Source organism: Schistocerca nitens, chromosome 9 (assembly GCF_023898315.1).
Source record: "Schistocerca nitens isolate TAMUIC-IGC-003100 chromosome 9, iqSchNite1.1, whole genome shotgun sequence".
NCBI classification, from domain to species: domain Eukaryota; kingdom Metazoa; phylum Arthropoda; class Insecta; order Orthoptera; family Acrididae; genus Schistocerca; species Schistocerca nitens.
In genome coordinates, this window is record NC_064622.1 from 295151025 (window position 1) to 295295203 (window position 144179).

The following is a 144179-nucleotide window of genomic DNA, read 5'->3' on the forward strand; positions in this document are numbered from 1 at the left end:
GGCTATGCACATTGGAGAGGCTTACACAAGACTGACTAGGATGGAGAGCTGGCAGAACCAGTCTTCGGACTCAAGACGACGACAGCAGTAACATCGCGGGCACGTCACGCGGTAACAAAAGTATGTATGCGGAGCAGGCACGGACGGGGATCACTCTAGCAAAGATATGAGCTGCAAATGGGGAAGTCCATTAAGATAACCGACTTTGACAAAGGGCAGATTATTATTACGCAGTGTCTGTTACCGAATATCTCGAAAACGGCGAGACCGGTCGAATGTTCGCGTGCTACTGTCGTGAGCATCCACGGAAAGAGGTAGAAAGATAGTGAACCTAGCACAATGCGCTAAATGGTTGCACGTCCACAACTCTTCAAACACCGTAGGGTTCGGAGGTTCGTCTGCCCTGTGAAGTAGGATAGGTGGTGATTTGTGGCACCTCAGCCGAAACAGCACAATGTTGGTGTACGCACAAGTGTTTCGGAACACACCATTCATAATACATTGTTTAACATGGAGATCCGCATCAGACCACTCCTACATGTTCGACCGCCGATCAATGGAAACGTGTCGGCTCTTCGGGTGAATAATATTTTTGCTACACTAGGTCGATGCTCGTCTCCATAAACGCCGTCATCTAGGTGAATTTGACTCGAAACGTGCAGCGCGCCACGGACGCAGGCTGGTGGTAGTGGTATCATGCCATGGGAGACATCCTCCTGCGCTTGCATGGAACATATGGTAATAATCAAAGACACGTCAACAGCTGCGAACCACCTGCGGCCCTTCATACTTGATGTCTTCCCCTACCAGCGATATCATTTTTCAGGAGTATAACTGTCCGTGTCTCGCAGACAGAACAGTGCTACACTGATTTGAGGAGCATTGTAATGTATTCGCGTTGATGTCTCGGCGACCAAATACGCCTGATGTAAATCCTATGCATCCCATTTGCATCGCTATCGGGTGCCATCAACGTGTACGCAAATCAGCGACCCGTTTTTTAAGCGAATTACATGGCCTAAGCGTCATCATCTGGTGCCACATACCTCCACAAATCTTTCAAAAACTTCGGGATCCCTGATACGCAGAATCACTGATTAATGTCGTTCCGGAGACGGATAAACAAGCTATTGAGCAGATGGTCATATTGTCTTGCTCATGAGTGTATACGCACTGCAAATAACTAATTGTTTGGATGTTTTAGGATTTACGTGACATTCTACTCCCAACTGCAACAATAATCAAGCTGAAATACTACGACCTTAACGCTGTCAACCTTTACTATTTCTATTCACGCAGATTTCATGCATATGCTTTACAGAAACATCTCATAGTGCGTCATTCCAAAGCAAGATATGTATCACATCTTTTAAGTGCTGGGATACTGTTTTAAAACTAAAAAGAGAGAAGTAAGACGAATCTAAAGTGGTGCTTCCAGAAGCATCAAAAACCTTCAATATACCTAAACGCAATAGATGAATCCGGAATATGCCATTCTTCGATGAGTCTCGCTGCATTGGGGGGCCACAGTTTAGGTCTTGGACAACTTAATCCTATCCAGACGCCTGACCATAACTCCACTGCTTGCCCTGAAAGCAAAGAAAATGGGAAAGTGGGAGGGGGAGATCTACCTGGCATCTCAGCGCCAACACGCGCGACCAGGAAGTTTGTTTTTCTCCTCCTGGCGTTTAATGTTCTTTTCATACCAGAGGCTTTACGGCGCCCTGAACCTGTCTGACGACTACTGCGCGGCAATTATGTCCATGTGGCTACAAACGTCTGAAGTTTCTGACTATTACAGCTCGTAATTTTTGTATGTTTTCTACTGACGTGTCGGTGTACGAATTTAAAAGTAACACTGCTATCACACTGAATAAAATATGCAGTATACATGAATGTGAGGCAATGCATCGGAGTTGTGCTGTCACACTGAATAAAATGCGCGGTATACATGAATGTGAGGCAATGCATCGGAATTAGTGCAATAGCTCCCGGATAGGGTAACATAATGACTGCTACTCAGTCAGGGAGTCAACAGGAATATTTGAAACTGATAGCACGGAACATCCGTCGCTGTCTTCTCTTGCAGTCATTAGGCGTAGACCACATTAACTTTTACATATTAGTCGAGAAATAAAGTAGCTTCCACTCACCTGTAAATTATGTATGTGCAGGGGAATCTCATTAACCTTATGTCGTCTTATGATGCGGTCACATAGTACCTTGCATGTATTAGAACGTATTCTGAATTACAAAATTATTAAGGCTTTCGTGGCTACTTGTTGACAAACTACCTATTGGCCTCTGTGTCGGTTTCGTCGTTTGTTTGATGATTTTTCTGACGTTTCGCCAGCACAAGTGGTTGTAATTGTCAGAGCTTCACCCTCTATTGTGGAGGGTGAAGCTTCGTCAATGCCAGCCATTGCTGGAAGCTGAAGCTCTGACATTCCCAGCCACTCCTGCTGGTGAAATGTCAGACAAATCATCAAACAAACGTCGTCCGAGGAACCCGAGACAGAGGCCAACATACAGTTTGTCATATTCTGAATTCTTTATATTGTGGGACCAACTTATTGTAATCAGATATTTGGCAAAATAATCGAGTCCTCTGGATAAAACAGTGGAATAATCCACTGTTGCCATGATGTAAATTGTCTCTACATTACACAGGCAGAAATGGTAAGTGGTGCACCATGAACACCTTGACAGCGCTAATAGTATGACTGTAGTATATCCTTGCCTCTGTAATAAGATTGTCCGCCTCTGTAGCAGAGATGTCAACAAAACAGACTCTCGTACGGGAGAGCTGGGTTCGATATCTGGTACTTGCAAGGACTTTTCCTAGCTGGGAGGACTAGACTGGAGTACACTCAGCCTCGCGATGGCACATCAGGGATGACCTGACTGAAAGGCAGCGGCTCCAATATCGAAACGTCGACAACGGCCGGGAGTGTGATGCACTGACGCATCCGATAATGATTGACTGAGGATGTCACGGCGATCGGTCGACTATCGCGTGGTCTTCGGGGGCTGATCATGGGTTTTCGTTTTTCCTTTTTTGTGATATGTTTATTAAAATTTTATCCTTATGTCAGTTTATTTGCAATGTTTTCACAACAGAAAGAAGCCGTTCCCGCATTTGTATGGTGTGCGTATATGATGTCTATTGGGTGTTTCTACCGTAACTCGAATTTTTCAGGTGGGAATCACAACACAGCAGAGAACAGATTACTGGATGCTGGATTGTGACTCGGATTGCCATGCATCTTCTACCATTCACACCACACCACAGGCAACAGAGATTTGCATGATGTAGAGTCAAAGAACATCGAATAATTAACCAAAGGATTATGTTCTACGAGTCGGGGCATGGAACGTCAGATGCTCGAACGTGGTAGGGACGATAGAAAATCTGAAAATGAAAATGCAAAGACTCAATCTATATATAGCAGGGGTCAGTGAAGTGAAATGGAAAGAAGACAAGGATTTCTGGTCACATGAGTATTGGGTACTATCAACAGCAGCAGAAAATTGTATAACGTGAATAAGATTCGTTATGCATAGGAAAGTAGGGCAAAGAGTGTGTTACTGTGAACAGTTCAGCGATAGGGTTGTTCTTATCAGTATCGACAGCAAACCAACACTGACAACAGTAGTTCAGGTATACATCCCGACGTCGCAAGCTGCAGATGAAGAGATAAAGTATATGAAGAGAGAAAGGGTAATACAGTAAGAAAAGGGAGATGAAAATCTTATAGTCGTGGGGGAATCGAATGTAGCTGTAGGGGAAGGAGCAGAAGAAATGGCGGCAGGAGAATATGAGCTTGGGACAAAGAAAGAGAGAGGAGAAAGACTAATTGAGTACTGTAATAAATTTCAGCTAGTAATAGCGAATACTCTGATCAAGAATCACAAGAGGACGAGGTTTACTTGGAAAAGGCCGGGTGATACGGAAAGATTTCAATTAGATTACATCATGGTTAGACAGAGATTTCGAAATCAGATACTGGATTGTAAGGCATACAGGAGCAGATATAAACTCAGATCACAATGTAGTAGTGATAAAAGGGAAGGCTGAAGTTTAAGAGATTAGTCAGGAAGAACCAATACGCAAAGAAGTGGGATACGGAAGTACTAAGGAATGACGAGATTCGCTTGAAGTTCTCAAACGCTATAGATACAGCAATAAGAAATAGCTCAATAGGCAGTACAGTTGAAGAGGAATGGACATCTCTAAAAATGACAATCACAGAAGTTGGACAAAAAAACATAGGTACAAAGAAGATAATTGCGAAGAAACCATGGGTTTCAGCTGAACGATGAAAGAAGGAAGTACAAAAATGTTCGGAGAAATTCTGGAATACATGACTATAAGTCGCTGAGAAATGAAATAAACAGAAAGTGCAGGAAGCTAAGACGAAATGGCTACACGAAAAATATAGGTTCAAATGTGTGAATTCCTAAGGGACCAAACTGCTGTGGTCGTCGGTCCCTAGACTTACACACTACTTAAACTAACTTAAAGTCATGGACAACACACACACCCATGCCCGAGGGAGGAATCGAACCTCCGGCGGGAGGGGCCGCACTATTAGTGACATGGCGCCTCTAACCGCCCTGCGAAAAATATAGGAAAGTCAAAACAACCTTCGGTGAAATTCAAAGCTAGGGTGCTAACATTGACAGTGCAACGGTAATTCCTCTATTACATGCAGAAGAGAGAGCAGATGGGTGGAAAGAGTACACTGAACACCTCTATCAAAGGGAAGATATGTCTGGCGATAGAAGAAACAGGAGTCGATTCAGAAGAGATGGGAGATCCAATATTAGAATGTAAAAGAACTTTGGAGGTCTTGAGATCAAATAAGGCAGAAGGGATTGACAACATTCCATCAGAAATTCTAAAAGCATCGGGGGAAGTGTCAACTAAACGACTACTCACGTTGGTGTGTAGAATATATGACTCCGGCGACATAGCATCTGACTTTCGGAAAAGCATCATCCACACAATTGCGAAGACGGAAAGAGCTGACAAGTGCGAGAATTTTCGCACAATCAGCTTAACAGCTCATGCATCGAAGCTGCTTACAAGAATAATATACAGAAGAATGGAAAAGAAAATTGAGGCTGTGTTAGATGACTATCAGTTTGGTTTTAGGAATGGTGAAGGCACCAGAGAAGCAATTCTGACGTTGCGGTTGATAATGGAAGCAAGACTAAATAAAAACCGAGACACGTTCATTGGATTTGTCGACCTGGAAAAAGCGTTCTATAATGTAAAATAGCGCAAGATGTTCGAAATTCTGAGAAAAACAGGGGTTAGCTATAGGAAGAGACAGATGATATACAATATATACAAGAGCCAAGATGGAATAATAAGACAGGGCGACCAAGAAAGTGTTCGGATTAAAAAGAGAGTAAGGCAGGGATGCAGTCTTTCACCCCTGCTGTGCATTCTGTATATCGAAGAAGCAATGGTGCAAATTAAAGAAAGGTTTAGAAGCGGGATTAAAATTCAAGGTGAAAGGATATCAATGATACGACTAGCTGATGACATTGTTATCCTGACTGATAGTGAAGAAGTATTACATGATGTGCTGAGTGGAATTAACAGTCTAATGAGTACAGAATATGGATTGAGAGTACATCGAAGAAAGACGAAAGTAATGAGAAGTAGCAGAAATGAGAACAGGGAGAAACGTAAAATCAGGATTGATGGTCACGAAACAGATGAAGTTAAGGTATTCTAGTATCTAGGCAGCAAAATAACCAACGATGGATGGAACAAGGAGGACAGCATAAACAGACTAGCACAGGCAAAACGGACATTCCTGGCAAAGAGAAGTCTACTAGTATCGAACACAGGCCTTAATTTGAGGAAGAAATTTCTGTGAATGAACTGTACATTTGGAGCACAGCATTGTATGGCAGTGAAACATGGACTGTGGGAAAACTGGAAGAGAATCGTGGCATTTGAGATGTGGTGCTACAGGTATTGAAAATTAGGTGGACTGATTAGGTAAGGAATGAGGAGGTTCTGCGCTGAATCGGAGAGCAAAGGAATATGTGGAGAACACAGAGAAGGAGAAGGGATAGGATGATAGGACATCAGGGGCTGACTTCCATAGTACCAGAGGGAACTGTAGAGGTCAAAAACTGTGAAGGAAGACAGAGCTTGGAATATATCCAGCAAATCGTTGAGGACGTAGGTTGAAAGTGCTACTCTGAGATGAAAAGGTTAGCACAGCAGAGGAATTAGTGGCCGGCCGCCTCAAACCAGTCAGAAGACTGATGACTCAGAAAAAAAAGGTCTACTTACGTGATGTTCCAAGGTGATTCTCGCTCGCTTCTGTAGTGGATGTCAGATCGACGCCAGCGAGTCTGTACAAATCCTGGTGAAATGTCACAATAAACACTAACTCTCGAGACCCAATTCTCGACAACTCCTCCAACCATGGCGCGGGGAGCTACTGGACATGGCAGCATGACTGATATAATTCTTGAAGGGAGTCTGAATGTATTCGATTATGTGGGAAGAATACCATAGTATACTGTCATACCCTTTTTGACTAAACGGCATCTGCACCCATATGACTACTCTGAAATTCACACGTAAGTGCTGGCAGAGGGTTCATCGAATATAATATTGTAGCAGAGGACGGACTGTGTAGTGGACACAGTCTCTGTACTAGACCCGTTGCATCTTCTACTACAAGTTCAAAAATGGTTCAAATGGCTCTCATCTGGGACTTAACATATGAGGTCATCAGTTCCCTAGAACTTAGAACTATTTAAACCTAACTAACCTAAGGACATCACACACATCCATGCCCGAGGCAGGATTCGAACCTGCGACCGTAGCAGTCGCGCGGTTCCTGACTGAAGCGCCTAGAACCGCCCGGCCACAGCGGCCGTCCTACTACAAGTGTTCTGCCAATTAAATGCAGTTTTTGTTTCCCTTTCCAACAACATCATCTATGTGAATGTTTCAATTCAAGTGGTTCGTAATTGTCATTCGTAGGTATTTATATGGGTTGACGGCCTTTAGATTTGTGTGATTTATCATGTAACCGAAATTTAACGGATTTCTTTTAGTACTCATGTGGCTGACCGCACACTTTTCATCATTTAAAGTTAACTGCCGCTTTTTGCACAATGCAGATACCTTGTACAAATCATTTTGCTATTGTACGTTTGGAGCACAGAATTGTATGGCAGTGAAACATGGACTGTGGGAAAACTGGAAGAGAATAGTGGCATTTGAGATGTGGTGCTACAGGTATTGAAAATTAGGTGGACTGATTAGGTAAGGAAGAATTGCAGCATCATCTGCAAACAATCTAAGAGGGCCACTCAGATTCACTACTAAATCGTTTATGTAGATCAGGAACGTCAGATATAGCTTCTGTTTTACTCGACGACTTTACGTTGTTACTGCGTACTGATACCTCTTTGGCAGGAAATTACGAATATAGTGGCACAAATGAAACGATCTTCCATAACTCGGAGCAGTTTCAAAAGTCTTCTTGAAGTTCTGGAATTATGGAATCAGTTTTAGATACCCGTTGATAACATTATTTGGTGCAAATAATGAACTAGTTGTGACTTACAAGAATGACATTTTCTGAATCCGTAATATGTGTCAAATTCAAATGGCTCTGAGCACTATGGGACTCAACTGCTGTGGTCATAAGTCCCCTAGAACTTAGAACTACTTAAACCTAACTAACCTAAGGACAGCACACAACACCCAGCCATCACGAGGCAGAGAACATCCCTGACCCCGCCGGGATACGAACCCGGGAACCCGGGCGTGGGAAGCGAGAACGCTACCGCACGACCACGAGATGCGGGCTAATATGTGTCAAAAGATCATTTCCTTCGAGGTAATTCATAGTGTCCGAAAACATCGTATGTATCAAACTGCTGCAAATCGACGTGTGTAATATGCGTCTGCAATTCATCAGATTCCTTCCACTATCTTTCTTGAAAATTGGTGCGATCTATGCAGTTTTCTAATCTTTACGTACGAATCTTTCGTAGCGTGAGCGGTTGTATGTGACTGCAAAGGATGGAGGTATTTTATCGCTGTAATCTGAAAGAACCTTAATTGGTCAACAATCTTGACCAAAAGAGTTGGATTTAGTAAGTGACTTAAAATTACTTCGCTACACCGAGAATATCTAAAACAGAAATGATTTCTGGTGTTCCCCCCAGATAGTGTTATAGGTCCTTTGCTGTTCCTTATCTACATAAACGATTTGTGAGACAATCTGAGCAGCCGTCTTAGGTTGTTTACAGATGACGCTGTCGTTTGTCGACTAAGAAAATCAGAAGATAAAAAAAAATTGCAAAACGGTTTAGAAAAGATATCTGAATGGTGCGAAAATTGGCAGTTGACCCTAAATAACGAAAAGTGTGAGGTCATCCACATGAGAGCTAAAAGGAATTTGTTAAACTTCGATTACACGATAAATCAGTCTAATCTAAGGGCAGTAAATTCGACTAAATGCCTAGGAATTGCAATTACGAACATCTTAAATTGGAAGGAACACATAGAAAATATTTTGGGGATGGCCAACCAAAGACCGTGTTTTCTTATCAGGACGCTTAGAAAATGTAACAGATCTACTAAGGAAACTGCCTACAGTACGCTTGTTCCTCCTCTTTTAGAATACTGCTTCACAGTGTGGGATCCTTACCAGATAGGGCTGACGGAGTACATCGAAAAAGCTCAAAGAAGGGCACCACATTTTGTATTATAGCCAAATATGGGAGAGAGTATCACTGAAATGATACAAGATTGAGGATGGACATCATTAAAAGAAAGGCGTTTTTCGTTGCGACGGAATCGTCTCACGAAATGCCAATCGCCAACTTTCTCCTCCTAAAGTGAAAATGTTTTGTTAACACCGACCTACATAGGGAGAAACGTTCACCACGATAAAATGAGGGAAATCAGAGCTCGTACGGAAAGATATAGGTGTTCATTCTTTCCGCGCGCTATACGAGATTGGAATAATAGAGAATTGTGAAGGTGGTTCGATGAACCCTCTGCCAAGCACTTAAATGTGATTTGCAGAGTACCCATGTAGATGTACCTCCAAGATGTCGTGTTGGTATCTATTCTTGATTCATATTCTAGAATATTTAATTCGTCTTCTTTGTTGCTTTAGCTGCACTGTAATCGGTAATTTGAGCATTGGTATCGCGCAGTGAAGGTGTTGATTGTGTCTTGCCGCTGGTGTACTTTACATATGACAAGAGTATCTTTGGGTTCTCTGGCAGATTTAGAGCATCTTCCTACGCTGCAGTTCACACCTCAAAGGCTGTGAGGAATGTACGACTTGACTGGCCCGCCGGTTCCGTCACTTGTCACCCGTGGACAATATACAGGGTGTTACAAAAAGGTACGGCCAAACTTTCAGGAAACATTCCTCACACACAAAGAAAGAAAATATGTTATGTGGACATGTGTCCGAAAACGCTTACTTTCCGTGTTGGAGCTCATTTTATTACTTCTCTTCAAATCACATTAATCATGGAATGGAAACACACAGCAACAGAACGTACCAGCGTGACTTCAAACACTTTGTTACAGGAAATGTTAAAATGTCCTCCGTTAGCGAGGATACATGCATCCACCCTCTGTCGCATGGAATCCCTGATGCGCTGATGCAGCCCTGGAGAATGGCACATTGTATCACAGCCGTCTACAATACGAGCACGGAGAGTCTCTACACTTGGTACCGGGGTTGCGTAGACAAGAGCTTTCAAATGCCCCCATAAATGAAAGTCAAGAGGGTTGAGGTCAGGAGAGCGTGGAGGGCATGGAATTTGTCCGCCTCTACCAATCCATCGGTCACCGAATCTGTTGTTGAGAAGCGTACGAACACTTCGACTGAAATGTGCAGGAGCTCCATCGTGCATGAACCACATGTTGTGTCGTTCTTGTAAAGGCACATGTTCTAGCAGCACAGGTAGAGTATCCCGTATGAAATCGTGATAACGTGCTCCATTGAGCGTAGGTGGAAGAAACTAAAATGAGTTCTAACATGGAAATTAAGCATTTTCGGACACATATCCACATAACATATTTTCTTTATTTTGTGTGTGAGGAATGTTTCCTGAAAGTTTGGCCGTACCTTTTGTAACCTCCCCGCAATAAAGTTAGTCTATATTAACGGAATAATAAAATGAGCCAAGCGTAACCTCCTTGCAAAATTAAAGAATAAAAATTGCGCAAATGTAAACTCCCCACAAAATATCGTTAAGGGATGAAGATTGATCACAAACCCACAATAACATTAATTAAATAATGAACCATGAACTGAATTTAACAACTCAACAGCAATAATTAAACCTGACAAATTTTATAAGGACAGCAGCGCTGACCTACGGCCCTGTGAAATAATTAAACCAAAATTCTCACCTCAGTAAAACTGCATCTATATCTGCTCTTATTTTTCGGCATAGCTTCGTGCAATGCTGGGTTATATTTAATTTTGATTCTTGGAGGGAATGCATAGGAAATATTATACATATCGTCCACCACATTCCTGACCAGACTCGTGGGCAGAGCACACCGCGGACGCATGCCGACTCGCTACACACTAGCACTGACTGAGTACAACTATCCAACTGTCTACTCCCTCTCCCGACTCGCCACACACAACTAAACTCTCGCGCGGTCAAGCGCAGACTAGCCACGATAAATAACTCTCTGGTCAGAGATTCTGTCATGCCTCGCCATCGCTGGTAATGAATACATATGAAACGTACGTGTTTCATAACCCTCCACTGGGGGGGGGGGGGGGGGGGGCAAAAATTTGGCAGCGATGGTGAGTCATTTGGACTTGCCATGAGCAACAAATTTTTTCTTAACTAATTAACTTTACAATTACAGAATATATACAGATATATAGATGTGTATAACATGAAGTAAATATAGTCCACATGCACTAAGTACAGAACATATCAGACAAAGACAAAATATATACAATGAGTACAAAACATATTCACAAATGGCAAAAGTGCACACGCACAGTAGTACAGAACATACCAGCAAATCACAAAAAATGTATATGCAATGAGTAGAAAACATGTTAACAAAATGACAAAAGTGCACATGCGCTGTCGTTCAGAACATATCAGCAAATCACAAAATGTATAGGCCATGAATACAAATCATGATAACAAAATGATTTTTTATATGTTACAAGAATTAGGATAGGAAAGGGAAGGATTGCGTCACGGTTGTAGCATTTTAGGTTGCACGCAGCTGCACTGAAAGCCCATATCTTTCTACAGAAGCACAACACCAAGTGAGGCAATCTAAAGTTCTTTTCCCAGAAGTATTAATCAGCGTAGCCAAGACAGTGAAATGCCGTAGTAATATTCCATGTTATCCTTTTGGTAGTACATTAGGTACACCAAACAGTGGGACCATAATAGCATCTCATCGCTCATTGTGGTGGACAGCATGTCGTGTCAACACCACGTTCTTGTCTGTTACAGCAACGTAGAATTAGTGCAAATATAGTGCTCCATGATCATGAGGATATACAGGACAAACGGATATTGCAGTAATTCCAGGTAATTAGGTTAGAAGGTGAAGGACATTAAGTCACATACTAGTCTTCATTGAGAATTACACTAGTAATGGGTGGCACTCATTGCCCAGTCATTGAACATTTCTGTACCATGTACGGAGTATTACAGAATAATGTTCATGAGTAACTTTACAGAGAACATTGGCACTCATTGCCTAATTACAAACCATCAGAAGTCATTTACAGAGAACATTGGCACTCATTGCCTAATTACAAACCATCAGAAGTCATTTACAGAGAACATTGGCACTCATTGCCTAATTACCATCAGAAGTCATTTACAGAGAACATTAGCACTCATTGCCTAATTACAAACCATCAGAAGTCATTTACAGAGAACATTGGCATTCATTGCCTAATTACAAACCATCAGAAGCCATTTACAGAGAACATTGGCACTCATTGCCTAGTTACCATCAGAAGTCATTTACAGAGAACATTGGCACTCATTGCCTAATTACAAACCATCAGAAGTCATTTACAGAGAACATTGGCATTCATTGCCTAGTTACAAACCATCAGAAGTCATAATTGAAAATGAGTTAATAAACGGCATAATTAATCTAATTATAGTAAACATTGTCCTCATAGTTCATCTTATTACATTAATCAGTGGCATTCATTTGCCAGTTACAAAGCATTTTTTTGTGCTAGCAATGCATTGCGTTGGGTTCGATAATTAATAACAATATTTGCTTTTGAGTTATTGCTGCAAATGAAGATGTGTAACGTCATTCGTTATGAGTCAGCTGTATCAAGATTATGAAACAAGTAGAGTATATGTAATCACATTCATAAATGACATGGGTTTAATGAACAACTGCTTATAGTACATTAATTTCATGAATAATTTCTCCTGCAAAATATACAAAAATGGATTATTAGACTGAAAGAAGAAACGCATTTTATGCTGAAAAGTAGTGAACTTCGAATTAACAGGTAGTGAAATGTGTATGAAATGTGTTCCCTAGTTGTCCTTACCAAAACCTTCAGTCATCATACTATACAATACAACACATACTGTCAAAACGAACTGCAACAAATACTTAAATAACTACAGAGCATAAATACATAAACTTCAACATCATCCTCATCTGTAAAGAAAAAACTTCATTATCCATCACTTCATTATCATAACTCCATTATTATCATCACCTGTAAAGAAAAACTTCATTATTCATAGCTGCATATTCTTCATCATTATTCATCACCATTCATTATCATCTGCAAAAAAAAAAATCACTTTATTATTCATTACCCAACTATTCCTTATTTCTAGCATATTTCCTCACTAAAACTAAGATGTGACGTTCTGTCTGATAGCCTGCATCAATCGCTTCGTATTCTGAAAGAAAAAATTAGTTAAGACTGCTATTCTACGATGTGTATAGTATATTCTTGTTAATGTTTGTTAATTCTGATCCATTTACTCTTCCTCATAAGGTTTTTGCATCTTCTTTCGTTTATTCCGTAGGTGAAATTCCCATTTCTGTTTAATTTATTTCCTTTACGCGTTATTTCTTTCTGAAAATGATGAACAAAGATTAATGTCTTGCATTTAATTCATATACCCATTAGATAAAAACTGGTTTATAGTGATATAATTAAGCATACAGCATAGCATGACAGAAAACGTATTATGTCAAAAAATATAGACAGTGTTCAGATGCAAAAATGTACACAGAATATCATAATGCAGCAGCAAAAAAATGTAAAATAGTCACGATGTTGAGATATTGTAGGGCAAAAATGTCAAAGTCAACCGGTGTTTGCTATATCTTTACTATTTCATAATGCATACAAACAAACAGGAAAACAATCATATATACATAAAAATGGAAAATGTGCACGGTCTGATGTGTAACGACAAGAAAAGCGACCTGCTAACCTTACCTTGCCGGGCACTTGCCAAGAAAAATACGACAATCATCAGTAAGTATTCACATGAATATAATTGTATAAGTGGTCATAAAATTAGGAAATGGCACTACAGCATTTTAAATAATAAAGTATCTTCATTGAATAAAAGGTTTAATATTCTATATGTGGTGGTTTCCTTTCGATTTTCTGGTTCTCGAAGTTTCGACGTGTACAACATTGGGGTGAGGAATGCTGCGAATCCGATATGGACCTGCGTATAGAAGTTCAAATTTACTGCACCTGCCTTTTATTTTGTTGGATAAATAGTGTGTACGTACTAATATCTTCTGTCCAACGTGAAAGTCACGGCGTATACAAACCTGTTTTTGTTGTCTTCTCCGGCGCTCTGCGGCACGTTTGATGTTGTTCAGCGCAATGTCAATTATTTCATGGTGTCGTAGTCGACGAGATGTAGGAAATGTTACTAATTCTTTAATTTTGTTAGGTGGTTCAACATTTTTCAGTATAACAGACGGAGATAGCATAGTAGATTCACTCGGTATGGAATTAATTACATCTTGAAATGAGAGTAAGTGTGTATCCCAATCAATATGTTTTTTATGGCAGTAAATTCTACACAGTTTACCAGTTTCTTTCATTATTCGTTCACAAGGGTTCGAAGAAGCATGGTACCTGGATATATATATCGGAGAAATGTTTCTAGCTCGTAACATACGTGTCCATATAGTAGATCGAAACTATGATCCATTGTCGGAAATTACTTTCAACACATGCCCTACATGAAATAGAAAATGTTTTACAAATGCTTTCGAAACAGTTTTAGCAGTACCTTTGCGTAACGGAGTGAAGGTAACAAATTTTGAAGTGAGTTCAACAGCGACAAAGATGTAGCAAAAATCTCTATTAGTTCTGGGAATCGGACCAAAAATGTCTACAGCGGCCATATGTCTCAATTTAACAGGTACAATGGGATATAATGGAGGAATATGTGAAGTCGTATCTAATTTAGCTTTCTGGCAGATTTTACATGACGCTAAAACTCGTCGTATACGTTTCTCCATGTTGGCAAAATAACAGTTCTGTCTCAGTATAAGAAAACATTTTCTAGCTCCGTAATGTGCGTAACTTAAATGAGTATACCAGATTAATTTGTTAACAAGTTCGTCAGGAATGCATAATAACCAACTGTTGCTGTCAGGATGAGAGCGGCGAAACAGAATGTCATTGCGTACAGTGTAATGGTTTCTAATGGTAACATTTTTCCTATCTTGCCAAAGGTGTTTAATCTCTTTCCATACGTTGTCTTTATTCTGCTCTTGTGCTATGTCTTGTAATGACGACGAAATGAAATTTTCAAATGCAACTTGTTGAATGTACATGACGCTGAAATTTGCTTTGCAGAAGTTGGTTGCGATGACTTGCTGATTGTTGCCGAGAGAACGAGATAGTGCGTCTGCTACAACATTTTGTGTGCCGGGAATGTGAGCAATTGTAAAATTTAATTCCTGCAAATAAAGTTTCCATCTGCTTAATCTGTCGTGAGTAAATTTAGCCGAAAGTAAAAATTGTATTGCTCTATGGTCTGTGTAAACGGTGGTGTGTCTTCCATAAAGAAAATGCCTAAATCTCGTAAAAGCCCAAACAACACATAATGTTTCAAGTTCTGTAACAGAATAATTTCGCTCAGCAGGTGATAGAATGCGACTTGCTAATGCTATGTTTTTAATTACAGAACAGCCATCTTCTTCAATTTCCTGAAAAATATGTACGCCTAAAGCGGTGTTAGAACTGTCGGTGGCAATGGAAAAATTTCTGGTAAGATCTGGGTGCGATAAAAGTGGTGCATTCAACAAAGCATGTTTCAAATAACATTCTCATGAACAAGATTCTGCGTGTCAAAGGTATTGCTTGCGTTACTGGAAGATGCGACCTGTACAGTATCTAGTCAAGTTCTATCTGAGGTATTATTATTATCAGGAGAATTCTCTGGCATTTCGACTATTTGAACTGTTCTGTTATTTCTTCCAGACGTATTACGCTCTGGATGATACCTACTGTCTGGTTCATTCATGAGAATATGTTGTTGCTGATCATTTTGCTGCTGGTAAGACCGACTGTTATTAAACGTATGTTGATAATTGTGCTCATTGTTTTTACGTCTGTCGTGATAGTCATTTCTATACGGTGCATTGCGATAGGAATTGAAGTACTGTGTTTTCTGCACGTAGTTATTTCCTTGCTGCCGTGCGTTACTGTTTGTTGGAGCTGAGACTATACGTGCACGCGGCGAAACATTAAAGTTTGGTTGACCTTGTAGACTGCATTGTTGGTTAGGTATGCTAACCGGCTGGTTTTGTTGCTGTTGTGGGGAAAAGCCTCTATTATTACCAAAATGTGTTTGCGACTGCTGATAATTTTGACGATTGCTGAAAATGCTATACATACTGATGATTACAATTTTATCTGTTGTTAAAGTTACGGCGATAGTTGTCATTTCGGGAGTGTCTAAAAGAACTGTCACTTTCGGTAAAATTTGTAATATCGGGTTTTCTTGACTCATTCTTAATCCTAGATAGGGCGATAGTTGAAGAGCTGTTTTGATAGATATAAAGGATAGTAGAAGAGAAGGCAGCAGTGCAGAAAACTAAAGATGAAACGGCCGGCCGCGGTGGTCTAGCGGCTCTAGGCGCTCAGTCCAGAACCGTGGGACTGCTACGGTCGCAGGTTCGAATCCTGCCTTGGGCATGGATGTGTGTGATGTCCTTAGGTTAGTTAGGTTTAAGTATGGACTGATGACCACAGATGTTAAGTCCCATAGTGCTCAGAGCCATTTGAACCATTTTTTAAAGATGAAACAGCACTACTACGGCTCGGGGACCTGTGCACGCTACGGCACATATTCATTAAAGCGTAATGAATCCCCTGAGGTCAATTATGCGCTGCAAATACATTTTAGCTTTTGCGTTACAGGCAATGCCGGTGAAAATTCAAAAATAAATTGCTGTATCCATGCTAGTACTAATTTCTGCATTACAGGTAATGGCGGTGAAGGTACAAAAATAAATTGTCGAATACGGTTCAAAGCGTGTACCTGTGCTCCGTCATTTACAAATATCTTAGATTTTTTACACATACAAATTGCTTATAATCAACGTTATCGTCTCTGACTTTGTGAACAGGTTCAGCATTACATAAGAATCTGTTTGTCTGTATCTTTTCGGATTTTAAGTCGCGTAGTTTTTCGGATTTTAAGTCGCGTACTCTCTGTAAATTACTTAAGTTACACTGGCTGTGTGAGTGTGACAAATGCTCGGAACGTGGCGTATGCTGTGACGTGTTATTAACTGAAATATTTTTTATCCCTGTCACTTCTTGTTGTAAAGTTGACAATTTTCTACGCAATGTATTATTAGACGAATCTATCTCACTGATCGTCTGCTGTAAATTTTGGAATTCAGGTGTTTGGTTAAACAAAATCGGCGAAGTGTCGTCTGATGCTGTCATTATTACTTTCAATAACGTCAATACGACTGGCCAATTCATCATATTTTTCAGTCAGTATTTTTACCTGATCATCGTTTTTAGTGTCAGAAGCATTAATTTGTGTTTGTATTTTTCGTGTGGTTTCGTTCAATTTTTTAACGTCTGCTTTAATGACATCGGAATCCTGTGTTAGTTCTAATTGTTCGAGTCTGTCTGTCACTGTCTGAAAGTCTGCTGTGCGTGTGTCTGTTTTCGACTTAAGATCGGAAATTTCATCACGTAATTCTGTGTTCAACTGTTTGATGGTATTAATTTCGTTGGACACTGTAGCAATATTGTTGTCTACATATGTTTTTGCTTTCGCAAACAATTTACGTTTATCTTCCTGTCTCTGTGCGGTGATTGTTTCCATGACTTGTCGTTTTACTTTATTCTGTTCCTGTATAAATTTACGGAAACGCGTATCACTGTTTTGTAGGTGATGATTAAAACGCTCGTCAATTTGAGTATTCTGTTGGTCGAATTTCGCGTCTATCTTTGCATCCATTGCGCGAAAGTTCTGCTATTATTAATTTAAACTCGTCGCGTAATTGTGTTGCCTTCTCAGAGCATTGTTCACCGACTGCACTAATTTCGTCTCTAAGTGATTCTGTTGCAGCTGTTTGCATATCCCTTAATTCTTGAGCAACAGATCTAATTTCTTCACTACTTTTCCTAGCACAAGTCTCAATTTCCTCACGTAATTGTTCCTTAGTATCATGACACTGCGCGGCAACGGCTCTAATCTGTTCACTAAGCTGTCTGGAATTGTCGTCTAATTTTTCATTTAGTTGTTTGTGATTGTCGTCTTGTCTTTCATTCTGTTGTTTGGAATTTTCATTAAGTTGTTGTTTAAAATCTTCTTTAAGGTCGTCTTGTTTTTCATTAAGTTGTTTCAAACTTTCCCTAACTTGTTTGTTATCTTCACTCTGTTGTTTGGAATTGTTATCTAGTTTTTCAATACGTTCATTAATATGTAGCAACAATGCCATAATTTGATCCGAGCCAAAATTAACAACTCTATTCTCTGTGCTGTGTGTTGGTGTATTTGCATTTGTCACGTTTTCTGTAACCACTTGGTTATTCTGTGATTCTTGGAAATGTTTGCCAATCGGATGAGCACTGTTAGTCACTACACCGGAATTAAGTAAATCTGTCGTACTCTGATTACTCTGTTCATTTTCAATAGAAAAATTTGTCTGTAAATTTTGCAAACCGGTTGTGTTAAGCTGGGCAGAGCTCATTGCAACAGAACGCCCCGCGTCATCAATTGTCGTCAAATTAACAGAGGACACAATTGAGTTCGTCTGTTCATCACTAGGATCAAAATCAACATTAGTGGTCGGTACACACTGATTGTCCGTAATTGAAGGATTGTCATCATTACACTGCGTGTCGCAAGTACTATCGGTCAAGTTGTTTAATTCGGTTATTTCACTCATTATACCTCGCGATGTACTATTAACAGTTTTTCGCGGCATTTTTACACAAAACACAATTATTCACAAATGAAACAAAGACAGTACAAAATCCAACAGGCACAAATACAACAGAGAGCAACTAATTGCCGATGATCTATGGAAGAAAGTTGACAAATGAGAAATTGCGTTGCGCCAAATGCTAATTATATTTAAGTAAATAAGAGCAAATATCTGACTACTTATCAGAAGATTCACAAAGAAATACGATCCTGGTCCGGATGTCGCCAAGTGTAACCTCCCCGCAATAAAGTTAGTCTATATTAACGGAATAATAAAATGAGCCAAGCGTAACCTCCTTGCAAAATTAAAGAATAAAAATTGCGCAAATGTAAACTCCCCACAAAATATCGTTAAGGGATGAAGATTGATCACAAACCCACAATAACATTAATTAAATAATGAACCATGAACTGAATTTAACAACTCAACAGCAATAATTAAACCAGACAAATTTTATAAGGACAGCAGCGCTGACCTACGGCCCTGTGAAATAATTAAACCAAAATTCTTACCTCAGTAAAACTGCATCTACATCTGCTCTTATTTTTCGGCATAGCTTCGTGCAATGCTGGGTTATATTTAATTTTGATTCTTGGAGGGAATGCATAGGAAATATTATTTAGCTTGAAATGAATCTTTTTCTTTAAATGAGTTACTTTATATAAAGTTATTATTGGGGCATCATTTTGAACAAATTAATTACAATTAACATACTTTATTAGCTGAGCGCAATGCTGCTTCATTACCTTCTACAATAATATACATATCGTCCACCACATTCCTGACCAGACTCGTGGGCAGAGCACACCGCGGACGCATGCCGACTCGCTACACACTAGCACTGACTGAGTACAACTATCCAACTGTCTACTCCCTCTCCCGACTCGCCACACACAACTAAACTCTCGCGCGGTCAAGCGCAGACTAGCCACGATAAATAACTCTCTGGTCAGAGATTCTGTCATGCCTCGCCATCGCTGGTAATGAATACATATGAAACGTACGCGTTTCACTTTTTGTAACACCCTGTATGGAACGCGATGGGGAGACATAAGCTTTCATACCAGCCCTTAGCCAGTAATCGTCATGAACAGACGCATATGCGTTCCAGGCATGGGAAGGAATCCCTCAAGATGACAGTCGGATACAGTTTGTCTTTATGCCACAATGAACACAAATATGTATTTATGGTTGTGAGAGGCACCATACTAATTTTGATGATACGGACATCAGTTTCCAATGAAATTAAACTTAAGTCATTTATTACCGGAAACTGGTGTAACCACCATAATAAATATCAGACTGGTGCTTCATGGTCTAACACTATCCATATGATAAAATGATATGTCGTTCTGTCTTAATTCCTTTCCCAAACTAGTTTAGCGATCGTATCGCTGTCACCAGTGAGTTTTTCTTTATTCTAAAACATGCAAAATTGGCCCCTTTGTAAAACATTACAAAACGTTATTACTTGTGTACTATTTGGTTCCAGATACTGTAATGTGTACATATTGCTACCAGTGTATGATTTTGTACCCTACTTTCTTCACGATGTTGTTGGTTGAGTATTATCTTTCCGGTATGATTCAAGAACATGTTGACCGATGGGGGCCCCTTCTCACGGTGCAAACAGAATTTGTTGGTTAAAGTGAAGTAATTTTGTTCCGCGATTAGCATTATTATCGATGAGATTTCATTTATTTGTACGTATAGGAATTTCTTGCTTTCAGCTTCTGTTTTACGATGTTTATAATTTCTTTAGTCCGCATACGTGGGTACATGGATGTTATGTCGAAAGACACCAGTGTTGCTGTTGGGGGGAATGCTTCTGTTTCCGACGTGTTTGATGCTTCCCTGAGATCTACATACACGAACTAAATATAATCAAATAAATTGCTATTAATAATGAATACAAAACAGACACCATAAACAAGCTCAACAATAAAGTAAAAATAAAAATGAAAGGTAATGATACTGGCCACCAACTCAAGTGCACAACCGAAGTATCTGAAAACACAGAGGTAGAACACACAGACAACACAGTAGATCACACCACCTCAGAAAAAAGAAACAAATGGTACACACTAACACACAATAACAAAATACCACATATAATTAGAAATGTATTGAAGAAGCAAGGGCTCCTAGTACTATTCAGAACAAACAACACACTACAACACAAAGATCAAATGGTTCAAATGGCTCTGCGCACTATGGGACTTAACATCTGAGGTCATCAGTCCCCTAGAACTTAAAACTACTTAAACCTAACTAACCTAAGAACATCACACACATCCATGCCCGAGGCAGGAGTCGAACCTGCGACCGTAGCGGTCGCGCGGTTCCAGACTGAAGCGCCTAGATCACAAAGATCAGACAGAAGAACTTCTGACAAGTTCAGCAATGCAGAAATATACCAACTCACATGCAACTCCTGCCAATCCCAACGCGTGGGACAAAGAAGCAGAAATATACGAACAAGGTAAGCAGATCACATGAGAGCTCATAAGGGTACTGCACACATTCTACCTCCGCAGAACACTTGATAAATAAGTACCACCAGCCCACAAATATCGAAACTGATTTACACATCTTGAAACACAGCAACAATTTACATCAAAAACTACCAATAGAAGAAATTGTTACATAAAAATGATACAGAGGAAGGCAAAACCGTAATAAATAAAAACATACCACTTTCTAAGAACATACTGTTTGCGACTTTAAGAATATTGACACAGAAAAGAAGCAAAACACGCACACACGTACACGCACACACACACACACACACACACACACACACACACGCATACACATGCGCGCGCGCGCATAAGAGTGCGCACGTTCACTCCATCACATGCAGAGTCACAAACAAGAAACAGGGGCTGTTAGAACTCACGCCACAGTTTCCAAAACGTTCTCGTGATTTGGGTTACAAATCGCGACATACGACAGATGAAAGATGGCGTTATACTTTGGATTATTGCCAAGGTGTACCTAGTGCCCGCCATAACTGAATACACTTTACTACCGTAATTCGCAACAGTATTTCACTAAGTTCACATTTTCATATTGGTTAACAACAGATACTCAGATCGTTGCAGGTGACATGCCATATGCCAAGAAAGGGCAACAAACATAGAAAATATGCAATAAACAAACAGTACACAAGTAATAACGTTTTGTAGTCTTTTAAAAACTGTGCTAATTTGACATGTTTTAGAATAAAGAAAAACCCATTTATGATGGTCGCTGATAGTAGTTTGGAGAAGAAATTAAACAGAAGTGTTTCGCGTCAAGGCAGATGCTCGAACCCATATTGTTTTTATTGAAACATGGGCCAAGAGAAAAGTTGTCAAGTTACAATGATTTTTACTTTCCATATGTGTCACTAAATTAACTAAATTTTAGATTTATACGTTTTCCTTAGTACTTGAAACTAGACACGTGGTCTTCGCTTCTTCACATTGCACTGTTTGAAATCTGACAGAAAAAAAAAAAACACCTCGCACACGGAAACATAGTATGTGGTGGAAAGTTCCTATGGGACCAAACTGCTGAGGTCATCGCTCCCTAAGCTTACACACTACTTAATCTAACTTAAACTAACTTACGCTAAGGGCAACACACACACACACCCATGCCCTAGGGAAGACTCGAACCTCCTACGGGAGCCGCGCGAACTGTAGCAAGGCGCACCAGACCGCGCGGTTACCCTGCACAGACATGGTATGTCTACTGATATCACTAAACTGAGAATGAGGGAATCAAAGCGTTTTAGATGTGGTGCAATGGAGGGATTTTCAAAATCACAGGGACTGATAAGAAATGAGGAGTTTCTCCGCAGAATCAGTGAGTAGAGGAACATGCGGAAAACATTGACAACAAGGAGGGAGAGGATTGCAGGACATGTTTTAAGACATCAAGAAATAACTTCAATGGAACTTGAGAGACCCTTCGAGCACGGGTGGGCGAAAGGCAGCCCGCAGACTGGATCCGGTCAGTGATTGGTTTCTGTCCGGCTTGCGAAAGCAGTTCGAGGGAGGTACTGCAATTTTTTTGAGGGAGCTATTATAAAACGTCGAAAGTAAAGAAACAATGTTGATGGCGCTTTGCTGAATGTAAACATCTGAAGATATAATGTGTGTACTCTCAAAAACGGCTGTTTTGAGGTATAATTTGTTTTCGTGTTGTGTCGGTAAATGGGTGCCATTTACATTGGTGTGTTACCCCATACCATTAACATCACCGACTTTATAGTTTGCCTTCATATGCTAGGAGGGCTGTTGTCGCGTCATGTGACTAAGCGCCCCGTGACCTTAAATACGTGAATCAGGCCCGCGGGTTACTAAAAGTTGATTATGCTTGCTGTTGAGGGTAAAACCAGTAGGTGAAAAAAGAAACTGGAATATATTATGTGGTGTCACAGCCAGACACCACACTTGCTAGGTGGTAGCTTAAATCGGCCGCGGTCCTGTAGTACAAGTCGGACCCGCGTGTCGCCACTGTTATCGCAGACCGAGCGCCACCACATGGCAGGTCTCGAGAGACTGACGTGAACTCAGCCCCAGTTGTACGGACGACCTAGCAAGGCGCAGTTATCCATATCTGGAGAGAGTCTCAATTGTATTCACCATAGCGATGTACAAGAACAAATTAAAGTTAAGTATATGAGAAGCTCAGTTCTTTTCTTTATAGCTTTTACCACATATCCTGTTTCAGATTTAACGCAAGACGGCGTGAGTTACGCGTGCCCTATCGGCTACCTTATTGTGGACTGGCTGCTCTTGACAGTTCACAACATTTGGCGACGAGGATGGGATCCAAATGTTGTGAACTGTCAAGAGCAGCCAGTCCACAATAAGGTAGCCGATAGGGCACGCGTAACTCACGCCGTCTTGCGTTAAATCTGAAACAGGATATGTGGTAAAAGCTATAAAGAAAAGAACTGAGCTTCTCATATACTTAACTTTAATTTGTTCTTGTACATCGCTATGGTGAATACAATTGAGACTCTCTCCAGATATGGATAACTGCGCCTTGCTAGGTCGTCCGTACAACTGGGGTTGAGTTCACGTCAGTCTCTCGAGACCTGCCATGTGGTGGCGCTCGGTCTGCGATAACAGTGGCGACACGCGGGTCCGACTTGTACTACAGGACCGCGGCCGATTTAAGCTACCACCTAGCAAGTGTGGTGTCTGGCTGTGACACCACATATTAGAAGCAACATGCCTCTCTGACATGAAGAGGCTGACGCAAGAGAGGAATTCACGGTCGGTGCACTACCCGTAAAGCCATCAAGAACACTACTTCGAAAACTAAAACGAACGGATGCACATCCTGTAAGTGCACTGCCGTTTTCATACATACGGCACTTCTTTCCTGCTAAACTAGGTGTGGAACGGAAACCTCCAACTACGGCACTTCTTTTTCGCCATTATGTCACGACTCGACGTCGATCTATCTTAGTGTCTTGATTCCAAACAACCGGCTCACATACTGCAATGACTTACGTCATCTATGGAGAACCAGACGGCAGCCTGGTAGAAATCATACACCGTCCACGGCCCTCAAAAACGACTAGTATGCTCTTTTAAGGGGTGTGAATAATATTGTTTCCTCTTAGCTTATTAAAACTCCTGTTGTCGCTCGGTCATAAAATACAGCAGTTCCAACAGCATTGTTTGCAACACTGCTGAAGGGAAGACTGTTGTACTTAGATGATAGTGTTGCTAGGAACACACAAAACCTTTTATTCTCTACTTCAGTCTAGTGACCTGATTTTAGAATCGCATGAAGGAATGAGCACTAGAGACCACCGTAAGCAGTTCCCACCTTTTTCTACTGTTTTTCTAGTTGTTAGACATGCGATTGTCTTCTGCGCACCATCTGTAAATAGTTCGCATTCTACACATTTAAATGCTGTACAATATATGAAATGTATTTGTTAATTCTTCAGGTACAGAATTTTGTGATGAGCAAAATGATACACATTTTTAGAACTGTGTATGCAAGATGTGAACAATTAAGCCATATTCGTCGGTCGTGCGGCATCGTGCACCGTGAAACGGACGAAGAACTTGTACCACGGTACATTTGATACTTGCAAATGAACTGAGTTTCGTTAATGTCAAAGCAATGTAACCTCTTTTAAAACGGGTATCTGTCTTAGTTTCCAATAGTTACTATTTCAAAATCAATTTAACTTTTAACTGGTTTTTGATAATGGTTTTACCTAATTTGATTTCTCACACTGATTATTGTTGTGTAGTACAGTAACAATGTAACATGTCAAATATAGTAATGCCAAGATTTCCTTGAATACAGCCTTTTAAATTTCAATAGAATATTTGTTCCTAGGTGCATCCCTACGTTGTACCTTGGAACATGTTTTCGCATTTGGCAAAAACTTACTTTTCCGGAACTTGTGCTTCAAAGACAGCTCCGAGCCAGACCCCCTGTAACATGCCTTCCACTGACCCAAACCACCGGTGTTCGTGACTTCAGTCATATTAAACGAGCTCATTGGAGCGCACGGTGGAGGTCTGTTGTGTTTTCTGATGAAAGTTGGCTCTGCCCCGTTGCTAGTGACGGTCGTGTGTTGGTTAGGGGGACGCCAGTTGAGGGCTTGCAACCAACCTGTCTGCATGCTAGAAACACTGGACCTACACCTGCAGTTATCATCTAGGGTGCGTTTTTGTATAACAGCAGGAGTTATCTCATGGTTATCCCACGCACTCTGAAAATCTGTACGTCGATCTGGTGCTGCCATTCATGGACAGCGTTCCAGGGGTGTTTTCCAACATGATTACGGTTGTAAACATACCTTTATTGTAACATGTTGTACAGGCCGTCGATATGTTGTCTTGGCCTGCAAGATCACCAGATCTTTCTCCAGTGGAGCACATGTGGGACATAGCCGGGCGACAACTCCAGCGTCACCCACAAACAGCACTGATTCTCCCGGTACTGAACAACCAAGTGCAACAGACATGGCACTCCATCCCACAAACTGACTCCCGGTACCTATACAAGACAATGCGTGATCGTTTGCATGCTTTCAGTCAACATTCTGGTGGTTACACCGATTATTAATTTATCAGCACTTCACATTTGCAGTAGCTTATCTCATTCTTACATTAGCCTGTGATCTTCCAACGTCAATCACTTAAATATGTTGCCTAGACAAAAGTATTGCCGAAATTTGATTACTCTACATTGATTAATTTTTGGTGCTGCGATTTTTTTTTTCCACAGTGTAAATTAAAATTATGCTAGGGGGCTCGCTAGTATCTGAAAAGCGCAGTAAGCTACATTACTCTCCCCCACTATACTGTTGCTTTATGTGTTCTTGAGTACTCCTCGTCAAATACGGTTATAGAATTGTCTATAGTGCAATTGGTTTCGTAAACACTCCGTGTCAAGTGTAGCCTCTAGCCTGTCTTCTGCGCAAGTGTGCCTGTCGTAAGTGTAGGGATACTGACATATCGCCACTTCTTATGCCTCAGAAACCAGCACGAAAACAGCACCCAGAAAATAGAGTTCGGACCACTAGCGACCGATTGTCCCTGACAAAGCTGCCGACCAGTACCCACGGGAACCCACACAGAGAGATGCCGTCCGAGCATCCGCGCAGGGTCCGAGTTCGCCAGACATCCCCACCGTCGAGGACAGGTTCTCAGTTCGTGCAGCACTGAACAAGGGAGATGAAGTGTTAGACAAGCACCTCACACGACTCCGACTCATGCACCCCGTATTACAGGGCATTAGACTTTTGGAATCACGGATTGTTGAAAAACCGGAATAAAGGAAATGTAAGCGTTTGGGGTGTGTTGTTACAGAAGGAAGCTGTAAATTAGGTCGACTGATATATCCCCAGAGTCGGCGAAAAAAGACGACACAAAAATACTAACTAGAAGAAGGGATACAATGACTGGATGTCTATTAAGACATCCAAGAATAGCTTTCAGTGTATTAGAGAGAGCAACGTTCTCAATTATTTGTTGTACATATTCCGGTCTCGGAGTTATCTGCCTTCCTCTAGAGCTTCTACGTTCTACAGTTCCCTCAAGTGCCATAGAAGTTATTCTTCGATGTCTTAACACGTATCTTATCATCTTGTGACTTCTTGTTATCAGTTTTTTCCTCATGTCGCTCTTCTCTCCCATTCTGCAAACAACCCCCTCATTTTTTACCAGATTCGATTAGATTTGATTCGGTTTTCGTTCCATAGACCCAAAAAATGAGATGATTCTCGTTGGTGTGGAACAAGTCAGAAAGTATAACATTAAAAACGTACGACATTTTATATAATACTTACTACCCTGATCATTTGTCAGAAGAATGTCAAAATAGGTGAATACAGTACAGTAAATTGGAACAGCTAATATTTACAGAATTAATACGCTGTCAGAATGAGACATTGTCATACACTATTAATAAATTTATCACACACAGAAACCTAATCTTGACTGTTGTGACCACGGGCTGTCAAAACTGAAATCATACAGACGTTTTTACTTAAGCTGACCTAACAGTCTCTGTTAAGTTACAAAGGAGTTGCCTATCAAAAAGTCTTTCAAACTGTATTGAAACTCTGCTTAATCTGAAGCCAGGTTTTTAATGGTTGCTGGCTATTTATTGAAAATGTGTGTTTCTGAATACTGGACGCCTTTCTGGACCAAGGTAAGTGATTTTAGGACTGTATGTAGATTGAAATGATAATTAAATCAAGACCCTAAGCTGTCGACAGGCATTTATATACGTCAACGGGGACAGTTGAAAATGTGTGCTGCTACCTGGACTCGAAGCCTGGATCTCCTGCTTACATGGCAGACGCTCTATCAATCTAGGCCACAGAGGATAGAGCGACTGCAGGGATTTATCCCTTGTACGTTCCCCGTGAGACCCACATTCCCAACTTAATGTCCACAAACTTCATTCGTAGTGCCCCTGCCCATTACACTCATTACTCGCGGCAGACACTCATTATCGAGTTCCGTAAGATTTCTGGCAATGCGTGTGCATCCAGCACAGAAGAAAAGATCAATATGCCGGTTAGCTTTAACATGTCCGAAAGAACAGATACCATCGGTTACCATGCAGCTCTCGTAGAATGAAATGATAATTAAATCAAGACCCTAAGCTGTCGACAGGCGTTGATATACATCAACGGGGACAGTTGAAAATGTATGCCCCTACCAGGACTCGAACCCGGAATCTCCTGCTTACATAGCAGACGCTCTATCCATCTGAGCGATGGAGTGAACAGAGGATAAGGCTAACCGGCTATTGACCTTCTTCTTCTGTGCTGGATGCACACGCATTGCCCGAACTCTTACGGGACTTGGTAATGATTGTCTGCCGCGAGTAATGAGTGTGATGGGCACGGGCACTATGAATGTAATGTGTGGACATTAAGTTGGGAATGTGAGGAATGTGGGTCTCACGGTAAGCATGCAAGGGATAAATCCCTGCATTCGCACTATCCTCTGTGCCCTCCGTGGCTCAGATGGTTGCCGGCACGGTAGCTCAACATGTCCGGACAGAGGGTTAGGCCGGTATTACACTATCAAATTTCTTTGTCAAAGAGTTGATCAAAGATGTGATCCAATATTCCGTCCAATATATTTGACAAAGATCTTTGACGTAGCGCTACAAGGGGTATTACACTGTCATCAAATTTTTCGTCAAAGATGGCTGACAACAACTTGTTATTAACCGCAGCAGTTCTACGTACTCCAATTGCATTGTGTGCACATGCGGAAAAGAAGTTGGGGGAAAAATGGAACCATACATACGAGGTCGACAGTCTTAAAAGTCCTGGGATTACAACTTGATAATAAATTCAGTTGGGAGGAGCACACCACAGAACAGCAGAAACGCCTTAACAAATCTGTATTTGCAATTCGAGTGTTAGCAGACATAGGCAACATAAAAATGAAAAAGCTTGCATACTTTCATTCCATAATGTCATATGGGATAATATTTTGGGGTAAATCTTGAAGTCAAACAAAAGTTTTCAAGGTCCAAAAGCGTGTAATACGTATTATTTGTGGAGTAAATTCACGGACCTCCTGCAGAAACCTCTTCAAAGAACTGGGTATACTAACTACTGCCTCTCAGTATATTTACTTCTTAATAAAATTTGTCGTAAATAATATATCTCTTTTTCCAACAAACAACTCAGTTCATACATACAATACCAGGAACAAAAATGATCTGCACAAGAACTTAAAAGCACTTACTTTAGTTCAAAAAGGGGTCCACTACTCAGGAACACTCATCTTCAATAATTTGCCAGGAAACATAAAAAATTTAGTTAGAAATAAAGATCAGTTTAAAAGGAGCCTGAAAGACTTACTACTGGCCAACTCCTTCTACTCCATTGGCGAAATTTTTAATAGAAACAAATGATGTATTGTATTTATTCATACTATTAGTATTTTTATTTCAGCTTAAAAAAAATCGACATGTTCCACATCCACGAGGATCTCCTCAGCACGGATCTATGGAACGAAAAACTAATCTAATCTGGGTGAAGCCGTGGGTTTTACGACGACACGATAAAAGCATTCAACAAAACTTGTTACGTGAGCTTACAGTGGAAGACGTCAAGTCGTACATCAATTACTTAAGAATGGATGAGCATACATTTCTGTATGTGCTCAATGAAGTGTATCCTCATATCACAAAGCACAATTTTCACTTAAGAACTGCTACATCTTCAGAAGACAGGCTCACTATAACACTCCGATTCCTTGCTACAGGAGAGGGTTATGTTAGGTTAGGTCAGGTTAGGTCTCCAATCTTCTTAATCTATTTTTGTATTCAGGGTGCCTCACGTTGTAAAGCGCCTCATCAGCTTCAGACATCTCTATTAATTCTGTAGTTGTCGGCACACACCAATTGTATTTACCGGCAATGGTTATAAAAACACTACAGACGACAGAACGCTGCAGCGATGCTAGCGCTCCGCGTGGTAACATATCGCATTGCAGTGAACAGAAGACAAGCGATTTCTTTGATCAAATATACGGCCTCGGCCTAGATTTGATCAAATATTGGACGACATTTGTCAAAGATCCCTATTACACTATCAAATATCTTTGACAAAGATTTTGGACAAAGATATTTGACAAAGAAATTTGATAGTGTAATACCGGCCTTAGCAACCCTCTGTAACAAAAAAACTGAGTTAATAGATCAACGAAGAACCTAAATGGGTGTGATTGGACGTCCGCCTCGAACAAATTCAATGAACAATATAGAATAAAATGAGATAAATAAAAGATGGATAGAGCGTCTGCCTCGTAAGCAGGAGATCCCAGATTCGAGTCCCGCTAGGGGCACACATTTTCAACTGTCCCCGTTGATGTATCTCAATGCCTGTCGACATGTCCGAAACAACAGATACCATCTTCACATATGTGTAGATTGTTCTTATTCCTATACTATGTACTGAGCTATTGGCCGGAAATAGGTATATACGAGGGCTATTCAGAAAGTAGGGAACGTTTCCGTCTGACGCCGCTAGGCGCGCGCATTCACGTATATTTTGGTATGAGCGTGCTCGGCGGCTCAGTTGGCATCCGTCCATGACAGCGCGAACGTCTCCGCGCGTCTGAGTTTTTCGATATTCGAATTTGAAATGTGCGCTGAAATCGAAAATACCGCCAGTTGTGAGGTGCGCTCTGTGATAGGGTTTTTGTTGGCAAAAAACCTAAAACCCATAGAAACTTATCGTGAACTGTGCGAAGTGTACGGGAACAACGTAATGAGTGGATGTTCCGCCGGGAAATGGTGCATTCGGTTTAAAAATGTCCGAACCAACGTTCATGACGAAGAGAAGAGTGGACGCCCGAGCACTGTGACTGACGATTTTGTCGCAAAAGTTGATGAAACGGTTCTTGAAAAGCGTCGCTTCACAATAACGGAGCTTTCTCTTTATTTTCCACAAGTGTCACGGACTCTGTTGTTTGAAATTGTCACTCACAAGCTAGGCTACCACAAATTTTGTGCAGGATGGGTGCCCAAAATGCTTACAGAGCACTATAAAGAAAAGCGAGTAGGGCCAAAGTTGACATTTCTGGATGCCTACCACAAATATGGTGATTCATTACTAGATCAGATCGTAACCGGTGATGCGACTTAGATGAAACACGTCAATTGCAAGACAGAATTACAGTCCATGGAGTGGGGGCACACAAGGTCCCCCCAAAAACCAAGAAAATGTTTCCAAACCTTGTCGGCAAGGAAGTTGATGGCGACAGTGTTTTGGAATAGGCAGGGTGTGCTTCTTATTGATTTTCTCGAACGTGGAGCAATCATAAATTCTGCCCGGTATTGTCAAACTTTGCACAGCCTTAGAAGTGCAGTTCCAAATAAACGCCGAGGAAAGCTGACATCCAAAATTTTGTTTTTGCACGACAGTGTCCGACCTCACACGGAAAACCGCACTAAAGAACTCCTTAATTCAATCAAATGGGAAATTTTCCCTCATCCGCCCTACAGCCCCTATCTTGCACCAAGCGATTTCCACTTGTTTCCCAAGACGAAGAACTGGCTTGCAACGCAGCGCTTTGATGACGACGCGGAACTCAAGGCGTGTGTGACTCACTGGCAGAATTTTATGACTATGATAAGTCATAAGAATAAATAACAGCCAACCAGTTGCGAAAGATAAAGTAATCTTTACCTAGGTTTCAATAGTTATAAAACTATCTTCTTCAGAAGATGGCAGTGTTAAATTGACATGGAGTATTATATCTTAGTCGTTTTTACAACCATCTACGTAACTCAGTTAATATATATAAAACATAGCCCTGAGTACAGGGTTAGTCAGACACACAAATAAGAACATAGTGGCTAAAGAAGATAGTTTTATAACTATTGAAACCTAGGTAAAGATTACTTTATCTTTCGCAACTGGTTGGCTGTTATTTATTCTTATGACGTGGAACTGTTGCTGTAGCGCAGCTATGTTTAAAATACTATGATAAGTGTCTATGTGGAACAGTAGTATGTCAGCCGCTCTTTCAGATGTATATAATGAAATGTAGTACTCAGTTTTTTTTAATGCCAAAACGTTCCCTACTTTCTGAATAGTCCTCGTATTACGTGCAACAAGTTTTATTAAGGAATAAATGCGACGAGAATGAGTGGTTACAACAAAAAGTGGGTCAATTAAATGCTTTGGCAGGCTAAAAACTTTTGCTCGGTTTGACCAGTTACCCCAGAATATGGTCGCATATGACATAATAGAATGAAAGTAAGCAGAATATTCAAGTCTTTTTATATCTACATCTTACCCAATTCTCACTACAAATACAGACTTGTTTAGGCGCATAAGTAATTCTGTGGTATGCCTTTCCTAACTGAATTTACTATCGCGTTTTAATCTCAGAAATTCAACGCTGTCAATCTCTTCGATCTGCATGTCTTCATATGTTATACACATGCTGCAACCATTTCTCTTACAGGTTCTGAACTGCATATAGAGGGTCTTTTTTAAGTTTAATGACTCTGAATTAGCTTTAAACCATTTACTAACCTCAGTGAAAACTTGATTAGCAGCTATTTCTAAAACTGTACTTGACTTTCTACTTATTGCAAACATCTGAAAACAAAAGAAACTTAGTGTCTGGCAGTTAAGAGACGAGAGATCATTAATGCACACAAGAAAAAGCAATGGACCCAAGATGGAAACTTGAGGAACGCCAAATTTAATTAATTACCAGTCAGATGAAACTGACTGCTTACTGCACAGGTATTTCGCAACGACACCCTTTGTTTCCTGTTAGTTAGATAAGACTCAAACCATTTCGCAGCACTACCGGTGACACTATAACATTCTAATTTACTTAAGAGAGTCCTGTGGTTCACACAGTCAAAGGCTTTCGGCAGGTCACAGAAAATGCCAGTAGCCTGTAATTTATTATCTAATGAATTAAGTACATTCTCACCATAAGTGTAAATAGCTTTCTCTATATCAGAACCTTTAAGAAATCCAAACTGTGACTTGAACAATATATTATTTACAGTCACATGCTTAAGGACAAACTTCAACACAGCCTTTTTCAAATATTTTTGAGACAGTCAGCAAAAGTGAATCTGGTTGATAGATTGATGGTATCTCTTTATGCCCTTTCTTGTAAAGAGGCTTAACTTCAACATATTTTAACCAACTGGAAATGCTCCGCTGATAAGAGATTGATTACACAAATAACTTAAGTCAGGACTCAACTCGCATGAGCACTCTTTGATTAACTTAATTCATATGTTATCATACCCACCGTTATACCTAAATTTTAAGGGTTTCATCATTGATGCTACTTATTAGCGAGACGTGAGTGTCATTTCCATTTTATTTTTAAATACTGGTCCCAGATACTCCATTGCACTGTGCAGCAAAACTGATAACCCCATGCTGACAGTAATAGAAATGAAGTATTGTTTAAGAGGTTTGCAACACTATATGCACTTGTTGCCAAAATCTCATTAATTTTTAGAGCTGTTCCTCTTCCTTTTTAATCTCGCCTGTCTCTGTCTTCATTATATCCCACACAGTTTTTATTTTGTTGCGTGATGTAATTATCTTTTTCACATAATAAAGCTGCTTAGATTTTTGGATTACTTGCTTCAGTATCTTGCAGTATTATTTGTGATGCCTTGCGATACTAACATCAGAGCTGTTCATAGCTAGTGGATACAGTCACCTTTTTGTCCCACATTATATCTTTATTCCTTGTGTAATCCATGGTTTATTTTTTGACTTCTGTGTGATTTGAGTTACCTCTAGGGGAAAATAATTTTCAAAAGTGGAGGTAACTTTATTAATCAATGGTTTGTATTTTCAATTTGAGTCAGAAGTATAAATCTATCCAGTTCATGTCTTTGAGCAATTTCCTGAATTTCTCAATTTTTTACTTATTTATTACCCTCCTGTAAGATTTGATAGATTTTTAACCGTTTCAAGTTTCAACATTTAACACAAGCTGCTGCAAGTCATCATCAGATAGCCTATTTACTATTGGTTTTGTGACATGACTTTTTTCTCTAAATTCGTCTACAAGGATATAATCAACAACAGTCCCAGAGCATTTACATGTCCTAGTTGTAAGGTTAACAGTCGGAACTAAATTAAATTATGTTACTGACTGCAATAATTGTTCACTGACAGAACGTTTCAGTAAGTCCACAGCAAAATCACCAGCAACCAATATTTCCTTCTTTTTTCTGTGAGACAGGACAACAGAGCCTCCAGATCTTTTATTATGAAATACTACTTCTGTTGCATAAGCTTCTAAGTGCTTCTCTGAGCAAAATTTATTAAAATCAATGTTCTTGAAATCAAACCAGTATCTAACAAATGCGGCAACTCCTCCTTTCTCCATATTTTCTCTACAGAAGTAGTCTTGAATTCAGTAACATTTAACATATCTATCTCAGTCCACCACATTTCAACATTCTCCAGCAGCTCAACTCAAACGTTTAGATTTTACGCCTGTCCTCACAACCGAGCTGTAATTAAATTGCGTGTTCATGGACTATCGTCTCATTTGTCTGACAGGATTCGTGATTTGCTGTCAGAAATGTCATTATTCGTAGTAATTCATGGAAAGTCATGAAGTAAAACAAAAATGATGTAGAGTGTCCACCAAGGAAGTGGTCCTCTGCTGTACCTAAGTTATATAAACGATTTGGGAGACTATCTGAGCAGCATTCTTGGATTGTTAGCAGATGATGCTAACATTTCCAGTCTAGTAAAGTCACCAGAAGATCAAAACAAATTACAAAATTATATGGACAAAATTGGCAGTTGACTGTAAATAATGATAAGGTCAGGCACACGAATACTAAAAGGAATCCGTTAAATTTCGGTTACACGATAAATCACACAAATCTAAAGATCGTCAATTCACCTAAATATTTAGGGATTACAATTAACTTAATCTAGGATCATCACATATGCACCGTCCACATTAATGTGGTCACCGTCTACGTTCGAAGTCATCGTGCAGTAACCACTCACAGACGCATTGTCGTAGCACTGGCGGTGGAGGCTGTGCAAAGCGTGTCGTGGGGACGCAGAAAACAGTGCAGTCGTTGTCGTAGTACGGAAACGTAGCGATTCATCTGGAGTCCAAAAGGCCATGGCCATTGGCTTTCGGGCCAAGGGTGGAATTATTTCCGAAATTACATAAATGGCTAAATCTATAAAGTTTTCGCATGCCGTCGTGGTTAAAATCAGGGATGGGAAAAATCGTTCAGTTAAAACCGATACCGGTATTTTAGTTCTGAATAACAGGTATTTTTCTGCGTTTGTTTGGTCTCCGTTATAACAGGTTTGTTTCGTTTTCTATTAATAATAGGGCAAAAAAGCGGTATATCAGTTTGCCATAGAACCAGTGCTAAACTTTTCGTTTTCTAAATAAATTTTTTTTAAAATAACAAGTAATATTAATACGAATAATTGGCATTGCTTTTCAACATTGGATTATTATGGAAACTGGGAAAAGCGATCAGCACTATTTTAATAACAATGCCTACAGTTAGAAACTAGTACCAAACACAGAACACATGAATCGGTTGAGCATTGCGGAAACAATAGTGTAGTTGCTGCCGTGTGGCGTGGCACATTAGGCGCTACGCGTGTTCTTGCAGTAGGCAAGACTTGCCCTCATCCGGTGTCCATCCACATCCACACACGCAATCGTGCATGGCGGAGGATACCGTTTGCCCCAACTAGTCACTTGCTTTCCCGTTCTTCTCGCAAACATAGGGAGGGAAAAACGACTGCTTGAACGTCTCCGCACGAACCCTAATTTCTTTCATCTTATCTTCGTCGACCTTACGCGAAATGTATACTGGCAGCAGTAGAATCGTTGTGCAGTCAGCTTGAAATGCCAGTTCTCTAAATTTCCTCAATAATATTCCGCTAAAAGAACATCGTCTTCGCCCCACGGATTCCCATTTGAGTTCACAAAGCATCTCCGTAACACATCTTGATCGAACTTTCTGGTAACGAATCTAGTAGCCCGCTTCGGAACTGCTTCGATATCTTCCTTTAATCTGATCTGGTGCGGATCCCAAACACTCGAGCTCTACTCAAGAATGGGTTGCACTAGTGGTCTTTACGCGGTCTCCTTTATAGATGACCTACGCTGCCCTAAAATTCTCCCAGTAAACCAAAGTCGGCCATTAGCCTTCCCTACTGCCGACCTTACGTCCTCATTCCATTTCATATCGTTTTGTAAAGCTAAGCCCAGATATTTAACCGATGTGACTGTGGCAAATAGTACGTTACTAAAGCTGTATTCCTACATTTAGTCAATCTGCCATTCATGACACCAACTAGAAATTTTTCAAAGCCGTCTGTATCACCCCACTTCACTCAACGACGACATCTTGCCGTGTACCGCACCATCATCATCAAACAACCGCAGATTTCTGCCCAATCCGTCCGTTATACAGTATATAGAGAAATATGAGATTGGCAGGAAGTGCATAATGGCTAGACAGGAATGGCTAGAGGGCAAATGTAAGGATTTAGAAACATATATCTCTAGAGGAAAAATAGATGCCGCCTACAGGAAAATTAGAGCTTTAAAGAAAAGAGAACCACCTGTATGAATATCAAGAGCTCAGATGGAAAACCAGTACTAAGCAACAAAGAGAAAACAGAAAGTTGGATGGAGTATATAAGGGTCTGTTCAAGGGGGATGTACCTCAGGGCAAAATTATAGAAATGAAAGAGGACGTAGATGAAAATGAAATGGGAGATACGACACTGCGCGAAGAATTTGACAGAGCATTGAAAGACCTAAATTGAAACAAGGGTCGGGAAATACACAACATTCCGTTAGAACTACTGATAGCCTTGGGAGAGCCAGCCATGACAAAACTCCTGCATCTGGTGAGCAAGATGTATGAGACAGGTGAAATATCCTCAAACTTCAAGAAAAATATAATAATTCCAATTACAAAGACAGCAGGTGCTGACAGGCGTGAAAATTATCGAGCTGTCAGTTTAAAAAGTCACGCTCGCAAAACATTAACAGGAATTCTTTACAGAAGAATGGAAAAGCTGGAAGATAATGACCTCGGGGAAGATCAGTTTGGATTCGGGAGAAATGTAGGAAGACGTGAGGCAATACTGAGCCTATGACTTCTCACAGAAGATAGGTTAAGGAAAGGCAAACTTACGTTTATAGCTTTTGTAGACTTAGAGAAAGTTTTTGGCAGTGTTTAGTGAAATACTCTGCTTCAAATTCTGAGGGAGGTAGGGGTAACGAAAGGCTATTTACAATTAGTAAGAAACCAGAGGGTATAAGTGTCGAGGGCCATGAAAGGGAAGCGGTGTTTGAGAGGAGAGTGAGACAGGGTTGTAGCCTGTCCCCGAGTTTATTCTATATATATATATATGTTCATCTTGTATATACTCGTGTATATATATATACTCGTATATATATATATATATATATATATATATATATATATATATATATATAAGATGAACATCAGCAAAATGAGGATAATGGAATGCAGCCGAAATTCTGGGAATGCATATTTCGCTGCGATGAGACCTTTTCATGGAACTTCAATCACCAACTTTCTGCTCCAATTGCGAAAATATTTTATTGACCGCCACCTACATAGACAGAAATATCACCGTAACAAAAGAAGAGAAATTATAGTTGGCACGGAAACATCTAAGTGTTCATTTTGCCTGCCTGCTCTTCAAGATTGGAACGGTAGAGAAATAGTCTGAAGGTTGTTCGATGAACGCCCCGCCAGGCACTTAATTATGAACTGGCGGTATTAATGTAGGTTTAAATGTAGATGTATATTCCCTTCTTTTTCAGCGATCCCACAGTAAGTTATTCACTTCCATGCAAGGTTGTGCCCCAAAAGTACATTTTCAGGAGTCTCTTTCGCAAATTAACACCGATGTTTGGTGCTAGTGGACTTCTGTTGATCAGGAACGTCCCCTCTGCCTGCGCTCGTATGCTTTTAATGTGCTCCTTGCTTCGCCCATTATGTGTTACTTTGCTTCCAATGCGGCAGAATTCTTTCTCTTAGTCCACTTCGTGGTCCCCAATTTCGATGTTAAATTTATTTCCAATACTATTTCTGCTACTACTCATTACTTTCGTGTTTCCTTGGTTTACTCTCAATCCATAGCGTGTATTCATTAAACTATTCACTCCATTCAACAGGTCCTGCAGTTCTTCATCACTTTCACTCAGGATAACAATGTCATCAGCGACATCCTTTTACCCCCAATTTTAATACCACGCCGAACCTTTGGTTTATTTCCGTGATTTCTTCTCCGATAAAGAAAATAAAGGTCTTCTACAGTTTATAATCCACCCAATCTTATTTTTGCTTCTTGATATTTATACATGTGATTTGTACTGCCCTTCTTTCCCTATAGTTTACACCTATTCTTCAGAGAATTTCGAACATCTTGTGCCATTTTTCATTGTCCACCGCTTTTTCTCGGCTGATTGTACAGGACAAGTACTTGATAGCGTTCATTTTAAGTGCTACTCTGGGCTGAAGAGATTGACACAGGAGAGGAAATTGTGGCACTTCAAGCCAATCAGAAGACATAGCCTGAAAAACAAAAGGACTGTTCGTCATCCTCTTCACTTTCGTGAAGGAGAGGGGACAGAAGGATTCCAGCGGCCTTAATTTATAACCGGCAGTTCAGTCAGTACGAGAGTGGTATGGGGATGATTCAGGGTGTTACGTGGAAATATTTGGAAAAAAGGAACTTCATTGTCGCGAGATACATCAAGCTCCGTGCAACGCCCAGTAGCTAGCGAGATTTTAACATAGATTTCCATGTAGAGCCCTTTTTCATTGCCGGCTACTACCTGTCCACCATGAAATATTTCATGCAGCTAAAACTTAGGACGTCGATTTTGCACAGTAAGTTGAGCTCGGAGCTGTTTATAAATCCGAACAGATTGGAAGAGCCTTTTACATCTAACACGTAGGCAGTCACTCATTTTTAATGAATTTATTATCATAGCACCAGAAATTCATCGGTAATTTTCTGAGGTTTTGGAGACGATCTTGAATGAATTAATATCTCACTTCTGCAAATGAGTATTTTTTTTGAAAAACTGAGTGCATGACCGCTAAAAGTAGTAATTAATATGTAGCAGAAGGGGTTGAAGTGTCATTCGAAGAAAGCAGAAATTTTATGATGACTCTTATGCGTCACCTTCCACGATTATCGAATGTAATTCTGCATGAAATCGATATCATTACAAGCTGACGAGACCGTACGATAGCTAGAGCACACTATAATTTGTTCGCCGCCAAGCGAATATCTAGATAAGTTGTGGTAAGCATAAGATCTGCAAGGAACGTAGTTGTTGTTGTTTTTATTTATGTGTGTGTAGGGCGGTGGGGGGGGGGGGGGGGGAAGAGAGGTGGAAGATATGCGGGTAAGGGGTGTTTACATTTCAGTGGAGTTTGCCCTACGGTGAATCTACACGTACCTAATTACTCTGCGATTCATGCCTTAGTGTTAGGCAAAGGGTTCGTGGAACCAATTGCAAGGCATGTCTCCAACATTCTATTCTCGAATAGTACGCGGGAAAAATCAACACACTAGTATTTTCGTGAGAGTTCTCATTTCTTTTATTTCATCATACTGGTCATTTCTCCTTATGTAGATGGCAGGCAAGAAAACATTTTGGTGTTCTGAGGAGCTGTAGCTTCGTGAAAATATCTCGCCTCAAATCAAAACGTCCTTGTTTAAATGATTGTCACTTCAACCCGTTTATCATATCTGTGACACTCTCCCTACTTCATGATAACACAAAACGAGCTGTGCTTCTTTGAACTTTTCGATGCGCTCTGTCAATTTTATCTGGTAAGGATCTGATGCGGGGAAGCAATACTCTGGAGGAGAGCGCACGAGCGTGATGTAGGCATTCTGTTTAATAGATTATTTGCATCTTATAAATGTTCTGTCAACAAAACCGTAGTCGTCTTTTCTATGTGTCGGTTCCAATTTAAGGGATTCTAAATTGCGACACCTAGATGTTAAGTTGAATCTGCAGTTTTAAATTTGTGTTAGTTATCTCGTGTAACCAAAATTTAGCGCTTTTTTGTTTGTATTTTTCAAACGGAGGACCACATTTCATTGTTTACGGTTAACTTCCATTCTTCGCAACATACGGATGTCTTGTATAAATCAATTTACATTTCATTTTGGTCTTCTGATGACATTACTAGACGGTGAAAGGCGGCATCTTTTGCAAACAGTCTAATGAGGTTGTTCAGATTGTCTCCCAAATCATTTATACAGATGAAACACGATTATAACACTACTGGTTATTAAAATTGCAACACCACGAAGATGACGTGCTACAGACGCGAAATTTAACCGACAGGAAGAAGATGCTGTGATATGCAAATGATTAGCTTTTCAGAGCATTCACACAAGGTTGGCGCCGGTGGCGACACCTATAACGTGAAGACATAAGGAAAGTTTCCAGCCGATTTCTAATACACAAACAGCAGTTGACCGACGTTGCCTGCTGAAACGTTGTTGTGATGCCTCGTGTAAGGAGGAGAAATGCATACCATCACGTTTCGACTTTAATGAAGGTCGGATTGTAGCCTATCGCCATTGCGGTTTATCGTATCGCGACATTGCTACTCGCGATGGTCGAGATCCAATGACTGTTAGCAGAATATGGAATCGGTGGGTTCAGGAGAGCAATACGGAACGCCGTGCTGGATCCCAATGGCCTTGTATCACTAGCAGTCGAGGTGACAGGCATCTTATCCGCATGGCTGTAACGGATCGTGCAGCCGCGTCTCGATCCCTTAGTCAATAGATGGGGACGTTTGCAAGACAACGAACAGTTCGACGACGTTTGCAGCAGCATGGACTATCAGCTCGGAGACCATGGCTGCGGTTACCCTTGACGCTGCAACACAGACAGGAGCGCCTGCGATGGTGTACTCAACGACGAACCTGGGTGCACGAATGACAAAATGTCATTTTTTCGGATGAATCCAGGTTCTGTTTACAGCATAGTGATGGTCGAATCCGTGTTTGGCGGCATCGCGGTGAACACACATTGGAAGCGTGTATTCGTCATCGCCATACTGGCGTATCACCCGGCGTGATGGTATGGGGTGCCATTGGTTACACGTCTCGGTCACCCCTTGTTCGCACTGACGGCACTTTGAACAGTGGACGTTACATTTCCGATGTGTTACGACCTATGGCTCTACCCCTCATTCGAGCCCTGCGAAACCCTACATTTCAGCAGGATAATTCACGACCGCACGTTGCAGGTCCTGTACGGACCTTTCTGGATACAGAAAATGTTCGACTGCTGCCCTGGCCAGCACATTCTCCAGATCTCTCACCAATTGAAAACGTCTGGTCAATGGTGGCCGAGCAACTGGCTCGCCAGTCACTACTCTTGATGAACTGTGGTATTGTGTTGAAGCTGCATGGGCAGCTCTACCTGTACACGCCGTCCAAGCTCTGTTCGACTCAATGCCCAGGCGTATCAAGGCCGTTATTACGGCCAGAGGTGGTTGTCCTGGGTACTGATTTCTCAGGATCTATGTACCCAAATTGCGTGAAACTGTAATCACATGTCAGTTCTAGTATAATATATTTGTCCAATGAATACCCGTTTATCATCTGCGTTTCTTCTTGATGTAGCAATTTCAATGACGAGTAGTGTATTGTAGATTATACTCTTGGAAATATATACTTGATGGAAAATAGAATGTCGGTGGTACTACAGAGTTTCTTACGCACAAAATGCTTGAATGATGATATTGAGAAACGAACTGCGATATAAGTTTGATGGACGAAAGCGTCACCTCGCGCCTTGCGCTGATGTCATACGCGCATATTTTTTCTACTGGTTTACGAGCAGCGCGTGACCCAGTCATCGTGGTAATGATGTGGGAGACCTTGTTCTAGAATCACGTGTCGATGTATCGGACAGCGAGCTGCTACTATGATCCCCGTACAAGGAGTTATGGCTCAGCTTCGGCGCTGCCAGCTACGTGTACCGTTCGCACGCCCACCCGCCATTAGCACGGGAGTATTATTCGTATCCCCACTCCTGAGAACTGCAGCTACGAAATGTGGTACTTTTTTATCTCAGCAGTATCGACAGCTCTCTACACATAGACAATATTACGTAATTCCTGGTTGTTGCATACTACTGGGAGATGACGTCTGACTGATTGCAACGAGTTTGATGTATGAAATAATTTTGGTGAAAGCTTCAACATTCGTTTTACCTAAGCAGTTCTCGATGAGTTGTTGGTAGTAGCTAAAAGGAGAAACTGGTGACGAAACAAGTAATGCCGGCCAGTGTGGCCGAGCGGTTCTAGGCGCTTCGGTCTGGAACCGCGCGACCGCTACGGTCGCAGTTTCGAATCATGCCTCGGGTATGGATGTGTGTGATGTCCTTAGGTTAGTTAGGTTTAAGTAGTTCTAAGCTCTAGGGGACTGATGACCTCAGATGTTGAGTCCCATATTGCTCAGAGCCATTTGATGACACACTAAAGTTCTAAATTCTATTTGACGCCTTTTTTGCCTATAATTGCTGCCCTATAGTTCCTTCGTTCGAACGTCACACAGATACAAATGAGAAAGTTCAGGAATACTTGTTTACGGAATTTCAAATAACTGATATCTGTAGACAAGATGAATGCGCTTCGAGCTAATGTACTTCCTGTTGAATTCTTTTCTGTATTTGCAGCAGAACTGGTTCTACTTGTAGCTGTTGTCCACTACCTGTGGCTCCAACGCAACTGGGAGACAGCCAAGTCATTCCCGTTTTCTACACGTGTAATTAAAATCAATTTGCAGGGATATAACCCGTATCGTTGACAGTTTGCTGTAGAATTCTGTAATACATTTCCTGCTGGAGTGTAATGACTATGCTCGGGTCTCGGATGTTTCTTCTTGTGGATTTTAAAATATCCTCGTTCGAACTAGATATTTAAAGGAACATCGCTGATCGTCGCTTTCTAAACTTCACGATGTTTCGACTGCGCACCTGCCAGGTGAGCCGTCGAAGACTTCCTTGGCTCACCTGAAGGTGATTAGCAGGTGTGCAGTCGAAACATCGCGAAGCGTAGAAAGTGACGTCTGGCTGCATGTCCGAAGTTTCTTTTAATGTTTTTCTTCTTTTACGTCAGCACGGAATTTAACGGAAACTATCAATGCAACGCCCACCTGATACCACACAATTCCGCATTTACGAATTCCTCGTGGCAATAGAAGACACTGACCAATTGAATGCCTTATGTCTGAATTTCATAATGCTATTTGTATATTTACGCTTTATTTATTATTGTAGTAAATAAAGAAAGCACGTTTTTGGCCTTGTTTCACAAGCCTTATTATTACTGCATGACCCAGGTTTCGGGTTATAAGCACATTTTCTAGTAACTAAATGATCGCAAGCATGACAACCAAGCAAAAATTAATATGTCACTTCTTAATCAATTGATTCTAGCTTAAACACTAAGAGTTATCTCGGTTGCCGATTTTGATACAACTGCATATGGATTTACAAAATTCACTAGAACAGTTCTTACATTACATATAACGAAACGTACATTGCAGAGGAGCAATAAACAGAAATGGAATTTTTGTTATCCATTTACTGGTGAATGTAGGCATCAAGGTTCTGCTATGTAGTGGTTGTAACGTTGTCTAAAACTGGTGAATAACTGAACTGAATTTCTCCATTCGATAACAAATGCGGAGATGCACAATCTGTTTCTTAACCTCACAGTCTGTCCATTATAGCAGGACTGCACTCTTGGCAGATCTTACAAAAGCCACTTTCCATGACGCCTGGTTGCTCATCTCTTGAATTGAAGAGACATCTACCTGCAGTCTGCGAGACATAGGAAAACACAGAGAAACCCTTTGCTTATAAAATACTGCTTATCTTATTTGAAGTTTCACCCATAAAATACAAACTCCACCATTTCCTTTTGTTCACTAGGAACGGTAGGGGGCCGGCCGCTGTGGCCGAAAGGTTCAAGGCGCTTCAGTCTGGACCCGCGCTGGTGCTACGGTCGCAGGTTCGAATCCTGCCTCGGGCATGGATGTGTGTGATGTCCTTAGGTTAGTTAGGTTTAAGTAGTTCTAAGTTATAGGGGACTGAGACCTCAGATGTTAAGTCCCATAGTGCTTAGACATATTTTAACCATTTTTTGAACGGTAGTGACACGTCCTTCTTAACCCGCAGGACAGGACAGGTAGTTTAAATTTTGGAAAGGGGCCAAAAAAGCGGTTGTCAGTTACACTTGAACATACAGCTTTATTTACTTGATCAAACATCGCAAGAACAATTTTTTTTTTTTTTTTAGCAAAACAGCTTTCATCTTTGGAACTTGATCACCGGCTGAATGGGCGGTACAATTTGATGCCTTATGGGCAAGACCACTTTAACTTAAAAACAGCTGAAAGCCAATAACTTATGTTGTGTCACCGCCAGACATAACACTTGCTAGGTGGTAGCCTTTAAATCGGCTGCGGTCCGTTAGTATACGTCGGACCCGCGTGTTGCCACTATCAGTGATTGCAGACCGAGCGCAGCCACACGGCAGGTCTAGAGAGACTTCCTAGCACTCGCCCCAGTTGTACAACCGACTTTGCTAGCGATGGTTCACTGACAAAATACGCTCTCATTTGCCGAGACGATAGTTAGCATAGCCTTCAGCTGCGTCATTTGCTACGACCTAGCAAGGCGCCATGTTCAGTTACTATTGATATTGTAAATAATGTACAGACAAGAGCTACGTTCAACATTAAAGGATTAAAGTTAAGTATTCCACCAGCTACATCCTTTTTTTTAAGTCTAAATTCCTTGTCCTGCTCCAGACCTCACGCCAGCCTGCATGAGCTAAAACGCGTGCCTTTCGGCTTCCTCTATAATCCTGGGTTGGCTCTCCTGCCAATCCACAACATTTTTGGCGACGAGGCAAAACTGCGTTCTTAACTATACTGACCTGATTTACTTGTATAATGGCTTCGCCACCATCTCCAGATGTACTGTCCGAATTTTATCGCTTGCAGAATCAGCAGACGCAGGCCTTATTGGATGCCCTTGGACAGCTCGTCCAAGGTCAACGTGCAATGCCTAACAATGCGGCAGCCGCCGCTCCACCGCTGACACAGCCACAACACGCAGTTGCACCAACTTTTCGACCTTTTGATGCTGCACTGGAAAGCTGGATGGAGTGGTCACGCCAATTTGGATTCCATCTCGCCGCCTACAGAATTCAAGGTAACGAGCGGCAGCCATTTTTGTTGTCCTCCATCGGGGTGCACACGTACCGTGTGATAGTCAAATTATTTCCCCGACGCGACGTCGCAACTCTGTTCTACGACGAAATTTTGTCTGCATTAGATGCATATTTCAAAGAATCAGTCAATGTAGTTGCCAACCGGTATACCTCCTTTCGTACAAAACGTACGGCAGGTCAGACTAACAGGGAGTGGGTTGCAACCTTGCAAGGCCTTACTAGGGATTGTGCTTTTGAGTGTCAATGTGGACTCCCTTATTCAGATACTATGGTATGTGATGCAATTGCACAGAACGTTTCTGATGTTCGTATAAGGGAACAGATTTTGAAACTAGTCAATCCCTCCCTTCAACAAGTGATGGACATATTGGATCGGCAGGACACACTTGACTTTGCTCAGGAATCATTTGAAACTTCACCAGCCGTGTGTCACGTTAACCGGCCCGCCGGGCGAGCTGCACGGAGCAGTAAACAGCCCTCGCGCCCAGCCGCGCAGCTGCCACCATTCTCTCCGCCACGTGTGCCATGCAGGCAAGCAAATGCAGTGGTAATATCATGCCCGCAGGGTGCTACTAGACATTCGTGTGAGAATTGCCCGTCACGCCGAGCTATTTGCTTTTTCTGCAATAAAAAGGGACATGTTCAGAGTGTTTGCCAGAAAAAGCTCAGATCGGACACTCACAATCATTCCAGGCCCTTTGCTTCGCGACGGAATCGGAATCGAACCAAGAACACTCAGGCTCGTGAAACTTCGCCCATGGAAATTCATGTAGTTAATTCCACTCCGCCCAGTGCCACTCTCTCTAACAGTGACTGTTCGTCCCACAAATAGTGTGCGTCGACATCGCCGGAAATCCCGTCATGTCGCAAGTGATTTTGTACCAGTGTCAGTTCACGTTGCACGAGACAGTCGCTCTTGTCAGCAGGACAATAAACTTTTTGTAGACTTGGACATTAACGGCAAAGTGATACCATTCCAGCTCGATACTGGAGCTGCAGTTTCACTGATCAATCAAGACACGTACAAACAGCTGGGCACACCTCCGTTGCGTGCCGCAAATGTTAAGCTCAGTAGCTATTCCGGTCAGCATATCCCTGTGTTAGGACAGTGCAGCCTTCTTGCAACATACAAGGGACAAACAAAACTTGTGTCATTGTACGTCCTTCGTTCTTCTTCTGCAGTGAACTTGTTTGGTTTCGATTTATTTCAGTTGTTTAACTTGTCTATAGTAAATCAGGTCCTATCAGTGAACCAGACTGTGCCCTCAGACAGTGTTTCTCGTCTATGTGAAGAATTTGCAGACATTTTTGCACCGGGCCTTGGCTGCGCTAAGAACTATACAGCACATTTGGAACTGCAAGTAAACGCGCAACCGAAATTTTTCAGAGCGCGAAATGTTCCCCCACGCATTGCGTGATGAGGTCGAAAAAACATTACACGATTTGGAATCACAAGATGTGATTGAACGTGTGCAGGCTTCTCTCTGGACATCACCCTTAGTAATTTTGCCAAAACCTTCTGGAAAATTGAGACTTTGTGTGGACTTCAAGGCTACAGTGAATCCACAACTAGTGATTGCAACTTATCCTTTACCCCGCCCGGAAGATCTTTTTGACAAACTGTGCCCGGGTAAATATTTTTCGAAGTTGGACCTAGCAGATGCATACTTGCAAATACCGGTGGACGAAGACTCCCAGCGCGTTTTGGTGGTTAACACGCATCTTGGTTTGTATCGATTCAAACGACTGCCATTCGGGTGTGCATCCGCCCCTGCATTGTTTCAGCAATATCTACAAACTGTTTGTGCGTCGGTTCCTACTGCAGCGAACTATCTGGACGATATTGTGATCTCCGGAAAGACGGAAGAAGAACATTTAGCCAATCTCAGAACATTAATTCAGGTCTTGCGACAAAATGGTCTTCGCTTGCGGAAGGACAAATGTGTGTTTTTTGCTCGTGACTTACCCTACCTGGGACATGTACTCAATGCCCACGGCATACATCCTAGTCCCGAGTACCTCCGTGCCATACAAGACTTGCCTTCGCCGCAGAATTTGAAGCAGCTACAGAGTGTGCTGGGAAAAATTAATTATTATCATCGCTATGTTCACCATGCCTCTTCCATTTCAGCTCCGCTTCATCGCTTACGCCGTAAAGGTGTTCCGTTCGTCTCGACGACGGAATGCGAACGCGCCTTTCGCCAGTTGAAATCGGCGTTGCTTTCCAATACTTGCCTTACGCCATTCGATCCCCAGAAGCCCCTTTTCTTGATGGTGGATGCATCTGATTTCGGGATCGGTGCTGTGCTTGCGCACACAGATGGATCGCACGATCGCCCTATTGCCTTTGCGTCCAAATTGCTCTCGTCTGCGCACAGAAATTATTCACAGATCTAGAAAGAAGCATTGGCATTCGTATTTGGTGTTACAAAGTTTCATGATTTCTTGTATGGTCGTCACTTTACCATAATCACAGACCACAAACCTTTGACATCGCTTTTTCATCCGAACAAGCCTGTACCTCCACGTACAGCGCAGAAATTCATTCGCTGGTCTATTTTCCTCTCGCAGTACCGCTACGATATCTTGTATCGGTCCACTGCTAAGCACGGAAACGCCGATGCGTTGTCCCGTTTGCCTGTTGCTGAGGATAGAGCATTCGATTCCTCCGAACTTGCTTGCATGATCATTGATGCGGAAACCGATGACGTGGTCGAATCGTTTCCGATTGATTTTCGTCGTGTAGCTACAGCCACAGCTGCTGACCCTGTCCTTGGTACCGTTCTGCGTTTTGTTGCTACGCAATGGCCCTTGTCAAAGTCACGGATCGGGGATCCGTTGGTTCGCCGCTTTTTGCTCACAAGGAGAGACTTTTTGTACGACGTGGTGTTTTGCTGTTGCGTTCTGATAATGATCAGTCCAGGGTCGTGGTCCCACGTTCGTTACAGTCCTCTGTCTTACGGCTTCTCCACCAAGGACATTGGGGTACAGTGAGAACGAAACAACTTGCTCGTCAGCACTGTACTTGGTTCGGAATCGATGCTGCGATTACGAATATGTACTCTTCTTGCATGGCGTGTGCCGAACAACAATCCGCACCACCGCAGAAATTCTTTGCATGGCCGAAAGCCACTTCCCCTTGGCAACGCTTACACATCGATTTTGCTGGTCCATTCTGGAATGCTCGATGGTTGATTCTGGTCGATTCATTCAGTAATTTTCCTTTTGTTGTCCGGATGTCTTCCACGACGTCATCTGCCACCATCCAAGCGTTATCTGCTATCTTTTGCATTGAAGGTCTGCCACAGACTATTGTTTCCGACAATGGCCCACAATTCATGTCCACAGAATTTCAGTCATTCTGCAAGGCCAATGGTATTCAACATCTGACGTCCGCGCCGTTTTCGCCACAGTCAAACGGTGCCGCTGAACGATTAGTCAGGACTTTCAAGTCACAGATGTTGAAGTTGAAAGAGTCTCTCATTCTCGGGAGGACGCGTTGTTGATCTTTTTGTCCTCGTATCGCTCTCAGCCCCGAGATGGTCGTTCGCCGGCTGAGTTGCTTCACGGTCGCCCTCATCGCACCTTGATGTCTTTGCTACATCCGCCGCATCAGGTTCCTGTGCAACGGCAGACACCTGCTTTTGCTCCAGGCGACGTTGTCTACTATCGTCACTATCGAGGTTCACGGCGTTGGCTCGAAGGGCGCATTCTTCGCTGCCTCGGCCGCGCTATGTATCTGGTTTTGGGGGCCTCTGGTGAGGTGCATCGGCATCTCAATCAGCTGCGCCTCTGTCGTCGCACGGGATCTGCCGCTCGCCGTCTGCTTTCAGCGACGGTGCCGTCCGGTCAGCGCCCTGGGGACCCATCTACTGGCTCGCCTCAGCCCCAGGTGTTACCGACGCTGCCTTCCATTTTGCCCCATGGCGACGCGCCGCTGCCACCGCCGCCGCCGCCGCCTGGTCTCCCGCCGGCGACGCCCGCAGTGGACGCGTATCTGCAACCGCCGGGCGCCTCCCTGGGTCACGCGCTGCCGATCGCTTCCCGTGACCGGATGTCCTCCGACATGGAACTCTAGCCCGCTCTAGACCATATGTCGTCTTCGCCCGTCGGGTGCCCCGACCCGATGGTGGTCGACCCTTCGGCCCCTCCTGTCTCTCTGCGAGCGCATACACCGCATGTTGGCGTGCACCCTGGAGCAGGTTTTCAGGCGTTTCCTAGCTCCCCGCGGTCCGAATGGAATGGTGCGGGTGGCACAGCCTCGCCTGTTGTTAGGCTCCCCACCTCGTCGCATACGTCAACATGGGGTCCTCCCCACGGCGGGCGGAAGCCTTATGCCACCACCGTACGCCGATTTGCGGGGGAGGAATGTGGTGTCACCGCCAGACACCACACTTGCTAGGTGGTAGTCTTTAAATCGGCCGCGGTCCGTTAGTATACGTCGGACCCGCGCGTCGCCACTATCAGTGATTGCAGACCGAGCGCAGCCACACGGCAGGTCTAGAGAGACTTCCTAGCACTCGCCCCAGTTGTACAACCGACTTTGCTAGCGATGGTTCACTGACAAAATACGCTCTCGTTTGCCGAGACGATAGTTAGCATAGCCTTCAGCTACGTCATTTACTACGACCTAGCAAGGCGCCATGTTCAGTTACTATTGATATTGTAAATAATGTACAGACAAGAGCTACGTTCAGCATTAATGGATTAAATTTAAGTATTCCACCAGGTACATCCTTCTTTTTTTAAAATTCTAAATTCCTTGTCCTGTTCCAGACCTCACGCCAGCCTGCATGAGCTAAAACGCGTGCCTTTCGGCTTCCTCTATAATCCTGGGTTGGCTCTCCTGCCAATCCACAACAACTTAAAACTCAAGCGTAATCAGAAATTTAAAAGGCAAGCCTTATCTCACAACAGTTCTTTAGTCAGGCTGAAGGCCCAAAGAATCAAATACTTTCAGAGCAAACAACTTAAATTCAAAATCAGCTGAAGGCGCAACACTTAAAACTCCGTAACAGTTCTTTAAATTAACCTGAAGGCCTTAAGAGCAAAACAACTCAAACTCAAAATCGGCTGAAGGCCCGACACTTAAAATTCAACAACATTAAAATTTTTAAAATGTCAATGGCCTTACGTAAAACAGTTATTTAAATTAGGCTGAAGGCCTAAAGAATCTTATGCCTTAAGGGCAAAACAACCTTAATTTAAAAATCGACTAGAAGCCATACAAGTACAAACAAAAAGAACCAAAGGCAGTACACCGAAGGGTGCTTAGATGTTCGAGGGTCGGCCTGGAATTCAAACACTAACGCCCGCTTAGGTGAGACAGGCAGTCGGCCCAACCATTTTCAATCCGCTGGGAACCCAACCGACAGACAGTCAACAGACCAATGATCAAGATCAGTTCCGCTCCACACTTGCACCAAAACTCAAACGATGCTAACAGCGGAGACTGGAACAACAACCAGAACGGATCACAGACAACCCATAAGCGGTTGACGATCCAAATACACGTCGTCTACTCAGACGACCGACCAAACTGCCAAGCAAGGTCGTTGCCACTCAAACGTGTGTATCGGCAATCGTCGGGCTAGTGATGGCTATCGTGTCCTTCCTCGCTACTCCACGCCAAGCGACCTGTTCAGAGCCAGTACGCCGACAAAATAACTTGTCAGTCAAAACCACATAAACCACACACAGTTTCACGAACACATGCACGAAGAACTAGACAATGCTAACGGCAGTGACTGAGCAAAACAAGGAGGAATCACGAGTCGGCACACACAGCCAACCCATAAGCGATCGCCGGCCAAATACACGTCGTCCGACAAGACGACCGACCGACGATCAACCAAAGTCGTCCCCACTCAAATCATGTGTGTCGGCAATCATCGACGAGTGACAGCTATCCACGTCTCCCTGGCCCGGCATGCCCCACTGGTGCCACGACGCGACTGCGCCAACCGACCAACTGCTACACATCAGCACGGAGACAGCTCTAAAATAACTGGACAGTGAACATCACAGGCTACACACAATTTTACAATCACTTGGACGAAGAACGCGACCAATGCTAAAATCAGTGACTGTGCAGTCACCAGGACGAACCACGAGCTGAGACACACACCGCCAACCCATAAGCGATCGGCAAGCAAATACACCTCACTGCCGCTCCAGCCCGACCGAACTTCTGCCGCGTCCAGCTGTAAGACTGGCAGGTCCGAACTGCACTGCTGGCGTATTCCAACTCGTTGGACGACACACGACGACCAGGAAGTAATAGCAGTCCGGGAAAGATAATACGGCAGGGCCTATATCGATAAGCGCTGCTGTTGCCGCTCAAGGGCAAGCAAGGCAGCAACTCAGTGACACCAGTAATTGAAAATTAACATAACGAGGTGGCAGTACGGTAAAAACAGGGTGTTAAATAAGAGATGGCACGAACACGAGCCACGCACGGCTGAGGTAGGGATCTGGCTTGTTTCAGTTTCTTGCTGAGAATGTTGTCAATAATTTTGCAGTCAAATTCATTATTTGTGGCTGTTGTTTTTACTGTATTGTGTTTCTGGCTATATTCTTGGGACACGAGGATAGAAAGGAGATGGTGGATCACGTGGTGGAATGCTGCGTGTTTGTAGGCTGAAATGAAGCTGGGATGAGTGTATCTTTACTTATACATTATTCCATAAGGTATGGAATAGTCTATCACATATGTGAACAGATTGACGACGTCCAGTCAGGTATACCTCATTTTGCAGTTGTGGACCGAAAGAACACCGCGCGTACTTCAGGGAGGGCTGAAGTAGTTACTGTTCTTACGGTAGGAGGTCTGGCTGGGGAGAAATCGAGACAGCTCGCATTTCTAAGCAACTAAGCTAACTGGACAAATTATTAGCCGTTCCTTTAAAATAGCTGAATGATCCCTTTGGAGCGCTGTTATGGTATATAACTGGTACAACGAGGCCCTCCTCCGCTGATGCAGATCATGGTAGTGAAGCGGTCTGAATGTGCCTGTCGGTTGTATCGGATGAGCACAATAGGATGGGCTGATCCAGGGATGTAGAAGAATGGCGGGAAGGAACTGTCCTGTCTAGATGTGCACATGACCACAGCGTGATTGAAGATGCCCGAACGCGGATTGTCCAGTACGTCTGCAAGGAATAGAGTACCATTCGCACTCAGGTAATATGCCATAACTACAGTGGCCGTAGAAAGATCCTAACTGACTGAGCCGGAGACGAGTGCCACGCTTTGTCAAAGACTATCGGTTTCAAGGGCAGATTGGAAATACCGCTGTCAGTGAACGTAAGTTTATCAGAAACAGTTCCCAAGTGAACACTACAAAGGGAACTGCATGCAACAGGGCAGATCGCTCCTGATGCAATTTTGCCCTGCCGGCCCCGATGTGACCTGTTTGCAGGGGGCTTACGTTAACTGTGGCAGCGTCTTAATTTCATTCAGCCATGCGAAGTAAAACAGTTATTGTGAAACAGTCCGGTGTGTAATGTAGGAGCCCGCCAGATGCAGCACCTCACGTTAGATTAGGCTAGTCGAGCACAGGTCCAGTGGTGGAGTCCTACGGAGCGACGGAGCGCTAGCGAGACATCATTCAATTGACAGTTATTACAAGTTGTATAGGTTAATTGCCGTCTTTAACAACTGTAATAAAAGTCTTATTCAGACCAAACGCGTTTCGCTTTATTTTAAAGACCTTCAGAGGCCACTATAAGAATAGGTTTTTTTTTTTCCTCTTACTTACAATTTTGTTTGTTTTGATCATTAGCAATTCGCATGCCTTACTTACTACTGTAAGCAGTTATTATTCTTTTTCGTCTTCCATGTGTGTGTGTGTGTGTGTGTGTGTGTGTGTGTGTCTGTGCTGAGGTTTTGTATTTGCGCATATCACTTTCATTGCACTTAGCACATTTACACTTGTGTGCACTGTCCTGTTGTCATTTTGTGTGCCGCGTGGAGTAGCCGTGCGGTCTTGGGCATCTTGTCACGGTTCGCGCGGCTCCCCCCGACGGAGGTTCGAGTCCTCCCTCGGGCATGGGTGTGTGTGTTGTCCTTAGCGTAAATTAGTTTAAGTTAGATTAAGTAGTGCGTAAGCCTAGGGATCGATGACCTCAGCAGTTTAGTCCCATAGTCCTTACCACCATTTTCCAATTTTTTTTTTCATTTTGCGTTTTTTGTGTTGCTATTACGGAATGCTTTCTTGTTTTGTTTGTTTTGATAGTGGTGGTGGCGTCTGCTGCTGAAAAAAAAGAACTTTACACTAAAAACATCTCTCTCTCTCTCTCTTTCTCTTTCTGTCTATGTATTTTTCTCTTTCTCTCTCTTTCACACACACACACACACACACACACACACACACACACACACACACACAACACACACACACACACACACATCCCCACTTTAAAAAAATAATAACAATAAATAAATAAAGTGAAAAATGTAATCTCTGTCTCACACACATGCGCTATCTCCCTCTGTTTGTTGTCTCTCTCTCTCTCTCTCTCTCTCTCTCTCCTTCACCTCCTAGTCGGAAAATATAAACACTAACAGACCGATAGAAGACGCCTCCGCCACTATAGTTCAATTCTTTTATCTTGGCGGCTCGTGCATTCCCCCCCAAACGCGGGAGATTGTTGCGTTGCCAGTTGCAAACGACGCACGCGCCAAGAGAAGCAGCGCCATAGTATAGTATAGTTCGCAAACTTACGTTTAGGGGAGAGCGCTCTGTTTATGAAGTAAAGCCACCACGGTCGCATTAAGCCTTTCGCTGCTTCAGAGACGTGCTCCCCGCATTCCGCGCTGTGCGCGATTTTTGCCATCACTGCACTGTTCGCCTGTGTTGGCACATGGTGTTCCGACTGCTTTGACACACTTATCATTCGATTTCACAAAAACGCAACGTACGAGCCGAAATTCTGCTCTAAATAAAACTTTTAATACTGTCACAAAAGAATATATCTCAATATGAATAGTAAAACAGCGACTGCGGAAGAGAAGATATACAAACAAAACAGATAACCTGAATGTTGTATGTGTGCCTTTTCATTGTTTTTAATTGCTGTGAAAAAAAAAATTGGAGGACAAAAATTAGAAAAACCGAAAACTTATTATGATTATAATGAAGAGACAAATCACTAGAAATTTCAAAAAATTACATTCAAATGAATTAAATTCATGACGTACGACACTTCGATATTGTTTTAAAATAAAGAAAATATGAAGAATCAAACAAAGTTTGAACTTCGAACCTTTCACTTAGCAGCCAAACACATTAACCATTACACTAACGCAGCTCAGTATTCATTAGAGCTCCTGCAAGACTCTAAGATATAACGCAATATACCAACAAACACTGTTGGTATGACTATGAATTACTCACGTTTCGTCGAAGTACAATTGGAAATAAACAATTACCGCTGTTCTTTATTGCGAAAAAGCGGTTCATGATGATGATACAAACACATTTCCTTCTTATCACCTGAATTAGGAGGGTTATTGCTTGTTTGGTTTAATTAATTAATATAATATGAAGCAATTGGTATAAAGAATGCTTTTTCCAAACTTTCAATAAAAGAAAGCCTCCTATTAAGACATTGCATCTGTTCAATTACTTTATTTACTACTGAACATTTCTAAAACTGAAGACACTCGTCCGTGCTTTGCACTGCAGTCGAGCTCTGCCAACGTCGTTCTCTGTTCATTGGCTGACTGTGTTTTGTGACGTCAGATGCGCAGAACGAACCTAAACTCGGCCGCTGTCGCAAATGACGCGCACTATACCAGAAGAAACAAAACGCAAACGCATCCCGCAGTAGCAAAACAAAACACACAAAATAACGAGAGGACAGTGCACAGAAGTGTAAATGGGTTAATTGCAGTGAAAGTGACGTGTGCAAATGCAAATACTCAACACACACACAAGTAGAAGATGAAGAAGAATGGAATAAACTACAAAAAACCATGGGTAACGAAAATAATAAAAACTCTTTATAGTAGTAAGTACAGCATGCGAATTGTTAATGATGAAAACAAACAAAATTGTGAGAGAAGAAAGCATATTGTTACAGTGACCACTGAATGAGCGTTAAAATAAAGCGAAACGTGTATGCTCTGAATAAGACTTTTATTACAGTTACTAAGGACAGCAGTTAACCTATACAACTTGTACATGTGCAACTGCGGAAAAAGGGACCAAAAAGCAAAGAAAACAACATGACAGCTATTTATTTCCAAAAGTTTTACATTAACTCTGTCTTCTTCCCAGTGTGACCTAGTGGCGGCCGCGCTGAGCTCGCATTGCACGGAGATGCAGGGTAGCAAGTCAGTGCTCGGCTAGGACTATGCTGGCGCGTTGTCTGGAGTCAGCGCTGCGGCGCTGTCGGATGGCGGTACGGCGGCCGGCTCTTCGGTGCAGCCTGGCATGGCTGCGGACGTCTGTTGGAGCCTCTGCGCTCTCGTTGCGTGAAGTTGCGCTAAGGCTTGGGCCCAGAAATCTGTTGGGCGCAGTCAATATGGCTTTTAGACGGTCCAAATCACTCTAAGCACTATGGGACTTAACATCTGAGGCCATCAGTCCCCTAGAACTTAGAACTACTTAAACCTAACAAACCTAAGGACATCACACACGTCCATGCCCGAGGCAGGATTCGAACCTGCGACCGTAGCTGTCGCGCGGTTCCGGACTGAAGCGCCTAGAACAGCTCGGTCACAGCGGCCGGCCGTGTAGGTCGTACACCCAACTGTGACACAAAGGACAGCCTGAGAGTCGAGTCCCAGTATACAGCAAGTAAGGAGTATTTGTATTGCCCAGAAGCAGCAACGCAGGCATAGCAGTGCAGGCCTACTCCTACCAAGTTGAACAGTTCGTAGATGCGTAGATCTGTTCTTCATCCGCGGGAGATAGCCCAGCCCTCATCTTTGACTGGTCACAGGTGTGACAGGCAGGAATGCAGCTTGCAGACTTGAGGTTCCCTGTGCAGCCAGACGGCTGTCGACCTAACAGTGGTTGGTTGGTTGGTTTGGGGAAGGAGACCAGACAGCGTGGTCATCGGTCTCATCGGATTAGGGAAGGATTGGGAAGGAAGTCGGCCGTGCCCTTTCAGAGGAACCATCCCGGCATTTGCCTGGAGTGATTTAGGGAAATCACGGAACACCTAAATCAGGATGGCCGGACGCGGGATTGAACCGTCGTCCTCCCGAAAGCGAGTCCAGTGTTTAACCACTGCGCCACCCCGCTCGGTGCCTAACAGTGGATAGCAAGCTGGCGGTGGCTGGTAACACTTCGTCGTATTCAGCTACTCACCCTGCAGCTGGCGGAGCAGGTCTCCTATCGGTATCAGTAATGCAGATGGCGTGGACAGTCTGAGAGTCAGAGGAACGATGGTGAGGGTTTTATGGCAGTTGCTGGTGTGATTTCCCCCATACTGACAACAAATGTGCTTCCGTTTTCTGAACCTAGCCTAACGTTTACTTCAGGGCGTCAGTGCGCTCCTTTAAGCCAAGTTTGCAGCCTGAAAGGCGTTCTTGTGTCATCCCTAGGTGAAGTTACGATACATAACCCTGTTACAGGAAAAAGGTGTGTGTGCTCCCCTATCCTATAAGTTCTGAATCAGGTGTTCCTGACGTTCTTTGTTGTACACTGCAAGGCAATGAGCTCACTGCTTGTTTCTACATCAGTTTTTCCAAACCCAAGCCGGCCGCTGTGGCCAAGCGGTTCTAGGCGCTTCAGTCTGGAACTGCTCTGCTGCTATGGTCGCAGGTTCGAATCCTGCCTCGGGCATGGATGTGTGTGATGTCCTTGGGTTAGTTAGGTAGTTCTAAGTCTAGGGGACTGACGACCTCAGAAGTCCCATAGTGCTTGGAGCCATTTTGAACCATTCCATACCCGATAAGCGTGCTCCACTTAGCTTCGTCCCAAAGGTTCCAACCAAATTTTATTCCTGCACTTATTAGTATTCTGCTGCGCAGCAGTACAATTACCAGATCGTAAGTATAAGACAAAACAAACGAAGAGTTCGGGCTCAGTTTTCCAAATCAATTAACACCTGATATAATACATAAATTCAGGAAAATAAGCCCCTAGCTCACAATAATAATAAAGTTTTAAGGGGCAAGGATATCTCGCTACGACCAACATCTTAAGCAGATATGGACAAATAGCATGGCCAACATACATGTTGTACACACACAAAATAGCTACACGTACATCAGTTATCAAGGCACATAGGAAGGCAACTTGAATCACTAAAACCTTATCACTAAAATACAGGTCCTCGTATAATTCGCCGCTGTACAAAATTCAGGTCCCAAATGGCGTCACCATGCTTCTTGAAAATACAGTACAGTCTTCCAACCATACCTGAAGTGACACGTAGCTGGCTGGAGGGTGGTTAGGTACTAGGATCACAAAATAAAGTATATTTTAACGACACTTTATTAAAAATAATCTAGCTCTTTATAATTTGCAAAATACAGTAATAATAGAATGACGGGCAAGGAAAAATTTGAAAGTTTAAAAGAAACTTGCAGTGCGTAGTGTAACAAGTAAATAAAAAGAAAAACTCTGGATTGTGGCCACAGGACAAATTTCTTTCACAGTTGCAGTACAAACGAGCTATAAATCACGACCAAGTAAACCACAATTACTCAACAGCGGCTGTAAATAGCTTGGCAATACATTAATGCCGCCACAGACTCAAAGGTCAGCCCACCAAACTGGCACAGTCTTCCAACCATACCTGAAGCGATACGGAGCTGGTTGGAGGGTGGTAAGGTACTGGCACCGCAAAATGAAGTATATTTTAACAACACTTTATTAAGAATAATCTAAATCTTTAGAATTTGCAAAATACAGTAATAATACAATGAAGGGCAAGGAAATATTTGAAAATTTAAAAGAAACTTGCAGTGCGTAGTGTAACAAGTAAATAAAAAGAAAAATACCGGTTAGGCCAAAGGAAATTTCTTTCCCAGTTGCAGTACAAAAGAGGTATAAATCAAGACCAAGTAAACCACAATTACTCAGCAGTGGCTGTAAACAGTTTGACAAACTTAGCAACTGCTAAATTGACTTAAGTCCCAAATGAAAATACGTTCGTACGCCATAAAATTTTAAGTTACAAATAAATGAAGTACAATACAGTTCAGTTAACAAAGTAACGGTGCAAGACAAATCCATAATTATTCTTAACAACTATACCAACGATATACCACAGTGAAGTAAGTGGTAGCAGTGAGAATGTGGAGCCGGCCGAAGTGGCCGTGCTGTTAAAGGTGCTGCAGTCTGGAACCGCAAGACCGCTACGGTCGCAGGTTCGAATCCTGCCTCGGGCATGGATGTTTGTGATGTCCTTAGGTTAGTTAGGTTTAACTAGTTCTAAGTTCTAGGGGACTAATGACCTCAGCAGTTGAGTCCCATAGTGCTCAGAGCCATTTGAACCATTTTTTTTGAGAATGTGGATAACAGTTACAGAGTAAGAACACAAATACGAAAACTAAAATTACAGCCAGATAGAGACTTCACAATTTCTCTTACAAGGTATTTTAACAGTATCTTAAAAGAAAGTCGTGTACTGAATTAAGAGCTGGCTGCCACATCGCGGGTTCGATTCCCGGTGGGGTCAGGGATTTTCTCTGCCTCGTGATGACTGGGTGTTGTGTGATTTATTTATTTATTTATTTATTTATTTAACCTGGCAAGATTAGGGCCATCAGGCCCTCTCTTACATCTAACCAGGCATTCTACTTATTTTACATTCATATGTTTTAGTAGGCATGTTAAACTACATCTAGTATAAAAAGTGAAATAAACAATTTGAAAGGTACAACTGGAAAAATACATACATATAGAAAGTTTATATTCTTAGATCACAAGTACTGTTATAACTAGACATTATTGAAGAGACAGATTTTAGATAGGAGTGCTGGCAGCAGGGAGTATGAGGGAGACTGATGGTGAAGGGAGAAGAACAATAGAGAGACATGATGAAACATAATTAAGGAAATATAAAGGAAAAGAAGATTGGGTGACTAATAGAGATAGATGAAGAGGAAGGCATCTCAGGAGCAAGATAGCTTTGCTATTTGACAGATGAGGGGATTGCCCTTGTACATTAATTTTGTGGAGAACTTTATGAGGATGATAGTAGGAAATGCTTCAACTTCTTCTTAAAAGCAGTAGGAGATTGAATTTTGCGGAAGGTAAGGGGCAGTTTGTTCCAGAGGCGGACAGCGGCAACTGAGAAGGAGTTTGCAAAAGTTTTTGTTTTGTGAGTGGGCACAGTTAGTATACCAAATAAGAGTGACCTCGTGTTTCGATTATGATGACATGACAGGTTTTTAATCTCTGAAGCAAGGTACTGGGGTGCTTGCGCGACGAGGAGTCGGTGGAGTAGACATAGAGTGTGGTAGTCACGCAATTTGTCCGGCCGCAGCCACCCTAGCTCGGAGTATGAAGCACTAACATGATCATATCGGCGGATGTTGCAGGTGTAACGCACACAGGCATTCATGGTTAGCTCTAGCCGTCTTTTGTTTTCACTACTCATGCCTTGTTGAATCACATCACAATAGTGGAGGTTCGGTAGAACGAGTGCTTGCACGAGCTGGCGTTTCAAGTCCTGTGGAAATATGTTCCGAAACTTTTTGAGAGCATAGAGACAAGCAGACGTCTTTCGGCACACTGCGACTGTATTCTCCGCCCAGTTGAGATGCTCATCCAAAGTTACACCCATGTTCTTCACTGTTTTCTGATATGGTATTGGAGTACCGTCGAGCAGAATAGGAGGTAGCCGTTCGCGGAAATCTGAACTTATTAATTTCTGATGGGCTATTAAGATTACTTGCGTATTTTTTGCATTTAGTTTAAGCCCCAGGTTTTTCGCCCATGTCACTACTGAAGACAGATCATCATTCATCTGAGCGATTGCAGTGTTTACATCTTCAGGTCTGACGCTTAGGTAGAGCTGGAGGTCGTCGGCATAGAAATGATATTTAAAGGAGGAGAGAACCGACGAAATATCGTTGACATATAAAGAAAACAAAAGTGGTCCTAAGACTGATCCTTGGGGCACTCCCGAGGAAACATGTTTCCAGGAAGATTTTTCATTTACGCAGACAACACATTGCTGTCTGTCTTTTAAGTAGCTTTCAAACCATCTCATTGCACTATCAGAGAAATTAAGCTGTTGCATTTTTCTGAGCAATATGTCAAAGCTAACAGTGTCAAAAGCTTTGCTGAAGTCCAGTAGCGTCAAAATTGTTGCCTTTCGATTTTCGATGGCATATTTCAGGTCATCAGTTACTTTAATTAGAGCAGTGTTTGTGCTGTGATGTTTACGGAAACCGGATTGAAATTTGTCATATAGGCTGAATTCATGCAAGTGTTCAGTGATTTGGTCATGAACAATATATTCAAGTGCTTTGGAAACAGCAGGCAGTATGCTAATTGGTCGGTAATCACTAGGCAGTTGCGGGTTTTCGATCTTAGGGATGGGTCGAATTAGGCTTCTTTTCCATGCAGTGGGATATATTCCGTTCACGAGGGAAAAATTAAATATGTCAGTTAAGACAGGTACTAAGATATCGGCAACATTCTTAATCATGGTTATACCGATACTGTCGTTGCCTATTGCATCAGAAGAGATTCTCATTATTGCTTTTCTTGCCGTATTTGTTGTTACATGTTTTAGATGGAAGGTATCGTTGTTAGTTATCCTGTTTGGGGATTCTTGTGGACGGTAATTATCAGCTGTGCTGGTATTCAGAGGTGCAGAGAAGAATTCATTTAATTCGTTAGCTGACACATGAAAAGTAGTTTCGGATTTTGCCTTTCCGACCCCCAAGCTACGGAGATTCTTCCATAGAGTCGTGGGCGTCAGATCGCTGCATACAAGGGAGCGAGCGTGCCTGATTTTAGTATTGCGAATGCATTGTTTCACTCTGTTCCGTAGCTTTCTATATTCTTCGAAACGCTCGGGTTTCGGATCTGCCTTGAAACGCCTGTGGGCAGCATCCCTATTAGTCATCATTTGACGTAATTCAGCTGTCAGCCATGGAGCAGGAGATTTTCTTACACGGATTGTGCGCACAGGTACATGTTTATCATAGAGGGCAGTGAGTTTATCACCAAGTTCATTAATTTTGCCGTCGATTGTGGGTTTTCTGATTATTTGATGCCATGAGATTTCTGAGCAATCGGCTGTTAGAGCGTCAAGGTCAATACGTTTCATGTTCCTACAAGTTATGTAACGCGATTTGACCCTTGGGGGCTGCACAGAGTAGGCCAGGAATATTACATCATGTGCTGAGAGGCCAGGGGCCGATGTTTGACCAACATCTCTTACTTTGTCAGTCTGTTTCGTTGCGATTACGTCTATAGGAGTATGACTGTGCGCCGTATGGTGTGTAGGTTGTAATGGAAGAATGTTCATGCTATTGCAACTAAACAGTCTTCTTAGGTTTATTGCGGAGGGAGTGTCTCTTAGCAGGTCTATGTTCAAGTCACCCATTACGATAACATGTTCGTATTGACACTGAAGTGAATGTAATTCCGACTGGAAGGAACTCATTGAGCTTATTTTTGGCGGCTTGTACACGACGCCAGTCAAGAATTTCCGACTTTGTATATTTATTTCAATGAACATGAATTCAGCCTCTTTTTCTTCAGCAGGATTTGACGTACATAAGACTTTCGCTTCGAGATCTGTTCGTATATACGCGCCGACCCCGCCACCTCGCTTTTTTGATCTGTCTGCCCTAAGAAATGTGTACCCTGGGAGATGAAAAGATGCAGAGGATATGTGTGGTTTCAACCACGTTTCGGATAAGAGGATTACGTGGTAGTTTAGTTGGTTGAAGAGGAGGCTAAGTTCTTCGTAATGTGCAGGTAAAGACTGGATGTTGCAGTGAGCTGCTAAAAGCTCTGACGCGTTCCGCTGAGCAGCCTGGAGTAGGGTGGCAGACTGGTTTGTCCCTTTGTTAGGCACTACCTGCCGCGAGGGGCACTGGCCGCTGCTTCCGCCAAGTGACATAACACAGGGGTGTCCGAGATTTTGCACGCCCTGTTTGTGACACCGCGAGTGCCGAAAGAAGGCGACTGCTAGAGATTTCCTGAGGTTGTGGGAGTATAGAAAATGGATTAGTGGTATTCGGTGCAAGGAGAATATGACCAAAATAGTGACGGCTGTGTGTCACTGTGTATCCTCTGTCGTAAGAGGAGAAATGTAATTAGCGTATTTGACACAGCTTAGGGTGGAAATAAGGGAAAAGGGAGTGATTTAAGAGACCGATGCTGCCAGCAGAGAGAAGTAAGCTTAATAATTAATAGATTATCGTAGGAAGCTAGAATTAAATTGAAATTTACTAAAGTGATACTGGTAGTGATTATCGTAAGAAGCTACAATTAGATTAAAATTTGCTAAAGTGATACTGATAGTGATTTTTGTTATGAACAATTTAAACCGAAGAGATGGGTGATTAATGAACTAAAGGAGAGACTAATAATTGCAATAGAACTATTTCAGAACGGAAGAGAATAAACTGAGAAAATGAAAAAAGTATTAGCAGTAACTATAATTAAGTAATGGTTAGAGCTACAGACACAAAAAAAGTGAAAAGTTAATACAGTTACAAAAACAATTAGTTGAAGGTACAAATATTGGTATAATTAAAAAATTAATAAAATTACAAGACTATATCTGAGTATAGGGCTGTTACAATTTGCAAATGGTGTCAAGTTCGCACTTTTGGCTCGAGTAGCTTCACTTAATACTATTCAGTTCTGTCATGTTTGAGACTGTCTTCTTTCCAGCTGCTGTCTTAATGATAACTCTGCCATCCTGAGTCCACACATTCTGAAGACCGAAATGGGATATGTCACTGTTTAAAATCTTTAGCCGTTCGTGTGTCAGATCTTCCCTTATTGTAAGCCCTGTCCTTGCTAACTTCTTCTTCTGGGTAAAGATCTCTGCCCTTTTTCGGTACGAGACAAATTTAATTATTATTGGACGAGGTTTGGTGGCACCTGGTAGTTTTCGTCCCACCCGATGGCTCCTGTCAATGTCTGCCTTGGTCACTTCAACGCCTAATTTTTCACGCGCAACCTGTATAAGCAGGTTGTCCGTGTCTTCTTCCTTATTTTCTACTACTCCAAACAGTCGTAGACTATTTCGTCTTTGGTACTGTTCTAGTTCGTCAGTTGCGGCAGATAGTTTCACTTCCAACTCTCGTGCCTTTTTCTCGTATTCAGACACAGACATTTTTAGTGCTGTAATTTCGGCAGTATTGGCCTCAACAGTTTCACGCATTTTGGCCAATACTGCTGCCGTTACAGTATCTGATATAGTGCCTGCTATCAGATCGAGATTGTTTTTATCGCGAAGCGCAGCGTTTACCTCAGAGCGGACCAGCTCCGCTATGCCGGGAGCCGCGGCCGCACCTTCGCCAAGAGCGGGCCCGCCGCACCTGCTGCTTCCCCGCTGCTGGACGCGCTGCTGTTGACTCTTCTGTTTACCATTTTCTCGAAGATATTGGCGGAGAACAGAAAAAAAAAATAATAATAGCACTACTGCACAGAACACTGTTGTTTACACGATTTCCACTTGTACTAGACAACACCACCTGCGAGAACACCTTCGAATTCAACTAAATTTCGCGAGCCGAACTTAACACGTGTTACACTGTAGCCGCCATGACACTGAATGTCCTTAGGTTAGTTAGGTTTAAGTAGTTTTAAGTTCTAGGGGACTGATGACCATAGATGTTAAGTCCCATAGTGCTCGGAGCCATTTTTTTGGCTGCCACAAAAGCGTGTTTACAATTGGTAAAGGCACTTCAGCGTTTTCGTGAAATTTCGCTAAAATGCAACGAATCCTTTAATATCTATGATAAGATTTACGACGGAAAGTTCCAGAAAATAATAGGTGGAACTTGAACTACAGGTCGAATTAAGCGGTGTTTCTTCACTTAAACATTTAAATTCTTTATATAATCACATACAATTTAGATAATTGCAAAATTCGCATGAGGTTAGCTATTGCAGTAAGAATGCTAAATACAGTTGCAGATCAAGAACGTAAGTACAAAAAAAAATATAACCAAAAACAAATCTTTTAAAAATTCTTAAAGAGAACTTTTATTTTAAAAGACTTGTACTAAATCAACGACCGGCGGCCACGTAAGCAAACCTTACAACTGTCGAAAATGTCTTAGGACTCTCCCTGAAATTTGGTGAAAATACAAGTCCATAAGGAACTACCCGGTCCAATCACATTAAAGTGAAAACTGCCTGTCTTAGACGTCGACGTGCAATGACCCTTCACAGACGGCAGGTGACAACACTAGCAGTGAAGGGTACATCAAGTCTACATCTACATCTACATCCATACTCCGCAATCCACCTGACGGTGTGTGGCGGAGGGTACCTTGAGTACCTCTATCGGTTCTCCTTTCTATCAGTCTCGTATTGTTCGTGGAAAAAATTTTGTCGGTATGCCTCTGTGTGTGCTCTAATCTCTCTTATTTTATCCACATGGTCTCTTCGCGAGATATACGTAAGCGGGAGCAATATACTGCTTGACTCCTCGGTGAATGTATGTTCTCGAAACTTCAACAAAAGGCCGTACCGAGCTACTCAGCGTCTCCCTTGCAGAGTCTTCCAGCCTTTTCAGATGAATCACATTTTCCCTTTCATACGAATCACATTTTATGCTCCTTTTGATAGATGGTCGCTGGTATGTATATCCCTGCTACAATTGTTGTAAGAGTCCAGGCCGGAGGAGGAAGCGTTAAGGCCTTGGGAACGTTTTCGTGGCATTCCCTGGGCTATTTCACCATTCTGGAATGCATTATGGATCAACGCAAGCATGCATTTACCCTTGGAGACCATGTCCATGCAGTTTTTTTTTCCTCGACGCGATGGCATCTACCAGCAGGACACTGCAACGTGTCACAAAGCTCGCTGTGCACGTGCAGGGTTCGAATAGCACCAGCATTAGTTCACCGAACTCCCCTGGCCACCAAACTCATAGGATTTAAACCCAATCGAGAATCTGCAGGGCCACTTCGATTGGGCAGTTTGCGCCATGGGTTCTCAACCGAGAAAACAAGCGCAGCTAGCCACGGCGCTGGAGTCGTCATGGCTCCACACCTCAGTCAGTACTTTTCAGAGACTCACTGATTCTCTTTGTGCACGTCCACCCTGCAAAAGGTGGTTATTCAGGCTTTTGACAGGTGGTCACATTAATGTGACTGAACGGTGTATATAACAGCAAAACAGTAGCCTCCACTTATACTAAAAGACGCCTTTAGACGGTGTTTCTTACAGTTACATAAAGGTTTAAGGACATATTTTAAAACAGACCACATATAAACTGAATAATAGAAAAATTGTTAGCGAGACCAACGCTAAACATCAGGGGGCAGCAGACAATGGCAGTAGACATAGTGGGCGAGGCCCAGCATGCGGCCTTACAAAATAAACAACAATTAAAAGATAAACAGAGAGAGGACTAGTTCCAAAAACAGCAAGTGGAAAGTGATATGGATTTAATGTACTCAGTAGGCCAACAGTCTTATCAAAATAGATTCCTTTTAACGGACGTACGTATTACAAAATGTGTTAAGTAACTGTACAGTGAGGTCCCTGATAAAACATTAAGTACACATGTGGAGAGAAAGAAACACTGTGCAGTTTAAAAACATAGCGCAAAATAAATTTAACAAGCACCGAAAGCACTAGCAAAATACACCGAATAACCACTATTTTCACAAAATGCAAGAAGCTGGATAATATGTCAGATAAGGAATTTTTAGGTAAACTAAACAGCAGATGCCTAACAGACACTAGCAAACAAGAGACAAAAGAACAAGGCGGTTGATTAACAAAGTAATGTTACAGAAAGCGTATCTTACTCACATGAAGTTGCTCAGTAACGCTGCGAATGTATAGCAAATTTTAACTTAATGCACGTTCGCCACTGTCAGTATAGAAACACTCTCTGGAATAATGACACCCATAACGAACCGGCACGGAGGGAATCAGGATGTCACAACAGAGCACAACTTTACTGCCTGTTACCAAAATATCGGAACACAGTTCACAATATGGACAAGCAACATTTTCCAAAGCAAGCTCGCTCAGTTCATCTGCCGGGTAGGTGAGAGTCAAGTTCCCAACCGTAGTGGTGGCGCCGGTAACACTAACCAAGCGAGGCGGCTGCCTTCCAGGATTATTCGGCCAACGCGGAGCACTCAAACCCGCCGCTGTTTACGCGCACATTACTGCGCAAGCGTCCTCTGGTCTCCAAGAACCAGTCCAGAGTCATACCTAGCGTAGATACTATCGATACTCGTCGCATGAGCATGGCACAGTCATGATGGAAATCCTCCTTCGGCAAAAGTTTCCTGGCTCCTAGCTGCCTCAACCTCCCGACATACAGAGAAAAACACCGTCTGCTGCTCCAGCCAAACGATGTCTCGCATTAACTACAGGCCACACGCAACGTTGATGGTCTACAACCCCACTTTCCCTGTTGCGTTCATTCCATTCACGCCGACTCCAGGCGGCACAGTTGAGCTTCCTCCAGGATGTATTCACTTTCGGCAGCAGATTCCAGCACCTCTCTGCTCACCTGCTGGTTACAGCGTCCGCACATCCTCTGACTATACGGAAGCACGCCTATACTAACAGCTCCCAAGGCCACCCACATCGGTACAAAACAACGACGGCTGGCGTGCAGTACCTGGTCCGCAACATCACACTGAACATTTATCTGCCACAAACCACAGGTGCTGGCTCCCAGATTTGTCGATGTGGCCGATTCCGTCCCCGTCTTCGGGCCATCCACTCCTTTACCACCTCGCCACAGCTAACCTCAGCGTGGGTCTGTATCTACCAAACTTGCCTACATATATGTCCCCAGTGGTGGCAGAGGCTGAAGGGCCCTGCTGGCGCTGCCATTAGGTGGGGAGGTAAACCACTGTTTCGTGTATTGCAAATTTACGCTACAGTCATGATCATCTTCCATCCAGGGTTACGTTCGTGTATCACTTACACATTAGCATTATCTCTTTACATCTCATTTTCCATTGGACAGAGTCTTCCTTCCTCCATGACTTGTAGCCAACATTATTTATTTGCTGATTAGTTCTGCTGGTACGTCGATATCTAAGATGTCGCCTATGGGACTACATTTTTTTGAGAATATTTGTAAATTCCATTTTAGCTGCTTAAATTTTGTTCTCGTCAGATTTGCGGATTTTTCACGGTACAGATCCACGCAGCAGTATCACAGTTCTTCTTCTTGGCCTCCGCAACAATCTGCCTCCACTCCTCCCTGCTCTCTGTTTTTCTCTTCCATCCTCACATCTACATCTCGATAAGGTCAGCCAGCACATTACCCAGTCATCTAGCTGTTGGTCTTCTCTGCCTCCTCATGGAATACAATCTGCTTTTCATTATTCGTTTTAGCACCATATTTTCCATACTACCTATACGACCTAACAAGTGTATTCTCAGATCTAGTAAACTCTATTACATCTTTCCCGTGTATAAGCTATTATATTTCAAGGTTGTCCTTTACTTTCCAACACTCTCCCTTTCTCACAGACCCATACATTTTTCGCAGGATTTTCTTTCAAATTTTATATACATTTCTGTCATTGCCCACATTTCAGAACCACGTGTAACAAATAGTCGTACAAGGACATAGTTAATTCTTTGTTATTTTTCTTATTAGAAAATTCGTAAATACCTGTAAAATAATCCGTACAATAGGCTTTATTTCTTGCTTGCATCCTTTTCCTAAAGCTTTGTCTCATTATTATTGCTTGCTAAAGGAACATAATGGAAGTAGCTGGCAGCTTTGAATCATTTACTCGGTATCTTCACGTCATGTGGTGTTTTTCCAAAAATGGTTCAAATGGCTCTGAGCACTATGGGACTTAACATCTAAGGCCATCAGTCCCCTAGAAGTTAGAACTACTTAAACCTAACTAAGGACATCACACAACACCCAGCCATCACGAAGCAGAGAAAATCCCTGACCCCGCCGGGAATCGAACCCGGGAACCCGGGCGTGGGAAGCGAGAACGCTAGCGCACGACCACGAGCTGCGGACGGTGTTTTTCCAGACTTTGACACTATTATCTGTTTAATCTTTAGTTTCGTTTACAGCAAATCCGATTTCTCCTTCTTCTTTCGTTATTTCGTAAATTACTTGGGTGCTTACAACGGCACTATATTGACCGCCATTTGCACAGCACAGTGCATTCAAGTGAGTCTGCTGTGCATAATGTCAGCTGAAATACTTGTTTTTAATTTGCACTCATACCTTATTATGCGACGACTGCTATGGTCACGTATGTGTTGTAATATTTTTAAGACAGCATGTGATTCAGACGTATCAGATATTTAAAGACATATCTAGTGACCCGTGGCGCCATTGAATTAGTAGACTGTTCTTTCTGGCGCCCCTCACTCAGGTGTAGTATCGACTATCCCTCTTGCGGCCTCATTGCCAATATGTATGAGGAAGAGTTGGTATCTATGGGTTGTGTGCTTAGAAGGTTTTTGCTTGCCAATATATATACGGGGTTCGCTGGCCCGAGAGGAGGCACGACGTTTGGGGATTGGCGGTAGCGCCGCGACAAGAGATGGTTATGAGGTCCGGACGGCCGAAACCACGAGCTGCGCAAGGAGGGCCTGCGCAGAGCGAAGATACCGGAGAACTTCACCAGAACCAGCGTCGACTACAAGTAGCAGGCCGACATCCTGTCGGTTGGTTGGTAACATTCGTGAAGGACGACCGCTCGTGGCCTGGCTGCCCTCTTCTACCTGGCGTTCATCGGAACCAAACCGCTGCGACGCACTGTGGATCCATGGAACTGCTTGCTGATAAAGAGGAGTAACATTCTGTAATCCTCGTGGTGATTTGCCTCATTGTCTACCTCCCCTCATTATTATTTTCTGGTTTGTACCCGACCCTCAGAGTTTTACTCGTTCGGCTCATTGGTCGTAAATGTAGGCCGTAGTATTGTACTAATACACTACTTTAAAAATTTGTACTGCGATTATTATGCCTTTCCTTATTATTTTCTGGTTTGTACCCAACCCTTAGAATTTTGCTCGGTCGGCTCTGTGGTCTTAAATATAGACCGTAGTATTGTACTAAGACACTAGCTGTCGTTTGGCTCTGAGCACTATGGGACTTAACATCTATGGTCATCAGTCCCCTAGAACTTAGAACTACTTAAACCTAACTAACCTAAGGACAGCACACAACACCCAGCCATCACGAGGCAGAGAAAATCCCTGACCCCGCCGGGAATCGAACCCGGGAACCCGGGCGTGGGAAGCGAGAACGCTACCGCACGACCACGAGATGCGGGCTAGCTGTCGTTTGAAACTTTGTCCCGCTATTATATTGCCTTTCCTTTCTGGTTTGTAACCGATCCTTAATGTTCTAATGAATCAGCTCCTGGTCGTAAATACAGCCGGAACCATTGTACTAAGGCACAGGGTGCCGTTAAAAAAAAGAGGACCTTGTGGTTAGATTTAGATATGAACCAGTTCAATTCTTTGATTGTAATTACATTTTTCAGTTATTTCTTATAACTGAACAACCTGTTGTACTAAGCTGTGCGTTGCTGTGTTTGAAAGACCGGGTCATTATTGGTGTATTTTAGCTGGATCTTGTGGTTCCGCAAAGCTGTAATAAGTGTTCACAAGTAATGTTTTAGGACTTTCCTTCAGAGCGGTCTTAATAACCGACGATCAGTTTCTTTGAAAATATTAACAGCCAACTATCACCAGGGCCTTATTTGTTGCTTGTATCCAGAACTTTAGTCAAAATAAGATTGCCAAAAGGGACGGGTTGGGATCCAATCGCACCTTGGTTGTCGATTGAAATTAAGAAGTTTGTTGCTTTGAAGTAAGCCTTTTCGTTGTCATATTGTTTCCTAATATGTTTAATCTTTAATCACAGGTGCGCACCTTAATCCCGATCTTTTAGACATATAGCTTTCAAATTAAAAGTTACGTCATCTGTTTTGAGTAACTGAATAACCCTTGTCGTCAATGGTGCCTATACAATTTTCATGTGTTGCAGACGGGCATTTAATAAGACAGACCGTGTCCAGTGCGGTAGTAAACACCGCTGTTTCAGAAGATAACGGGCGAGCTGCAGGTCCGGCCGTCTTCTAATCATTGTCATTCTTTGCTGTTTTGATTTCTTTTGCAAAAACTTATTCAACTTAAGGTTTAAGGTCAAAATAATTTTGCAAATTTGTTCATTTTGTTAAGGAAAATTTTATGATTATATATTGTTAAATAAACAGGTTGTGTGAAAAGACGTTTTCCTCAATTCCAGTAAGTACCACGTCTCATATAGTTTACTCCTGACGATGAGTATAAAACCGGAATGGTCATAGTATGAAATAAATTAATAATACTAGTATAAAACTTGCAGTTAAATGGCTGCAAATTTCGTTCAAAAAATACCCTGTGACTGTGTTCGCCAGTGAAGGGGAGATCGTGCGGCTAGTGCTTTGGATGCTAGACAAACATTTGCTTATATCTTTTCCTTCTACACTATGGTTTTCATCTGATCCTTGTAGATATTTTACTGACAGAGCTTTCGCAAAATCAGGTGGTACTCGCACGGGAACGTATTTTGATCGTTAGCGCTCACTGTGAGCACCCCGTTGCTTAGACGCTGCCTGTCGCCTGCCGAATTACATACTTTCAGCGCTCTCGTTGTTATCTCCTTACTACACAGCACAGCACCACAGTCCGTGCGCACCATAGATCCAGGAAAATTGTTCATAATCACGATTAGAAGCAATACCATTAAACGATCGTCGGAAGAGTAAGCAAAAATCTCGTTAAATGTGTACTTCAAAGGATTGCAAGAACCGCTAGCTATTCCAGTCACACAAAAAGAGAATACAGGAGGAGGAATAGCTGCAAGTACTTCCCAAGCTCTTAGTATTTTCGGAAGACAAGGAAGAAAGAGAAGAAAATTTTATTTACGGGTAATACTGCCAAAAGATTGTAAGAATTATGACACATAATTTGTACATGACACATGTTCTTTAGTTTACATTGTATCATAGTAAGTGTGTCTGCTAAGCTACATTTCTTACCCCTTATTTGTTTTTTGTTATTTACTCCTGGCAGCATGTGACCTGATTTGTTTTCCTTTCTTTGATCGCTTGTTTATTATTATTCTTTATTGGCACTCTAGTGAGATTGGTTCAAATGGCTCTGAGCACTATGGGACTTAACATCTGAGGTCATCAGTCCCCTAGAACTTAGAACTACTTAAACCTAACTAACCTAAGGACATCACACACATCCATGCCCGAGGCAGGATTCGAACCTGCGACCGTAGCGGTCGCGCGGTTCCAGACTGTAGCGCCTAGAACCGCTCGGCCACAACAGCCGGCTTCTAGTGAGACGCTTTTGAGTCATTACTAAGAATGTTAAGCATCGATTGTCAGATGTATAATATATTTACGACAGCATCTGTCCGGATTACATTACTCCCTTATCAAGTACTATAAAACAAGGAAACGAATCAATACATCGCAATAATACACATATTGACAACCACGTAAATATCTACGATGTCCTTTTTCCCCATGGTCCGGTCGGTCGCGAAATTAAAACCACAGTGAAAATTCGACGAGACTCCGCGCAGTGTCTCTAGTATGCCCGTCGATTGCACCACATCACACTTTTCAGTGCACACAGGGAACACATTAAGATGCCTAGAACAATAGTCTCGCGCCAAGTGTGAAGTGCGTGCGGTTATTTGATTTCTTCATACGCAGGGGTTCCGCCTAATTGTTATGCAGCTCTCATAGCGTAATCGTTGTGATTGACAGCGAAGTGCGGCATGGTGCAGGAACTTTGAAGCAGGACGTACGGACGTTCGTGGTGTTGGCGGTGAAGGAAGAAAGCGGCAATTCAGAACAACCCAAGGGGAATGTTTTCATCACGCATGTCCTTCTTTACCAACACGTTCGGCCGCACGCTGCAGCTGCAAAAAACAAGTCCCTGCAGTGTTTTGGATGGGAGGTGTTTGGTCAGCCATCATACAACGCGGACTTGGTTTCCTCTGATTGTCAAATCTTTGCTCACATTAACCATTGGCTATGAGGACACCATTTTGGCACAGACAACGAGCCGCAGACCAGCGCTGTGAACTGGCGGAAAGCACAGGAGGGTGCCTTCTATGACGAGAGTATGGGGAAGTTGATACGGTGTTGCTAAATGTTCGAAATAAAATATTTTTGATTTTCAGTGCGATTTCCATTTCGTGACCGATCGGACCTTGAAACAAAAATTGCCCTCGTATGGTGTCTTGTACCATGACACGCCTTAAAGTTTGTATGCCATTAGGCAAGGTCAAAAGTAAAAATCCAGCAGCAAACATGCATTGTCAAGCATGAAACACTTCCTTGAACATCTCATTGTGGCGCATTACACTCTTACAAGGCCGAGTTGTAACGCAAAGGCAGCTACTGTCAGCTGCTATCCTGTAGCACATATACCACAGCCCACAACGATTTTTCTGTCCACCGTAAAGTCTTTGAACACTATATCAAGCACTATCAAATAGTAAAAACAAATACTACATTTATGTTTCCAAGCGTGCATCCATGTAGAACGATCAACAGGACTCAATGAAACGTAGCGCCGCTAAGCAGAATAAGTTGGTGGCTGCATCTCAAGGAAAAAATCGCTAAAGTGCCCCCAGAAATGCCCCTTGTACACTCCTGTCTTCTCGTTTAACACTCTGCAATTTACTCACGCTGTCTGTGACGCTCCCAACTACTGTTGGTCGTCCTTGAGGTGCTGAGCCACCGCCGATGAGCCAGTCATTTGTTGTGAAAACTACTGACTTTGAAAGTCAATATTTTAATCCCGAATTATTGGCAGCACTGACATAATGTGCTAATATTATTGCTTGCTACGTCGCTATCTTTAACTTACAAGTTAAGATATCAGCACGAGTAACTTAGAAGTACAGAATGACCCGAAAGTTGGTTAACATTTGAAAATGCACTAATTCCAAGAATAAAGTACGCAGAGAGGTAAAACTGGATACAAGACTGATATGAGCTACCGTTTCCTTGAAAACAAAAATGAGTCAAATACCGATCACCAGATGGCGTTGGACAGCAACACGTCACTGACGCCGCATGAGAAACGTGTCGGGTGCGAGGTACGCCGATACGTTACAGTACCACTTCATCCGTAGACTGGCTGATAAACACTTGCAGGAAGGAGGTACAACCTTTTCCACCCCATACTACTACACGTGTGAAAGATCTCTTGCTTATATCTGTCATACTTGACCTCTCAGGTCCCCCGAGCTCGCTAAGCGTGGGTTTACCTCAGGTCGAAAGTCTTCCGCCATCGTCCGACTTCATTATGGAAGCTAAAAGAGAGCATCCGACGGCAATTTCTCAGCATGCCTACTGATATGCTGTACTGTGCTGTTCGCATCATTGTCCCTCCACCAGAGATATTATTGATGAAAGACGACTGTCATCTTGAGCATTTCATATAAAGAGCATCGCTTTTGCTAAAAATCAGTTGTAATGCTAATCATTGCGTTTGTATCATATGAAGTACCAGAGTGGCCGGGCGGTTCTAGGCGCTACAGTCTGTAACCGCGCGACCGCTACGGTCGCAGGTTCGAATCCTGCCTCTGGCATGGTTGGCTCTGAGCATTATGGGACTCAACTGCTGAGGTCATTAGTCCCCTAGAACTTAGAACTAGTTAAACCTAACTAACCTAAGGACATCACAAACATCCATGCCCGAGGCAGGATTCGAACCTGCGACCGTAGCGGTCTTGCGGTTCCAGACTGCAGCGCCTTTAACCGCACGGCCACTTCGGCCGACCTCTGGCATGGATGTGTGTGTGATGTCCTTAGGTTAGTTAGGTTTAAGTAGTTCTAAGTTCTAGGGGACTGATGACCTCAGCAGTGAAGTCCCATAGTACTCAGAGCCATTTGAACCTACCTACGTTATTCCGTGAAGTATTGAATTTTCAAATGTTAATGGACTTTTGGGTCATCCTGTAGATATCCTCGGTGTAGCGAAGCAGCTTCAATTACTTCATAATGGCAAGTCTTACGGTCCAGACAGTACACCAATTATGTTCCTTCCAGAATATGCTGATACAATAGTCCGATACTTAGCAATCATATAGAACCGCTCGTTCGACGAAAGATCAGCACGTAAAAACTCGAAAGTTATAGAGGTCACACCAATACATACCAAAGGAAATAGGAGTAATTCGACGATTCACGGACCCATATCATGTACGTCATTTTCAGTAGGACTTTTGAACATATACTGTGCTCGAGCATTATGAATTATCTCGGAGGAAACGGTATATTGACACATAGTTAGCACGGATTCAGAACATATCGTTCTTGTGAAACACAAATAGTGCTATCCACAAGCGATCTTAAATTTATTCTGTATTTCTAGATTCCCAGAAGGCTTTTTATACCGTTCTCACAAGAGACTTCTAATTAAATTGCGTGCCTATACAGTATCGTCTCAGTTGTACTACTGGGATCCAGATTTCCTATCAGAAAACTCACAGTTCGTAGTGTAATGGGCCCTTTGCTGTTCCTAATCTATACAAAGGATCTAGGAGACAATTTGAGCAGGTCTTTTAGATTGTTTATAGATGAGGCTGTCATCTCAAGATAAAAAAACAATGACTTAGACAAGATATCTCAAAAGTGGCAGTTGAATCTGAATAAGGAAAAGTGTAAGGTCATCCATATGACTGCTAAAAGATACTTGTTAAATTCAATTACATGTTAAAGTACACAAATTTAAAGGCTGCCAATTCAACTAAATGCCTAGAAATTACAATTACGATCAATTTAAACTGGAAGGACCACGTAGACCATATTGTGGGACAGGCAAACCAAAGACTGCATTTTATTGACAGGTCACTTAGAACATGCAACAGGTAAGCTAAAGAGACTGTTACACTATGCTTGCCCGACCTCTGCTAGAACATACCTGTGCGGTATGGGATCCTTTCTATATAAGATTGACGGAGGACATCGAAAAGGTCCAAAGAAGGGCAAGTAGTTCCCTGTCATCGCGAAATAGGGGGGAAAATGTCGCGGATATAATACACAAATGGGGGTATAAGTCCTTAAAACAAAGAGGTTTTTCGCTGAAATCTTTTAAGAAAAACACCAACTTTCTCTTCTAAACGTGAAAATGTTTTACGAGGTGCATTCAAGTGCTAAGGCCTCCGATTTTTTTTCTCCGGACTGGAAAGAGATAGAAACATGCGCATTCTTTTAAGATGAGGCTGCGTTCATTGTCAATACGTCCCAGAGATGGCAGCACCGTACGGCAGATGGAATTTTACCGCCAGCGGCGAGAATGAGAACTGTTTTAAATACTTAAAACGGCGACGTTTTCCTTACTTGAACAGCGTGCAATCATTCGTTTTCTGAATTTGCGTGGTGTGAAACCAATTGAAATTCATCGACAGTTGAAGGAGACATGTGGTGATGGAGTTATGGATGTGTCTAAAGTGCGTTCGTGGGTGCGATAGTTTAATGAAGGCAGAACATCATGTGACAACAAACCGAAACAACCTCGGGCTCGCACAAGCCGGTCTGACGACATGATCGAGAAAGTGGAGAGAACTGTTTTGGGGGATCGCCGAATGACTGTTGAACAGATCGCCTCCAGAGTTGGCATTTCTGTGGGTTCTGTGCACACAATCCCGCATAACGACCTGAAAATGCGAAAAGTGTCATCCAGGTGGGTGCCACGAATGCTGACGGACGACCACACGGCTGCCCGTGTGGCATGTTGCCAAGCAATGTTAACGCGCAACGACAGCACGAATGGGACTTTCTTTTCATCGGTTGTGACAATGGATGAGACGTGGATGCCATTTTTCAATCCAGAAACAAAGCGCCAGTCAGCTCAATGGAAGCACACAGATTCACCGCCACCACAAAAATTTCGGGCAACCGCCAGTGCTGAAAAAATGATGGTGTCCATGTTCTGGGACAGCGAGGGCGTGATCCTTACCCATTGCGTTCCAAAGGGCACTACAGTAACAGGTGCATCCTACAAAAATGTTTTGAAGAACAAATTCCTTCCTGCACTGCAACAAAAACGTCCGGGAAGGGCTGCGCGTGTGCTGTTTCACCAAGACAACGCACCCGCACATCGAGCTAACGTTACGCAACAGTTTCTTCGTGATAACAACTTTGAAGTGATTCCTCATGCTCCCTACTCACCTGACCTGGCTCCTTGTGACTTTTGGCTTTTTCCAACAATGAAAGACACTCTCCGTGGCCGCACATTCACCAGCCGTGCTGCTTTGCCTCAGCGATTTTCCAGTGGTCAAAACAGACTCCTAAAGAAGCCTTCGCTGCTGCCATGGAATCATGGCGTCAGCGTTGTGAAAAATGTGTACGTCTGCAGGGCGATTACGTCGAGAAGTAACGCCAGTTTCATCGATTTCGGGTGAGTAGTTAATTAGAAAAAAAATCGGAGGCCTTAGAACTTGAATGCACCTCGTACTGTCGCCAACCTACATAGAAATGATCAGCGTAATGAAATAAGAGAAATCAGAACTCAACCGGGAAGATTTAATTGTTTATTTTTCCCAGGCCCTGTTCGAGAGCGCAACGGTAGAGAAACACACACTGACGGAAAAAAAACATCGCAAAAGAAAGAAGGAGTCGTGCGACATACAAGTAAATTGGTAGGCGTGTTTCTACACCTGAAAGATGGTATCTATTCAAATTTCTCGTCAGTCGCAAAAGACAAGCGTTAGCAACGAAAGTATGAGGATGGAAACCAGGTTTGCTTTAAAAGAAACACACTGTAACGGTTGTGAGGGTTAGTTACGTTTGAGATGGGACGTGGTGATTTGATTTTAGTTAAGAAGGCCTTTAAGGCGGCAAAGACACCTCATCAGTTCTTGTAATAGGGCTACGAGAAGCTGGATGGTCCTTCTGCGATACTGCACAAAGGTTGGCAGGAATGCAGCCACTGTTCACGGTTGCTGGCAGCGGTAGTCACGAGAATGTAAGCCCGCAAGAAAACCGGGCTAATGGCGGCCACGTGGCAGTGCCGAGAGGGACGGCCATCGTCTTCTGTGAGTTGCTCTGGCGCATCGTACTGCATCTGCAGCAGCAGTTTGAGCAGCAGTGACACAACGAACTGTACTTCAACGACAGCTCCGAGCCAGAAGCCATGTAGCGCGCATTCCACTCAACCCAAACCACCGTTATTTGCGACTTTAGTGGTGTCAAGCGAGAGCTAACTAGAGGGCAGGGTGGAGGTCTGTTGTGTTTTCTGATGAAAGCTGTTTCCGCCTCGGTGGCGGTGATGCCAGTTTGTTGGTTAGAAGGATGACAGTTGAGGGCCTGCAAGCAACCTATCTGCGTACCAGACACACTGGACCTACACCTGGAGTTATGGTCTGGGGTGCGATTTCATATGATAGCAGGAGTACTCTCGTGGTTATACCACGCACCCTGACTCCAAATTTTTACGTCAGTCTGCTGATCTGTTTTGTTGCGCTGCGGGGTAGCCGCCCTGTTTGAGACGTTGAAATGGTTCAAATGGCTCTGAGCACTATGGGACTTAACATCTGAGGTCATCAGACCCCTAGAACTTAGAACTACTTAAACCTAACTAACCTAAGGACATCACACACATCCATGCCCGAAGCAGGATTCGAACCTGCGACCATAACGGTCGCGCGGTTCCAGACAGAAGCTCCGAGAACCGCGCGGTGTGAGGCGCCTTGCCCCACGGTTGCCCCCCCCCCCCCCCCCCTGTCGCGTCGGTTGTTCGAGTCCTCCCTCGGGCACATAGGTGTGTGTGTTGTCCTTAGTGTAAGTTAGTTTAAGTTAGATTAAGTAGTTTGTAAGCCTAGGGACCGATGACCTCAGCGGTTTGGTCCTATACGAACTTGCCACCACCAAAAAAAAAGAAAAAAACAACTCCATTCGAAGGAGTGTTTTCGAACATGATAACACTCATCCTGTAAGTAGGCTGTTTAGGTTTTTATGTTGGTAACGCCACGTAGCGCTCTGTATGAAAATCACTGACTGCGCTGTGTGCAGTCTGGTTGGTTAGCATTGTTGGAATATTCGCTACTGTAGTGTTGGGCAGTTGGATGTGAACAGCGCGTAGCGTTGGGTAGTTGGATGTGAGCCGCCAGCAATGGTGGATGTGAGGAGAGAGATGGCAGAATTTTAAGAGCAAGCGATCTGGACGTGTGTCCGCCAGAAAGAGTAAATTTGTAATACTGTATATCATGAACTGATATATATATTATGACTTTCGAACATTATTAAGGTAAATACATTGTTTGTTGTCTATCAAAATCTTTCATTTGCTAACTATGCCTATCAATAGTTAGTGCCTTCAGTAGTTAGAATCTTTTATGAAGCTGGCAGTACCGGCGCTCGCTGTATTGCAGTAGTTCGAGTAACGAAGATTTTTGTGAGGTAAGTGATTCATCAAAGGTATAGGTTATTGTTAGTCAGGGCCATTCTTTTGTATGGATTATTGAAAGTCAGATTGCGTTGAGCTAAAAATATTGTGTGTCAGTTTAGTGATGACCAGAATAAGTAAAGAGAGAAATGTCTGAGTACGTTCAGTTTTGCTCAGCTGTTTGAAAATCAAATAACGTAGAGGTTTATCAGCACTGTAATTCAACATCGCCTACAAAGTGTCGACACGCTACCTTGGCTTGCTGGATCACCAGATCTGGCTGTAATCGAGCACATATGGGACATCATTGAACGACAACTCCAGTATCATCCACAAACAGCAATAATTGTCCCTGTATTGACTGATTAAGTGCAACATGCTTGTAACTCCACCCCACAAACTGACAAACGGCACCCATACAATACACGCACGTTTGCATATTTGCATTCAACATTCTGGCAGTTACACCGGTTATTAATGTACCAGCGTTTCACAATTGCGATGACTTATCTTACACTTACATTGACCTGTTATCTTGTGATGCTAATTACATAATTGTCCCCAGGGGACTTCATCTAGTTCGCGGGTGGCATCCTAGGGGCCCCGACCTGAGTCTGATATTGTTTCCACTTACTTGTGTCATACTCCTCCTGTTTCCTTTCCTGTCGGCCTCCGTTGGCCAACTCTTGTTTTTCGACCCCCAATGGTATTAGGTTTCGAGGCCTGAGGGTGTCTTTCAGTTTGCTATCTCTCTCACCCCAGTCCGCGGGGTTTGATGCAGGACCCTAGCCCAAGGTTGTGGGTGAAGGCCCCAATGGCAGCTGCGGCGGAGGAGGCGGTCTCTGGTACGGTGCATATGCTTGGCGGATGGGGCAACGGATCCGGAGTACCGTAGGCGACAGTAGGGATCAACCTGAACAAGTCGGCAATTCCTGCAACCGACTCAACTCCACACGTAGTGACCCGTCACTCCTGTGGAAACAGTTGTTTGGGTCGAGAGAAAGCTATGAACGCTGGACAAATTCGTGGCTTTTAAATACGACCCAGACGATGCAGTGCCTGTGGAGAGGACACTCCGCCTGCGCCTGCAAAGGTGCGGATAACAGCACGGGGAGTCGCAGTTACCGGTTTTAAGCCTTGCGCTGAGGGACGTGAGTGCGGGCGCCAGGGGTGACTCTCGTCGGTGGGGTAGCCCATTGCGGTTAACTGACTGGTGACCGCCCGCCTCAAGCTGGGCAGCCCCCAGCCAGTAAGGTACCAGTCCGTCCCCCACCTTGCGCTTCTATGGGTGTATGGAGCAGCAAGCATCTCGCAGTGTTTGATACAAGGTGGGTTACTGAGGCACCTGGAAAAAAACAACAATAAAGTAGCTCATACGAACAAAACCAACTATTCAGTAACCCGATTTGCCACCTGGAATGTCAGAACTATGTTACCCGGATATGACACTCCTACAGATGCTGCCCCTATAGTCAGAAAAACAGCCATAATTGACAGAGAACTCCTGCGTCTTCGTGTTGATGTGGCTGCATTACAGGAAACTCGTCTCTCTGGGGAAGGCAGCCTGCGTGAAGATAATTACACCTTTTTCTGGAAAGGGAGAGAAATTGGAGAAGACGTGAACATGGAGTTGGCTTTGCAGTGCGAAACAGTCTTCGCAGTTGCTGCGAACAACCAAAATATATGTCTGAACGATTAACAACTTTGAGATTAAAGACAACATCAGGTCCCGTCACATTAATCTCTGCATATGCTCCCACTATGAAAGCGCCACCTGAAGTCAAAGACATGTTCTATGAAGACCTGCGGAAATGCCTGGAGAATGTTCGTGGATCAGATAAACTCATGTTACTGGGAGACTTTAATGCCAGGGTTGGGAATAAACGGAACAACTGACCATACAGCATTGGAAATATTAATGAGAATGGTCAGCGACTGCTGGAATTTTGCACGTCTCTTTCTCTCTGCATCACTAACACTTACTTCCAGAACAGAGACGTGCACAAAGTAACATGGAAACACCCACGTTCAGGCCACTGGCATCAGCTCGGCTTCATCATAACCAGAAGAAGCGACCTACGTCATGTCCTTAATTCCCGCACATATCACAGTGCTGACTGTGATACTGATCACTCTTTAGTTATGACCAATTCACGGTTCACACCAAAGAAGATTCACTCAGCTGAGAGCGTTTGTCGAAGAGTGAAGATCAACACAAAAGCCATTCAAGATGATGTGCTATACAAAAATTTCAGTAAAGAAGTTGAGATGAAACTGAATCCTGAGCAATTTACAACTGCACAGAGCGGCGAAAATATGTGGCATCTAGCTAAAGAAAATATTATGCAGACAGCTATCGGAATATTTGGGATGCAGGGTAGGACTCAAAGTGACTGGTTTGCTGAATGTGAAAGTGAGTTGCTTCCATATATAGACAAGAAACCTAATGCTCATATACAGGTTATGAAAAATCCTAAAGACCAACGACCAATAGCTGAATACAAGGCCTGCAAAGCAGATCTACGAGTTTCTCGCCATTGCGCAAATAGATATTGGACCAACCTTTGTAAAACTATTCAGATCTGCCGAGACAAAGGAGATTATAGTGGCATGTACCAAGGCATCAAAAAGGCCATTGGACCAACAAGCAGGAAGTTCGCTGCAATAAAAGATCTAGATGGAGGCCCAATCAACAATAAAAACCAGCAGCTCGATAGATGGGCGCAGCACTATGCTAAACTATACTCAGAAGAGGTCAACATTTCTCCAGAAGCTCTGGGTACTTTACCAACTTACCCAGTTATGTCTGAGCTTGATGATTCTCCCACTGTTGACGAATTAAAACTCGCACTTAAAAGTCTAAAGTTAGGCAAGAGTACATGCCGTGATAACTTACCAGCAGAAATCAACAAACTTGACTGTGTTTTGCCGATATTGTATCAAATCCTACTGCAGTGCTGGAAAGAAGGCACAGTACCTCAAGACATGCGAGATGCAAATATAGTAACAATCTATAAGGGAAAAGGCGACAGAGGTAATTGTAACAACTATAGAGGAATATCTCTCCCGAGTATTGCTGGAAAGGCGTATGCAAGGATAATCCTGAAGAGACTGGAAACCTTGGCTGCTAGGATCTACCCTGTCACATTGTGGATTTCGAACTGGCAGATCCACAAGTGACATGATATTCACCTTGCGCCAACTACAAGAGAAGTGCCGCGAACACAGAGTGCCATTATATGTGGCTTTTGTTGACCTCAACAAAGCCTTTGACACCGTCAGTAGGGAGGGACTCTACAGCATACTGGAAAAAACTGGATGTCCCCCAACTTTGCTGTCTTTAATAAGATCTTTTCATGACAATATGCGTGGCTCTGTAATCTTCGATGGCAGTACATCTAAACCATTCAGTATGAACTGTGGCGTAAGACACGGCTGTGTGTTGGCACCTACACTTTTTGGAATTTTCCTCTCGGATCTGCTCCAAGTGGCTTTCGAGAATTGCAATGTTGGAGTACATCAACATACTAGGAAAGAAGGAAGGCTTTTCAATGTCAGTCTTCTGAAGAGTAAGACAAAGCGCTACGAGATAGTCGCTCGTGAACTCCTGTATGGTGATGATGCTGCAATTGTTGCGAACTCCGCAGAAGAGCTGCAAGAGCTAGTATTAGGATTTAGTCACGCATGCCACCTATTCTCGATGAGTGTAAACAGCAGTAAGACCGTGATTATGGTTCAGGGTACTAACACAAAGCCGAATATCACACTAGATGACACTACTCTGCAAGTCATAGATAACTTCTGCTATCTTGGGTCTATTATAGAACCAAACGTGTCTGTTGACAAGGAAATTGATGCACGCATTGGAAGAGCTGCGACAACTTTTGGCAAACTCTTTACACGTGTTTGGAAAAACAACAAAGTCTCTTTGAACACCAAAATTCTTGTATATCAAACTTGCGTCCTCAGCATCCTTTTGTATGCATCGGAAACATGGACTACCTATGCCAAACAAGAACGTCGCCTTAATGCTTTCCACATGCGGTGCCTGAGATCCATCCTCGGAGTAACGTGGAAGGACCGAGTGACCAACGAAGCAATGCTATCTGAAACTAACTGCAACAGTATTTCAGCTATCTTGAGGCAGAGACGACTCCGCTGGTTGGGACACGTCCACCGTATGGATCCTCACAGATTACCACGTGAGGTGATGCTTGGAAAAAGCTTCGCAATGCTACGACTGCTCCTGCCTCAGCAGCCAGATACACTTGTGACAATTGCGGCAAGAGATGCCGTGCTGCCATTGGCTTGACAAGTCATATGAAAAAATGCAACCCATAAACACACAGACACTGCAGCAATCACCTACCAAGATGTCGTGCCCAGTATATATATAATTACTTAAATACGTTACCTAGACAAATGTGTTCCCGAAATTTCGTTATTCTATGTTAATTATTTTTTGGTGTTGCGACTTTCTCTCGTCAGTGTAGTTTGAAGGTCATTTGAAGACCCCCTCTGCGAGGCATGTAACAAGGGAACCTCCCCATCGCACCCCCCTCAGATTTAGTTATAAGTTGGCAGAGTGGATAGGCCTTGAAAAACTGAACACAGATCAATCGAGAAAACAGGAAGAAGTTGTGTGGAACTATGAAAAAAATTAGCAAAATATACGAACTGAGTAGTCCACGTGCAACATATGCCACTTCAAGGGTGACATGCAGCCAGGAGCGCTATGGTCTTGTGGTTAGCGTGAGTAGCTGCGGAATAAGAGGTCCACGATTCAAGTCTTCCCGCGACTGAAAATTTTAATTTTTTGTTTTCAGACAATTATTATCTGTCCGTCTGTCCGTCCGATGCGATCACTTTTTTGGGAGTGATAATCACATCCACAAGAAAACCTAAATCGGGCAAGGTAGAAGAATCTTTTTACCCATTCGCCAAGTGTGCAAGTTAGGTGGGTCGACAACATATTACTGTCATGTGACGCACATGCCGTCAATAGTATCGTATAGAATATATCAGACGTGTTTTCCTGTGGAGGAATCGGTTGATCTATGACCTTGCGATGAAATGTTTTCAGTTCCCATTGGAGAAACACGTCCTTTCGTCTACTAATCGCACGGTTTTTCGGTGCGGTCGCAAAACACAGACACTAAACTTATTACAGTGAGCAGAGACGTCAATGAACGAACGGACAGATCATAACTTTGCGAAAATAAAGAAAGTAAATTTTTCACTCGGGGGAGGACTTGAACCGTGGACCTCTTATTCCGCAACTACTCACGCTAACCACAAGACCACGGCGCTCCTGGCTGCGCGTCACCATTGAAGTTGCATATGTTGCACGTGGACTACTCAGTTCGTATATTTTGCTAATTTTTTTCATAGTTCCACACAACTTCTTCCTGTTTTCTCGATTGATCTGTGTTCAGTTTTTCAAGGCCTATCCACTGTTCCAACTTATAGCTAAATCTGAGGGGGGTGCGATGGGGAGGTTCCCTTGTAAGTGTGAGGTGTGAGTTGTGGAGTAGTCATGTAAATGTAGATACACAGGTTTCAGCTGTCAAATTATACCTGCCCTATCGCGCAGTACACAGGAGAGTCCCCATCACTATCTCACTTCTGTTGCCCCTCCGTTAGCGTGCCATCTGCACTGATGCGGGCCACATTATTTCGTGCGGACCCCATGTCAAACTTGATTTCTTTCTTCATATCTAGCGTTCCAATCATTTACGAATGTGTTTATATTTCACGATCTGAATTACGTACTTCCGTCGGAGTACAAGCAATCCCCCATCAAGAATCGGCTGCTAATAAGAATAAGAGGAAGACGCGTTCATCAGTGCTCGTTATTTTCACACACGTCACTGGATTCACGGTAGCTACCGTGAGAAACAATAACGACGAACCTCACATTTCGACCCCCCCCCCCCCCCCCCCCCGAGCCCTGCAGCGGGCGGTCGCGCCTCTGTTTGGCAGCGAAATCACCGGCAGACGTAGCGGCGAGAGGCGACGCTATCAGCCGCGATTTATATACACGTGCGGACAGAGGCGAACACTCGCGAAGGCGGGTTTCCACGGCGGCGCTTTCACCGCCAGCTCATATATCTGCAGTATTTGGGGGAGATATATCTCGACGTTTAAAATACCCACATGTACCCCGTTAAGTTATTCAGGCAAGCAGGTACCGATACAGTTAGAGGCACTACAAGGAACGCACATAACATCTCGTTTAGCGTCTTACACACGTGTATCAATTTTCGTAGTGAAATTTTTAAGCAATTATCAAGTACAGCATGAAATGTAATTTCTCAGAGCGTTGATTAACTGGCGCGCAGTGGCTTAACGCGCTACCTGCCTTATGTGTGAAGCTCAGAAAATTGTTATACGGGCCACGTCTGTTCTACTTGTAGCTGCTAAGAGCCCTTGCTAAGTCTGTGAATAATGTTCGCCTAATGTTATCCTTGGCTGATGCATACGAGAGCCATTCTAAAAGTAAACGACGTTCTCTTCTACAGATTTTTTCAAAGCTAGCGAAAGTAAACTTATTTTTCTATATATCTTATTACATTAGCTTTTTTGTAAGTACTCTCCCTTCGTATTTAAACATTCGTCGTATCCTCTGCAAGCTTTCTTATGTCTTCTGCATGCGCAATTGCCGCTAAGTCGTTTAATCCGTCGATAACATCCTCTTTCAGTTCGTTGCCATTTCCATTGTTCTTTCCAACAAAAAAGTCCTTCAATTTCGGAAAAGCTGGTAAATGCTCGAAGTCAAATCCTGGCTATAAAGCTGGTGCATAAATTTCTCATTTAAATGGAATAGAATGTGGACGAGCGCGTTCGCAAACAATCACAACGCCGCTGGACGACAGTCCACGATGTTTTTAGCAGAGCGGCGTACTCGGTGAAACATCAGACAACTGTCCGCTGCATCTCCTCGAGGCATAAAGTCACTGAGTAAGGCGCTCTTTCCGTCCCAAAACACTACGGTCGCATGGAGAAAAACAGCGGTCTGGCTGAAATAGTTTAAAACGGATGAAAAACAGTCATCACCGCTATAAAACATTTATTTGCAATGGTTACCGGTTTCGGTTAGGTTCTGACAATCTTCAGACTATTTAAACCATAATGTTAGGAGATGACGATGAACGGAGCTCGTGTTGTGACTCCACGAAGGTCAACTGGTCACTGCTTGACGTTCGTGGGCTCACAACACCTCCTCCGCTCATCGCCATCACCTACCATCATAGTATAAATGCGCTGAAGGTGATCACAGTCTGACCGAAACCGGTAACCACTGCAAATAAATTTTGTACTGCACTCGAAACTGTTTTAATTCGTTTTTAAATTATTGCCATAACCGTTTTGGTGTTCAGAAATTGTATGAGCTTCCTACCTCGAAAAGTAGGTTCAAATGGCTCTGAGCACTATGGGACTTAACATCTGCGGTCATCTGTACCCTAGAACTTAGAAGTACTTAAACCTAACTAACCTAAGGATATCACACAGATCCATGCCCGAGGCAGGATTCGAACCTGCGACCGTATCAGCAGCGCGGTTCCGGACTGAACGCCTATAACCGCTCGGCCACCGCGGCCGGCTCGTAAAGTAGGGGTAGTACCGACTACTAGGAGAGGCAGTGGCCAAGAACTGACAAGAACTCGCACCTAGAGAACCGATAACATCTACCGTCCACTGAGGTTTCATATTTTGCCTCGAGTCCAGCCATCGAGACACAGTCGTCTTTGGCCGGCCAGAGTGGCCGAGCGGTTCTAGGCGCTGCAGTCTGGAACCGCGCGACCGCTACGGTCGCAGGTTCGAATCCTGCCTCGGGCATGGATGTTTGTGATGTCCTTAGGTTAGTTAGGTTTAAGTAGTTCTAAGTTATAGAGGACTGATGACCTCCGATGTTAAGTCCCACAGTGCTCAGAGCCACAGTCGTCTTTGCATCTCTGGACTTCTCGAGCGTTGTTGTGTCCTAGCACAGGGTAGAGGGAAGAGAGGGGGCTACAGATCAGGAGCAACTGCAGAAAGACAAACTTCCAGTGGAGACGTCGATTGCGTGAATCAGTGGCAAACACACTGGAAGGACACCTATGAGAGGCGCGAATTTTGACATTCGACATGATGCTGGCAGCAGCAGAAGAATGGAACTCAGGGTTTTGATTAACTAGCTACCAGACAAAATACCACATGAAGGCTAATTCTGAACATTAGAAATAGGACAGGAGGCAACTGGTTGCACAACAGCAGTCAGTGTTCAAAACCATGGGGTGAGCTAACAGAAGTAGCGAACACTTAGCAGCATTTCAACTACAAACGTGAGAGAAAAGTAAGAAAAATAGACCATTTGGAGATACCCGAGGCTGGCGATGAGCGGCACGGAGTTGGTGCCCAAACGATCTGACTGAGAACTTTATCCGAATACAAAAACATGGATTTTTAAAGGACTGTGGCGGCGTGCTATTTCACCCTTCGCGTAGTCGGCTCGCCATCCCACCAGCACTTTACAGGCTTCAGCCAAAACGACAAGTGGCTCTGTACCCCCAGCGCGCCTCTTGCCAACCACATTGAGATTCACCTCTTCTCTTACTCGGTAGGTACAGATGTTTAAGCTTTTACATTAACAAACTACAAGTCTGGTAGCAACAGCGTTCAGCTGAAAACGAAACGTCTCTGCCCTTCACTATTATGGCTAGCAACGACAGTGTTTTACGTCACCTGGCCCCGTGCTGAGGCTCCTCGTGAGTGGACACCGCTGGTGTAGCAATGCAACCTGTGTAAGCCCACTGGCGCTGCGCTTCTCAGGGTCATTTATCAAACTTGTTGCCTCTACTGGGACGTACCTTTTTGTGACCATCTTCTACACCGACGCCTTACTACAGCGTCCAGGCAGTGGATCAAGTTACTATTTAATTATCTGAAGTGAAATTTCTCTCCTGGACACCTGCCAGAGCGTCTGCCATTCGCAGGCCTCCACTGTTACTGTCGACCTCCGGTAACCTAAACGCTAACACATTTGCCCGCTCTTTACGTTGTGTCTCTGATTTCCCATCTCGGAGTGTCCTTGATGGCTTCGAACAATTTTGAGCTTAACAAAGTACAAGTTATTAAATCGTCAATATTTATGGCAGCATGAAAGAACAATGTGCATTTTCATCTGAATTTTATGGTTGCCGTCATCTTAAGCAAATAATTACATCATCAAAAAATGATCTTAAATAATATTCGGGAATACTGTTTGTCACTACCCCACGAATTTGTCTATTGTGGTATTTTTTCTCTCTGAATTTTTAATTAGAGAACCCCGTAATGAAACAGAAAACCCGACAACAAGTTCATCAGCGACTTAGTCATTAAGAGTGGGCCTGAAATCTGGAATGATGAGTATTATTATTACTTTAACATCTTACTGAAATTTACAATACAGTACCTACCCACGATGGAAGGCGAAAAGTACGCAAGATGTTGACCATCTCATTACGTTGACTGCCTACTACTAACTGGCGTAAACACACCACTTCACTGGCAACTTTACTCACATGCCCGCTTAATGTCCGTTGTATGCTATCTGTAGCGTTCCGATGCGTTCAGTATGCCCTTTTAAGGGCTAACTAGTATTTCTTCCGCTGAGTGTATTACGACGAGACATCGCCGCACGTACTCGCGCCTGCGCAGAGATTCGGCCTCCGACACCAACAGCCGCAGCCAACTCTCACTACCACCCCACACTTCCGTTCGGCGGCGCTCATCTCCGCGGCAGCCTCGCCCAGCACTGTACATTTGTACAAGGTATAGTAACAACTCTTGTTGATGCAGATACAAAAAAACTACGCTGTTAACCAACATGGAGAGGCTACATGTTTGATGAGAATACTGCAGTGTGACTGCTGGTTGGACTCAATGATCTTACGTGATGGAGTGGCCGATCTGAGTGCACTTACGTCATTGAAGTGATTGAGATGTTTTTGTCTTATGGGGAGGTGAGGCAATAGCTCCGACTTTCGCAGCAATATCTGAGATGACAGCACTGCGTTAACTATATCAGCTTGTAGAGTCGCAGACAGTTTGGAAAATGGCTTCTGATGAAAATACATTTAAAGTTAATCTGTCTTACGTCGGTGCCTACATTGCTAGGCGGAAGTGAATTTTGGGTACTGAAGAAAAAGATAAAATAAGATTAAATGCCAACGAAATGAAATACCTCAGGAACACAGCAGAATACACAAAGTTATGTCGTAAAAGATATACAGATATTAATAAGGAGTTTACAATATTTGATTTAAACAAAAAGGTTGAAAAAAATAGGCAAAAATGGATGTTCCATGTGTTGCAAATGGAGGAGTCAAGATTACCACTGTGTTTTTGGCAGTATATTCTGTAACATCAGGAAAAAACGGAAAAACCAAATGTAACAGCAACAGCAACTTAATAATCTATTCCAAAAGAGTAAAGAGTATAGGAGTTCAAAGGAGCAATAGATAAAAATTAATCAAGAAACATGATATTCCAGCAGACTATCTAAAATCTACTTTTGTAATGACACCAAAGAAGATTAACGCTAAACAATGCTCTGAACGCAGAACGGTAAACTTGATGTCGCATGCTCTAAAATTTTTTCTCAGAATTATTCATAATCGAATATACAAAAAACTAGGATACAATATTAATGAAAGTCAGTTTGGATTCCGTAACGGTAAAAGTACCTGAGAAGCCTTATTTGCATTGAATGTTTTGATACAAAAATGCCTAGATATCAGTCAAGATGTAGTACTGGGGTTCATTTATTACGAATAGGCTTTCGACAAAGTGAGACACGATTAATTGGAGAGCTTATTCGAAAAGTTAAATCGAGTACCAGGCTGTTAGAATAGTTAAGAATTTACATTGGCAGCAGAATTCTGCCACAAGCTACGACGGAGAAATATCAGAAAATATGAAGATAACGCAAGGAGTTGGACAAGGCGGTATTCTGTCCTCACCATAATTTAACTGTTATTCAAGTGCAATCATCAGGCAAGCTCTGTCAAACATGAAATAGCTATGAAAGTTGTTGGAAAAGTAATTAACAATATGCTGTGCCGATGACATACTAGTACTGACGGAAAACATCACGCAGCTACAAGCATCATTAGAAGAAATTAATACTGTCATCAATGATTTTGACCACAAAATGAATTTTAGTAAAACGAAATACGCGATTATTAACAAACTTCAAAGATCTCATCACGTATTACTTTTAACACCATCTCCGTTGGCAGAGTACCAAAACATAAATATCTCGCTACGTGGATCAATAATGAAGCCGATCAGGAAATCAACTGCGGAACTGAACAAGTTACAGCGCATTTTTAAGAGGAGATCCTATTTCAAAAACTTTAGTTTCAACTTGCAACTAAGACTCCGAATGATTAAATGTTATGTAATCATAGTACTCTAGTATGGAATGGAGACATGAAAGCTTAATAGCTTACAGAGCAAGAAACACGCTCCAATGACATTTACAAATTACAGACAAAGCCGATAAATACCATGGAGCAGGTATATGCTAGCTTCAGTGCCAAGAATATAAATTAGTGTATCTGTGGAAGACAAACAGGAACTTCAAAACTAGATATAAAGAACACAACACATTCAAAGAGCGATTGCAATGGAAAAGAAGGTACTCAACAGCCAAATCCCCACACACACACACACACACACATGTATATAAACGCATTTACATGCAGCAAAATACACACACACACAAATATCCAAATAAAATCACCTTCCCAAGAAATAATTACACACAGGAAATACACACACGCACAACGAATGACAAATATCAAACCACACACAACACAAACAAAAGACAGATAAATACACAACAACAGTTGGCAACACTGCACGCCGAAACCACGTACATGTTGATCACAAAAATGGAAAGTGCAAGTGATACGTGCATTGTGACAAACGTGGATGAAAGAACGCCAGAAATCGGCCAGCTGGAGCACGGAAACTAACGGATACATCTCCAGGAGCACAGGTATTAGTTAACAGCACTGGAAATAGTAAATAACACCGAACGATTAGTTCAGATTACGAAATTTGTGCTACAGAAGTTGATTCTAACCTAAAAAAAAAACAAAAAGAAGAAAAAAACGCGACAAAATGTAACATAGCAGTATATTATGTCCACCACATATTACGTTTATTGTATGCATAAAAAGAAACATGTATTACAGGCCACTGATGATGCTTCCCAAATAAAAGAAGCGAAACGCGTACGGCATTAAAAAAACTGCCTACAATTAGTTACATAGACGGTATATCCCTCCACGAATTAAACGCAACTAAAGGAAAGACAGAAAATAGAAAAAAATTACTCAATAAGGCTTTCCTTATTGTGGGACTTTCAGTATATATTATGTCGCAGTAGGACATTATGCACAGAATTCGAAGACAGTATTCCGGCGGTAGTTCGAGTCCTCCCTCGGGCATGGTTGTGTGTGTTTGCCCTTAGGATAATTTAAGTTATGTAGTGTGTAAGCTTAGGGACTGATGACCTTAGCAATTAAGTCCCATAAGATTTCACACACATTTGAACATTTTTCGAAGACAGTATGCTGCTTGATATTTTATTTTAATGTATAAGCTTATTTCAGATTTACTGTCTTCATTAGTACATGTCGTTGGAGATGGACTATGTCAACTTTGAGTAAACAGTAATTATTGTCTGTAGTTGTTGGATATAATATTTTTTCAGCAACGTTTTTAAATATTTTGATAATTTGCTGTTTCACTTATATTATAATACATCTTTTACTGTCTGACAGTTGTAGAATTTTAGTTTGATAACTAGTGGTTTGCTCAAAGATATTTAATAAGGCAACAATGTAGAAGACTGAGGCATTCTAAATATGGCTATATCGAAGAGTTTTAAAAAAATCCTGGGCACCAAAGAATTATCAGTGAAGAAGTTCTAACGTGAATCAACAAGATTAAGGAATTGAGGATCACAATAAAAATCAGAAAACTAGAATATTTTGGCCATGCCATGAGAGGAGGAGATGCAACATTCTAAGACTCTTAATGGAAGGAAAAGTTGTAGGGAAAAGACAAGCAGAAAGAAGACAAACATCATGGCTACAGAATCTGAGAGAGTGGTTCGGATACAGTTCCCTATAACTGTCTAGGTCTGAAAAGTCCAAAACTAGATTAGACATAATGACAACTAACCCACGAAGAGGGAATGCACCGTACGAAGAAGAAGCTTAATCAACTTTCAAGGTAAATACCCAGTGTGGCCACAAATAGTAATTAACAACAAAGTAACTAAACAGGCATAACGTTTTCAGTATTTCGGCTGCGATAAGAGTTACGATTATGGTAACGATATAGATGAAAAGCTGCAAAAATTTCAAGCAATATATGGAAAAATAAATACAAAATTTACTACAAAACCTCAAAAAATACAAAAATTAAATGTTATAAAACCATAGGAATAACGTCACTGTTGCGTGGAAGTTAGTTGGATAACTAAAAAGTAAGTTAACAGCATCATAGAAACAGGAGAGATGAGTTAGTTGAGGAAAGTGAAGGATTGCAGAAGAAGAGATTTAATAAAAAATTAAGCTTTTGAGAAGAGTTGAATGTATATGCCATTATTGAGGAAATAACTGAATACACAGAGAGGTGGAAACAATGTGTGAACAAAATGAAAGACTACCCAAGCAAACCTTGAACTACAATCAGAAAGGAAGGAGAGAAATGACCGACCAAGGAAGCAACAAACATAAATTTTGTGAAGAGGGAACAGGCAGACGACGTCTAGTCCTGCATACAGGAAGTTTCAATAATTGTTCAACAATTTTTTAGACGTGTTCCTTCCACCAAAACAAGAAAAAAATATCTGATGAACTTGAGCCCTAGAATGCATACCATAAAAGCTATAAGCATTTCTTCAATGAAAGAGATGTGTTTCATAATCGCAAAGTTGAAAAAGTGCTCATAGCTCTTGACGTATGCATTTTAGAACCGATATTTACGGGACCGTATTGTTCTTCATTTGGTCCACGATACTTCTTCCCAAAATATGGAGAACATAGAGCTGACAGTAGAAGAGATGTGTTTCGCAATATCGAAGATGAAGAAGTGCACATAGCTCTTAAGAATGGATTTTAGAGCCCATTTGTACCAGATTGTTTTTTGGTTTTGATGTAAGGAGCAAGTCCCCTAACGTTTGTAAGTATTATTTGAAGCACCCTGTACAAAACGTCTAATATTTAATGACCCCTGTTAGTGATGGATCCTATATGGTAACACTATCACATGACGGAATTAATGGCTCAAATGGTTCAAATGGCTCTGAGCACTATGGGACTCAACTGCTGAGGTCATTAGTCCCCTAGAACTTAGAACTAGTTAAACCTAACTAACCTAAGGACATCACAAACATCCATGCCCGAGGCAGGATTCGAACCTGCGACCGTAGCGGTCTTGCGGTTCCAGACTGCAGCGCCTTTAACCGCACGGCCACTTCGGCCGGCACGGAATTAATCTTTTAAAACTTAGTTGTTACTGTTTCTCCGCGCTAATGCAGTGGTTACGATGGTTTGAACGTGTTTGGTTTAGATACATTCAATAACCATGGATAATGTAGTAGTCATTGTTGAAAGAACCGATTAGCTTAAATGTTATTGTGATATTTATAGGTGCTTCATATGGCTTGCTGAGAGACACAGCTGAGACGAATGTGTGAGTGAATGATTATTATTCATTGCACTTTTTTTCCTCTTGCTGAAATAAAACCTGCGTTTCCAGTGCTCTTTTGCCTTAATCCGTGTTGAAATTACTTAGTGTAATCTTGGTGTTAGTGGCTACATTTGAGAATTAGCTTACATACTGGATGTTATCTTAATCGTCGTAATCGCCTCTTGAGAGAGCTCATGCTATTTACTTCAAGACCTCAATTACGTCGTGACAAGAAAAGACCCTGGTTATGTTTTCATTTAGCGTGACCGCATCAGCATTGCTACGAGACCACAGTTACAGCTGAGTTAACACAGCTACGTGTCTCCGCACAAATTAAAACCGAGAGCTGTGTGACAGATGATCCGTTGTAGGCCGACGGAGGTTACTACATTCATACATGAGCAGAAAATAGTGCCTTTAAACTCACCCTTTTCAGAATAAAATTGAGATAACTGGTTATAATCCACTTTGCTGTTTCCACTTGTCCGCACAATACTTGGAATTATCGTCTTCTGATCACTGGAGTTGAAATTTGTGGGAACGTAGTTACAAAGAAAGACGTTCCAGCCGCACAAGCACCTGAGGATCCGCCAAAGAAACCAGATTAGTGACACATTAAAGCACCTAGTCAGATATCACCATCACACTGGCATTCTCTTAAGTGGAATTCCATTGTCGCAACCAGGACTCCAGTTTTCTGTAGGATAAACATTTTAAGATAGGATTAAGGGAGAAAAGTAGCGCAACCCTTTCGCAAAAGTCTTCAACTGATTAATAATCGTTGCCCTTGCTAAAAAGATTGTTATTTTACTCCAAGACAGGCTTTGGCTTACATAGGGTGTAACAAAAATGGTATGGCCGAACTTTCAGCATACATCACTCACACCTGTAGTAAGAAAATACTTTGTTTGGAAATGGGTATGAAATACTCTTCCAGCTGAAATGTTCAAATTGCCCTCGGTACCCAAGGTTACATGCATCAACGCTCTGCACCCCTGATGCGCAGATACATTCCTGGAGAAATGCGTATTGCTTCACAGCTTTCCACAATACGGGCATCAAAACTCTGTACATCTTGTACCGGGGTTGTACAAAAGAGCTCTCAAATGCCTCACAAATGAAAGTCTAGTGGGTATAGGTCCGGAGAGTGTGGAGTCCAAGGAATTGGTCCACCTCTACTTATTCATCTGTAATGGAATCTGTTATTTAGAAGCCTACGAACATTGACACCAAAATGAGGGAGAGGTCCATGCATGAAGCACATGTATTCTCTAAGAAAGCATGGTAGACTATTCCGTTTAGTCCGGGTCGAAGACCACGAGGGCGTAACAAACAGTCGCCAACAATTTCTGTCTAACCGTTGACAGAAAATCTTCGTTCACGACGGGGTTTGCACAATTTCGTGAGGATTCTCAACAGCCCATACATGCTGACTACGAAAACTTACGGCCTGATCACGCAGAAACAAAGCCTTGCCAGTGAACAGCACTTCCTCTTTATTTTTTTCTGCTCTTCTCCTGCATCGGCGCAGCGTCGGCATGGTTATTCAACAGACTAGCTGAGTACCCGACGTTGCCCGGCTGTGTATTTAACCTAATCTTCTGTTATTCCATCTCCTGCTTCCTTCTCTCCCTGTCCATCTCCTCCTGCCCTTTCTCCATCTCCTTCTCCCCCCTCTCTGTCCATCTCCTCCTCACCCCCTACTGTGTCTTTCTCCTCCACGCCCCTCCATTCCTGTCCATCTCCTCCTGTCCATCCCTCTGTACATCTGCTCCTGCCCCTCTGTCTGTCCATCTGCTTTTGCTCCCTCTGTCCATCCATCTGTTCTTTCCCCCTCTGTCCGTTTCTCCTCAGCCCTCGAAGTCCATCCTGTCCTCTCCACTTACTCGCCCACCTCCTTCTATTCCGTTTCTCTTTCCCTTTCCCTCCTCTCTCTGTTCATCTTTTCCTCTCCACTATCTGCCTCCCCCCCCCCCCTGTCTGTCCACCTCTTTCTCTCCCCTTCTCTCACCAAATTATCAATTCTACCTCAATAGGAGGCCACTGATGCTTATCCCCACAGTATTTCTTTCCAGGCAGCAAGTAATATATATACCAAATTTGGTTGAAATCGATCCACAGGATTTGCCCTCGTCTTTGTCCGCTACACACATATTTGTCCACATATATCGCCTATATCTGTATCGAAATTGGCCCTGCAATTTCATTTTCACCCAGCTCAATGTTTATGGCGTCATTTATCCTGAGTTATGTGTCGCACAATCATACAAATTTGGAGGTACGTCGAGTAGTATATGTGGATACTGCCTGTGAAATTTTTTTGCGGGTAAGTTTAGTAGTAAAGAAGTAACAAATTAAAACTTCATGCATGAAGTGGCAATTTTTCACGCTTCTCAGTGTTTATGGCGTCATATTTCCTGAACTGAGTGTCGAGCATAACTGTAAGGGTGTAGTGGTATTCATGTGAAAATGAGCGATGGCTGGCACACAGATCTTCTTCGTTAATTCGGCGAGCGGATTCGATTCGGGGCAGACGCATCTCCCCATCCGACTATCTTTATTTATTTATTTATTTACAAGTGAAGTTCCGTAGAACCAAATTGAGGAGAAAATCTTCAAAGTCATGGAACGTGTCAGTACATGAAATTACAATATAAAAGTAATAACAATTAAAAATAAATGTTCATGAACCTGAAAAAAATCAGTCCATAAGTTTAAGTACACGCTATCAGCAATACAATAAGAATCGGCTTAATTTTTCAAGGAACTCCTCGACAGAATAGAAGGAGTGACCTATGAGGAAACTCTTGAGTTACGATTTGAAAGCGCGTGGATTACTGCTAAGATTTTTGAATTCGACTGGCAGCTTATTGAAAATGGATGCAGGAGTATACTGCACACCTTTTAGGACAAGAGTTAAGGAAGTCCGATCAAAATGTAGGTTTGATTTCTGCTGAGTATTAACCGAGTGAAAGCTGCTTATTCTTGGGAATAAACTAGTATTGGTAACAAGAAACGACAATAAGGAATATACGTATTGAGAGGCCAATGTCAAAATACCCAGACTCTTGAACAGAGGTCGACAAGAGGTTCGTGAACTCACACCACTTATTGCCCGAAGCGCCCGTTTCTGAGCCAAAAATATCCTTGTAGAATGGGAATGAGTTACTCCAAAATATAATACCATACGACATAAGCGAATGAAAATAAGCAAAGTAGACTATTTTTCGTGTCGAAGTATCACTCACTTCTGATACCATTCGAATAGTAAAAATGACAGTATTAAGTCTTTGAACAAGATCCTGAACGTGGGCTTTCCACGACAGCTTACTATCTATATGAACACCTAGAAATTTGAACTGTTTAGTTTCACTAATTATATGCCAGTTCTGTGCAATTAAAACGTCAGGTTTTGTTGAATTGTGTGTTAGAAACTGTAAAAACTGAGTCTTACTGTGATTTAACGTTAGTTTATTTTCTACAAGCCATGAACTGAGGTCATGTACTGCACTATTTGAAACCGAGCCAATGTTGCACACAACATCCTTTACTGCCAAGCTAGGGTCACCAGCAAACAGAAATATTTTAGAGTTATCTGTAATACTAGAGGGCATATCATTTACATAAATAAGGAACAGGAGTGGCCCTAACACTGATCCCTGGGGCAACCCCCACTTGACAATACCCCACTCAGATCCCACATCACAGCCTTTATCAGCATTGTGAATAATGACCTTTTGCTAAAGTAAGAGGTGAACCAATTGTGAACTACTCCCCGTATTCCAGCTTCTGGCGAAATATTTTGTGATCAACACAATCAAATTCCTTAGTTAAATCAAAAACTGCGCCAAGTGTTCGAAACTTTTTGTTTAGCCCATCCAGTACCACACAGAGAAAAGAGAATATAGCATTTTCAGTTGTTAAAGGACTTATAAAGCCGAACTTTACATTTCATAGTAAATCGTGTGATATGAAATGATCAATTATCCTTACATACGCAGCCTTTTCAATAACTTTTGCAAACACTGATAGCATAAAAATAGGTCTAAAATTATCTACATTATCCCTTTCTCCCTTTTTATAAAGCGGCTTTACTCCTGAGTACTTTAATCGCTCAGGAAACTGACTATCGGTGCGAGTAATCCATTAACATCATATTTGTGCTGATGTGATAGTCAGTCTACTTTGTGTTGCTGTATAATATTACTACATCGTACAGCGTTTTTTTAGTCAACAGTTTTGTGGTGTTAAGTTAGTTGAGAGCGCAATAATGAAACCAAAACCAAATCTTATTTGGAACTATTTCGTTGATATTAATGATTTGAGAGCCAAATGCATAGTTGAACGAAACATTCGCAATGTACCCGTGCGGGAAAATGAGGTGCTGATAATACTTGCACACGCTGTACTTAGTACAGACTAGTGATGCAACATATTTCCCCTCCGCTTCCACAGCTGCAGAAGTTCCGCCCATTTTTTAACATCCGATTCCGCATTCGGTTCCGCATTTTTATATCGGAAGTTTGTCGGAACTTCGTAGATGCGTGCGCTTATTGGCCCAAGGCGAGGCTGCTGCGCAGACTGGAATTCGTTGGGTGGGGAGTGTTGTAAGCCTACATGTGCCCGTAGCGATTGTTGGGCTTATTGGATGATTACGCGTGATCTCTGTCCATTGCTGCGCAAGTATAGCGATTTCTCGCTAGTCAGTCTACTTTGTGTTGCTGTATAATATTACTACATCGTACAGCGTTTTTTTAGTCAACAGTTTTGTGGTGTTAAGTTAGTTGAGAGCGCAATAATGAAACCAAAAGCAAATCTTATTTGGAACTATTTCGTTGGTATTAATGATTTGAGAGCCAAATGCAAGAGCTGTGACAATGTATAATCCCTAAAAGGGCGCACAGCCACCGCATTGAAGAATCGTCTTAAATCGTTACATGGCGAGAAATTTGCAGAGTTTGAGAAATTAGATGAAACTATGAAACTTTCGGTGGAAGCGAAAAAAGAAAAGGTTAGTCAATATTTATATAACAATGTAGTCGATACTAGTAATATAGTTCGCTTATTATTATAAGATGAGCTCTGTCCACGCTGGTGCAAAGCTGTTTTATCCGAATGATTCATAACACGACAATATTTTAAAGAGCTCACCCCGTCCTTAGTTCTCTCGACAGATAATGTGCCTTTTCTTGTTGTTGCCAGCACTTAATGATATAGGCATATAACAGTCTGTGGCACGGAATAAATACACCACAGTGGTACGTGAGCTAGAAACGAGTATATGTTGGCAGCACTGCAGGAAATTTGAACTCCTTTCACTGCTCTGCCCCGCATCCAGTCTGAGCTGAGCATTTTAAAAAGTTATCGCACTCTATATAAAAACGTTTCTAAGAATTTTATGTTCCATTTATCTACAGAAGTGTGATGATACTCACGTAACTGTTTATAATCTGAACCGGTATCAATCAGATTGCATTTATTCAGTAGAATGTTTGTTTATTTATTGCATTTTATTCTCCATATCGTATACCAGATGTAGGTAATTTCTTTACCTCCATCACTTCTAAAATAAACACTTATGATGGTAAATAAGCTACCGAAACATAGAATGCAATATGAAAAATAAAATCCAATAATTTATAAATTAACACCCTACTGAGAAACTGCAGCGTCATTTATAAATTGGTTCAAAAACGTTTCTTTTACAATTGTCGCATGAGCTGGGCACGCTGCGAATGATTGATGTGCTCTAGCTTAAAAACTTGGAATGTTATTTATGTATTACCTTTTACGTATTTAATTTCTTGGGATATTTTACTATTTTTATTGTGTCGTTGTTAAAGGTTTCTTTTACTCCAGACAAAGATGCTAAACAACAACTTACGCTGCAACAAATTCTACAAGTAAATGATTACTGGGATTCCTCACACCTTAAGTCTCAACAAATCGATCATGTGATTTCTGAAACGATTGCCCTCCAGAACTTATTGTTTAATTTTGCTGAGGGTAACGGCTTTCGCATAGTAATGAATGCTGCTCTTCCAAAGTATAAGTTGAAAGGTAGTAATTTTTTTTACTTCGTATTTGTGCGATATCTTGTGAAATAAGCTGGCAAGAAAATCAAAAATTTACTTGAAGAGTTTGGAAAAATATCTTTCAGAACTCAAGGATTCTCTGCAGAAATGGTGTAATCCACAAGTTTCCTGTATTCACAAAAAAGGAGTGAAAATTACAGAAATTGTATAAATTAACAATTACTGCTACAAAAAGTGTTCTTTGTAGTTGGAGCGATATTATTAAATGTAAATATTTGCTTTCTACATGAACTTAAAAATTGCATTTTCCATGCCAAAATTGTTGGTTACACCATTTCACCTCCAAAAAAATTTGAAACCTTATTAGTGTATTCCACATTTTTGTACTTTTATACGTCATTGTTGCTCTCTATTAACAAAATATGTATTTACTGCCGGAATGAAGTAACCTACATTATCATAGTTTTAAGATAAATGACGGAAGTAACACTATTTAAATTAAATAACCAGTATGTATTTAAGAAAATAAACAACATCTATTTCACATTTTGCTAAAAACGTGGAATGTAAAGTAGAACTTCATAAAATCTGTGAATGATGGGAGGAGCACATTTCATTAGGTTCCTTAAATCTTTAGCTTTAGCATGTGTTATTGTAGGTTTTTCACCACAGATAACTTCAAAAGCGTGACACAACCCAGTTGATGTATTTGACATCCTTTTCTGGTTTTCTTGCAATTCATGGACCTGGATGGTATACTAGATTTACTGTTTCAGAGAAATTGATTTCAAAAAGTTTTTCCTTGTGAAATTTCAGTCTTCAGCCACTTGGTTTTGTCACCTTCCACAGATATTTTCTTAATAACATATCTTTCAAAGGTTTGATGCTTATAAAATCGTCTTCCTGTAGATGAGTGACTTGAAATTTGTTTCCTTTCTTATTTGCCGCCCCAATAATTCCAATAAGACTTTCAGCATCAAAAATATATTGTTCTTTCTTCATTCCATTATCAAAAAAATGGCACTGAGCACTATGGGATTTAACATCTTAGGTCATCAGTCCCCTAGAACTTAGAACTACTTAAACCTAACCAACCTAAGGACATCACACACATCCATGCCCGAGGCAGGATTCGAACCTGCGACCGTAGCGGTCGCTCGGTTCCAGACTGTAGCGCCTAGAACCGCACGGCCACTCCGCCCGGCATTCCATTATCCATACATAAGAAATCCTGGTCACATGCCATGAAAGAATGTCCTGATCAAAAAAAAAAAAAAATTCAGCTTAGTTGTCTCAACACTAATCTCTGGATTCGTGACAATATACAGCAACATAAGAGACAGATTGAAATTTCGATTTTGTTCCCCGTAAGTATCAATATTGCAGATTTTTCACATAATGCAAAATACATCAAGTAACTTCTTGTGATCCTCTACCTGCTTGTGTTTCTGTCCAGAAATACATGGAAGCTTTGTCTTCCACTAGATTATGGATACAGAAATTGAAGCAGCTTGATTGCCGTAGATAGTATATCTCAGAAACTAGGAGTTTCGGAAATGAAAGAACACTCTGTAAATCAAATGCTATAACACGCACCTTAGGATCAGATCTGGCCAGTTCTACATCTTCCTTCATTTGAGACCTCGCCATTTCATCTCTTCGAAGGTTTAGTTGATGTGACAATTCTAGCATTTTCTTTTCATTTTCATCAGTTGAAACTGCTATTTCTGTTCACTTAATTTCACAGCTTTTACACGTATCAATCAGAATGTAGTGGATGGAATGAAAGATTGAAATCGGAAGTAAATACCTGACTGTAAAGAGATTCCTTTACTGTGGTGTAATCTCGTTCTTTACACCAATACAAATACAAACGATGTATTTTGGCACTGTTCAGTTCGGGATTAAGGTATTCTCAATTTGGATTGTCCTTTCTGAAATAGTGTGAATGGTACCTTGGGAATGATTCTATGTGTTCTTTAACTTGACGTTTGACTTCTGCAAGAGTTTTGTTTGCAGGTTCGCACTTGCCACGATTATCTGAAGCGACTTCTCTTTTTTCTTTCTAAGAAATAACAGCACGATTTAGACAACCACACGAAATTTGAAAGGTGTTTTGGAAGGCAAGTCTGCACACATTAACATTATTACCAACCTGTTTCTTTAAGGTGTATGTACGAGTGAATGCACCATGTGATTCCCGTGTACTATATGACCACTTCTTCACTGTTTGTTGCACCAATCCAGAGCTAAAACTTTTTCGAGCTAAATCAACTTCTTTGCCAAGGGAAGAGAACCTTTCAAAACTGAACTGTCTATCTTCCTCAGGAACATTAACGTCATAGTTTTTAGGATAATTGCAATGATAGAAACTTAACTTTTTGTACTTGCCAGTAACAAGGTCCATCTTCTGTACATTTCCTTTCCACAAATCAGGAGTCCTTGTTCTCTGTCTACCGTTTTTTGGATGGCAGGAGGGTCATCTTCAACATCAATAAAGTTTCCACTCCCATCCAGATCAGCAATTTCATCTCCTTCAGGGGTAGCATCTGTTGTTTTAGTTGAGTTACTTGGCATTTGTCCATCATTTCCAGGATCTGTGAGAGTAGGGTTACCTCTTTTACTTTGCGGATCATTTATAGCAGCTGATACAGCAGATGCTTGTAGTCTTGCTGTTTCGGCACTGGTTTGTATTTCACATTCCTCTTTTTAAGGTTCCTTTTGGGGGTTTCAGAATGAGAGTCATCTTCGCATGAAGAAGCTTGTGCAATTCTTGATCAGAATCAGAATCACTCTGAGTTCCTTCGCTAATGAATCCATAGTGGGCTACACTAATTATGCACTCAATTAATTTCAAAACATTTGTCTACAAGTTACACTACCAACGTTTTACGTCACAATGGCACCTGAAAGAAGTAAAAAAATGATAGACTATAAAAACAATGTAATGTGACAATAAACACAAAAATATAAAAAATGGGTATTTGTGGGTTACACCGTTTCTGCACCAAACCCCTCAACTGTCATGTGGTCTGATCTACATGACTTAGTTGGATTTCTCGTGGTATTTCAAAGGATTTTCAGAAGATGTTTATAATTTTGAAATGTGAAGTCATAACTGGGCGTCATACATGTGACGTAATATCGACAAAATTTGAAGCGATGCTTCAAGAATTGGGCGGACAACACCAAGCAGTGCATTTTACCATTAGTGATGGTGGATTAACATGATTAAAGCATCGCAGTTGTCTAGCTTTGATGATGTGCAATACATCAGATACAACTTTGTATTCGAGCTGCTGTCGAGTCGCACTTATTGCTAAATTGAAAAAAATTTCCACCCACTTCAATCAATTCTTGATCGCGCAAACCAGGCTGGCAAAAATTCAAGGGGAACGCCTTAATCAATCTGCTTCATCTGTCGTTCAGGATTGCCCAACACCGTAATTATTGTTAAATATATATAAATGAATTTTAATTTTGTGGTCTTCCTTTAGTGTAAGTATTACAAATTTTGTTTTTATGGCAGTTCTATCTGTTAATTTAACTTCTTTTATTTCCAGCCAGTGTCGGTTAGACCATCAATGAGAGAACACCGCAAGATCCGGCTGCTAATATGGCGGGTACACCATTCATTTATTACATATTCTTCGAGCTTCAAACAGGAGCAACTTCAGTAATGGATAGGAACTGTGATTGCTTTGCACAGATGAGAGCTGAGGAGCTGAGTTGTTGATCCTTCGCTCATAGCTCCAGGCTGTGATGGCTTCCGTCAAACAGCTTGAGGCTGCTGCCAAGGGTCATCACTGCGGGGGGGGGGGGGGGGGGGGGGTTCGGACGCGGGTATGCGAGGGATATCGAGCATGTCCCACGTGTCCTCCGATCAGTCCACTGCTCTGGCCACCCTGGGTACTGACTGCGCTGAGGTTGATCCCTCACCTGTGGTCGAATGGGAGATCATTCGAAAGTCTAACAGGCAGCGACAGACTTTCTGAGGAGCCAACTGCATGACCTCCCCAATTCGTTTGACGAACATGTTTCGGACGTTACCTGTGGCTGACGAAGTCTCTGGGCCAGATGCAGTCGTCCAGCCTGTTCCAGAGGAAGCTTCTCGGCCCGCAAGGTCTGCCCATTCACAACGGGTGGGTTTTGCTGGCAGTTGGGAGCTCCGACATTAGGCACGTAATGGAGCCCCTTAGGAACATGGCTGACAACGAGGGGAAGGAGGCCAATGTGCATTCCGTGTGCATACTGGGGGAGTCAGTCCGGATGTGGAAAGGGTGCTTCCAGATGCCATGAAGAGTACAGGGTGCAGCCAACTGCAGGTGTTGGTCCATGTCGGTACCAATGACGTGTGTCGCTTTGGATCGGAGCAGATTATGTCTGGTTTCGGGCGGCTAGCGGAATTGGTAGACTGCCAGTCTTGCTTGCGAAATTAAGGCGGAGCTCACCATCTGCAGCATCGTCGACAGAACCGACTGTGGGCCTTTGGTGCAGAGCCGAGTGAAGGGTCTGAATCAGAGGCTCAGGCGGTTCTGTGACTGTGTAGGCTGCAGATTCCTTGACTTGCGCCACAGGGTGGTGGGTTTTCGAGTTCCGCTTAATAGGTCAGAAGTCCACAACTCACAGGAGGCCGCTACACGGGTAGTGGGGGCTGTGTGGAAGGGACTGAGCGGTTTTTTAGGTTAGAGGGTCTCAGGAAACCACAGAAAGGGCATCCGTCTAAAAGGGGATAGGTCAGATACAGTAAGGTAGTTGTGGAAACGATAGGTATTGTAGTTGAAAATTGTCGTAGCTGTGTTGGGAAAGAACCAGAGCTCCTAGTCCTAATAGAAATCACGGAAGCTCAAATAGTTATAGGTACGGAAAGCTGGCTAAAGCCGGAAATAAGTTCAGCCGAAACTTTTGCAAACGATCTAACTGTGTTCAGAAAGGATAGATTAAATGCAGTTCGTAATGGAGTATTTATTGCTGTCAGAAATAGTTTGCCATGTACTGAAATTGAAGTAGATAGTTCCTGCGGAATAGTAGGGCTAGAGGTTATAATTAACAATCGGACTACACTATTAATTGGATCGTTTTACAGATCCCCCAGACTGAGAAGATATAGTTGCTGAACAGTTCAAAGAAAACTTGAGTCTCATTTCTAATAGTTACCGACTCATACAATTATAGTCGGTGATGACTTCAATCTACCCTCGATATGCTGAAAAAATTATACGTTTAAAGCCGGCAGCAGGCATAAAACGTCATCCGAAATTGTACTGAATTTTGCTTGCGAAAGCATACTTGACCTCTTAGCAACAAATAATCCTGGACAAATAGGGAGTATCACGACGAATACAGGAATTAGCGACCACGAGGCAGTTGCTGCTCGGCTGAATACCGTAACACCTACAACCATCAAAAAGAAATGCAAAGGACCTCTGATAAAAAGGCTCTTAACGCCTTTTTAAGAGACTGTCTCCATTCCTATAGTTCTGATCATGTGAGCGTAGAACAGATGTGGAATGATTTAAAAGAGATAGTACCGACGGCAGTTGACAGATATATACCACAAAAATTAATAAGTGATGGTGCTGATCCCCCATGGCACATAAAACGGGTCAGATCGCATTTGCAGTAGCAACGAAGAAAGCGTGCCAAATTTAAAAGAACGCAAGTTCAGAAGTTCGAAATACAGTGCGTACTTCAACGCGAGATGCTTTTAATAATTTCCGCAACGAAACTCTGTCTCGGAATCTGTCAGAAAACCCAAAGAGATTCTTGTCATACATACAGCACACCAGTGGCAAGACGCAATCAATACCTTCACTGCGCGATAGCAACGTTGAAGTCACTGATGAGGGCCGGTGTGACCGTGCGGTTCTAGGCGCTACGGTCTGGAACAGCGCGACCGCTACGGTCGCAGGTTCGAATCCTGCCTCGGGCATGGATGTGTGTGATGTCCTCAGGTTAGTTAGGTTTAAGTAGTTCTAAGTTCTAGGGGACTGATGAACTCAGATGTTAAGTCCCATAGTGCTCAGAGCCATTTGAACCATTTGAAGCCACTGATGACAGTGCCACTAAATCAGTTACTAAACACGGTCTTCCGAAACTCCTTCACCAAAGAAGACGAAGTAAATGCTCCGGAATTTCTATCACGATCAACTGCCAAGGTGAGAAACATAGAAGTAGATATCCTCGGTGCAGCAAAGCAGCGTAAATCACTCAATAAAGGCAAGGCCTCGGGTCCATATTGTATACAAGTCAGGTTCCTTTCTCAGTATGCTGATACAATAGCTCCATATTTAGCAATTGTATACAACCGCTCGCTCACAGAAAGTTCCGTATCTAAAGACTGGAAAATTGCGCAAGCCACAAGAATACCCAAAAAGGGAAATAGGAGTAAGCCGCTGAGTTACAGGCTCATATCACTAACGTCGATTTGCGGTAGGGTTTTGGAACATACACTGTGTTCGAACATTGTGAATTAACTCGAAGAAGCCGGCCGAAGTGGCCGTGCGGTTAAAGGCGCTGCAGTCTGGAACCGCAAGACCGCTACGGTCGCAGGTTCGAATCCTGCCTCGGGCATGGATGTTTGTGATGTCCTTAGGTTAGTTAGGTTTAACTAGTTCTAAGTTCTAGGGGACTAATGACCTCAGCAGTTGAGTCCCATAGTGCTCAGAGCCATTTGAACCATTTTTTTAACTCGAAGAAAACGATTTATCGACACATAGTCAGCACGGATTCAGAAAACATCGTTCTTGTGAAACACAATTAACTCTTTATAGTCATGAAGTAATGAGTGCTATCGACATGGGATGTCAAATTTAATCGATATTTTTAGATTTCCAGAAGGCTTTCGACACCGTTCCTCACAAGCGTCTTCTAACCAAACTGCGTGCCTATGGAATATCGCCTCAGTTGTGCGACTGGACTCATGAGTTCCTGTCAGAAAGGTCACAGTTCGTAGTAATAGACGGAAAGTCATCGAGTGAAACAGAAGTAATATCCGGCGTTCCCCAAGGAAGTGTTACAGGCCCTCTATTATTCCTCATCTATATTAACGACATGGAGACAATTTGAGTAGCCCTATTAGACTGTTTGCACATGCTGCTGTCATTTACCGTCTTGTAAAGTCATCAGACGACGAAAAAGAATTGCAAAATGATTTAGATAAGATGTATGTATGGTGCGAAAAGTGACATTTGACCCTGAATAAAGAAAAGTGTGAAGCTATTCACATAAGTACTAAAAGAAATCCACTAAATTTCGATTAAGTCACACAAAACTTTAGGCTACTTAGGGATTACAATTACAAATTACCTAAACTGGAACGATCACATAGATAATGTTGTGGGTAGAGCAAACCAAAGACTGCGATTCATTGCCAGAACATTTAGAAGGTGCAACGGGTCTACTAAAGAGACTGCTTACACCACGCTTGTCCACCCTGTTCTGGAGAAATGCTGTACGGCGTGGGATCCGCATCATGTGGGACTGACCGGTGACATCGAAAAAGTTCAAAGAAGGGCCGCTAGTTTTGTATTATCGCGAAATAGGGGAGATAGAGCCACGGACGTAATTGTGACTTGGAGTGGCACTCATTAAAAAAAGACGTTTTTCGTTGCGGCGGGATCTTCTCATGAAATTTCAATCACCAATTTTCTCCTACGATTGCGAAAACATTCTATAGGGAGAAATGATCATCGCGATAAAACAAGAGAAATCGTGGCTCGCACAGAAAAATTTAGGTGCTCGTTTTTCGCTCGTTTCGCTCGAGAGTGGAACGGTAGAGAGACAGCTTGAAGGTGGTTCATTGAACCCTCTGCCAAGCACTTTTTTGTGAATAGCAGAGTAATCACGCAGACGTAGATGTAGATGTGGAATAACACGTTCTATATGATGGAACGATTTTCAAAGTTGAAGGATTCGCTGATTTTGTACTTATGTTCGAACCCAATCGCGATGATCTCCACTGAAGACTACATAAACGTTCAAAAATATATAATAGTAATTAAATCATTTGAAGAAATTACTAGAAACTTAAGCAGTTCTCAAGCGAGTATTTCACCAGTCATACCGTTAATTCTTGTTATTGTGACCACTTTACAGCAAGAAGAAACAAAAATTGATCCTTCTGAACAATTCCAAAATATTACAAGAAAATTGCGTGATGAATTGAATTCAAAAACGAGATTTGGAGAACTGAGCAAAAACGATAAGTACACAGTTGTGGCGTTTTTACATCCACGATATTAGTCAAAACTTTTCTATTTCATCGTCACAGAGCAAGCTGTGTCCCAAATACTTAATTTGATAGTGATGAAAGCCAGAGATCCAAATTCATCTCAAGATGACTGCATACCTAATAGCTCTAAAAAGAGCCGATTTGAAACTGAAAAGCAGCCTTCTGCAGCTGTGGCTTAATCACAGAATCTCAATCAGAAACATCGTTACAAAAATTATAATTCATGTTAAATATGAACGCGGATCAGCAAGATCAGACTACAACTAACGGAAACGACAATCTCCTACTGGAGTACAAAAAGGAAAAAAAGACTTCCCCTAAAAGAGGAAAAGATGACCGGCTAGTGTGGTGGAAATCAAATGGACACAAGTGCCACTATCTGTCGCCACTAGCTGGCCAGTATTTGTCTGCTCCTTCCAGCAGCGTAGCCAGTGAAGAGTTAGTCAGTGGAGCTGGCCTCATATACGAAGAACATCGAAATTGATTGCAGGGTGAAAAAGTGGCAAAATTACTTTTTGTTAAATATCATATGCCGTTGATAAATTTTGAGCATTAATAAAATAAAAAAGTTGTGTTTGATAAAGAACTGTCAATTTTTCTCTATATATACGCTTTCGCTTCCGTTTCCGCTTCCTCTAAAATTGGCTTTTGACATCTGTTTCCGCTTGTATTTATGTTATCACTCTTCTGCCGCATCACTAGTATAAACACACAAAGTTCTCATGTAGCTTGAAAGTAATAAGTAAAAATACAGCGAAAGTTATCTAACTGAATAAAAAGTAAGACTAACGTACTGTTTCTGATTGTAAGCTCTGAGCTGTAAAAATAAATCAATTCTCGTAATGAAACTTGTAATGTCGTAATGTGCAAGACAAGCTGCACTCTAATAATAATTAATTGTCATAATGAAAAGGGAAGTATTTCATACTGTAAAAGTTAGCAATTTGACTGTAAGAATTTTGAACACTATAAACTGCCTGAATAATTAACTTGGACATGAAACCTAGAGTAATTGGCTTTGCAAAATTTGATCAGAAGAACTGTCTCTGAATAACATAAGTTGGCCGCGATTCAATAAATAAAAAGATTATAATCTTTTCTTCTTACCTCTATTCTGCGCAAATCTGGATACAAATTAGTTTCGTAATCATGTCTATTGAACAAAATGGTAAATTGAGACATTAAATCTGAATAATAATGTTGCCATAGCTTCCTCACTTGCCCAATTCTAACACAGCTGAACTTCGACTCTCTTCCAAAGCTAATCATTGTCTCCTACATTGCGCCCTCGCGCAGCTCAGTGAAACTCACTTAACTTCTGCAATACAGCTTACAACATCGCTGCTCGCTCACAGTCGATTCAGACACCAAAAATTCAGATACGAAAATTATACATGACACTTATCACACTCTCCATATCAACTGTGCTTGATATTACTTGTTGCAAAACGCTACACTAAGGTTGTCGTCAGCTGCGCTTATAAGGTCCTCTTTCAGTTGAGGCGTCCTAGTCCTTCAAGGCCATCCCCACTAGTGAGTAGTAGCCCTAAACGTTACACTTTCCTAAGACGATCAAAAGCTTCTAACGTTCTCCTCTCGGGGTACTGTCATTCTGAAGCTGAGCACCACGACCATTACAGTCCGCTAATACACACACCAAGTGGGCCTTTGCCAGGACAGTATGTGAGTGCCTTGTCATTGCACTGTACCAGAAACCAAGTCCGTTGTGACGATTAAGCAGTTGACGCTAAGTGCTTGATGCTAGTAGAGCAGTGAGGTTAGTCGCATGTGAACGCAAGCAGTGAAGTAATTCACATGTTAACATTCCCTTCGTTCCACTGGAACAACGAACACACGCCGTAAACCTAAGAACTATAGATCGCTGTAAATTCCAACCAAATGTAACCAAGAGGGTATTTCGAACGTCTCATGTATAAAAAGATTCATGTAATGCTGCTACATTCTATTACTGTGTGTTTCCCAAGATTAATGTGATTATCAAAAGAAGTAGAAAATGGGTTCTGACACGGAAGTAAAGTGTTTCCAGACTCATGTCCATACAATACATTTTATTCTTCTGTATATGCTTAATGTTAAGTGGAAGTTTGGCCATACTTCTTTGCATACCTGTTTATTACTCCAGTGGATTGTGAATATTATGCTGTGGTGAAGCAAAGTCAAATTTGCTTCGGTTTGCTTCAACACAGCACAGTTTTCAGATTCCAGTGGAAAACGGGTTCTATAACAAGTCTAAAGCGATCGAAAAGCAGAATAAGGAAATTTTAACTGGAGGAGTTATCAATTAAGTCAGTAAACAGGTGTGGAATCACATTAAATAACGGCCCATTATAATTTCTGCTCCAGAAGTTTAACTCCTATAAATTCCAGTGACACATCAGTTTCTCTCTTTTTCAGCCCATTCCTAGCTCAAATCGTCTATTTCAAACTTCCATGTTACAGCACTCTTCTCTCTTCGGGTCTCTTCCGCATTCATTGCTTCTGGGATGACTCTCCATCCGCAATGAAGCTGACAGGTTGGATCACAGTTGCAGCTGTTGAAAATGTCATTTGTAAAGAGGAAATTATGAAGTCAACTGCACAGCTATTTCCTGACTCTCAGCTAAGGCCTATCTAGTCACAGAAGACAAAGTATCTCGATCGTTACATCATAAATAGTTCTCTCTACCGTAATTTCTTACATAGATTACGAATATGTTGGTATCCTTGAACGTCCAACCCATTTACTTATAGCACGGTAAGCTTCAGCAGTGTAACACTGGCGCTTGGAGTTAACCTTGTAGCCATTATACGTACAAGTAAACACAGCGAACTGTCAAGATCATGTAATAGCTCATATATCGCTGGCCACTTAAAGTGCAACACTAGGACGGACAGCAAGTAAAAAAAAAATTGCTTGTAGTCTAATAGTACCGTACAACAGCAATTATATTTTATTATATTTGTAGCTTATTTGGGGGTTCCACGGTGGAAAATTCAGTATATACAGCTGCCATCTCCAGAAGTAACAACGTCACTTACGCGGCTAGGCATCAATTCGGATTGAGCCGGGATGACAGAAACATGTATGTCATTCCAAACTGCTTAAGCTGTTACGCGTCAGTAGTAGTGGCTGGCGAGTGATGACGGGCATGTCTCCCGGCAATTCGTGGCCATTTCTTTGCAATAAAACAGGCGATCGCGCTCTGTATGACGGTTGGTCAGGGCAACGCGGGCAACACGTTGTCTTGCGCTATCCTGTTGAAAGCTAACGCCACAGAAGGTACAGCATCTGGTCTTAACACGTCTTAAGCGTAACAGCTGCTGTCGAAATTACTGGATATGTGATCACGAGGGAATCGCATCCACACATGGATCTTGATGCTGTTTGCAGAACCAGGGGTCACCTGAAAAGACGGCAATACGATCCTCCTCAGTTTGGCAAACAATGCGCCTATCAGCTCAGGCATTAGCGTCGTACGAACGTTAAGACCCAGCATGGCGTTGAGTATGGGCCTCCTACACCAATAATTTCCTATTGAATATTACGAGCTCCAGACAACAGTTCCATCACAGCTGGCGATCTGACGAACTCCACTACGCAGCGCCAGGGGCTGCGCCATCGACTTCAGAGCAGCACGCCGCCTCCTCAGCTGCGGCGATTCAACATGATGAGTGACAAGCTCGTTGAGACATGGTGTAATTGTACTGTTGTTCTTCTCGCCGACAAGATAGCGTCGTACTGGAAGATTCTATTCTTTCTGAACTTAAATATTTCATTACTGTGGGCTCTCAATACTTCTTCAGCAGAGCACATCGTAAGAGTTAAGTGTTGTTCTTCTTGACTAGTTTTCAAACCTGAAGTGAGAAACTTATTTTTCCGTTTTAACATAAAGGTATTAAGAGTGACACACACAGTGGTTACGGTTACTACAAGCCATACCACAAGTTGGGAAACGGGGCCAAATTTCTAATAGTTTACTGTCGAATTGAGATTTTCACAAATGTTTTATTCGTATCTTTACAGAAACTAGCAGTACGGCAATAAACAGCCTTTTAAACACGCCGCTAACGGCAATCAAGTAATTTATAGCAATACAATAATTTAAAATTTTTTTAAAAAAACACAGAAGCTAGCAGTACGGCAATAAGCAACCTTTTGAAACACGCCGCTAACGGCAATCAAAGTAATTTATAGCAATACAACAATTTTTTAAAAAAATTAAAAAAACACAGAAGCTATCAGTACTGCAATAAACTATCTTTTAAAACACGGCGCTAACGCCAATCAAAGTAATTTATAACAATACAACAATTTTAAAAAATTTAAAGAACATTGGTAAACAGGCTACTAATGTAAATACAGAACTTTGTTAATAAGGTACGGTGAGGTAGTGAAGCTACTAACACCGCCATTAAAAAAAATAAAACAGGTCTCAGCAAACACACGATTAATGGCAATAAAAGGAATTTGCAAACTTGGAGGAATTTAAAAAAAAATCCTGGAATATCACTAGAACATAAAACATATGACGGACCTGTGTAAGGCGGCCACAAATCACCCACTCAGGGATGTTCAGGCTAGACAGAATACTGACCAATTTAAATACGCCCGTAAACACAATTGCCACTCTCAGGCTGGTCACTGACTTTTAGCCAACGAAAACTTGTTATAAGATGGCTTAACTTGCTGACAGAACTAGAGCTAACCTCGTGCTAGGAAACATTACACCACACAGTCCTGAATGAGCGACCACATGATCAACCAACAAGAAGCATGAATTTACCCATAACCCACGACAGAATAGCGAAACAATTAAACTGCCAAAACTACACCTCCCATCGGACAGTAACGAGAGGAGGAGGAAACATCACTGTCTTCAATTACACCGGTGCCAGGGACAGGAAACCCGGTCACCGGAGGCCACAAGGCAGAAGAGACGCTGGTTACACAAAATTATTACTTAATGATTAAACCTTCCATAAACTTAACTTGCAATTATGCTCGAACAGGCAGTACACGACCTCCAATGGTAAGGGTCCACACATCCGACCTCACACGCGTCGCCAGCGTATCCAACACGCCACGGTGACGCGACAACGCGCTCTGTCACCGGGGTTCACGTCTTCTCTGCAACGTTGACGGCTAGTGACCGCTCCTTCATGTTAGGTGCCTCCTTTTAAACTCCAGTGTTGAAATGGAGGATTTAAAGAAGCTTGTTAACGTCCCACCTAGACGAAATGAACAGCAACTACTCGTGGGGCGATTCTGTATACAACCAACACGCGGGGAGCTCTTCCGTCAGCTCGACCCGCTCGTTGCATGCAACCGACATACATCACGTGGCAACTCGGTAAACCGACGACGCCTGCTTCGCGCTGGAGAACCACACTCCCCGTGTCCACCACACTCTCTGCGGGCAACGCCCCCTACTTCCGCGCCTTCACACGAGGTTACAACTGGTCAAAGATCTCACTTCCTCCATAGCAGTTTCCCAGAAGCAAAAACGTAGATATCAATAGCAGAGGGAAAAGACAACCAAGCAGCCACTCAATGACAGACAACACATCAAACAAACATTTCAGGGGAAGAAATGGAAAACCAATTTAATCTAAACACAAGGTGTAGCACGAGTCGATGCACGGCTCAAAGACCTTAAGATTCTACTCAGTAAATACCATGTGGCTACAGAAACTTAATTTAGTGTTTTTAACGTAAAGCTCGTAAGACTTTGGAGCTGTGTTCACTGAAGAATGTGTAACTCTTTCAAGTACCACGGAACGTATTTATTTACTTTGCCATTGTGGAAGTCTAAGTTGTTCTGAAGGACTTGCATCCATTTTGCTTCACTTATTGAAGAACCATCCTTTCTTTAGTTTCATTGTCAAGAAAATTTTTTGTGGAAATCGTGTATAATAAAATTTTGTTTGTTCCGTGTACCTGGGCTGTTTACTTGTGCCTGCCAGCGGCGGACACATCAAACTTCTAGCTCAAGTAGTAGCTGACGAAGAATTTTACATGTCATTTCAGTGTTTTGCTGCGAAAATGGAACAGAGCCTCTGTTACGAACTTACCATAAACAATTTTCCTGTAGTAGATAGCATAGTTTGCCATAGTCACTAGACACAAACATTACGTATAACGAAAAATAATTAGATACTTGTCAGCACACAACGGCACCACTGTTCTTACAGTCTGGCAACATCCACTGTAAACTGAAGTCATATCAAATGGCTCTGAGCACTATGGGACTTAAATTCTAAGGTCATCAGTCCCCTAGAACTTTGAACTACTTAAACCTAACTAACCTAAGAACATCACACACATCTATGCCCGAGGCAGGATTCGAACCTGCGACCGTAGCGGTCGCGCGGTTCCAGACTGTAGCGCCTAGAACCGCTCGGCCACCCCAGCCGGCTAAAGTCATATCCACTTTTATGATTGTCGTATGCATTGTGAAAGACTAAACACTTTGGCTAGGAAGTTATATGACTGCTACAACAGCAGATTTTCGACTAATGGGATTCATTCACACAGGAAAACACACGAATCGCACCTGAGTTACGTGTTTTCTTACATTTGGTACGAAACGTGGAGTCTGTGGGACCTCTCCTGTTGGCGTCAAGATAGTGGATTTCGGTGGTGATACTATCCTAATATTTGATCAACTTCCACATACGCTGGAATCTTCTGGAAAGGGTATACAATTCACAGAAAAAGCTTGTTGTTATACCAAAACAAATAACAGTTAGTATCACAATTCGTCAAGAACAAACCTTAAAAATTATTTATCTATATCGGAGAATGCACGACAGTTTCGCAGCTTGAAGTACTTACCCATTCTCCATGTATTTTGTATGATCTGTCTTAACTCCAAGTCCAGAATACTACACAGGGCTCAACAGACAATTCCATATGGAGGAAAACGTTGTAAGCACATCGCCATACAAGGCATTATCGACTTTCCACACCTTGGAGCCGCTACTTCTCTTTCAAGCAGCTCCTCGGTTGGCCTAGCAACTATGAATACTCAGCCTCCAGTTTAGCGACCAAGTAAAAATCAGTGGCAGTACCGTAACATGACCCCAAGCTCTCCACATGGAAGACACAAAGCTCGATAATCTTCGACGGCTGAAAGTCAAAACGCTCGACTGGAAGATTTTGGCACGAATGTCACAACGGCAAAACCCAAGAACTTTCGCTATGACGTTCGCAACGCCTGCTTTATGTGTTATCCATTTTCTAGTTTTTCGGCCCCTTCTTGTTTTGCGGAACATACATTATCTGTTCGTTGAAAAACCTCCGGTATTATGCATTATTACATGGAATTTCCACGTAACCAAAACTGGTTATTTACCTCTAAAAATTCGTCACTCAGTTGTTGTTGTTGTTGTTTTGGTCTTCAGTCCTGAGACTGGTTTGATGCAGCTCTCCATGCTACTCTGTCCTGTGCAAACTTCTTCATCTCCCAGTACCTACTGAAACCTACATCCTTCTGAATCTGTTTAGTGTATTCATCTCTTGGTCTCCCTCTACGATTTTTACCCTCCACGCTGCCCTCCAATACTAAATTGGTGATCCCTTGATGCCTCACAACATGTCCTACCAACCGATCCCTTTCGAAGGCTTCTATTCGCTTCTTGTCCAAACTAGTTATCGTCCATGTTTCACTTCCATACGTGGCTACACTCCATACAAATACTTTCAGAAACGACTTCCTGACAAATCTATACTCGATGTTAACAAATTTCTCTTCTTCAGAAACACCTTCCTTGCAATTGCCAGTCTACATTTTATATCCTCTCTACTTCAACCATCATCAGTTATTTTGCTCCCCAAATAGCAAAACTCCTTTACTACTTTAAGTGTCTCATTTCCTAATCTAATTCCCTCAGCATCACCAAATTTAATTCGACTACATTCCATTATCCTCGTTTTGCTTTTGTTGATGTTCATCTTATATTCTCCTTTCAAGACACTATCCATTCCGTTCAACTGCTCTTCTAAGTCCTTTGCTGTCTCTGACAGAATTACAATGTCATCGGCTAACCTCAAAGTTTTTATTTCTTCTCCTTGCCGGCCGGAGTGGCCGTGCTGTTCTACGCGCTACAGTCTGAAACCGGGCGACCGCTACGGTCGCAGGTTCGAATCCTGCTTCGGGCATGGATGTGTGTGATGTCCGTAGTTTAGTTAGGTTTAATTAGTTCTAAGTTCTAGGCGACTGATGACCTCAGAAGTTAAGTCACATAGTGCTCAGAGCCATTTCTCCTTGGATTTTAATACCTACTCCGAATTTTTCTTTTGTTTCCTTCACTGCTTGCTCGATATACAGATTGAAGCACATCGGGGAGAGGCTACAACCCTGTCTCACTTCCTTCCCAACCGCTGCTTCCCTCTCATGTCCCTCAACTCTTATAACTGCCATCTGGTTTCTGTACAAATTGTAAATAGCCTTTCGCTCCCTGTATTTTACCCCTGCCACCTTCAGAATTTGAAAAATAGTATTCCAGCCACCATTGTCAAACGCTTTCTCTAAGTCTACAAATGCTAGACACGTATGTTTGCCTTTCCTTAATCTAGCTTCTAAGATAGTCGTAGGGTCAGTATTGCCTCACGTGTTCCAACATTTCTACGGAATCCAAACTGATCTTCCCCGAGGTCGCGTTCTACCAGTTTTTCTATTCGTCTGTAAAGAATTCGCGTTAGTATTTTGCATCCGTGACTTATTAAACTGATTGTTCGGTAATTTTCACATTTGTCAGCACCTGCTTTCTTTGGGATTGGAATTATTATATTCTTCTTGAGGTCTGAGGGTATTTCGCCTGTCTCATACATCTTACTCACTAGATGGTAGAGTTTTGTCAGGGCCGGCTCTCCCAAGGCTATCAGTAGTTCTAATGGAATGTTGTCTACTCCCGGGGCTTTGTTTCGACTTAGGTCTTTCAGTGCTCTGTCAAACTCTTCACGCAGTATCATATCTCCCATTTCATCTTCATCTACATCCTCTTCCATTTCCATAATATTGTCCTCAAGTACATTGCCCTCATATAGACCCTCTATATACTCCTTCCACCTTTCTGCTTTCCCTTCTTTGCTTAGAAATGGGTTTCCATCTGGGCTCTTGATATTCATGCAAGTGATTCTCTTTTCTCAAGTGGTCCTCTTTTCTCCAAAGGTTTCTTTCATTTTCCTGTAGGCAGTATCTATCTTACCCCTAGTGAGATAAGCCTCTACATCCTTACATTTGTCCTCTAGCCATCCCTGCTTAGCCATTTTGCACTTCCTGTCGATCTCATTTTTGAGACGTTTGTATTCCTTTTTGCCTGCTTCATTTACTGCATTTTTATATTTTCTCCTTTCATCTATTAAATTCAATATTTCTTCTGTTACCCAAGGATTTCTACTAGCCCTCGTCTTTTTACCTACTTGATCCCTTGCTGCCTTCACTACTTCATCTCTCAAAGCTACCCATTCTTCTTCTACTGTATTTCTTTCCCCCATTCCTGTCAATTGTTCCCTTATGCTCTCCCTGAAACTCTATACAACCTTTGGTTTAGTCAGTTTATCCAGGTCCCATCTCGTTAAATTCCCACCTTTCTGCAGTGTCTTCAATTTTAATCTACAGTTCATAACCAATAGATTGTGGTCAGATCCACATCTGCCCCTGGAAATGTCTTACAATTTAAAACCTGTTTCCTAAACCTCTGTCTTACCATTATATAATCTATCTGAAACCTGTCAGTATATCCAGGCTTCTTCCATGTATACAACCTTCTTTTCTGATTCTTGAACCAAGTGTTAGCTATGATGTGCTCTGTGCAAAATTCTACCAGGCGGCTTCCTCTTTCATTTCTTAGCCCCAATCCATATTCACCTACTACGTTTCCTTCTCTCCCTTTTCCTACTACCGAATTCCAGTCACCCATGACTATTAATTTTTCGTCTCCCTTCACTACCTGAATAATTTCTTTTATCTCGTCATACATTTCTTCAATTTCTTCATCATCTGCAGAGCTAGTTGGCATATAAACTTGTACTACTGTAGTAGGCATGGGCTTTGTGTCTATCTTGTCCACAATAATGCGTTCATTGTGCTGTTTGTAGTAGCTTACCCGCACTCCTATTTTTTTATTCATTATTAAACCGACTCCTGCATTACCCCTATTTGATTTTCTATTCATAACCCTGTATTCGCCTGACCAAAAGTCTTGTTCCTCCTGCCAGCGAACTTCACTAATTCCTACTATATCTAACTTTAACTTATCCATTTCCCTTTTTAAATTTTCTAACCTACCTACTCGATTAAGGGATCTGACATTCCACGCTCCGATCCGTAGAACGCCAGTTTTCTTTCTCCTGATAACGACGTCCTCCTGAGTAGTTCCCGCCCGGAGATCCGAATGGGGGACTATTTTACCGCCGTAATATTTTACCCAACAGAACGCCATCATCATTTAACCATACAGTAAAGCTGCATGCCCTCGGGAAAAATCACTCAGTTATCTAAAACAAATTTGAACCATTCTTTTTACCTCCTACTTTTTGCTTTGTGTGTTGATAATCTTGTTGTTTTGAGTTGCTATAAATATACAAATATGTCAACAGTTTCTATAATTTTATCATCAATCTCTACTATTTTCTTGTAAATACTGGTAGATACCGACTGAGGTGACAAAAGTAGTGGGATCCCTCGTAATATGGTGTACGGCCCCGTTTCGCCCGGCTTAGTGCTGCAGCTCGATGTAGCACGTAGTCAACAAGTCGTTGGAAGTCCCCTGCAGAAATATTGAGCCATGCTGTCGCTATAGCTGACCATAATTGCGAAGGAGTTGCCGGTGCAGCTTTTTGTGCAGGAACTGATCTCTCGATTATGTCCGATAAATGTCCGATGGGATTCATGTCGGGCGACCTGGGTGACCAAATCATTCGCGCGAATGTTCTTCAAACCAATCGCGGAAAATTGTGGTCCGGGGACATGGGGCATCGTCATCCATAAACATTCTGTAGTTTCTTGGGAACATGAAGTCCATGAATGGTTCCAAATGGTCTCTAGCCGAACAGAAACAGGACCCAGTCCATTTCATGCAACCGCAGCCCACTCCATTATGGAGCCATCACCAGCCTGCAGAATGCCGATAACTCGAGTCCATAGCTTCGTGCCGGCGGTGTGGCCGAGCGGTTCTAGGCGCTTCAGTCTGGAACCGCGCGACCGCTACGGTCGCAGGTTCGAATCCTGCCTCGAGTATGGATGTGTGTGATGTCCTTCGGTTAGCTAGGTTTAAGTAGTTCTAAGTTCTAGGGTTAAGTCCCATAGTGCTCAGAGCCATTTGAACCATTTGAACCATAGCTTCGTGGAGTCTCCGTCAAGAACCCTACCATCAGCTTTTACCAACTGAAATCGGGACTGATTTTACCAGGCCACAGTTTTCCAGTGTCTAGAGTCCAATCGATATGGCCAAAAGCCAAAGAGGGCGCTTCTGGCCATGTGCTGTTAACAAAGGCAGTCCCGTCGGTTTCCTGCTACCACAGCCCATTAACGCCAAATTTTGTCGCACAGTCGTAACGGATACGTTCGTCGTACGACTCACAGTCATTTCTGCGGTTATTTCACGTAGCGTTGCTGGTCTGTTAGCACTGACAACTCTTCGCAAACGCCACTGCTCTCTGTCGTCCGTGGTGAGAGATAATGCCTGAAATTTGGTATTCCCGGCACTCTCTTGACATTGTGAATGTCGGAAAATGGAACTCTTTAACGATTTACAAAATGGAATGTCCCATGCGTCTAGCTCCAAAACCACTTCTCGTTCAAAGTCTTTTACTTCCCATCGCGAGGTCATAATCACGCCGGAAACCTTTTCACATGAATCAGCTGAGCATAAATGACAGCTACAACAATGCACCTTGTGTACGCGGTACTACCACCATATGTATATGTGAAAGTAACTATCCCATGACTTTTCTCACAGAAGAGTACGGTTGACTGCAATCAGAACTCAAACGAAGTGTAGAAAACGCCAAATTAATTGAAAAGTTGTGTACCATTTTTCATGTACATCAGTATTTACGGACCTTCCTGGCAGATTAAAACTGTGTGCCCGACCGAGACTCGAACTCGGGACCTTTGCCTTTCGCGGGAAGTGCTCTACCATCTGAGCTACCGAAGCACGACTCACGCCCGGTACTCACAGCTTTACTTCTGCCAGTATCTCGTCTCCTACCTTCCAAACTTTACAGAAGCTCTTCTGCGAACCTACCAGAACTAGCACTCCTGAAAGAAAGGATATAGCGGAGACATAGCTTAGCCACAGCCTGGGGGATGTTTCCAGAATGAGATTTTCACTCTGCAGCGGAGTGTGCGCTGATATGAAACTTCCTGGCAGATTAAAACTGTGTGCCCGACCGAGACTCGAACTCGGGACCTTTGCCTTTCGCGCGCAAGTGCTCTACCATCTGAGCTACCGAAGCACGACTCACGCCCGGTACTCACAGCCTTACTTCTGCCAGTATCTCGTCTCCTACCTTCCAAACTTTACAGAAGCTCCTCTGCATCCCTAGCAGAACTAGCACTCCTGAAAGAAAGGATATAGCGGAGACATGGCTTAGCCACAGCCTGGGGAATGTTTCCAGAATGATATTTTCACTCTGCAGCGGAGTGTGCGCTGATATGAAACTTCCTGGCAGATTAAAACTGTGTGCCCGACCGAGACTCGAACTCGGGACCTTTGCCTTTCGCGGGCAAGTGCTCTACCATCTGAGCTACCGAAGCACGACTCACGCCCGGGACTCACAGCTTTACTTCTGCCAGTATCTCGTCTCCTACCTTCCAAACTTTACAGAAGCTCTTCTGCGAACCTAGCAGAACTAGCACTCCTGAAAGAAAGGATATAGCGGAGACATGGCTTAGCCACAGCCTGGGGGATGTTTCCAGAATGAGATTTTCACTCTGCAGCGGAGTGTGCGCTGATATGAAACTTCCTGGCAGATTAAAACTGTGTGCCCGACCGAGACTCGAACTCGGGACCTTTGCCTTTCGCGCGCAAGTGCTCTACCATCTGAGCTACCGAAGCACGACTCACGCCCGGTACTCGCAGCCTTACTTCTGCCAGTATCTCGTCTCCTACCTTCCAAACTTTACAGAAGCTCCTCTGCATCCCTAGCAGAACTAGCACTCCTGAAAGAAAGGATATAGCGGAGACATGGCTTAGCCACAGCCTGGGGAATGTTTCCAGAATGATATTTTCACTCTGCAGCGGAGTGTGCGCTGATATGAAACTTCCTGGCAGATTAAAACTATGTGCCCGACCGAGACTCGAACTCGGGACCTTTGCCTTTCGCGGGCAAGTGCTCTACCATCTGAGCTACCGAAGCACGACTCACGCCCGGTACTCGCAGCCTTACTTCTGCCAGTATCTCGTCTCCTACCTTCCAAACTTTACAGAAGCTCCTCTGCATCCCTAGCAGAACTAGCACTCCTGAAAGAAAGGATATAGCGGAGACATGGCTTAGCCACAGCCTGGGGAATGTTTCCAGAATGATATTTTCACTCTGCAGCGGAGAGTGCGCTGATATGAAACTTCCTGGCAGATTAAAACTATGTGCCCGACCGAGACTCGAACTCGGGACCTTTGCCTTTCGCGGGCAAGTGCTCTACCATCTGAGCTACCGAAGCACGACTCACGCCCGGGACTCACATCTTTACTTCTGCCAGTATCTCGTCTCCTACCTTCCAAACTTTACAGAAGCTCTTCTGCGAACCTAGCAGAACTAGCACTCCTGAAAGAAAGGATATAGCGGAGACATGGCTTAGCCACAGCCGGGGGGATGTTTCCAGAATGAGATTTTCACTCTGCAGCGGAGTGTGCGCTGATATGAAACTTCTTGGCAGATTAAAACTGTGTGCCCGACCGAGACTCGAACTCGGGACCTTTGCCTTTCGCGGGCAAGTGCTCTACCATCTGAGCTACCGAAGCACGACTCACGCCCGGTACTCACAGCTTTACTTCTGCCAGTATCTCGTCTCCTACCTTCCAAACTTTACAGAAGCTCTTCTGCGAACCTAGCAGAACTAGCACTCCTGAAAGAAAGGATATAGCGGAGACATGGCTTAGCCACAGCCTGGGGGATGTTTCCTGGGCAATGATGTTGTCTAAACCAAAATGCTTAGAATTTTAATCAGAAGTTTATTTTGTGCGTGCACACAAATATACTGTCCATTCACATCAATGTGACCACGTGTCAAAAGTCTGAACAACCACGTTTTGCAGAGAGGACGGCTCTGATAGGTGCAGGAAGAGAGTCAGTGAGGTTCCGGAAGGTGCCGACAGGGATGTGGAGGCATGCCAACTCCAGTGCCGTGCCCAGCGGCACCAGGTCATTCGTCTGAGGATCCATGGCTCGAACAGCCCGATCGAGGCGGTCCCACTGATTCGCGATTGGATTTTAATACGGGGAGTTTGGTGGGCATGGGAGTACGGTAAACTCATCCTGGTGCTCTTCGAATGACGCACGCACGTTGCGAGTTCTGTGACACGTGGCATTCTTGCTGGCAGATGTAAACCTGCCGAAGAAAAACAAACTGCACGTACGGGTGCAAATTCCAGCCTTCATCGCCGACGAACAGCCGTCAGCATGGATGCATCAACGAGGCGCCTGCTGCGGAGGCCCATAGGCAGCTACGGTCGTTGAGGAGCCACTATTGGTAGCCTTTGGTTCATCTGGGCAGTCACTTGCTCAATAGATGCATGTATTTTCGCCCGTACACATCTCCGCAACCTTCATTCACCCCTGTCATCTACGGATCGTGGTACACCACAATTGCCTGGACACCGGCTGCCATGGACGGTGTACTTTAACTATGGCGGCACGCATTCATTTTACAAATTTAGCAGTTTCGGAAATGCTTCCATCCTCAGCCAGAAAACGAAAGATCATGCCCTTTTATGCGTCGGATAAATCGCTCTGTTTCCGCATTACCATAACGACTGCACTGCTTTCCGCGTTCTCCCGACACGCTTTATACATCCTCCACTGCTCGTGCTGCCACTTGCTGTCTGTGAGTAGTTACTGCACGTTGACACCGAGCACAGGCTGCGGTCACATTAATGTGATTAACCCGTGTAGAGGAGAATGGGGGACCCACATCAAATTAATAAATCAACCGAACTACTAAAAGTAGCAAAGCAACTATAGTTGCATAGTGTAAGCAGAACGTTGACAGAGAGTATCAAGTGGGGAATAAGTGCATAAACCTACGCACTAATTCATGAAGAACCAGTAGCAAAATTTTGTTCAAAATGGCTCTGAGCACTATGGGACTCAACTGCTGTGGTCATAAGTCCCCTAGAACTTAGAACTACTTAAACCTAACTAACCTAAGGACAGCACACACATCCATGCCCGAGGCAGGATTCGAACCTGCGACCGTAGCGGTCGTGCGGTTCCAGACTGTAGCGCCTTTAACCGCTCGGCCACTCTGGCCGGCGCAAAATTTTGTATGTTCGACAGTGCGAAATCTCTCTAGCATCCACACTGAAACCTGAATTTCATTGTGATAAAGACTATCCTCATCAGCACTAAACAACTTCGTTATGCAGTTGTAATCACACAATAGAGAAAAATAAATTTCACAGCTACTTATAAACAGTTAAAACTACAAAGTTTATGTGGCCGCAAAAGAAGCATTCACTAAAAGTGACTTGAAACTCCTGACACAATGCAGGGTCTCGAAATATTTTCAAGAACTGAACACGTGATCAATAAAATATTGTAAGTTCCCCAACGGCATTCTGCCAGCCCAAACATCTCCCATCTTACCACACTGATGAACCGTTTCAAAAAGACGCTTACCAACAAAAGGAAACTCGACAAAAGACCGCGAGCTCTGCAGTGCGCACTAATTTAAAGACCCGATCACATGACCATTGCTCTTCCCAACACAGCTACTTAAAAAGGAACAATTAAAGAAGTTTAAACATAAATTTCACCCACTGTATATCTGAACATATGATCTTCTTGGAAGATTAATAATGTGTGTCGGACCTGGAATCGACGTTGAGAACTTTGCCTTTCGCTGGCAATTGTTCTACCAACTGAGCTCTTTGCCTTTCGCTGGCAATTGTTCTACCAACAGAGCTCTTCAAGCACTACTGACGTCACTCCATTACAGCTTCAGCTCCGCCAGCACGTCATCTCCTACCACTCACTTCGTATGCAGCAGAAGTTTTGAATGTAGGAAATGAATACCGGTGGAAGTGAAGCTGCGATCCAGGCTGTGAGTCGTATTTGGATAGACTCACTCCGTAGAGAATTTTCCAGCAAAAAGACAAGGTCCCGGTCCGAAAAACAGTTTTGATCTGTAAATAAATTTCAAATCAGTGGACAATCTATTGCTGAATGAAAATTCATTCTGGATATAGTAAATACCTTCGGTCAGTTTTCTTAATAGACTATTGTAGTCTCAATTTTGCAATAATGAATAATTAACTTACTACTACATCTGGATTCGTAGCATGGTTCTAATCAATATAAACACTTTACGTGCATTACTAACATTGAATTATGATCAGCTAAACGTAGGACTTATTTGGATAATGACCTGGAATACTGATACTGGTCTGATAATGTGTATTCATGTGGAGGAATCCGTAGGTATGACCTATACGCATATAACTAAATACATTGTTGGTAATTAGTTACAAATTTGTCTAATTTTTAATGTTGAATAGCAAGTACACTGTTTTTTTCTACTGATTTTCGTTCATCTTAAGGAAACAACTAGCGTCAGAAAGGACACTAGTTCTTAGACAAACAAACATTCTAAGTAAATATACAGTCTCTGGTTATCTGAGAACTAATACCCCTTTCAGACGCTAGTCACTTGTTTCCTGAAGATGGCCTAATAAGCCGAAAACTAATATGAAATAAATAAAAATTAGTACAACAAAAACAGTGTACTGGTTATTCGACCTTAAATTGGAATTGGTCTACCAGGAAACAAAGGAAGAAGCGATAAATAAAATTTGCTTAACATTCAAGATAACTTGCCGTAATTTCTGGTATCATTATCCTTGTTGTGTCTCATCGTGAGGTTCAGTTGTTATAATTCTTGTAAAATACTTATTAATAACGTTTTAAATATTGTGTTAAATCAGTAATGAGCTCATCTCACTGCAGCAATTCATCAGCTGAATTTAATTTTTGTTCGGTATTCTGAGTCACAAGGGACACATCTTATAAATATTCTTGCCGACTGTTAATTGCCCCACCAAATGAAGTCATAACCACCAAACACTTCTGCGATCTAGCCACTTCTAATTTCACAAACACCCACTTCATATTGCACTTACCTGATTAATTGCAGCATGAAGTACCACCAGATAACATCAATTTAATTATACCATAATGTCCAGATATATATATATATATATATATATATATATATATATATATATATATATATATATATATATATATAGGGTATAGCATAATTAAGGCGTACACGAATAAAGTTGAAAGCACTAGATACTAGAAGCATAAAAGTCCAGTAAACATGGGCTCTGAAATGCATATCTTCAAAGCTGTAGCGACCTGGCTTACTCAGGGCTGCTACACATCAGGATGTGTGAGAGAAATGGTGTGAGGGAGGGCTGATTTACGCTGAGGCGCACAGTGAAACAGAGGTAACATTTCCCGCAGCAATGTCACACTCGGTCACCCTCTAGGCCACCCAGCATGCATGAATATAGTTGGTTGTGGAATGTGTTGATGCACTGACAGAGCGCATGACGTCCGTTGCCTTGAGTAATGGGTGGCTGCTAGTGCGGCGCTCTGTGAGACCTGCAAGCAGGTGAAGAAACAGATGTGCTCATCTCAGGGCCTCCAGAGTTTGCCGCCTATTTAACCACGTGTTTACTCGTGCTCGTCGTGTCTTGCACTTGGGGGCGATAACTCACACAAGGTGTTTGATGCTGAGCTGCTGTGGCCCCGGTCACCCAACAGGGGTTGACCAGGATGGTGGTCGATGTCGTCTAGATGGCTGGGAGGTCGCGAGGGTGTGTCTCTCCTAGCTGTATCGTAGACATCTTGCATTCCGTCAACCGAAGTCCCTTAGAGAGTGGAGGCTCTCCGCACACCAGCTTCTCGCATTGGTGAATTTTCGAAGTACAGCAACAGCGACGCAACTCCCATGCGTGTGGCCCGTCTCAGGCCAGAACTTGACAAGTTGATCAACGGTCAGGCAGCCAGCGGATCTTCATAACCAAATTGTTAGCCTTGTTTTCTTTAAAACTCACGAGACTGTCATTCTCTCTGGTTCAAGATGCAGAAAAAACGGCTGCACGGCTGAATATCCTGAGCCTCTAGCCCCACTTCAACGCTGGAGAGTAGGGATCGCTTCACAATACTCGTCCCGATAGCTTTTCTTGGCTCGCTTCCGGGCTCCACTACGAGCATAGGTTGGAAGGGGGGCGGGGGCATATTTGCAACGTGTGAGTTTTCGGCAGCACGCAAGTGTCCCGAGTTACAAGATATTGCTTCACCCTTATTCACACTGTGTTGGGTCCTTAGCTGCTCCATGCATTTCACCTGTGGGAGTTGTTGCAAACCTGTTGGGCTAGAGTCTTTACCATAGTCAAGAGACCACCCATGGTCTAGCGATAGCGTTAGCAACTGGTAACCTACACGTCCACAGTCCCAGGCTCGAACTTTTCCACTGCTTAAATTTTGAATAAAAGTCGTCAACAATAGCGGCCGAAGACTTCTACCATAAGAACTCACCCTCTTTCTGCCAACGACCTTATTAAAAAGGGCGAAGTAGCGGACAGATATTCAAGGGACTCTCCTTCCCTTCGAGTGGGAAACTGCGCCTAAAAGGCGGACCAATCAGCATGAAGATGCAGAAGGCAATGGAAACCATTGCATTAGGGACACAGATTTTGTATCCACAGGACATGTGACATGTAACTGAAAAAGTGTCATGATGATTTCTTCATTACCATTCGGTTCTCCGGGAGGGAACTTCCGGGGGGAGGCGGCCATGAGAAAAAGCCTGAATAAGCAACGAAAGGGTGACTTTCCACGAATCTGGGGATAAAATGTCAGAAGTTTGAACGTGGTAGGGAAGCTACAAAATCTGAAAAGAGAAGTCTAGATTTAATAGGGTCAGTGAAGTGGAATGGAAAGAAGACAAGAATTTCTGGTCAGATGAGTGTAGGGTAATGTCATCAGCAGCAGTAAATGGTATAACAAGAGTAGGATTCGTTTTGAATAGGAAGATAGAGGAGAGAACGTGTTCCTGTGAACAGTTCAGTGATATGGTTGTTCTCATCAGAATCGACAGCAAACCAAAACCGCCAACGATAGTTGTCGTCCTCAATTATTTGCTAGATTTATTCCAATCTCTGACTTCCTCTACAGTTTTTTCCCGTTCAATATCCTCATACACTTTCTGTAACGTATATGAGGATATTGAACGGATAATTCAGTCTTGGGGGATTGTTGGAATGATGTTGTGGGGGAGTAGAAGACAGGGCTACAGGACAATATGGGCTTGGTAGTAGAAACGAGAGAGGAGAAAGACTAATTGATTTCTGCAATAAAAATCAGTAATAGAGAATACTCTGTTCAAGAATAACAAGAGGAGGAGGTATACCCGGAAGAGATCGGCAGATGCGTGAAGATTCCTGTTACATTACTTCATTGTCAGGCAGAGATTCCGAAATCAGATATTTGATTCTACGGAATACCTGGCAGCAGATATAGATTCAGATCACAATTTAGTAATTATGTGGCGTAGGCTGAAATTTAAGAGACTAGACAGGAAGAGTCAGTCTGCAAAGGAAGTACAAGTTCTCTGAAGCTATAGGTACTGCGGTAATGAATAGCTCGTGGGAAGTTCAATGAAGAGGAATACACGTCTCTAAAAAGGGCCATCGCAGAAATTGGAAAGAAAAATGTAAGTACAAGGAAGCTAATTCCGACGAAATCAGGGCTAACAGAAGAAATAGTTCAATTGATCGGCGAAAGAAGGAAGCACAAAGAGTTCAGGGAAATTCAGGAATACAGAATACAAGGCAATTTGGAATGTAATAAACAGGGACTGCAGGGAAGCTAAGGCGAAATGGCTGCACGAACAAGTAAAGAATTCGAAAAATAAATGATTGTCGGAAGGAACGACTCAGTGTATAGAAAAGTCAAAACAACGTTGGGCGAAACTAGAAGGAAGGGTGGGAACATTAACAGCAATTTCACTGTTAAATACAGCGGACAGGGCGGATAGATGGAAAGAGTATGTTGAAAGGCTTAATGAGGGGTAGGTCTTGTCTGATGACGTGTTAGAAGAAGAAGATGAAGAAGAAGAAGAAGAAGAAGAAGAAGGAGTCGACAGGGAAGAGATAGGGGATCCGATATTAGAATCAGAATTTAAAAGAGCTTTTGAAGACTTAAGATCGAGTAAGGCAGAAAGGATGGATAACATTCCATCAGAATTCCTGAAATCGATGGGGGAAGTGGCAACAAAAATAATAATCATGTTGGTGTGTGAAATATATGAGCCTGGCGATACACCATCAGACTTTGGAAAAAACATCATCCACACAATTCCGAAGATAACAGTAGCCGACACGTGCAAGAATTATCGCACAATAAGCTTAGCAGCTCATGTACCCAGGTTGACGAGAAGAATAATATACAGAAGAATGCAAAGTAAAATTGAGGACCTGTCAGATGACGATCAGTTTGGCTTCAGGAAAAGTAATGGCATCAGAGATGCAGTTCTGACGTCGTGTTTGATAATGGAAGCAAGACTGAAGAAAAATCAAGATACGTTGGTACCTCTTATCGACCTGGAAAAAGCGTTCGACAGTGAAAAATAGAGCATACAATATGTGTGCAGGAACCAAAGGGGAACAACGAAACTGGAAAAACAACAACGAAGTGCTCCAATTTAAAAAGGTGTATGACAGGAACGTAGTCTTTCGCCCCTACTGTTCAGTCTATACATTGGAGAAGCAATGACGAAAATAAAAGAAAGGTACAAGAGTGGATTAAAATTCAAGGTGAAAGGGTATCAATAAAAAGATTCGGTGATGACATTGTTATCCTCAGCCAAAGTGAAGAAGAACTACAGTATGTGTTGACTGGAATAAATAGCGTAATGAGTACAGAACATGGATTGAGAGTCAAATCGAAGAAAGACTGAAGTAATGAGAAGTAGCAAAAATGAGAACATTGAGAACCTTTACTCGGAATTGAAGATCACGGAGTAGACAAATTTAAGGAATTATGCCATCTAGGCAGCAAAACAAACCTTGACACGCCGAGGAAGGAGGACATAAAAAGCAATTAGCACTGGCAAACAGGGCGCTCCTGCCCATTAGAAGTCTTAAGTTGAAGAAAATATTCTGTGAAAGTGCGTTTGGAAGCATGGACTGCGGGAAAACCAGAAGAGAAGAGAACTGGAGCATTTGAGACGTGGTGCTACAGAAAAATTATGTGGATTGATAAGGTAAGAAATGAGGATGTTCTCCGCAGATCTTCAGATGTGGTGAGGAATGGTATATGTACAAAACAGTGAAAATAAGAAGGAACAGGATGATAGAACATGTGTTAAGACAACGGAGAATAACTTCCATGGAACTAAAGGGAGCTTCAGAGGGTAAAAACTGGAGAAGAAGGCTGGCATTGGAATACATCCAGCAAATAATGGAGGATAAGCGCGGGAGAGGAACATGTGGTGGGAGGCATCTAACCAGCCAGAATTCCGGTGAATCAATAATAAAATAAATAAATAAAATAATAAAAAATCTGCCCAGTGGCCTACTTCGGACCGAGCTGGTCTCTAGCGATTGGCAGCGGCCAGAATTAAATGTTTAAGAAATTTTACAATTCACATGCTGAACTATGAGCACTTGCTCATCTTTGCTACTGTGAAGCACATCTCTTCTACTGAACAAGTGCTCATAGCTCTTAATGCAAGCGTTTTTGAGCTCATGTTTATTAGACTATTTTTTCTTGTTTTAATTCATACTACCTCCTCCTTTCCCATTACTGCTGAAAGTTTCTAATATCATCGTGGCATTAAACGTTCAGTCAAATTAATCTTCTAATAAAAGTTCCTGTTTTGATCTAGCAAAAAGTCAAACAATATTATATTAGAAAGTTATACCCACGTCAGTTTTACAGTCGCTGCACACGATTTCACTTCACTAGAAACATTTGAACGGTGTCACTTCTGAAGGCCGCGGTATCTGACAAATACAACCAGTTTCTTACACCTAGGCCTCATTAGCGGGACTGTTGCCCTTCCCCATTCACCTACGTGTACAGCCAGCAGTGCTGTGTAAGCTCTCACCAGCCAAGCCATTTCCTATCAAATGGTCAAATAAAGGAACCCAGTGAGTGATTGTCCAGTGGTCGGGCTATTAAACGCTTTTCTGCTTTCCCATGTATTTAGTTCTCAGGTGAGATTCGATAAGGCAATAAGGCAAATGTGTAGATACAAGCTCAAATAGCTGCATATTTCTACATACTGTATATCGCTATGCTTCATCTAATACAATCTGAATTTTGACAAAACTTATTTGCGTTCCACAAGTTATCACTGACACTAACTGACAATACTCAAATGAACGAATTAATTCCTACTTCCCAGCTGAATAAATACCCACCAAACAAATTAATTTAACCCCAGATAATTGAGAACCAAATTTCTGAATACTAACTTTAACTCTACATGTTAACATGAATCGAAAATCAGTACACATCTTCCCCTTCAAAAAATATGAAATCGCAATTGAATTCCCACTATCTCATTCCCACATATCAGACCTAACCTCCAAGTGTTCTTTCCCCATTCATGTATCATCATGTCCATTGTTGGACTGGCACGTCTCATTTTTCATTTAACATTCGCTTTAATTCATCACAATCTGAGTTCTGCCCCGTCTGTTAATAAATATGTAACGCTTGTAATAAGTAGCTTCAGTAATTAATCTGCTTTTACATTAGTGCCTTCTCTTTTATGGTGGCATTTTTTCAAGTGATATTTTCTATAGTTTACCTGGGCTCATGATAAGCTGAGGCAGGCAGAGAGGCCCAGCGCAATGACCCGCTGTCTTATTTGGCACCCTGGGAGTACCGTCCCGCCCATCACAGGAAAAAGTGAGGCAGATGTGGTGAAGAGTCCACTCCCGATACGTACAATGCCACACTGTTTCGCCAAGTCTTCTAGGAGTAGCAGTCAACCAGTTTTTTGCATAATGAACCCTGCGAAATATGGGGCCAGACCACCATTCAACGAAGTCACATAACATGTCTTGATAAGCACCTGTGCTGGTGCAGAATCTTGGTTTTTACAAGCTGTGCAGTCAGATCAAAACACAGTTTAAAATTACTTTTCGTTTCGCCAAAAGGTCACCATCTTGGAAAGCTATGAAGGTGGAAGTCAACCTTAGACGCCGATCTCTGCGGTCTGTGACAAGCAATGCGGCTGCATTGTGTTCAGGAGTTCTTTGCTAGCTTTCTAAACTTCTGGCCCACTTTCTGGCGCCATTTTACGAGGGGTGAACATCCCCTTGTCTAAAAAGTTGTAAGAGGTCTCTTCTTGGTTAATATTCAAAAGTAACTGAGAAGTGAAAGTCAGGACGTAAGTTTCCAAGAAATTCGGATGTGTATTGGCTGAACTGAAAAACTTAAATTAAGAGTGGGAATGTAACACGGGTTTGTTTGAGAAGTTGGAGTCAGACAACTGATTACTGTTGTAAAACTTTTGGAAAATGGGGAGTTACTTATTCTGTTAATAACAGTGTCATTGGCCAGCATTTTGGAGGGCCTGTCTCATTGGCACTCAAGAGCTGTGCGGACTTTTAGAGGGGATAGAGAAATGTGTTTCGGTGGAGAACACTTCGCATACAAATTTCCCAAAGAATACTAGGTCTGCAGATCTTGGAGAGAACAATTCGGTTGTTCATTCTGAAGAGATCACTTGGACAGGGAATTCTGAAGAGGGAGTCAGCTACTGATGTGTTGCAGATGGCAGCATATCATGGGAATCGCAGCTATCCACACTTGTGAATGCAAAATATGGTGAGAAATTGCAGATTAGGTGAACAGGGTATGAGGCATACTGAGCGTTTGTAGTTACGTTCTTAGGATCAACTAGGTTCTGCTAACCACATGCTTTTTGTGAGTGACTGAAGGCTCCTTCATGATTCTATCAATGATATTATCTTCAGTTTGTAGTTTTCCATTTTTCTTCTGCAATCAGCCAATGACTATGCGTTTACTGCAGAATAGTTTTTCCGTAATTAATATATAAGATCCTGTTTTGTCACATTTATCTAAACCAGTGTTTCCCAAATTGTGTTCTGCAGAACGCTAGCGTTCACGGGAAGTTGATAATTGCTCTGAGAATAACTGTTAATTACATGGCAGCTTTTTTCTTTCGATATTTTGACGGTAATAATTATCTTTTTTTAAAATATTGTTATGATTCCTGTGGCATTAGTTATGTTGTAAAATTGAAGTAACCCTGAACAAGACAAGTTTTTCTCATTCTTTAACGTTTTGTTAACCTTCAGAATAAACAAGGTGTTCCAAAAAGTACCAGGATTCTCAAAATGTTACGTCAGAGAAAAACTTTGGGAATCCCTGATGCCGGTTGCGGTGGCCGTGCGGTTCTAGCGCTGCAGTCCGGAACCGCGGGGCTGCTACGGTCGCAGGTTCGAATCCTGCCTCGGGCATGGATGTGTGTGATGTCCTTAGGTTAGTTAGGTTTAAGTAGTTCTAAGTTCTAGGAGACTGATGACCTAAGTTGTTAAGTCCCATAGTGCTCAGAGCCATTTGAACCATTTTTGAATCCCTGATCTAAACGATCTGGTCTATCCCATGTCATGTAAGAGTTATATTAAAACTATTTCATGTTAATTATAGTCCATTTTTGCGTCCTCTGCATTTTTCTAAATCGAATAGACACTGTGATTATTTTTCTTGTTCATGTTTATGTTAGTAGGGAACTTTATAATAAATAGGGGTAAATGTGGCTAGTCTCTCATTTCGCAGTTAGATTAATCCCTTTTTCTGAGCTGCAACACCCATATCTCATATTTGCTATGGCCACCCTTGTCCTATTAGTTATTAGTTGTTCTAAACTTCTTTTAAAGAATATTTGCCCAAGTGGAATGATATGACTATCGCTCAGTCCAGCTGATGCAGATAATTCTAACATCCAGTGGAGCATGTCAAAAACTCAGCTTTTAACACATCAACACAGTACCCACATATAGATTTTTTCCTAGTTCGTTAACTATATACATTTAAATGAAGTGTGTAATTATGTTGTGTATATTATTGTGATATATATATGTTTTAATAATTTCCTGTGTGCAAAATAACCGATGAAAGAGAATGTAAAGAACTGTAGTAGACGCACTGGCGAAGTCAGGGAATATCATTATACAAACAAAGAGGTTATGTTACTGTCGTACTGTCGCTGGGCGCAAGAGTGCGTCGTAGTCGGATAGTGTCTGTCAGGTGGTAACGAGGGTCGGTTAGTAGCGAGTGTACGGGTCGGATGCAAAGGAGGAATTCTGCTGCGAGAGGACGCAAGATTTGTTTCACTGCAAGATCCCACCTACGCTATGGCCAGGCATAATGTGAAGAAGTAATTGGACACAGCGCAAAACATCAAGGTTACCCAGTGTTTAAGAACAGCGCTGGGGGCCCAAAGATAATTGTGGTGAAGAGCCTGTGGCCATACATTGTCGTGGTATAATGGACCTCGCCGCACCGACCGCACCGCTATGAAGTTAGAGCCTACCAATTTATCATTTAGAATTGCAAATGACTTAGTAGTGTTAGTTGCGAATCGTCCAATAACAAATACTTTGGCAACTTACACAGAATGTGTTGAAGTATGTAATCCCCAGTAACAAATACATAACAGGATACATAATTAACAGAGTGTGTCGTTAATGAAGTGAAAGTAAATGATAAGAAGAGTGAAGTTTATCGAACTGATTAATAGAGTAAATGAAAGTGAACAAAAAGGTTATTTTGTAGACTAACTAATTAATTATTGACTTACTTATTAATTATTGACAAATAATTTGACAAAGTAGTATATTTAACAATAGTTCATGTACAGACAATTTTGTATGAGAAGTAATTTACATAACACTAAGTCAAAGTCGCGAACTGCGTGGTCATTTAAAAGCCAGTTATTATTAAAATTATCCTTTTCGAAAAGTTTACCTTCTGCAAAACGCCTTAATTACAGTCAGAAACGCAGTTCAGTTGTAACGTAACTGGTAGTGCACAGAACTAGTAATTAATTTCTACATATACATTTATACTCCGCAAGCCATCCAACGGTGTGTGGCGGAGGGCACTTTACGTGCCACTGTCATTACCTCCCTTTCCTGTTCCAGTCGCGTATGGGTCGCGGGAAGAACGACTGCCGGAAAGCCTCCGTGCGCGCTCGAATCTCTCTAATTTTACATTCGTGATCTCCTCGGGAGGTATAAGTAGGGGGAAGCAATATATTCGATACCTCATCCACAAACGCACCCTCTCGAAACCTCGACAGCAAGCTACACTGCAATGCAGAGCACCTCTCTTGCAGAGTCTGCCACTTGAGTTTGCTAAACATCTCCGTAACGCTATCACACTTACGAAATAACCCTGTGACAAAACGCGTCGCTCTTCTTTGGATCTTCTCTATCTCCTCTGTCAACCCGACCTGGCACGGACCTCAAACTGATAAGCAATACTCAAGTATAGGTCGAAAGAGTGTTTTGTAAGCTACCTCCTTTGCTGATGGACTACATTTCATAAGGGCTCTCCCAATGAATCTCAACCTGGCACCCGCCTTACCAACAATTAATTTTATATGATCATTCCACTTCAAATCGTTCCGTACGCATACTCCCAGATATTTTACAGAAGTAACTGCTACCAGTGTTTGTTCCGCTATCATATAATCATACAATAACGGATCCTTCTTTCTATGTATTCGCAATACATTACATTTGTCTATGTTAAGGGTCAGTTTCCACTCCCTACACCAAGTGCCTATCCGCTGCAGATCTTCATGCATTTCGCTGCAATTTTCTAATGCTGCAACTTCTCTGTATACTACAGCATCATCCGCGAAAAGCCATATGGAACTTCCGACACTATCTACTACGTCATTTATATATATTGGGAAATGTAATATATAATTTCATAAAGTAGTTGAAAGTTTGCTTTTCCCCATGACTGAAATTTTTCTGGGTGATCATTGTGTTTTCATAACGAGCGCGAACCGGGCCTTTGCGACTGTCCACGCCTGCCAACATGCTAGAACAGTAACAGTGGTTTAATATCAAAGTCAAGAGCTTTAATTGATTTCGCTCACACTAAGTGAGCTGGAGACAATTCATTTACAATAGTTTCCTTAATTCATCATTTCGGACCAAAATTTCACTAGCTACTTTACCTATTATTTTGTACATTTTTTATTCCTGCTGCTCGTTATTGACCAAAGTAAATCCCACAATAACGATGAAGTTATGACAGCACCTGACTTCTTCCGGGTAATACTTTCACTTCTAATTGTCCGAAATTAATGTCAAACCACTAGCAACACTAGTGAGGCTCACGTGGACTATTACTAAGAACTTGTACCACAACGACTATCTTAAGATAAGTAACTTTCTATTCTTATGAATAAAGAACCCAGTTAATCTCTAGATGCAGTTTGTGTAATACAAAGAGGATACCGGCCACCAAACAACATCCTCTCCTTGTTTCCCACGGTACAGCTACAACTAGATTACATAAAAGATGACGACGAGACTGATTCAGTGAAGAGGAATTTACTTGCTTCTCTTATGTTTCAGATTGCAGGGGTGATCATATTCAAGTGCTTGCTAATTCCTTGTTGTGTTCTGGCGTGTATTCCAGGAGGGTTGCCGCAGAGCTTATCAAATTTCTGTTTTCAGAAGCTTTACTTGCTTTTTTGCTATAACGTATTTGTATAAACCATGGCTACCCCGCTCCCTCCGCTCCCTCTGCCCCGCGCCAGAGCTGCAGACGGCCGATGTGATGGATTTATCACAAGCTTTTGAGTTTCACAATGTCCGCTCCCGGTAGCTGAGTGGTCAGCGCGACGGGATGTCAACCTTAAGGGCCCGAGTTCGATTCCCGACTGGGTCGGAGATTTTCTCCGCTCAGGGTCTGGGTGTTGAGTTGTCCTAATCGTCATCGTTTCATTCCCATCAACCCGCAAGTCGCCGAAGTGGCGTCAAATCGAAAGACTTGCACCCGGCGAACGGTCTACCCGACCGGAGGCCCTAGTCACACGACATTGACATTGATAGAGTTTCAGAACCAACAAATTGCTGCTCTGCTGACGACGCTACAACTTCTGGCTGCACAAGCATCGTCGACCGCACACCAACAGCCAACCGAGCGACTCACCCACCAAGTGCCGCCGACCAGCATACCAATGTTCCAGCAGTTTAACGACACCGAAGAGGTTCAAAAATGGTTCAAATGGCTCTGAGCACTATGGGACTCAACTGCTGTGGTCATCAGTCCCCTAGAACTTAGAACTACTTAAACCTAACTAACCTAAGGACATCAACACACTCATGCCCGGGGCAGGATTCGAACCTGCGACCGTAGCAGCAGCGCGGCTCCGGACTGGAGCGCCTAGAACCGCACGGTCACCGCAGCCGGCTCCACCGGAGAGGAATGGCTCAAATACCTAACACAGTTACAAGCTCATTGTGCAGTTCGTTGAGTTCAGCGTACTGTGAAGCCACATTACTTTCTTTGGATTGCGGGGTCCCCAGTGTACAGGTTAATACAAAAAGTATTCCCATCTGTGTTTCTTCATGGACTCGGCTATGACGAAGTAATCGATGCACTAATCAAGTACTATGACCAGCAAGTCCACGTAGATATCAGGTCTTTTGCTTGCAGTAAAAGCGGGAATAGGCGTGCCGTCAGTGGTACACAGAATTAACGAGCATGACTAGGAAGTGTAAATTTAAGTGCAGTTGTGACAACTATTACAGTGACTTAATGGTTAGAGCTGCTATAACATTCAGATAGTGGAATACGGGAACAGATCTTAAAGTACTCTGACCCATCATTTCCTCAAGTGTTCCAAATCTTAGAGCAATATGATTCGGGTGGCATAGCGGCCTATAAGTTTAACCAGGCCCCGATTTCTCGGGTCGAATCGCCCGTTGCTCGCGACCGCCCCAAGCAGTCACAACAACGAGCGCGTACACAGCCGCGCGGACAGCCACGTAAACAGGTAAACAGACCTGTGAACTCAGTGAAGTCCTGCCCTAGATGTTTTGCTCGCCACAAAAGACAGGATTGCACATCACCTAATGCAACGTGTTACATGTGAGGAAAAAAAGGCCCTGTCCAAGCAGTTTGTTAGCAAAAATGCCAGTTTTGCATGCTTCCAGAAGAAACAGGCTCGTGCACATGCAGTGAACACTGTGTTCTCCAAACCTACAATAGGTTCTGACAAAAGTATTATTGTGCCTCATTCTCGCCCTAGTGCTGTGCAACGATGTTCTAACAATCTATTTGTCTCATTACGCATTGCTGGCCGTCTTGTGAACTTTGTTAGACACAGGTGCCTCACTAACTTTGCTTAATCGTGCCACGTACGAACAGATAGGCTCTGCACGTCTTTCTAAATCTAGCAAGCACCTCACTTTATGTAACAGACAGGAAATTCCACTGCTTGGACAGTGTAGTTTGCCTTCCACCTATAAATCTCACACAAGGATCTTGAAATCAAGATACATTGAGAACATTTTCGGTTGGTTGGTTGGTTGTTTGGGGAAGGAGACCAGACAGCGTGGTCATCGGTCTCATCGGATTAGGGAAGGATGGGGAAGGAAGTCGGCCGTGCCATTTCAGAGGAACCATCCCGGCATTTGCCTGGAGTGATTTAGGGAAATCACGGAAAACCTAAATCAGGATGGCCGGACGCGGGATTGAACCGTCGTCCTCCCGAATGCGAGTCCAGTGTCACATTTTCGGTGTAGGCGCCTTTGATTTATTTGGCCTTAGCATCCACGTCAATGTACTGTCGGTCTCTACATTTGTACCGCAAGACAGTGTAGATAGCTTGCTTAAAGAATTTCCTGAACTATTCCCTGGACTATTTTCCTGGACTATTTTCAGGCCTTGTAGCGCATTTACATTGAAAGACAATGATAGCCTAAGTTGCTTTAAGAGACAAAGTAGCCAGTGACTTGAAAGAATTGCAAGATAATGGTGTAATTGCTCCCATCCAAGTTATTCAATGGGCAAGTCCTCTCGTTTTGTTGCCTAAGCCTTTACGTCGCATCCGCATTTATGTTGACTTCAAGTCTACAGTCAACCCACAGACGGTAGTTGACACTTACCCTTTACCTCGCCATGAGGAACTCATGGACAGGCTTCGTGCAGGACGTTATTTTTCTAAGAGAGATTTGCGTGCGTAATGCCTATTTGCAAATTCCATTGGACGAAGAATCACAGAAAGTGTTTGTTACACATGCACACTTAGGACTGTTCAGATATTTGCGTTTGCCCTTCGGTAGTGCATCCGCACCCGCCATTTTTCAACGTTACTTGGAACAGCTGACTGCAAAAGTACCATTTTTTTTCAAACTACCTGACGATATTGTTGTCTCAGGTCGTACACCAGAGGAACACATTGCCAATTTGCGTGCTCTTTTTCGAGTGTTGTCAGAAGCAGGACTCAAGTATCGTCTCGAAAAGTGTGACTTTTTTCAAACTTAACTACAGTACTTAGGTCATGTGATAAACAGTCAGGGTGTGCAACCCCTCCAATCTCATTTTCTTGCAATCCGTAACCTGCCTGTTCCTTGTGTCTTCACTGCAGTCAGTACTAGGCGGGATGACATACTGCACTCGGTTCATACCGAATGCCGCTCAGATCGCGACTCCATCGCATCACTTACGCCGCAAAAATGTGCCTTTTGTGTAAAATAAAGACTGTCAAGGCGCCTTTCAGATACTCAAAAATGCTTTGCTTAGTGACAGATGTTTAGTGCATTTGACCCTGACATGTCAGTAGTCTTGCAAGTCAACGCTTCATTCTACGGAATCGGCGGTGTGCTTTCGCACAGAATTGGTGCACAAGACAGATCTATTACTTTTGCCTCAAAGCTGTTAAACTGAATGCAATTATTTTCAAACAGAAAAAGAGGCTCTCACTACTGTGTAAGGTGTGACTAAATTTAATAACTATTTGTATGAACGCAAGTTTTATTTGGTGAAAGAGCACAAGACTTTCCCGGTTTCTACGCACACTGCTCAAAAAATGCAACGTTGGGCTTTGTTACCTTCGCAGTATCAGTATGAAATCGTGTACAGACCTACGGCAAAGCATGGCAAATTGCAATGCAGACGCCCTATCTCCCCTTCCGATTGGCCCAGACTCTGATTTTGATGCATCTGCCGCATCTTGTCGCCAAACCGATGCCCAGGACTCTGAATTGCTGGAATCTTTTCTCTTGAACTACAGGCCACGGAAGCAGACCCAGACCTCAAAATTTTGTTGCATTTCATTCTCACCTCTTGGCCTCGTTCAGTTAACAGTATCCAGAACACAGTTGCGTGCCGATATTTTGTACATTGTCACAGCCTTTCAGTTCAGCAGCGTGTGATTCTACTTCAAAATGATAGCGGACAATCCAGTGCACTTATTCCCAAAGTGTTGCAAAAGGGTGTGTTGCGATTGCTCCGCCAAGGACATTGGGGAATTGTTCGCAAGAAACAGCTAGCGCCCCGGAACTGTACTTGGGAGTGCATGGACTCCCACATTGAACAGATGATTCACAGTGTCGCGCATGCGTGGAGAACCAATCCGCTCCACCACAGACATTCTCACTCAATCGCCCTGGCAACGACATTACATTGACTTTGCAGGACCATTTTGGAACACTCATTGGCTCTTAGAGATAGATTCTTTTAGTAAGTTTCATTTGTGGTGTCTATGAACTCTAATACATCACGTAGCACCATTCAAGTGTTGTGCTCAATATTTTGCATCGAAGGTTTGCTGAAGGACTAGTGTCATACAATGGACCGACGTTCAAAAAAATGGCTCTGAGCACTATGGGACTTAACATCTGAGGTCATCAGTCCCTTAGAACTACTTAAACCTAACTAATCGAAGGACATCACACACATCCATGCCCGAGGCAGGATTCGAACCTGCGACCGTAGCGGTCGCTCGGTTCCAGACTGGAGCGCCTAGAACCGCTCGGCCACACTGGCCGGCGACCGACGTTCACTTCACATGATTTTGAACATGGCATTCGTCACCTAACAAGTGATCCATTTCACCCACAGTTCAATGGAGAATCAGAATGCTTCGTACGCAGTTTCAATAATAGATGACCAAGCTGCGCACCGCCTAGACATGGAAACAGGCGCCGCAACTCTTTCTTACCTCCTATCGCTCTCACCCATGAGACAATGCAGGTACCAATGAGTTGCAGCGTCGTCACCCGAACCAAATGTGCACACGTCATTTGCCACCTGATTCTGCTGCTTTTCTTCCCACAGATTCACGGCTGCACGGGACCACGCGGCCTTCGCAGTTGGCTGCTGGTGACACCTGTGCACCCCAGGAGGAGCAGATGGACAAAGCGCCCTCGCCGTCTCCACTCGCCGACCCAATGGACCTGGACCCACCATCGCCACCGCTGTCGCCGTCATCGCTGCAGCACATGCCCTCAGGCCTGGATGTGTGCCCTGGCAGCCGTTTTCCGGAGAATGTTCCTGTTGCCTCGCTAGCCACTTGCTGGGGTACACTCGGGAGTATGCCGTCCTCCATAGTCACGGCTCCCGGCCCACCTCTATGTCCAGCGTCCTGCCTCCCTCTCTGTTGTCATTCGCAGCCTCACTACATGTCAACAGGGCGGCAGGCGTCATTTGGGGGAGGGGGAGGGGGATGAATGTGCTGAAGTAAGATGGCGCTAGCACACCATGCAGCATAGAGGTTGCGAGACTATAGATATAGGCCAACAACAGACTCGCAGGAAACACACCACCTACACCCTCCCGGCCACCAGTATTTACATCGCCACCGAGGGCTGGAGAGCCAATCTGAAGCAGTCTGTCACACTGAGTAATTTCCAGTGTCATCAGTCGAAGCCGTGGGAATCGCAGTAGCAGTTAGATCCACCACTGAGACAGGCAGCACATAAAAAGCTTAACAGTGTACATAGCGGACTTTGTACTTCACCAGCAGTGAGGCTCACGTGGATTGTTAGAGAGAGCTTGTACCACAGCGACTATCTTGAGACAAGTAACTTTCTATTCTTATGAGTAAAGAACCCATTTAATCTATGGGTGCAGTTTGTAGTATAGAAAGAGGGTACCGGCCACCAAACAACATCCTCTCCTTGCTTCCCATGGTATAGCTCTACAGAGACAACAAGACAACATAAAATTAGGCAGTCGCTCTGAATCTTTTAACTGTTCCTCAGTCTCTGCCATGGCCTCCCTGCAGCTTTCTCCATGTGATCGGTCCAATTTAAGTCGAAACTGAGTACAAGTCGGAGAACGCTATATCTATCACCTTCTGCATCCCATCGAGAAACAGGGTGAGCTAATGTGAGAGGTCCGTCTTTTTTGACCACTCAGTGGAAATGGGAATATGTTGTTGTAGCACCGCCAACTTTGTACGATGTATAAAGCCAGCGCGAAAACGAAGGTTTGTCATGGAACAAGAGGTCGTAGAAAATGCAGTACAGGGACTGTCAGAAGGACTGAAATAAGGATGAGGTTCAAATGGTTCAAATGGCTCTGAGCACTATGGGACTTAACTGCTGTGATCATCAGTCCCCTAGAACTTAGAACTACTTAAACCGAACTAACCTAAGGACATCACACACATCCATACCCGAGGCAGGATTCGAACCTGCGACCGTAGCGGTCGCGCGGTTCCAGACTGTAGCGCCTAGAACCGCTCGGCCACTCCGGCCGGCGAAGGATGAGGATTTCGCTACTCCAAACTACATACAGGTGCTGCAGTCTGGAGGAGATCTGTGTCTCTTAGGGTGTATACACGTCTGTCACCAAAATATTCTCTCTATCATGCTTATTTTGTACCATCCAACAGATAAAAACTACGAACTATAGAAACTCCACCAACGTCATCCGACAGAGAACTCGATAGGTTTTACTGCTTCTGTCTCTTCCAATAAATATGTATCGAAAACAGTCAGTACACTGGCATCGAGCATATGTGGCGATCCTATTAAATATAAAGCTCAGACGCAGAAAACAGATCAAACTTACTGCAACTGTAGAATATGATACTGGAGGTGACTCAATGCATTCGAGTACAGAGCTATGCTATGCCGTCTGACAAGAAAAATTCATTTGCACTACGTGTTGGCAACTGTACTACAAAACCGTGCTGGATTTTTACAGTAGCAGATAGGTTCCAAAAGGCTGTCTCGCTTCGATATATGAGGGTGTCATGAATATGATTCACTGGTGGTTCTAATCATTCGAAGACTTCTCCATAAGATCCAACGCAAGTATGTGATTGAAGACTTGATTCCAAATCGCATACAGCATTTCTACCAAAAAAACGTAACACTATCAACAACTCTCGTGTGTGCCTGTAGAACCGAGACTGCTTTCTATGCAGGGTGACGGTAACATAGTCGTTGTGATCGTGTTTTTAATAGTGCTGTCCTTACGCGTAATGTATGTTGCCGGTGGTAGAATACCTCTGCGGTCAGCTTCGTTGGCGGAGCTACAACAACCTGTTCCCATTTCCACCGAGTGACCAAAAGACGATCCTGTTGCATTAACTCAGCTCGTCCTGTTTCTACACCGGTTGCAGAAGGTGATGGATATAGCGCTCTCTGACTTCAGTTCCAACTTAAATTGGGACGATCACATGGACGAAACTGCAGGGAAGTCGGGGCAGAGACTGAGGAACAGTTACAATATGCAGACGAATTGTCTAAAACCACGTTGGAGTTTTGCTGTAGCAGATAGGTTTGGAAAAGGTGACTCCTTTCGAGATATGAGAGTGGCACGAATATTATTCATCAGTGGCTGTAATCACTAAAAGACGTCTCCATAGGATCCAACGCAAGTGTGTGGTTGAATGGAAAAGCTTAATTCCAAATCGCCGACAGAATTTCTACCAGAAAGCGTCACACTATCAGCGAATCTAGTGTGAGCCTGTAGAATCGAGACCGCTTTTTATGCAGGGTGATGGTAACATAGATGTTGTGATGGTGCTTTTAATAGCGCGGTCCTCATGCGTAATGTATGTTGGCGGTGGTAGAATCCTTCTGTAGTCAGCTTCAGATGTCAGTTCTCAATAGTGTTCCTAGAAAAGAACGTGGTCTACCCTCCAGGGATTCCCATGTGAACTACCTGGTGAGTGCAATCCGACTACTCAAAAACAAAAATTACTCGCCATGCAAAGTGACACTCATGACCAGTTTAATTACTAGCCTGTCAAATTGATATCAGTGACAAGTCGCCTGGCGGGTGGAAGCGACTGCTAGGGCACAACAGATATCATTCTTCACTTCGAACGGCAATATCTTTTATCGATATTTCAATCTCTCACCTACATATGGAGAGACGACCATCATAACAAAATCAGATGTATCACGGAATTTACAAAGTGATACGTAGTATAAACCCGATATTTACAACTTCTCTGTGCTGTTACCTTCAGAGACTTCATATGTGGCGAGGCATTTGGTTACTTTAAGGGAGTTCGAAAGTAAGGAGGCGTCCTGTGATAGAGGTAGATCTTAGCACTCGGTCGCGAGCCAAACATGAGTTTAATATTCTACACTTGTGATGCGTGAAGTAACAGATAAGAACATATTTTTCCTATGTGATGAAAAAATACTCAGAGGAAATGTATCCGATGTCATACTATTACAGGAGCTTCACAAGTAACGATACCTCAGCCATGTGAGAAAGCGCGTATGCCTCGATTTCTTCTGTCTTCGAAAATAACTCGTATAAAAAAGAGAAGTCTACATTTCATGTGAGAAATTCAAGGTGGATGGTCAACAACACGCTGCCTCGGATTGGGTAAAGTTGATTTTTTAAACTGGTAGGTGTATGCCAGCGTGGAATTGTTTAGAAATACTGTTGCTTGATTCGCAATTCAAATGGCTCTGAGCACTATGGAACTTAACATCTGTGGTCATCAGTCCCTTAGAACTCAGAACTAATTAAACCTAACTAACCTAAGGACATCACACACATCCATGCCCGAGGCAGGATTCGAACCTGCGACCGTAGCAGTCGCGCGGTTCCGGACTGAGCGCCTAGAACCGCGAGACCACCGCGGCCGGCTTGATTCGCAGTGCACCGCGGCTGTTTGCAAGAGCGGTCACGAGGAGTCGTTAACCGGAAGTTGCGGATTAGCTCAGCCTTGTGGTATGTACAAAGAGTGCGCCAACCTGTATGATCTTGCCCACGGCAATGAGAGCTTGCGACGTGACCAGTGTGCTGGGTGAGAGCGACAGATGTGGGGTTGTGTGTGTTACGTAAGAGAAGATCCAAAATGACAGGTGTTTGGGCTAGACATATTGATAACATCCGAATTCCTACCACTTCAATCATATCCAGATGCATCTCATGGTTGGGGATGGTGCACTCTGGTATACATGGGCGCCCACGACTCTGGCTACAACCTCGACTCACCGACCTCTGAGCGTTGGTGCTAGCGGCGTATGAAAGGGGTGGCGTGCTGTGTATGGACCTCGAGAAATGAGCGCACGGGA